Consider the following 144,179-nt stretch of genomic DNA (forward strand, 5'->3'; position numbering starts at 1 on the left):
TTACAAACTGTAAGTATACTCGATGGATAATGTTCAGGAAATTAACGGCTAAGATTAAGACAATTCGACGGATGAGGATAAACTGTTATCCGTCGAGACATAAAATATTCCAGAAAAATAATTGATTTTTATTAGCAAATAGTATTCCGACGGATGATCAAACTCGATGGATAAAGATCATCCGTCGAGATGTAAATTTTGACTTAGCCAAAATATCATCCCAGACTGAAAAATCAATTAAATTTCTAGCTGCATTTCAACTTGCAAATTAACTCATATAGATTTAAGAATAATTAAGCATACCTAACTCACTTACCAACCTTGAAAAGGTGGATTCATCCAGTGGCTTGGTAAAGATATCTGCAAGCTGCTTCTCACTTGGAACAAAATATAGTTCCACAGTACCATTCATTACATGTTCCCTTATGAAGTGGTACTGGATATCTATGTGTTTTGTCCTTGAATGTTGTACTGGATTTTCAGTGATGGCAATTGCACTTGTGTTATCACAGAAAATAGGAATCCTCTCAACTTGCAAACCATAGTCTAGAAATTGATTTTTCATCCATAATATCTATGCACAGCAACTACCAGCAATAATATATTCAGCTTCAGCTGTAGAAGTAGAAACTGAATTTTGTTTTTTACTGAACCAGGACACAAGCTTGTTTCCTAGAAATTGACAGGTTCCTGTTGTACTTTTTCTATCAATTCTACAACCTGTATAATCTGTATCTGAATAACCAGTTAGATCAAAACCAGAATCTCTAGGGTTCCAAATGCCAAGTTTTGGTGTTCCCTTGAGATATCTGAAAATTCTCTTAATAGCTATCAAGTGAGATTCTCTAGGATCAGCCTGAAATCTAGCACATAAATATGTAGCAAACATTATATCTGGCCTACTAGCTTTAAGTACAGAAGTGAGCCAACCATGCCCCTATAACTTGAAATGTCCACAGACTTTTCAGCAGTGTTTAATTCAAGCTTAGTTGCAGTGGCCATGGGAGTTTTTGCAGATGTGCAATCCACTAGATCAAACTTCTTTACAAGATCAAAAATGTATTTAGTTTGACTAATGAATATTCCATCACTAACTTGCTTAACTTGTAAACCAAGAAAGTAAGTCAGTTCTCCCATCATACTCATTTCTTACTTACTTTGCATCAATTTGGCAAAAATTTTGCAAAGTTTCTCATCTGTAGAGCCAAAAATAATATCATCTACATAAATTTGAACAAGTATACTAGAGCTATTAACATTTCTGAAAAATAAAGTTTTATCTACAGTACATCTTGTGAAGTGATTTTCCAAAAGGAACTTTGATAAAGTGTCATACTAGGCTCTAGGTGCTTGCTTTAGTCCATAAAGTGCTTTCAAAAGATAATAGACATGTCCAGGAAAATTTGGATCTTCAAAACCAGGAGGTTGACTGACATAGACTTCTTTCTCCAAATCTCGGTTCAGAAAGGCACTTTTGACATCCATTTGATAGACCTTGAAATTGGCATGAGCTGCATAGGCTAAGAAGATTCTTATGGCTTCAAGTCTTGCAACAGGAGAAAATGTTTCATCAAAATCTATTCCTTCTTGTTGACAATAGCCCTTAGCAACCAATCTAGCTTTGTTCCTGACTTCTATGCCATTTTCATCCATCTTGTTTCTGAATACCCACTTGGTGTCTATTGGATTCTTTCCTTTAGGCTTGGGCACCAGCTTCCATACATTATTCCTTTCAAATTGGTTTAGCTCCTCCTGCATAACTAAAATCCAATCAGGATCCAACAAAGCTTTTTCTACCTGCTTTGGTTCTTCTTTGGAAAGAAAGCTATTGTATAGACATTCTTCTTGAGTTTCTCTCCTAGTTTGAACTCTAGAAGAAACATCACCAATAATAAGCTCAAAGGGGTGATCTTTTATCCATTTCCTTTGTTGAGGTAGATTAGCTCTAGATGAGGAGGCCTCACTGTTGTCTTGATGTGTGATTGAGTTTTGACTGTTAGAAACTCCCCCTGAGTTTGTGGATCTTTAATTTGAGAAAGGGGAACTTTCTATAGGTGATCTATCTTGATTTTCGGCTTCTCTTGATAACCTGACGGATGGTGAATTTAGAGTACCGACGGATGAAGCTGGTTGTCTCCCGACGGATGACGCAGATTGCCTCCCGATGGATGAAGCATTATGCAACTCGACAGATGTTGAGTTTTGTGCTTCATTGGTAATAAATTTTTCTGCATTATCCTTTGATACTGTTTCTTGATCACTTTCATCATCACTGTCATCACTAACCATCTCCATATTGTCGAATTTGAGGCTCTTATGGTAATCTCCATCTTTCAATCCTTCAATCTTTTTATCATCAAACACAACATGTATTGATTCTACAACAATGTTGGTTCTTAGATTGTAGACTCTATATGCTTTACCAACAGCATATCCAACAAAAATTCCTTCATCTGCTTTAGCATCAAACTTCCCATTTTGATCAGTTTGATTTCTCAGAATATAGCATTTGCAGCCAAAGGCATGAAGGAAATTTAGAGTTGGCTTCTTATTCTTGAACAATTGATAGGGAGTCATGCATTTTGCTTGATTAACCAGAGAAATATTCTGAGTGTAGCATGCAGTATTAACAGCTTCAGCCCAAAAATATGTTGGCAGTTTAGATTCTTCAAGCATTGTCCTTGCAGCTTCAATAAGTGATTTGTTCTTCCTTTCCTTTATTCCATTCTGTTATGGAGTTCTTGCTGCTGAAAACTAATGCAGAATCCCATTTTCCTCACAAAATGCTCTCATGGCAGAATTCTTGAACTCAGTTCCATTGTCACTCCTGATTCTTCTAACCTTGAAATCAGGATGATTATTGACTTGCCTTATGTGATTGATGATGATTTCACTAGCCTCATCTTTAGACTTTAGGAAATATGTCCAAGAGAACTTTGAGAAATCATCTACAATTACTAGGCAAAATCTTTTCCTTGAGATGGACAACACATTGACTGGTCCAAATAAATCCATGTGTAGCAGCTGCAAAGGTTCTTCAATAGTTGAATCAAGTTTATTCCTGAATGATGCTTTAATCTGCTTTCCTTTTAGGCAGGCATCACATAATCCATCCTTAGAAAACTCCACTAGAAGAATGCCTCTAACCAGTTCTTTCTTTACTAGCTCATTTATGGTCTTGAAGTTTAAATGGGATAGCTTCTTGTGCCATAGCCAACTTTCATCCTGACTTACTTTACTGAGAAGACAAGTAACAGATTCTGCATTAGATGAGTTGAAATCAGTTAGGTACACATTTCCTTTTCTTACACCAGTGAGAACCACTTTGTTGCTTATTTTATTAGTCACAACACAGGCTTCTGAATTGAAGGTTACTGAGTTGCCTTTATCACAAAGCTGGCTGATACTCAACAGATTGTGTTTGAGACCATCCATTAAGGCAACCTCCTCAATGATGACATTGTCCTTTGAAATCAAGCCATATCCCACAGTATAACCCTTGCTGTCATCTCCAAAAGTAATACTTGGCTAGCTCTCTCCTTGAACTCTGTGAGCAGGGTAGAATCACCAGGCATGTGTCTTGAACAACCACTATCCAAGTACCAGAGATTCTTTCTATTTCCCTGCACACATCAAAATCAAATCAAGTTGATTTTGGTACCCAAGTTTCCTTGGGTCCTGCCTTGTTAGCTTTCTTATTCTGTTTCTTAGGCTTTATCTCATTTGACTTGGTGATATCAGATTCATCCTTGGTCATTTGAGGTGGGCCTTTAAAACCATTCATTGCAACAGAATTATCACGCATATTATAATCAACAGGGAATGGCATGCTATTAGTAAACATGTTATTCCAGTATGGCATGCTAAATGGCATTTGTGGCATACTAAATGCAGCATAATAAGGATTAGGTGCAAATGGCATATTAGAAAACTGTGCATTCATATTCTGTGTAGACATAGCATTCATATGCATGGGAGGCATGGCATTCATGTTAGGAAAGTGAGGTGGCACAAACATGGAAGTAGGCATGATAGATTTGCAATTAACAGACAGGTTATTTACACTACCACGCTTGACACAGATTTTTCTAGGAGCATATTTATCAGCTGTGTAGTTATTGTGTTTGTTAATCCCTACTTTACCATTTCTATTGTTTTTTGTTTTTAGCCTCTATTTTTACCTCAATCTTTTCAAGTCTGTCACTTAACTGTTTGACAGTCATGTGACCAACATTAGCCTTTTTCCCTTTCTTAACTTGACTCGATTCTCCTGAAACAAAGTTCTTGGAAATAGATCCATACTTCTCATTCAGCTTAATAAGTTTGGCTTTACTGATAGGCTTGCTCACAACTGACGGATGAGGATTTTCATCATTCAACGGATAACCCTTTTTGTTATCCGACGGATGATCCTCATCATCCATCGAGTCTACATCTGTTAGCACTCCATCCACCAAATTTGGTTCTAGTTTCTCTTTGTTCTTTTTCCAGGCTGCATCACAGAAAGACTCAAGTCCTTGAACTTTGGTGATTTGAGCATGGACATCCCTAGATGTTTTTCATGCCTTAATTACCTCTTGTTCACACTCGAGCTGCTTCTTTAAAATTTCTTCTTTCTTCAAGGACTCAGTTAATTCCTCCTTGGTAATCTTACACTCAATTCTTAACTTTTCAAAATCAATAAACTGAGACTCAAGCACATTATTCCTCTCACTCAAAAACAAATTGTTTTCTTTGATTTTAGCATTTTCTTTAGTAAGAGACCTAAGTGTAACACGTAAATGATACAACTCTGTAGACATGTCATTTATAGCATCATTACACTCAGCTTTAGATAAATGTGCAAGGTTTGTAGTAATTACCTGATTACTTGAAGAGCTTGTTTCTGTTTCATTAGACTTGGCCATTAGGGCTAGATTGACATAGCTTCCATCTTCATCTTCATCCAGACCATCTGTTTCCCAGTCATTTTCTTGTGTAATGAAAGCCCTTTCCTTTTGTTTGAGCAGCTCAAAGTATTTTTGCTTATAATCCACAGGCTCAAACTTTTTCTTACTGGAATCTGACTTCCTACACTCATTGGAAAAGTGCCCTGCCAAGCCACATTTGAAACATTTGAATTTTGATTTATCCACCATGTTTCTATTTGGCTTGGCTGCTCCAAAGTTCTTTTTGAACTTGAGCTTGGCAAATCTTCTGCAAAGAAATGCTAAATATTCATCAATGTCTTCCATGTCATCTTGGCTCAAAGAATCTTCACTTTCTACTGCAAGCCCCTTGCCCTTGCTTTCACAGACCCTTGAAGTTGACTCAACAGCTTCCATCTTCACTTCCTTCTCTTTTTCCAACTCAGCAACTAGTGCAATGGAATCTCAACTCCAATGATGGTAATTATCTTTATCCAGAAACGAAATCTCGACTCCAACATCCTTCTTGTTCATCTTGCTGTATTGTTTTGATCTTTAAACTCTTTATAAGTTAAGAGCTTGCTCTGATACCAATTGTTAGTCCCTTAACAATATGACAAGAATTGCAGAAGGGGGGTTGAATGGAATTCTTGAAACTTTTTCTTGAAATAAAATTGTTCTAACTCGAATATATATATATATAAGTATGACTTGATTAGCACAATGCGGAATAGTTACTTAAATGAATCAAAACACAAGTAATTAAAAACAAGAGTCTTTAAAAACTTTATGGTGGATTTGAATGATTCCACCAGAGATATATAATATATATCGAGAGAACCCTGTGTGCAAAATGCTCACAGCTGCTTACAAGTATTGAACAACTAAGAATGCAGAGAAAGGCTAAGAATTCTGCTTACAAATGTTTATCTGCTTGTTTCTCTGATTGTTCCTTAGTTGCTACTTCTTGGTTTATATATCACCAAGATTACAAAGTAATGAGATAGGATAATAAAAAAAACATCTAGTCTATTACAATGCTACTTCATTACTCTATTCCAGCATCTTTGAATATCTTCATATTAGCATGGAAATGGCAATGCTTCTTTGTTCTCGAAAACCCAGTTGAATAGGCTACCACATTCCATTTGCATACACTCGGCGCATGTGACTGTGTTGTCACTGCCAACATATATTTGAATTCTTTATCCGTCGAGTTCATGATCATCCGTCGAGTTATTGATCATCCGTCGGGTTGTTGATCATCCGTCGAATTCATTGTTGTTTATCCGTCGGGTAGCAATCAGGCACTTGACTTCATTTCACTTATGCAGAATTACAAGACATCATCTATGTACAATTAATCAACCTATTCTGCATATCTAATTAAAGTCAATCATGACTCAAATACTACTACAGATTCTAAACAATGTGTATGCAGAAATGTGCTACAGACTTATTGTTACATAAGCTACTCACTCGATGGATAATAAGTCATCATCCGTCGGGACTATATTGAGTCATCCGTCGGAACTATAAATCTTATCCATCGAGTGCTACATATTTTCACTAAGTAAAATCTACCAAGGTGTTTTGTTCATGAAATCATCAAGTACACAACATATACACAACATATTTAATTGTATAATTGATAATAATTTGTAATAAATAGTAATTAATTGTAATAATTTGTAATTAATTCTAAAAATTAGGGATTAATTATTTTAAATTAAAATAAATATTAAATAATTATTTAAAAATATAATTAAGGGTTATTTAATTATAATCAATTATTTATAATTGATTATTAATTAATTAAATCTTGTTTATTGCATAGTAATTAAACCGTTAGTCCGATTTGAGTGAAACGAAGACCCCTAGACTCAGAAAAATGAAACGAATCCATTAAAAACAATTATAAATCATAATTTCTTCTGAAAGCGAGCCGTCTTGTGATAGTTAATTGCTTGTAGACCCTATTAGGATCAAATCGAGCTTAACAAATTCTGAGAAATTATAAATCAAACCAAATAGTGTTTATTAGTGCGAGTATAAGTCTAGTATCAATTCTACTGTAATAACCCCAAATTTTGGAATTTTTTTAAACCCTTATGAATAGTGATTTTGCTGATTATGCTGAATAAGAAAACTTTTCATACCACACTATGTAGGGGTTCTTTTATTGATCTTTTGAGATATTATTAGTACTCTATGTGGTATATAAGTGTATGTAAAGATTGTCAGAATCCAAATCCGAACACTTTGATTTTTCCCGAAAATCCACCAGATACCGAAATAATTGAGTATAAGGTAACATGATTAAAAGGATTTAAATTCAAGGATTATAAGAGAGGATCATAAAAGAAATATAAAATATTGAGAAAGGTTTAGGGGAACCCAAGTAATAAGATCCCGGGTATGATCTCTCAAACGATAAACGAGAACGAAAGCTAAGCGAACCGTAAAACAGATAATGACCATTAGCCAAGTAATTAAGCACTAATCAGATGGTATTAGTGGGTTGTGACATCATCCAACCATAAGGTTTGGACAAGTGTCCTTGTGATGATGTAATGGAGGTGATGTCATCACTTTATTAAAGTTAAAGGAAGATATTTACCAAGGATTAATCCTAGCCAAGCAAATCATTTCACAAACTTTAGAATTCAAGAATCAAGCAAGCTTTCTTCTTCTCCCCACCTAAACTCTCGGTTGGTTTTCTTCAAAAACCAAATCTTAGCTTCTCTTGCTCTAAAATCACAAGGTAATTACCATAGCTTCCTTACCTACTAGTGAATGCATGGTAGAAGTTTGGAAGCCAAATTCCATTCTTAACCTAGGCAAAAAAATCATCAAAAGTGATGATGAATAGTAACTTTCAAGAACTAATGTTAGTTTTCTTCATTTTTATGAAATGTTAAGGTTATACAAGTAAGGATCAAGGTTCTTTTAGGCATTCAAAGCTCTTGGGTTGTATTAGGAAGCTTCAAGGAGGTATAAACAACTTTCACCTTTAACTTATAGTTTGAACTTTGAGTTTTGATGAGTTTATGGATGGATTAATGTATATATAGAAATATCCATGTATGTATAGCAAGATCCATGTATGTTAGATAGTTTGGTTGGATTTGTGGTGATTTTGGATATGAATTTTGGTTAATGGTTAATGAATCTTAAGTTATGGTTAGTAGATCATGTTTGTGGTTGAATGAGTTGGAAAACCTTGAGATTATGGACTGACTTTGCCTTGATCTAAATTGTGTTTGATGTATTGTTGATGGTTGGGTGGTTTGTAGTGAATTGGTAAGGAATTGGAGTGGTATAAATATTGGTAATCGCGTAAACATAGCCGTCGTAATGCCCGATTTACCTTAGACTGCTTTTGTTCTTAACATCAGGACCCGTGAACTCACTGCTAGGTTTTGACCATTGCCATGATTAGATAGTTCATGTTACGAGCTTCGTTTTGATATGTGGTACGCTTGAATCCGATGTACGGTTTAGGAGAAACGACCGTTTTAAGTAACGGCATTTCGCGAACGAACCATTACCCCTCGCCTTACTTTGAAACCTTGGTTAAGGACCTTAAATGACTAATTGGGGTAAGAAACAATTATGCAAAGTGTATTAGGCAGTTAGTAAGGTACTCGCGAAAGAATTGCCTTAAAACCCTTAATGGTTAATTTATTAAAAATAGTGGATCCGAGGGTACTCGAGCGACTTAAGTAAATCGTTAAGCGCGAAAGCGAACGTTAGGACTCTAAATGGTTAAAGTCTAGTTTCTTAAGCGACCGGGGTTTAATTCCGACTTATGTTGTTGTTCATAGGTTATTGGACCCACTCTAAGCTTAAGTCTATCCGGGAGCACTCAGACAAGTTTTCTACCCGTTATACTGTTGTTGTGATGTAAATATATGTATATGCATTATCTTGTGATAGATGCATGTTGGTTAAATTAGCAAATTCTTGCGATATATTGTAGCATGTGATATGGTACATATGCATGCCTGTTTCGTATTCTTTCCATATATATCTGTTGGTTCAGTTGATAATACATATGCTAGAGAATAGTGGTAATTTGCATATACCCTTAGTATAGGGACCCAAAGGTGAAAACATTTTCTAAAACCGGGAGTCGAGGATCCCGAGTAGATTTTATATATATATATATATATATATATATATTTATATATATATGGTTATAGTTTTCCAAACTATTAATCGAATAAGGTTTATTCGATAACTTTATTTTATTTAATGAATATTATTTGAATATTCATTCGAGGACTTATGACTCTGTTTATTATATTTAATGATTATTAATTGGATATTCATTGGAGGATGTATGACTCCGTTTATTTTATTTAATGAATATTATTTATAATATTCATTCGAGGTATTATGACTCCGCTTATTATTTAATAATATTCTTTATTTTATTAAAAAATAATGTTTCGATAATCAAACTTATTTTCGATTATTCAAATAAAGATAGTACTTTCATATAAGTATATATTTGGTTATTTAATATCCATTTCAAGTATAAGTTTTAAAACTTCTACTTCGATTATTTTTATAAGGATTATCTTTATGAGAATATTATATAAATAATAATATTCAGATATTTTCTAATATATCGGGACTGATTTATTTTAATAAATCAGCAGTACTCCAAACATTCTTAAAAATGTTTTCGAGTCTTCAAAATGATTTTTAAAGTTAGAGTGGACCCCAAAACTCATTTTTTTATATTTAAGATCTTCCTTTCAAAGGTGATTTAAATACTCGCTCAAAACCTGGGGGATCCAGCTCTGTGGTGCATTTTACATTCGCAACGTGGTTGCTGTTTTGAGAAAACAAATGAATTGATTACTTACCCAACGTTCGGGAAGTAAGCCCATCTAATTGAGTCGGCATAAGCGACAGGCCGGGGTACGGTCTATCAAAGTGTAAGTGGCTGGGTGGCAGTCCATCAACGCGTAAGAGGCCGGGTGGCGGTCCAGCACAAGGTCCTTATGTGGCCAGGGTGATGACCGGTGGGGGATTCATCCATCTACTAGTAGAAAAGATTACTTATTGGTATCTTTGCCTGATCAGCAAGATATCATGTTTATGCCAAAATTCTTTCCTTTCCAAATTTATTGGATATTGCAATTCTGTTCATACTTTACATGACAGAGGTTTTCAGGAAATGTATGTATATATATAGATGTATATATATATCGGGACTTAATGAAGTATATCATAACTTCATTTCCTTCAAAATATTTCAAAGATTGAATCTATTCAAGTCTTATCTTGTAGTCTCATCAGTGTGATGAACTTTTGAAACTAATTATAACTTGAACGGTGGTAGTTCAAGTAGTATTTAAAAAGATATAAGTATATTGGAGTATCTTGTAACTTCATCTTTTAAACTTATATCTAGTAAATGATTATCTTATGCATGACAAAGATTTTCAGAAAAACGTTGAGACAAGGTTAGATATATAAGATCACCTTGCAACGATATTTTTATACAGTTATACACTGGAACTCTGTGTGTATTATGCATGGAAGAGGACTTCCAATATTTTGAAAAGTATATATGTATATATACTGAATATTTTGCGACTTCATCGCATTAAGATATCAACTTGGTTCATTTCTTCTGACCAAGACTTTCATGAGTACTATGAGAAGGCTCATATATTGTTAATCATTATACATATTATTTTGGTGGGCTTGCTGCTCACCCTTGCTTTCTTCTTCCATCACACAACATCAGATAGACAAGATGAACAGGACCAAGCTCCCAATTCGCGAGCGGATAGGAAACGTTCCGCAGTTTCCTATAGGCGTTGATGTCGCTGTAGCTGAGGTAGGAACTACCAATAGGCTAGGCTTTCAACTTTTGATGTATCAGATTATGTATATTTATGAATTGTAATAATGGCAAAGAAATATAAATTTATTCAGAAACCTATTTAAGGTGTATTGGCATATAATTGTGGAATAAAACGACTTGTGATTATTTTTGGATATTCATCTCTGAGACTATAACTTGTGGTGTGTGTGTTTATTGTGGGGTCACAGTACAGAGTAGATGATTATTTATTAAGATTGGGTGTTATTAAGGGAAATGGAACTTGTGACAACCCGGATCCCCGACCCCGGATTTGGGGGTGTTACAGAAGTGGTATCAGAGCTAAGCGTTATAAACCTCAGAGATGATGCGACGTTAAGATAATAAGTTCACTAAGATAATAAGAACTCTTGCCAAGTTCATAGTCGGGCTACCTAACGTAGTACTGACAGTTAAAACCCTTATGGGAACCCTTATAAATATCGTGATAGAAGCGTAGTTCGTTATCGTATATGGTAGCGGGACACCGAACCCTGAGGTTGAGGAGTAACAGCGCGATGATGTTTTATTACTAATTGGAGATCGGATTGTGGATCCGATAGAGCGTCCTAACGCAGGACCGGATGATGTTGATATTGAGGATGTAACGGTTGAGGATGTTGTCCTAGAAGGGACAGTTGCTGAGGAGGATCCCATGGAGGATCCTGACAAGAATGAATAAAGGACCATTGAGGAATTGATAACCATGGTTAGGGAAACTACCAGAGGGAGGATTGGCCGGTCACTACCAGAGGTTCGTTCAAGTTTGTAAAGATAGTAGCCCCTTTAACGCGGCTTACTCGTAAGACTGAGAAGTTCGAATGGACAGAGAAATGCGAGAACAACTTTTAAGAACCGGAGCAAAGGTTGGTGACGTTCCCTATGTTGGCGTTGCCGGATGGAAAATGAGATTTTGTGAAGTGTAGTGACGCTTCGCATAAGGAATTAGGGTGCTTCTTATACAGCACAACAAGGTAATCGCGTACGTGTCAAGACAATTAAGGGAATATAAAATTCGATATCCCCACCCATGAGCTTGGGCTGGTGGTAATAGTTTTGCCCTAAAGATTGGAGGCACTACTTGTATGGAGAGAACTGCGAGATTTACACAAGCCATAAGTGCTCTAGTGCATTTTCATGCAGAAAGAGCTCAACATGCGCCAGAGGAGGTGGTTAGAGCTAATCAAGAATTATGATTGGGAGATTCTTTATCATTCGGGGAAAGCCAATGTGGTGGCTGATGCCCTTAGTAAAAAGGAGAGACTCAAGATGATAATATCTTTGGGAGAGTTTATAAGAGATTTTGAGAAAATGGAAATAGATGTGAAGGTAACCGGAGCCGGTACCGAAAAGCTGTTTGAGATTGCAATACAACCCGAATTATTGGAAAAGAACATATTGTGGCAGAAAAGGTGATGAATGAAGGCATAGAGCCAACAAATAAATAAGAGATTAATACCGAGAAAGATGATAAGGGAATAATGAGGTATTCCTACAGAATTTGGGTTCCAAATGTTCAAGAGCTTAAAGATGAGATCTTAGATGAAAGCTAGTTTGAGGAATAAGATTTAGAGCAAAACCCTGAACGTGATAGTCAGGGAGGTCGCCATCAAGATAGAAGGAACCCATAACATAATGAAGTGGAAAATGAGGATTAAAAACATGTAGGATGACCCCGATTATGGGGAGGAGGAGGGAACGTTCAGACTAAGGAAACATAAGTCGAGTAAGGAAAGGAGACCCGAGACGGTACTCCTATACGACAATTTATGGACCTTTCTAGACAGAACTTAGACTATTATCCCCAACCACCACCCTGAGAAAATAATGCGGTGAGAAATTCTTTCAGGACCTTTAAGTCGCTAAGCTCTCAGAGTTCCAAGGAACAAGCTGACCCGGTCGAGGCAAGAGCCTGGCTAAAGGAAATATAGGAATCATTTGAGATTCTAAATGATTGACGAATCACAAAAGAATGTTTTTGTCACTTACCCTCCTAAGAGAGAGGCCACCCGCTGGTGAAAGGCAAAGGAAGGCACGGAGCAAGATATTATAATAAACTGATTTAAGTTCAGTCAATTGTTTTCAGGAAGGTATTTCCCAAGGTTATGGAGATAGTGTAAAAGCTTTAGAGCCAGAACAAAGGCAGAAGAGTATGATGAATTATGAATCTAAGTTGTAAAAGTTGTCAAGATTTGTTCTGAGGACACGAATCCAGAATGACGGGATGTTTGAAATCAATGCTTATGTTGTGTTGGTTTATGAAATAATGATAAGAGAAAGGAAAATAAAAAAAGAAACTGAAGTGGAAAGGAATATAAAGGCAGTAGAGTGTGAGGAATGATAAAGGAGTTGGGTATGAGGAAACCCTAAAGACTCGTAGCAATAGAAATAGAAAAGTATGTAATTGTCAGGATGAGGGTGATTCACCATGAGTTAAATTGATGGTTGAAGGAATAAGAGATACATATATTTTATCCCCTTTAAGTTGGGAGGATATGAGGAAACCTTAAGATAGTTCGAAGGATAAATATTGAGACACGGATAGACTGAGGAGACAAGAAAATAAGAAATTAGGAAAAATTGGATGAAGGAAGTGACCTTCAAGAATGTGAAGTGTAAGACCGATGGCTTGATACCCAGAAAGGGAGACGCCATGTATGAAAGATATCCCAACATTGAGGTGACTGTTGAGATAAACAACAAAAGTAAATAAGGAATTATTAAGAAGAGGTTCACGTTGAACACGACCAATATCTTCCAGAACATCCTTATTATCATTACCAAATTAGGCAATAAAAGCGGATAACCGTTGTTATCTTTTGGAGGCCATATTGATTGACCTCATTTTGAATACAGATGTTATTGTGAAACTAGGCATATACTATCGAGGTGGGAATGATTGAATAAGGCACCCTTATCAGGGATATATGACTTGATTTATCCATGAAAGGATGCATGTACCTTTTAAAGGTGGAATTAAGGATAAAACATCGGTAACTTAAAATGAATCTTGGGGGAATGCATAAAGGTTGGCATTTCACCCTTAATAGGAAGTAGGGGACATAGTGTTTTTAAAGGTATCCCCTTGGAAACCCTTGGAAAGGATTGATGAGGTTCAGAAAGAAAGGAAAGCTAAGTCCATAATTTGTCGGACCCTTGGATATACTAAAACATATTGGGAAGTTAGCATACGAGCTAGCCCTACCCCCGAACCTGTAGCAAGTTCATAACGTGTTCCACGTATCAATGTTAAGGAAGTGTAATTCGGATGTCAGATAAATAAGGGCATATGAGCGCATAGACATGCAACCCGACGTAACCTATATGGAGCAACCAGGAAGGGTTATAGAGTGAAAAGGAATAAGTGCTTAGGAGAAGGGTTATCAAACTATTCAGAGTTTGATGGAAGAACCACAATGTGGGAAAATTTACTCGAGAGTTAGAAAGTGCAATGTTAAGAGACTATCCCTATTCATTTTCTATCTGATTCCGGGACGGAATCCTTTTAAGGAGGGGAGACTGTAATAACCCCAAATATTGGAATTTTTTTAAACCCTTATGAATAGTGATTTTGCTGATTATGCTGAATAAGAAAACTTTTCATACCACACTATGTAGGGGTTCTTTTATTGATCTTCTGAGATATTCTTAGTACTCTATGTGGTATATAAGTGTATGTAAAGATTGTCAGAATCCAAATCCGAACACTTTGATTTTTCCCGAAAATCCACCAGATACCGAAATAATTGAGTATAAGGTAACATGATTAAAAAGATTTAAATTCAAGGATTATAAGAGAGGATCATAAAAGGAATATAAAATATTGAGAAAGGTTTAGGGGAACCCAAGTAATAAGATCCCGGGTATGATCTCTCAAACGATAAACGAGAACGAAAGCTAAGCGAACCGTAAAACAGATAACGACCATTAGCCAAGTAATTAAGCACTAATCAGATGGGATTAGTGGGTTGTGACATCATCCAACCATAAGGTTTGGACAAGTGTCCTTGTGATGATGTAATGGAGGTGATGTCATCACTTTATTAAAGTTAAAGGAAGATATTTACCAAGGATTAATCCTAGCCAAGCAAATCATTTCACAAACTTTAGAATTCAAGAATCAAGCAAGCTTTATTCTTCTCCCCACCTAAACTCTCGGTTGGTTTTCTTCAAAAACCAAATCTTAGCTTCTCTTGCTCTAAAATCACAAGGTAATTACCATAGCTTCCTTACCTACTAGTGAATGCATGGTAGAAGTTTGGAAGCCAAATTCCATTCTTAACCTAGGCAAAAAAAATCATCAAAAGTGATGATGAATAGTAACTTTCAAGAACTAATGTTAGTTTTCTTCATTTTTATGAAATGTTAAGGTTATACAAGCAAGGATCAAGGTTCTTTTAGGCATTCAAAGCTCTTGGGTTGTGTTAGGAAGCTTCAAGGAGGTATAAACAACTTTCACCTTTAACTTATAGTTTGAACTTTGAGTTTTGATGAGTTTATGGATGGATTAATGTATATATAGAAATATCCATGTATGTATAGCAAGATCCATGTATGTTAGATAGTTTGGTTGGATTTGTGGTCATTTTGGATATGAATCTTGGTTAATGGTTAATGAATCTTAAGTTATGGTTAGTAGATCATGTTTGTGGTTGAATGAGTTGGAAAACCTTGAGATTATGGACTGACTTTGCCTTGATCTAAATTGTGTTTGATGTATTGTTGATGGTTGGGTGGTTTGTAGTGGATTGGTAAGGAATTGGAGTGGTATAAATATTGGTAATCGCGTAAACATAGCCGTCGTAATGCCCGATTTACCTTAGACTACTTTTGTTCTTAACATCAGGACCCGTGAACTCACTGCTAGGTTTTGACCATTGCCATGATTAGATATTTCATGTTACGAGCTTCGTTTTGATATGTGGTACGCTTGAATCCGATATACGGTTTAGGAGAAACGACCGTTTTAAGTAACGGCGTTTCGCGAACGAACCATTACCCCTCGCCTTACTTTGAAACCTTGGTTAAGGACCTTAAATGACTAATTGGGGTAAGAAACAATTATTTAAAGTGTATTAGGCAGTTGGTAAGGTACTCGCGAAAGAATCGCCTTAAAACCCTTAATGGTTAATTTATTAAAAATGGTGGAGCCGAGGGTACTCGAGCGACTTAAGTAAATCGTTAAGCGCGAAAGCGAACGTTAGGACTCTAAATGGTTAAAGTCTAGTTTCTTAAGCGACCGGGGTTTAATTCCGACTTATGTTATTGTTCATAGGTTATTGGACCCACTCTAAGCTTAAGTCTATCCGGGAGCACTCAGGCAAGTTTTCTACCCGTTATACTGTTGTTGTGATGTAAATATATGTATATGCATTATCTTGTGATAGATGCATGTTGGTTAAATTAGCAAATTCTTGCGATATATTGTAGCATGTGATATGGTACATATGCATGCATGTTTCGTATTCTTGCCATATATATCTGTTGGTTCAGTTGATAATACCTATGCTAGAGAATAGTGGTAATTTGCATATACCCTTAGTATAGGGACCCAAAGGTGAAAATATTTTCTAAAACCGGGAGTCGAGGATCCCGAGTAGATTTTATATATATTTATATATATTTATATATATATGGTTATAGTTTTCAAACTATTAATCGAATAAGGTTTATTCGATAACTTTATTTTATTTAATGAATATTATTTGAATATTCATTCGAGGACTTATGACTCTGTTTATTATATTTAATGATTATTAATTGGATATTCATTGGAGGATGTATGACTCCGTTTATTTTATTTAATGAATATTATTTATAATATTCATTCGAGGTATTATGACTCCGCTTATTATTTAATAATATTCTTTATTTTATTAAAGAATAATGTTTCGATAATCAAACTTAATTTCGATTATTCAAATAAATATAGTACTTTCATATAAGTATATCTTTGGTTATTTAATATCCATTTCAAGTATAAGTTTTAAAACTTCTACTTCGATTATTTTTATAAGGATTATCTTTATGAGAATATTATTTAAATAATAATATTCAGATATTTTCTAATATATCGGGACTGATTTATTTTAATGAATCAGTAGTACTCCAAACATTCTTAAAAATGTTTTCGAGTCTTCAAAATGATTTTTAAAGTTAGAGTGGACCCCAAAACTCATTTTTTTATATTTAAGATCTTTCTTTCAAAGGTGATTTAAATACTCGCTCAAAACCTGGGGGATCCAGCTCTGTGGTGCATTTTACATTCGCAACGTGGTTGCTGTTTTGAGAAAACAAATGAATTGATTACTTACCCAACATTCGGGAAGTAAGCCCATCTAATTGAGTCGGCATAAGCGACAGGCCGGGGTACGGTCTATCAAAGTGTAAGTGGCTGGGTGGCAGTCCATCAACGCGTAAAAGGCCGGGTGGCGGTCCAGCACAAGGTCCTTATGTGGCCAGGGTGATGACCGGTGGGGATTCATCCATCTACTAGTAGAAAAGGTTACTTATTGGTATCTTTGCCTGATCAGCAAGATATCAGGTTTATGCCAAAATTCTTTCCTTTCCAAATTTATTGGATATTGCAATTCTGTTCATACTTTATATGACAAAGGTTTTCAGGAAACGTATGTATATATATAGGTGTATATATATATCGGGACTTAATGAAGTATATCATAACTTCATTTCCTTCAAAATATTTCAAAGATTGAATCTATTTAAGTCTTATCTTGTAGTCTCATCAGTGTGATGAACTTTTGAAACTAATTATAACTTGAACGGTGGTAGTTCAAGTAGTATTTGGAAAAGATATAAGTATATTGGAGTATCTTGTAACTTCATCTTTTAAACTTATATCTAGTAAATGATTATCTTATGCATGACAAAGATTTTCAGAAAAACGTTGAGACAAGGTTAGATATATGAGATCACCTTGCAACGATATTTTTATACAGTTATACACTGGAACTCTGTATGTATTACGCATGGAAGAGGATTTCCAATATTTTGAAAAGTATATATGTATATATATACTGAATATTTTGCGACTTCATCGCATTAAGATATCAACTTGGTTCATTTCTTCTGACCAAGACTTTCATGAGTACTATGAGAAGGCTCATATATTGTTAATCATAATACATATTATTTTGGTGGGCTTGCTGCTCACCCTTGCTTTCTTCTTCCATCACACAACATCAGATAGACAAGATGAACAGGACCAAGCTCCCAATTCGTGAGCGGATAGGAAACGTTCCGCAGTTTCCTATAGGTGTTGATGTCGCTGTAGCTGAGGTAGGAACTACCAATAGGCTAGGCTTTCAACTTTTGATGTATCAGATTATGTATATTTATGAATTGTAATAATGGCAAAGAAATGTAAATTTATTCAGAAACCTGTTTAAGGTGTATTGGCATATAATTGTGGAATAAAATGACTTGTGATTATTTTTGGATATTCATCTCTGAGACTATAACTTGTGGTGTGTGTGTTTATTGTGGGGTCACAGTACAGAGTAGATGATTATTTATTAAGATTGGGTGTTATTAAGGGAAATGGAACTCGTGACAACCCGGATCCCCGACCCCGGATTTGGGGGTGTTACATCTACAGATAATTATGAGTCCAAAATTAATTATGTGCCTTATGTGCTATGTGCTTTACGTGGTTATGTGAACCTTATGTGCTATATAATTATATGTTTATATATGCGAGTCTGATAAGATCGTATGGGTAGACGATTAGGGCTACGTGGTATCAATTCGCGATACGGGTATGAAGTAAGTTATCTAAATGAATATATTTCTATGATAGATTCTGTATCAACAAGAAAAATCAAGCAAGGAACAGAAGGCGGTGAGTCATACGAGCTTAAGTACGCGCCATACAAGTTTTTCCCCTATTCTAAGTTCAGAATAGTGAAATATATCCCACTTTCTATAGCAATTACACACTGATAATTCTTGATTACAAACACTGATACACGATTATTGATTCTTGTTTTAATTTAATTTCGATTCTTGATTTCTCTTAATTTATTGAATCCTCTATTCATATTCCAATATTGATACCCTTACTTATATATACTCTGATATATCCTAATGTTGGGATACATCAAAAGCATACCAATTGTTCCGGATGCTAAGCTATGGACTGGATGGTTACGATGTGGGCCGAGTATTAACCGGACCCTTGATTTATAAGGCCATAGTTGCCTGGGTACCCCATATGTTGGTTGGGTCTATGCAGTTGGTATAGATCTGCACTGTATCCTAACTGATCAGCAGGTTATAGTGCATATGTTGGTTTTTGTTTCCAGTCTTGTTCATTTGGCACTCGCCAGTAATGGCAAATTATTATTCTTTACGGAAATAGATGGTTGTTCAAACCAGCAGATTATCGGTTCATTTATTCTTCTCTCTTTACACTATATATACATTGTTGCAGGCTGGTTGAGCAATTTTGGCTCACCCCCTTTTATTGTTATTCACATTGTTTTTCAGTTAAGGTAGAGAATGAAACCCAGCAGAACCCCAGTAGTCAAGAAGCGAGTCAAGCAGCGGGACCCTCTTATACCAAGGGTGTTTGTCCCTATCCCAGAAGAGAGTTTTGAGTTGCCAGATCAGATGTAGCAGGATAAGTAATAGTGGTAGTTTGAGTAAAAGATGTTTAGTTTAAAATGTGAATATAATAATGTTTTGTAATAAAGAGAGTTCTTGAGACAGATTGTTTAAACTGGTTTTTGTAATAAAGTTGGTTTATCGTTCTTGTTTTCAATCCTTAACCTTGAAAAGATCCTGAGTAGTAGTAGTTTCGGGGTAATTATTTTATTTATATTGCGCTTGTGCAGGATTAGTGAGTAGTTAATATTAGTAATGCCCCAAATCTATACCCTGGGTTTGGAGGGTGTTACACAAAAAAATAACTGTCAAAAATAATAAAGTAGAATAAAATAACCAATAAGAATTGCCCAAAATAGCCGTTTAAAAATTCCATCAATTATCCGTTGTGTTATGCTTACAAACTGTAAGTATACTCGATGGATAATGTTCAGAGAATCAACGGCTAAGAATAAGACAATTCGACGGATGAGGATAAATCAATTATCCGTCGAGACATAAAATATTTCAGAAAAATAATTGATTTTATTAACAAAATATATACCGACGGATGATCAAATTTGATGGATAATGATCATCCGTCGAGATGTAAATTTTGACTTAGCCAAAATTTCATCCAAGACTGAAAAATCAATTAAATTTCTGGCTATATTATAACTTGCAAATTATCTGTAAAGATTCAAGAGTAATTTAGCATACCTAACTCACTTACCAACCTTGAAAAGGTGGATTCATCCAGTGGCTTGGTAAATATATCTACAAGCTGTTTTTCACTTGGAACAAAATATAGTTCCACAGTACCATTCATTACATGCTCCCTTATGAAGTGGTACTTGATGTCTATGTGCTTTGTTCTTGAATGTTGTACTGGGTTTTCAGTGATGGCAATTGCACTTGTGTTATCACAGAAAATGGGAATCCTTTTCACTAGCAGACCATAGTCTAGCAATTGGTTTTTCATCCACGTTATCTCAGCAACTGCCAACATCAATATATTTAGCTTTAGTTGTAGAAGTAGAAACTGATTTTTGCTTTTTACTGAACCAGGACACAAGCTTGTTTCCTAGAAATTGACAGGTTCATGTTGTACTTTTTCTATCAATTTTGCAACCTACATAATCTGCATCTGAATAACCAGTTATATCAAAACCAGAATCTTTAGGGTACCAAATGCCAAGTTTTGGTGTTCCCTTGAGATATCTGAAAATTCTCTTAATAGCTACTAAGTGAGATTCTCTAGGATTAGCCTGAAATCTAGCACAAAGATATGTAGTAAACATTATATCTAGCCTACTAGCTGTTAAGTATAGAAGTGAGCTAACCATGCCCCTATAACTTGAAATATCCACATACTTTTCAGTAGTGTTTAATTCAAGCTTAGTTACAGCGGCCATGGGAGTTTTTGAAGATGTGCAATCCATTAGATCAAACTTCTTAAAAGATCATAAATGTACTTAGTTTGCTAATGAATATTCCATCACTAACTTGCTTAACTTGCAAACCAAGAAAGTAAGTTAGTTCTCCCATCATGCTCATTTCATACTTACTTTGCATCAATTTGGCAAACTTTTTGCAAAGTTTCTCATATGTAGAGCCAGAAATAATATCATCTACATAAATTTGAACAAGTATGCTAGAGCCATTAACATTTCTAAAGAATAAAGTTTTGTCTACAGTACCTCTAGTGAAGTATTCTCTGAAAAAAACTTTGACAAAGTGTCATACCGGGCTCTAGGTGCTTGCTTCAGTCCATAAAGTGCTTTCAAAAGATAGTAGACATATTCTGGAAAATTTGGATCTTCAAAACCAGGAGGCTGACTAACATAGACTTCCTCCTCCAAATCTCCATTCAGGAAGGCACTTTTGACATCCATTTGATAGACCTTGAAATTGGCATGGGTTGTATAGGCTAAGAAAATTCTGATGGCTTCAAGTCTTGCAACAGGAGCAAAAGTTTGATCAAAATCTATTCCTTATTGTTGACAATAGCCCTTAGCAACCAATCTAGCTTTGTTCCTGACTACTATGCCATTTTCATCCATCTTGTTTCTGAATACCCATTTGGTGTCTATTGGATTCTTTCCTTTAGGACTGGGTACCAGCTTCCATACCTTATTCCTTTCAAATTGGTTTAGCTCCTCCTGCATAGCTAAAATCCAATCAGGATCCAACAAGGCTTCTTCTACCTTCTTTGGTTCTTCCTTAGATAGGAAACTGCTATATAGACATTCTTCCTGAGTTGCTCTCCTTTTTTGAACTCTAGAGGATATATCACCAATGATGAGCTCAAAGGGGTGATCCTTTGTCCATTTCCTTTGTTGAAGTAGATTAGCTCTAGATGAAGAGGCCTCATTGTTGTCTTGATGTGTAATTGAGTTTTGATTATTAGAAACTCCCCCTGAATTTATGGATCTTTGATTTGAGAAAGGGGAACTTTCTGTAAGTGATCTATTCTGATTTTCAGCTTCTTTTGATGACCCGACAGATGGTAAATTTTGAGTACCGACGGATGAAGCTGGTTGTCTCGCGACGGATAAAGCAGATTATCTCCCAACGGATGAAGCATTTTGCAACTCGACGGATGTTAAATTTTGTGCTTCATTGGTAGTGGATTTTTTGGCATTATCCTTTGATACTATTTCTTGATCACTTTCATCATCACTGTCATCACTAACCATCTCCACATTATCAAATTTGAGGCTTTCATGGTAATCTCCATCTTGTAGTCCTTCAATCTTTTTATCATCAAACACAACATGTATTGATTCCACAACAATGTTGGTTCTCAGATTGTAGTTTCTGTATGCTTTACCAACAGCATATCCAACAAAAATTCCTTCATCTGCTTTAGCATCAAACTTCCCATTCTGATCAGTTTGATTTCTCAAGATATAACATTTGCAGCCAAAGACATGAAGAAAATTTAGAGTTGGCTTCTTATTCTTGAACAAGTGATAGGGAGTCATGCATTTTGCTTGATTAACCAGAGAAATATTCTGAGTGTAGCATGCAGTATTTACAGCTTCAGCCCAGAAATATGTTGGTAACTTAGATTCTTCAAGCATTGTCCTTGTAGCTTCAATAAATGATTTATTCTTTCTTTCTACTACTCCATTCTGTTGTGGAGTTCTTGATGCTGAAAACTCATGCAAAATCCCATTTTCTTCACAAAATGCTCTCATGACAGAATTCTTGAACTCAGTTCCATTGTCACTCCTGATTCTTCTAACTTTGAAATCAGGATGATTATTGACTTGCCTTATGTGATTGATGATGATTTTACTAGCCTCATCTTTGGACTTAAGGAAATATGTCCAAGAGAACTTTGAGAAATCATCTACAATTACTAGGCAAAATCTTTTCCTTGAGATGGACAACACATTGACTGGTCCAAACAAATCCATGTGTAGCAGTTGCAAAGGTTCTTCAATTGTTGAATCAAGCTTCTTTCTGAATGATGCTTTAATTTGCTTTCCCTTTTGGCAAGCATCACACAGTCCATCCTTAGAAAACTCCACTTGAGGAATGCCTCTAACCAGTTCTTTCTTTACAAGTTCATATATGGTCTTGAATTTTAGATGGGATAGCTTCTTGTGACATAGCCAACTTTCATCTTGACTTGCTTTACTGAGAAGACAAGTAACATATTCTGCATTTGATGAGTTGAAGTCAGCTAGGTACATATTCCCTTTTCTCACTCCAGTGAGAACCACTTTGTTGATTCTCTTGTTTATCACAACACAGGCTTCTGAGTTGAAGGTTACTGAATTGTCTTTGTCACACTGCTGGCTGATACTCAACAAATTGTGCTTGAGACCATCCACTAAGGCAACCTCCTCAATGATGACATTTTCTTTTGAAATCAAGCCATATCCCACAGTATAACCCTTGATGTCATCTCCAAAAGTAATACTTGGGCCAGCTCTCTCCTTGAACTCTGTGAGCAGGGTAGAATCACCAGTCATGTGTCTTGAACAACCACTATCCAAGTACCATAGATTCTTTCTATTTCCCTGCACATATTAAAATCAAATTAAGTTGATTTGGTACCCAAGTTTCCTTGGGTCCTGCCTTGTTAGCTTTCTTCTTCTGTTTCTTAGGTTTGATCTCATTTAACTTGGGGATATCAGATTCATCCTTAGTCATTTGAGTTGGACCTTTGAAACCATTCATTACAACAGAATTATCATTCACATTTTGATTAACAGGAAATGGCATGCTATTAGTAAACATGTTATTCCAGTAGGGCATGCTAAATGGCATTTGAGGCATACTAAATGCAGCATAATAAGGATTAGGTGCAAATGGCATATTAGAAAATTGTGCATTCATATTATATGTAGACATAGCATTCATAGGCATAGAAGACACGGCATTCATGTTGGGAAAACGAGGTGGCACATATATGGAAGTAGGCATGACAGTTTTGCAATTAACAGACAGATGATTTACACTACTACACTTAATACAGAACTTTCTTGGAGCATATTTATCAGGTGCGTAATTGTTATGCTTGTTAATCCCTACTTTACCATTTCTATTGTTTTTCTTTTTAGTCTCTGTTTTACCCTCAATCTTTTCTAGTCTGTCATTCAATTGCTTGACAGACAGATGACCAACATTCACTTTCTTCTCCATCCTCACTTGACTAGATTCTCCTGAAATGAAGTTTTTGGAAACTGATCCATATTTATCATTTAACTTGGCAAGTTTGGCTTTACTCACAGGTTTGCTCAGAGGCGACGGATGAGGATTTATGTCACTCGACGGATAATCCTTTTGATTATCCGACGGATGACTCTCATCATCCGTCGAGTCCACATCTGTTAGCAATCTTTCAACCAAATTGGATTACAGCTTCTCCTTATTCTTCTTCTAGGTTGCATCACAAAAGGACTCAATACCTTGAACTTTGGTGATTTAAGCATGAACATCTCTAGATGTTTTCCATGCCTTAATCACCTCATGTTCTCGTTCAAGCTGCTTCTGTAAAATCTCTTCTTTCTTCAAGGACTCAGTTAATTCATCTTTAGCAATCTTACACTCAATTCTCAGTAGTTTCAAATTTAATAAACTGAGACTCTAGCACATTATTTCTCTCACTTAAAAACAAGTTATTTTCTTTAATTTTAGCATTTTCCTTAGTGAGGGACTTAAGTGTAACACGCAAATGATATAACTCTGTAGACATGTTACTTATTGCATCATTACACTCAGCTTTAGATAAATGTACAAGGTTAGTGGTGATTACCTGATTACTTGAAGAACTTGTCTCTGTTTCATCAGACTTGGCCATTAGGGCTATATTGACATAGCTGACATCCTCATCCTCATCCAGACCATCTGCTGCCCAGTCATTTTCTTGTGTAATGAAAGCCCTTTCCTTTTGTTTGAGCAACTCAAAATATTTTTGTTTATAATCCATAGGCTCAAACTTCTTCTTGTTGGAATCTGACTTTCTACACTCACTGGCAGAGTGCCCTGCCAAGCCACATTTAAAACATTTGAATTTTGATTTATCCACCATATTTCTATTTGGCTTAATTGCTCCAAAGTTCTTCTTGAACTTGAGCTTGGCAAATCTTCTGGAAAGAAATGCTAGATGTTCATCAATGTCATCCATATCATCTTGGCTCAAAGAATCTTCATTTTCTGCTACCAGCCCCTTGCCCTTGTTTTCACAGACCGTTGAAGTAGACTCAACAGTTTCTATCTTCATCTCCTTCTCTTTCTCTAACTCAGCAACCAGTGCAATGGACCCTCCTTTCTTTCTCCCTTTTTCCATTCTTTCATCTTGCTCTATTTCAAGCTCATAAGTCTTTAGAATGCCATACAGTCTCTCTATTCTTGTGAATTTTTCAAGGAGACTATCATTGGTTTCCATTCTTTTGGTAGGGATCTCAGAAATTTGAGGTTAGAATCTTTGGTTTGGTAGACTCTTCCATGCAGCTTTAGAGCATTTAGTAGCTTTTGAAATCTACTAAAAATATCAGTGAGAGTTTCACCTTCTTCAAAATGGAAATGCTCATATTGCTGAATTAGTAACTGCATCTTATTTTCTCAAACTTGTTCAGTGCCATCACAGATAATCTGAATTGTATCCCAAACTTCTTTGGCAGTTTTGCAATTGATGATGTTGTCAAACATGTCACCATCAACTCCATTGAACAGAATATTCATGGCCTTTTTGTCTTTCCTGACTTATTCAATATCAGGATCTGACCATTCATGCCTTGGCTTGGGAACTGATGGCTCATTTCCAGTTGCAGCTCTCATTGGTACATGAGGGTCTCTCTCTATGCAATCCACATAGGCCTCATCTTGAGAAAGTAAATGGGGATGCATCTTTACCTTCCAGTGATGGTAATTATCTTTGTCCAAAAAAGGAATTTTGACTCCAACATCCTTCTTGTTCATCTTGCTGTTTGTTGTGATCTTTAAACTCTTTGTTCTTCAAGAGTTTGCTCTGATACCAATTGTTAGCCCCTAACAATGCAACAAGAATTACAGAAGGGGGGGGTTGAATGGAATTCTTGAAACTTTTTCTCAATTATAAAATGTTCTAACTTAAAATATATATGTCAGTGTTTTGATTTGCAAAGTGCGGAATGACAAGTTAAATATGAATCAAAACACAAAGTAATAAAAACACAAGTCTTTAAGACTTTCTGGTGGATTTGAATGTATCCACAAGATATATATATATATATATATCAAGAGAACTTTGTGAAGCTTGAATAGCTCACAACTGCTTACAAATAAGAACAACTAAACTTACAGAGAAATGCTAAGGATACAGCTTACAATTATTTCTCTGAGAAAATTACTTGCTTAGTCATCTTATTGTTCTATTTGCTACTCTTGGTTTATATATCACCAAGATTACACAGTAATAAGACAAGATAATAAAACGAAACCTATCAAGTCTAATACTATAATACTTCATTACTCCATTCCAGCATCTTTGAATATCTTCATAATAACATGGAAATGGCAATGCTTCTTTGTTCTCGGAAACCTAGTTGAATAGGCTTCCACATCCTTTTGCATACACTCGACGCATGTGACTGTGTTGTCACTGTCAACAGATGTTTGAATTGATTATCCGTCGAGTACATGATCATCCGTCGGGTTGCCTTGTTGATCATCCGTCGAGTTGCTTTGTTGATCATCCGTCGGGTAGCTATTTGGCACTAGACTTCATTTCATTTATACAGAATTACAAGACATCATCTATGTACAATTAATCTACCTATTCTGCATATCTAATTAAAGTCATGCTAATTACAGAATTTAAACAAAGGTATTTACAGAGATGTGCTATATGACTTATTTTTACACAAGTTACTCACTCGATGGATGTCAAATCATCATCCGTCAGGACTATATTGAATCATCTGTCGGGACTATATTTGCTTATCCGTCGAGTGCTACATATTCACTAAGTTAAATCTACTAAGGTGTTTTGTTAATGAAATCATCAAGTTCACAACATATACACAACAGAACTGCATCAATTACGATCTTTTCTGACACAGCGGGATCAACAGCTACTAGGGTACTGATGATATCTGCAATGTGGGAAGAGTCTATATTTATATGATCTTGTGAGATTGATTGATTAAAACATGTATGTGGACCCCTAATCTCCATAATCTCAAAGCAATCATGTACCTTTCTCTTTCTAGTCCTCAATTTCATTGACAACCACTAGTATCTTGTATGCACGTCACTTCCCAATTCACTGAATCTAACTTAAGAACCTTTATTTCTTGATGGCTTGTAATATGAACCTTCTTTACTATATTCATCAACTTTTATTTTGATTCAAATAGCGTCTCTTTTGCTAACTCTGTTGGATTATGAAGTTCACTTACTTTCTGCTTACAATGCTTTAAACTTGAAACAATCATTGAAGAACCATCAAAAGTCTTGTAATATGGAATATCATCATCGGTGAACTCACCACTTGCTTTTGAATTTGTTTCACTGCCACCACTACCCATGAACCTTGAACTCCCACTTGAACAGTAACTTCCACCCCATGTACACTCTTTGAACTTCTCGTGCCTGAAGTATTCTCAGAACCTGAACCAACCTTTAAAGATCTAACAATTTAAGTCGAACTTTCCACTAAATCAGTAGGAACTTTTTCAATGTAAAGTTCTACACGAACCTTACACTCGGAACAATCCAATGATTCAAACATGTACTCCACATCATCATCATCGACAATCAATAAAACCCCGTATTTTTTTATTTCGTGATTTAGGAACCTACGTAATACACTTAGGGTATTAAAATTTGGATCTATTGAGAGCTTCTTACACAAAACATGTATGAGTTCTTCGTATCTCAAACTAAAGTGCAATTTTACAAAAATAATAACATCTTTATCATATGAGCTACCAATGATATTATCATATTTGATATTTCCATCAGAATACAACCATCCCCAAACAAAAATTAAATTTGAAATCATGTCATAAAATTAGAAAAAATAGAGATCAAATAAAGAGGGGTTTTGAATTAACTTACCATAAATGTTGTTGGAAAGGACCAATGTGACATTATCTGCATATTTTACCATATGGGATCAATTTGAATTGGATATAAATGAAAGCAGCTAGGTTTTTTTTCTGTTATCCTAAATTGAAAAGACAACAACAACTTTTAAGTCAAATCTCTCGACGATGCATGCATAATTCACTTGCGTATCGACGGACACACTCCCTCACTTTGCGTAACCTGTCTCAACTATCAACCCATGTAACCAATCTTACAAAGTATACGACTCACAAAGATGCGTATCGACTGTCACAGATTTTGCTTATGCGTGTCCGAAAACGGGCTTCTGGAATGCGTATTAATGATACAAAATGGTGAGATGCGTGTTCTCTTTTCTCTAAAATGGTATGAGGGAGGACACCAATACGCTTAGTAGTAATGTGTATTATCAATACGCTTGTCTGTCATGCGTCTCTTGGAACTGATAAACCTGAAAGTCATAGATACACATGACACACTTATGTGTAATTCGTCTTCGTGATACGCTTTCTTCACATGCGTATCACATCGGTAAATGGGCCATTTTCGCCGCCCATCAACATATTGGGGCTTCTGTATTAAAATTTAAGCAGATAGGGCCTTCACCCTAAAATTATTATAAAATTAACGTGTAGACAAGACATTTTGTTTTTATAACATGTAAAATTTTAAATTATTCTTTTTATATCTCATTATAAGTGATTTATTTCACAATTATAAAGATTTGTCAATAATTTTTTGATTGATACAAATAGATCATCATACAATAACTCTTTATTTGCTAGTTCATTTCAATACAAATACCCACAGTTTTGCCAAGACTAAATAAAAAAGATTCAAAAAATAATACCATCTTGCTCAAATAATTTGAATTTAACTAAATATACCTTCTAAATTTGAATTAGAAACATTTCTCAATAAATTTAACAATTTAACAATAAAATTTAATTTCCAAAACTTAGCATGATTAGTAGTACAAAATTGAGTAAAAAAAGGGTGAATGACAAATTTAGCCTATTTTTACACAAAATTGACAAAAATAACCAGTTTCTGAAAAGTTGGCCAACTTTAGCCGATGGGATACCCAACTGTCAGTGGAGTATCCACTATATACAAGATACCCAACTGGCAGTGGAGTATCCCATATATGAAATACCCAACTATGGAGTATCCTATACAAATTGGGATACCCAACTGACAGTGGAGTATTCAATCGGCCAAAATTGGCTACTTTTTCCAGAACAGCTATTTTTGTTAAAAAATTTCAAAAATCGGTTATTTTTGTCATTTTTTCGCAAAAAAATGAGATAATAAAATCCATATAAAACCCAACCAAACAACTTTACGTACACATTTGGCAATAGTTACAGTAACCACTGTATCTATCACACCACCCCCCACTCATCCTCCTTCAGAAACTAGGGTTTCCAAAACACACACTCTCCGCCCCTCAATCAACTCGATCTCAGCCGTCAATTCAACCTACCAATCTTCAATCGCGATCCGATCTGTGTGTAATGAACTCGCGAGGTAGGTATCCGCCGGGAATCGGCGGCGCCGGCGGCGGAAACACCAATCCCAACCCTAATTACCAACAACGTAACCCTAACCCTAACCAGCAGTATGTTCAGAGGAATTTTATGCAGAATCCTCAGCAATTTAATCAACAGCCGCAGCAGCAGTGGCTGAGAAGGAACCAAATTGGAGGCGATTCAGGAGCCGAGGAGGTCGAGAAGACTGTGCAGTCTGAAGGCTCTGATGCGAGGTAGTGGTTTTCGACTTTTCCTATATTTTTGTTGTGTTATCTGTCCTTTTCTATTTTACGAGATTTTGGTGTGAAATGTGTGAGTTTTGGTTGACTTGAATCATTGTATATGTGTTACATTGCGCGGAATTTGGACTTCATTTAAATTTCGTTTTGATTATATTGTTTGAAGGCATTAGTTTTGTACTGACCGTGGGTTTTGAATTTCTTTTACGAAGAATAACGTAGATTGATGTGTTTATGTATTTGTGTGGTTTAGCAAGAGGATTGGGTATCAGGGCGGGAATTTTAATTTTGAAATTCACAGGGCTTAGGGTGACGCTTGTCTTGTATCGTTACAACGTTTATCTTGTTTTTTTATTTATTTTAGGAATAAGTAAAATTATGTTTTTAAAAGGTGTTCCTTTATCAGTTCGAGTTTACAATATCTGTCAATGCTATTTGTTAAACTAGATACATTTATGGAAGGTATAAAAGGGAAACTGTCATCAAAGTCTAAGTGGTAGGAACATAAATTGAAGACCTTTGATGTTATTCTTTTTTTTCGAGCTGCGGTTTTTGTTTATTTAGTGATGTATGCAGTCTTAATGGTTGTGTTATTTGGTTTTTGAACATAGCTTATTTTATTTAGTGATTTATACAGTCTTAATTGTTGTGTTTGGTGTCGAAAATAGCTCAAACGATTGGAAGGCACAATTAAAGCTTCCACCACAAGATACTCGATACAGGACTGAGGTAAGATGTAAGATGACTAGTGTTTTGCAATGTATTAATCGTGCCTTTTCGGTGATAAGATATTTTCTGTCATGTCTCTTATCTCATTACATACTTGACAAAATTATGACGAATATCATGTTGTAGTAGAATAAATACTGTTTTTCGTAATTACCATTTATTCTAAATTACTTATGTAGATCCCGTATCCAAGATGACCGACTATAATAGTGTATTTAATAGGTTTTCCTTCTTTTATGTTTTGTTTCCTTGGATTCTAATGCTATAGATGCCAATAGAATGGGATACTACAAAGTTGCACCTTGGTGATCCACATTCTAGTATGAGGGCACAGCCTTAATGTCTCACCTTTTTAGAACCGGCATCTTCTTCAGTGTTATACCTTTAATAAATATAGAGGCACCCTGCTGTTTTATTTTAAGAAGAAGATATAATTAGACTTTTGTCATTTAGCTGTTATGTTTTTAGTTGTAGTTAGTTCGAGGATTAACCTAGACATGCCTTTTGAAATTACTTTCCATATTGTCTATGTTTAATTGTTAAGATCTGCGGGTCATTTTTTCTGCACTCTCTCTTGTATGCATAATATATTAAGATTGTGGTCACCTTTTATTTTTATCTTACCTTACAAATTTCTTGTGTTCTTTCTTCTTTTCTTGTTTAAATTTTCTAGGGAAAGTTCTTTATCTTGTGACCAGAGAAGCTACATGATTTTTCTATAAAATTTGATATAAATATAGTACTAGCGAGTGTAAATGCTCTACCCAGTCATATTTTTGATGATATATCTTTGTAAGGAAGAACTTTTACCTTCTCCTCATGTAGCGGTAACAATGATGTCTAGTCCGACCAAGTTACTTATCTTTAGAACATGTTCTAAAGATCTAGACAAGGCAAGAACTTGTAGAGTTTCCATTTCTCCACTGCGCTAGTTGTTACTCAACCGTACTAATGTAACATAAGAATCAAAACCTTATGTTACATTATGATGCACCTTAGTATCTAGCAATAATAACAGATTTCAAATCTTTAGTATATCTGTTAAATGTAAGTAGTGTCACTTTTTTTTTTAACTTGAGAGGTTACAAATTAATGCATGACGACAAATCACTGCAGTACAGAAAATAATATGATCTTTTAAGGCCCATGCCATGTGGGATGTTTTCAAAAACATTACTCCTCACTTAAAAGTACTTTTATTAGTATTGTATAAAAATTAACAAAATAACATTAAAGTACTAGAAGTCACCTTCAAAAAGGTAAAAAAATTTATAGTTAAATTGAAAAAATCAAGACGAGTAACTGAAGTAAGTACATATTTTGTATTTTTTTTGAGATTAACTAAAAGGCACCTTTACTATTACAAAATTGTACTCAAACCTATAAGTAATTTTGAACTTATAATTAATTTGCTCGAAAGAATAAACAGGCCCCGAGTATGATGACACGTATATATGAGGCCCTAGCTATTGAGGTATAGTTTTTTTAATTTACCGATGGAAATGATTACTTGTCCAATCCATAGTTATTTCTTCTTTAGAGTTCTTCTCTTGTATCTTCAAGGGATGATCTTGTAGAGTGATTATTTGTGATTCTACCGTACTAATTTAACATAAGGAGAAAAACCTTCCTCACCAATTACCGACTAAGTCAAGATGACAAATTAATGCCAGTAGAAAAGATTATCTCCACGATCTTGTGTATCTTTGCTTTTGAAAATCTTGTCGTATACCATATTTATTAAATTCATATTGAAGAACTAGCTATATATCCTTAATCTTATTTGTCATAAATGGAATACAATAATGCTAAAATGATAAATTTTTAAATTTGTAACATTAAATATTTGTTTGATATTATATAATATGACACGAAATCACAAGACATGACTAAGTTGTTTGGTGACGGAAACACTACACGAAAGTGTACACAAAAACACATTTGTCTGGTCTGCACAATTATTTTAGTTTAGAAACTAAATTAGATGAACCAAAGGGTCACAAAGCAGTATAATGATCTTCAAACTGATAATAACTTTATGTTATTTGGTATTGGGGTGGCAATTTTGGGTATTGGGTTGGGTTCGGATTTGGTTTACGGGTCAGAACTTTAACCCAACCCCAACCGGGACATGAATTGAAATTTTAATAGTTCAAATTACTCAACCGACCCGATACATATTATAAATAAGAAATAAATGTATCGGTATTATACATAGAAATTGGTTTAGATACAATTTAAATTGTATCTGTATATTAATTTAAACTATATATATTATATAAAAATAAATAAATAAATAAATAATATTTTGATTATATAAATTAGTTTACATAATTGTTAAATTATGAAATATTATTTTGATCATGTAAATTAGTTTACAGAATTGTTAAATTATGTAATTTTAATTTAAATAATAAATATCATATGTAAATATGAAATAATGGAAAAAATATGTATTTTCTTATAGTATATTTCATTTTATATTAAATATACAATTTCAGGTTATTTTTTGTCAGTTCCGGGTAAACCTGAAATAAACCCTGATTTTTCGGGTCAATTTTGGATCAACTCGAAATAGACCTGAACCTGAAAATTGGTGACCCAATTTCGTAAATTTTGGGTCGAATTTGTGTCAGTTATTGGGCTGAGTCTGATTTTGGCACCCCTAATTTGGTATATGGCCACAAATTTCAATATCTAACACTTTTGTGCATAAGCGAGTTATGACAATCTCGAAAAAGATATGTAAGATTGTGGATATACACAGATGACATTGATATACACAGATAACATTTAAGAGCATAGATAAGTTATTACAATCTCTTTGAATATATATGAGATTTTGGAAATACAAATATACAACTATATCATTAATATAAACTTAATAGATTTGGTAGACGACAAAAGTTTTTTAAGGGGAAAATACACAACTTTGTATAGACTAGAGATAAACTTCTCTGCTTTCATTAATCTGTCATCTTGCAATTACTTGTAATCCAAAAACTAAAAAGAAAAACGATTCTCACTAATTTTTTTAGATAAATCTTAAAGATCAGGTAACCTTCTATACCGTATTAGTTTGGAGTAGTGCTAGGTATCCCAAAACTTTACCAAATGCTGTGGCTATCACGTGGCGCATTCTGATTTGCGGGCACATGTATGCACGTGGGGTCTCGTATTATTATTAGGAAACTGATTAACTACCTATATGACACATCAAGATTTGGGGAAAATTTTGGGGTCTGTAGCAATTTCAATTAGTTTGTCTTTTTGCATTAATTTGTTATCTATAAAGTAAAAAAGCATATCTCAATAATGTATTTCACAGGACTTGAGATCGAAATCCGTCAACATAGTTGCTAGATAGCTATAAGTATCCGCCTTTAATGCCATTTGTGGAAGACTATTATTAAGCAGGACTAGATCTTCAATCACCAAAGGAAAATTGAGCAGGGTGAAGTGTGAGTCGCAGCATTGGAGTCAACACAAATGGATGACAGTAATTATATACGATTTTATACCTTGTTTAGATCCCTGCACTTCTTCCATCTAGAGATCCGGACAAGTGTAATGAATTATGTTAAGAAATTAGTTTTATTTCCAGCAATTTTTTAGTTGATCTAGCAAGGATTCCTTATTTGATTGTTCAAACGAGTTTGATGATTTTATTGTTAATTAGAAGAATACTGCTGATAAATCAATTAGCTTACATTTTGCATTATGGTTTTGCTTGTGTTGCAGTGGAAGGCATTTTCGTATGTTAGATCTCTTAACAATCCTAATACTGTTGCTTCCATCTTTCTTACCAGGATGTAACAGCAACTAAAGGAAATGAATTTGAAGACTATTTTCTTAAACGTGAGCTTCTTATGGGGATCTATGAGAAGGGTTTTGAGAAACCATCTCCAATTCAGGAGGAAAGCATACCCATTGCTTTGACCGGCAGTGATATTCTTGCTAGAGCTAAAAATGGCACTGGAAAAACAGCTGCTTTTTGCATTCCTGCATTGGAAAAGATTGATCAAGAAAATAATGTGATTCAAGGTACCTATATTAATCACTGAATCTTATAGTTGTATCCCAACCATTTTATTTTGCTACTTCGTATGTGAAATATCTATGGTTTTTCACTGTTTTATGTCAGAAAATTTTATTCTTGTATAAGCTCAATCTTTTTGAGTCACGATAATAGGTCCTGCAATGTAAAATATTACAAGCTTATATATCTAGGAACTTATATGGACAATAGAGTATGTCATGAATAGAATTTGCTGCACTTCTCTAATGTATAAATTCTTTTGGCTCTGTGTGAGTACCCGTTTGAACTTGTGGACTGTAAATGAACCCGACGTAAAATAGTGTGTATACATTGCACAAACATTAATATAGCAACAGTTAACCCATAAGGACATAGACCTCTAAGTGGCTTCTTTAAAAAATTGAAAGAGAAGAACAAACAAGCTTGAGCGGTCGTGTTTTTCTGCAACTTCTAATTCTGACGAAGGCTACCTAAAACATTACCAAGTTTCCACAGATGAGTTATTTCAACGGAGTTTTGTTCTGTAAAGAGCATCTCATATTGGGTATATTACCTGTGTTTTGTTTATCTTCCTCTACATGGGCGGAGGGTCTGTAGTTGATCAAAGTTCTTCAATTTTTGTGTCTAGAGTTTGTGATCAGTGACCTTTCCTTTGAAATTAATTAAAGTAGCTATACATTATATTAATATGTATATGTTTAATACTTAGATATAAAACATAGTGTACATGAATGTATTCTCCACAAAAAATGATTTGTTGGGTAACTGTTGAGATGTGGAGTAGTTGCTGAGATGTGGATGGGTGCTTAAGCATTAGGCCAGTGAATTGACCCATTTTTATGAAATGACAACTCTGATGAGCTTAAGTCTAGCTTGCGACTTGAGTGCCTTGTTATATATCAAACAAAGAGCAATTATCTTGTCTACCATAATTTATAATGAATATTAAAGAGTTGACATTGGCCATCCAGTTTAGGTAGCATTTTATTATTCGAGTATCTAACTTAACCTTGTTGCAACTTTTACATATTTTCTCTTTTCTTTTCTGCAGTCGTTATACTTGTTCCTACACGAGAATTGGCTCTTCAGACTTCACAAGTCTGTAAAGAGCTTGGCAAACACTTGAATATTGAAGTCATGGTTACAACTGGTGGCACTAGCTTGAAAGATGATATCATGCGTTTATATCAGCCAGTTCATTTACTAGTTGGTACTCCTGGGAGAATACTAGATCTTGCAAAGAAGGGTATTTGCAACTTGCAGAATTGTGCAATGCTTGTTATGGATGAGGTATTTGATAATTATGCAGTCTGTTTGATTTATTATGCTGTATTTTGTCACTCTACTTGGTGTTATAAAATGTTATTTAAATATTGTATGGTTCATTCAACAATATATCAGGCTGATAAGCTCTTATCCCCGGAGTTCCAACCTTCCATAGAACACCTCATTAGCTTTTTGCCTACAAATCGTCAAATTTTGATGTTTTCAGCCACATTTCCGGTGACAGTCAAGGATTTCAAGGATAGATATCTACAGAAGCCCTATGTTATTAACCTTATGGATGAGCTTACTCTTAAGGGAATAACCCAATTTTATGCTTTTGTTGAAGAAAGGCAGAAAATACACTGCCTCAACACTCTCTTTTCAAAGGTTTGACCTTAACTTGAACATTCTCTATTGTTGTCTAGGTTTATTGATGATGTTATGTGTAATTTTTGTTAATCTGTCAATGTGTCATCTTCAGCTTCAAATCAACCAGTCGATCATATTCTGCAATTCTGTGAACCGTGTGGAGCTTCTGGCCAAGAAAATTACTGAACTTGGTTATTCATGCTTCTATATTCATGCGAAGATGCTTCAGGACCACCGAAACAGAGTATTTCATGATTTTCGCAATGGTGCATGCAGGAATCTTGTTTGCACTGGTAATTTATAACTATTGCATTAAACTATAGCACTACTTACTTTGGCATATCATGTTTTTCTTGGTGGTGGATGCAGTGCATCACTTAAACAGATTATTTCAATGCCTACTTTTCCAGTTATATTTCTTTCATTTCTACTTTCGTCTTTTATGTGCATGGAGTATGGATGAATATGGATGCTGAGACTAGATAATTCTATATTCTTTCATACACCACTGTTTTATATATTTTGAACCATCTTTTTACGTGCAGTTCCATCGTAAGCATGGTCTGTATATTGTAAGTCATGATGACCTTAAGATTTTGTCACTGCTACGAGTCAATCTTATCTTCAACTCATATATCGAACATCGTCTTACCTTGTAAATGGTAGACCATACAGTCTACAAACTCTGTAGTATGATTGTTTCCTAGAAATAGTAATATTGCTAAGATTGTGTTTAAAATTAAAAGAATAGATCTCTAATTTTCAGAATATTTAGAGTAGTTATCTTGTACCTACATTCTTCTAGAGTCAGTAGTCCTGCTACACAGCTTCTCACTGGCACAAGATCTATACATTGATCAAGTATTCTCCTTCCAATGTGATTAATTAAACTTGATGAATTAAACGTGATGAACTCATCTTTGACTCTTTTTGAGATTTAAATTTTTAATTCCTTAAATATACAATTAATCTTTTCATTGTAAGTTGTAACCATGTGAAGTTGCTTTAACTAAAAAGTGTGTTCCCTATACAAGTTCAAGAAACATTAGAAGAGAGAAAATTTCGTCTGGATTAGGTTGGTTTCATTGCATATATGTAGGATGGTTTCTACTTGTCATGTCACCGCAGCTTGTCACATTGGATCAGTGTTGAACAATTTTATAGTGGATGGTGGAAAGTCAAATGCTTTTATATTGATTTGTTAGCTGCAAGTACTTTCATGTTAGTTATGCAAAATTGTGAATCAACGTGTAATTTAGCAACTAAAAATGATTATGACTCATTTTTCAGTAGATTTGACTCAATATTTGTAGTTTATACTATATATATAAATAGATCTGTGCATGTTTTAGGACAAATGTGTCAACAATACTGTCAAAGTGTGTATGATATTGTAAGATGATATTGTTGGTCATTATAGGGTTATATCTATTTGTCTGGCTAAGTATCTCTTTGTGGTGCTTGTTTATTCATACATTGATGTAAAATTTGTTTCTCAGATCTTTTTACAAGAGGGATAGATATTCAAGCTGTCAACGTTGTCATAAATTTTGATTTTCCGAAAAGCGCAGAAACTTATCTCCACAGGGTATGTCTAAAACCAGCTTTTCCATGGACGAATTTATCGTTTGATATAATTTAATCTGAATATGTAATCCAGGTCGGGCGATCTGGGAGATTTGGACACCTTGGTTTGGCAGTGAATCTGATCACTTATGAAGACCGCTTCAACTTGTATGTATATAATTTAGATGTTTTAATATGTTACTAGTGAAGTATTTGATCTGCATGTGAGACCTTTGCATTTGTTAAATTGCCCGGCCTTGTTTTTTTACAGGTATAGAATTGAGCAAGAACTTGGGACTGAGATAAAGCAAATTCCCCCACATATAGATCAGGCTATATACTGCCAGTGATATGTGGTAGCATTATGCTTCTTTGTCAAGATTGGGAACTCGGTGTATGATGGCACAGTTCAGAAGATGTATTATACTCCTTTCATGTTTTAATTGCGAGCTTAACCTTTTTATTTTGTGCACAATGGTCCAAGTAGAAGATCAAAATTGCAACCATGTTTGTCATGGTTTGATCTTGTAGCCTTTCTCTTTTGATTCTGTTTTTTTACAAATTTAGGGTTGTGTTGTCACCAACTGGCCTTTATTTGCCTAGTTCTGATGCCAGTGTCTTGCAACCAATAGATAACTTCAGATTTGTAGGATGCTGGAGAAATTCTAGGCATTTGTATTTTAGGCTTTTCATAGCACAACTGCCAACTTCTATCTACCAAATAAATTGTGTTTTTAGACTTTAAGGATCTCTGGACAAATGGAGATTGGAAAAATGAAGGAAGACATTAATGATCTTGTTTGTTTATGATTATGAACTATAATCATGCATTAACTCTCTTCAAAATGCAAATTTAACAGGAAGAACTAGCACATTCACTGAAGCTACGAATACGGAAGTAAATATAGTATGGCCAGATTGTGCATATTTGGCTAATCTGAAGCTTGTTTAGCTGCAGCTATTATTGTTATAATAATTCAGATGACATTTGGCCATGTAGGTTGGCATCTTTATAATGTATTCAGTATGAAAGGTGTAGGCGTGCAATGTGTCAGAGTTTAAACTCCATAGAGTAAATGTTTGATTCCTTTATTACATATTAGGATCCATTTGAAACACATTGAAGCTTCCAACATATTTACGTTGTTAATACTATCCGAAGTGAACAGATCTTCACTGGAAGTTATGCTAACCAAATTATAAAAAAAATCTCGAAACCTATTAATGGTCGTCCATGGCTGGTGCTGTGTTGAAACTTGAGCCCACAGTCCTTGGTTGCTATGTTCTTGAATCCTTTATATTCTGTATCACTCCGGAGAGTGAGTAGTTCACGAGTATGCTAGATATTGGCCATATATTATGCTCTCAAAGACATTTGGATAACTGCAATTTTTCGGTTCGGATGTCTGCAACTTCTCCATTTTAACCCTAGCCATCTAAAACCTTTGTTGCCTACGTATACATGACTTTAGTTTTAAATTTATGTATTAATGTCTTATAATTTTGCCTTATTATTAAAATTAAAATTATAGGGAAGAGACATTACTAAAAACAAAATTATAAAATTTATGTTTACTTCTGTGGGAGTGGCCAAGTATCCGTTTTACTCGGATTAAATCCTCAATCCCCCTACTCCCCTAGTAGTATATATATAGTCCTCTGTTGATTAATATTTAATATGTTTTAGAATATTTAAAAGTAACATTCATTTTTTCCCCTTTGTATAAACATAATGTCTACCAATCAATAGTCAATACCATGTTTGTTACATGAGAAATTAAGAATGTATTATATCTACCACAATAACAAAAGAAATTTTATATCTACCATTGATTTCTACAAGACATTATAGAAGTGCTTGAACTAAAAATTTATACCTCTTGTATAGACTACTCCTGAACAGAACAAAAGCTACAAAAGGCGGTTGTATTACACAAATCTCTGGAAATTTTAGAATTAAATGGTAAGGTTCTCTTGAATGCCTATAAATGATCCAACTATACGCCCCCCTACATCTAAGAATGTTTCACACCCGGGGAGGGGTTTTACCTTTCCCTTCCTTTCAACTTCAACAGGATACTTAAAGAGATGTCCCCTCATATCTTTAGCCTCATCAGCTGCAAACATCTTCCAGTTCAGCTCCCCCATTACTTTTACTCGTCTGACACATTCTAGAGATTCCGGTCTTGTAAAGCAGTCCTCCACAACTCCAAGATGCTCTGCCCATAGTGACATTCTATATCCATATATCTACATATCAAACATTTCCAACGTTAGTAAAATTTAATCAGCGCTGCTTCACAAAGTTAAGAAAACCAACTGAATAATCAGAAAACTTTGGTCTTAGTAGTAATACATCAGTTTCTTGCATAATTTGTTAAAAGGGGACATCCTTCAATTTCTTGCAGTGACTAGATTCTTCTTCTTCTTTATTAGATTAGTTCAATATATTTTAAGCACAGGGGAACCTTTCCCACTGCTTGTGGCTCCTTGAATCTCCACTTGACTCTTTCTATAATAATATTATATTATACAACTCTGATCTGTATATTGGCTCCACTTGCTTAGGAAAAGGAGGATCTCACTTCATTATTTCCAAATACATGACTTATCAGGGCCAATGGACCCAGATATAAACAGTTCATTCACTCACCTTGATTTTGTTTGAATAAAAAATGCTTTCGTCATACAAAAATATGTACACAGATCATGTCTGTTTACTGGAATTGACATGTCAGCATCTTAAATTATTTTCTTAATTGTACACTTGGGTAATTCTTATAACACAAAAAAAAACTTCTCTCTCCTTTTATTCTTTGAATGGGGATTAAGAATGCATACAGAGATGGTGGGATTCTAAAGAGAAGTAGAAAGCGATGAAAAGTAATCTACTGGATTATGTTAAATAGAAATGGTAAACTGATAGGCGATAGCAAATAGAATCTCAGGACTATAATTGTGGTTAACACATTGTCATAATGCCTTCAACCATATAGTATGTTAGTGGTATGATGCCATTCCATCTATGTCAATGCTAGTAAAAGACAGAAGTTAACTAAAATTTGACAGGTTTGGGGCCCTGATCAACATTTTGTTTCAGAAAGAAGATAGCGCTCAAAATAGCTATTTAAGTATTCATCCTTCTACAGAGTAAAGTTGATAAAACTGCATGTACTTACTGCCATCCTTAATATAAAATCCACAAAAATAACTTCCTTTTCTTCATCCTATTATGCTCTCTTAGTTTCAGTAGCGACCTTATTTTTCTTTTTGTATCTTTATGCGCATATAAAATAATGTTCCCCAAACTGATAAGGAAAAATACTTGATTACAAGACATCAACGTGACAGATCACATCAGCTCAGGGGTTTACCTGTCCGTTTGGGCTTGAAAGTCTTTTTGCCCATGTATGATAAGGTTGGTATGCTCCCATAGCTATCTCTGTGTCTCTGGTGCCCTCCAAGGAACGTTGATTAATGTTTGCAGACCCCAATATGACGTATTCGTCATCTACTATCATGCCTTTGGAATGAACATATATCATGAATCTTCGGTTTTTCCGACAGAGTGCCTAATCAGGACACATAAATAATTGTGCATTTAGCTGACACACTCTAAAGCATATGAATATTTGAGATCAGAAAACGATGTAAGATTTCTATATACAATTGAGTTAAGCAACTGGCATAGTAATTAAAACAAATGAATCTTTAGAAAAGAAAAGAAGCATCGGAACTTAATTTAATAAATGAAACTGAATTTCCCTAGGCGATAAAAGACAAATTGAAGTTCAATATCAATACTTCATACCTTTTTTTTGTCATAAATAATTCATACCTACTATCCATAAGATCCTTAAATTTCTCAACATTATTAATTATTTTTTAAAAATCACCAATTAAAAGGCACTCGTGCTAGTTGAGCTTTTGAGCATAGTACGAGTGCTAATAGAAAAAAAATATCTTGCACCAGCAAGCCAATCACCACGAAAATAAATAAAGTTAAAGTTGTATATAATACTATCACTAGTGATTTTCGGTAAGATTGAAATTTCTAATGCTAAAAACAGAAAAATAATTAGAAAATATAATTGGAACTAAATGACGGTCTGCGCAATTAACATTTTACTCAAAATATGACATTATTACTGTTGATAAAGTTAAATCATCTTTCAGATAACATTGGATCAACCTCGACTTCAGTAAGGTAGCAGCATGACGAAAGAGATAATCACATAAGAAATAAGTTATAGGGGATAAATAAAGTAGAAAAAGAACAATAAGGAACAAAAAGAATGGTTTCTTAGAAGGAAAAACTTCTTAAGAGGTAAAACAAAAAGACCTGAGGCGTTCCTGCACCAGGACTTCCAGCAGTTGAAGAGTCATCTTCACTAAATTCCTCCCGATTCCCTAAACAATAGAAGTTCAAATAATCTTGTGGTGAAAATGCATCTTCAAGCCCAACTTCGACTAAAGCCTTGTATATTGTTTCATACATCATTTGCATTGTTTTGTTCTGTAGTGTATTCAAAAAATTTAATGAGTAGTCTGCTGATTACAAATTAAACAAGTCAAGCATACAAGGTTATCGGCCACCATAAATTGTAATTTTCCCCTATTTCTAAGTGAAGATGATTCAAATCAATAAAAGTACCTGCCAGTACAATATTGCTTGAGTTGGAGCACTTGTTGGATTACCCTCTGGCCACATAGGGATAACGATATATACTGCAAACCTTTCATGCGCTCTGATTTTATTGGCAATTTTAAGGGCAATTTCCATAGGAATCAAATTGTTAGCACCTGAAGAAACACGGTACACACAGTTTCATTAAAGCAATGTTATTAACCATAATGAAGTAAAAAATGGTGAGTATTATTAACATTCTTTACCTAGAAAAGTCAAAATAAATATATACATTGTACAAGAAAAGATTGGCAAGTGTCAGATGAAACCACACCTTATGAGTTATATCGTCTGCTTTCTACTTTTTAACTGGTGCACAAGCTTTAATGACTTTGTACAAAGTGATTTTTAGACTTCAAACTTCAGACAGGTCTGATTAGGATATAAATTCTGATGTGTAGTTTAGTACACTATTCTATGGAATTTTGGGTCCATAAGTTGTTCAAAAGTAAAAATTAAAAAAATGCAGATGCTCTATAACAGCTGTAGGAATCAGAGTATGAACACAGCAAAACAAGGAAGAAGAAGACTAACTAATCAACATTTCATAACTGAAATCCGTTAACCATCTCACTACAATGAGAGAGATAGAATCTCTTAGAGCAACTTCAACACTAACTTAAATCATGCTCCCAAGTCAAATTTTGAAGAAATGAACTTCAAAATCATCTCCAACAAGCTCCTAATCACTCCTCAAAATTTAATGATCTTCAAATGCTTACTCAACAATGAGGAGTGATACTCCCTCCTAAATTAGTTTAATAATAATTTCTCTCTTCTCCATTTATTCAATATGATTGATTTTGTTTGTGTATGTCTACTTAACTACTAAAAAATGAATAGGGAGTGAGTTAAAGGAGGATTGTTGGAAAAAATGTGTAATATCGGCTCTTAAATAGTTAAGAGCTAATTTATTTATATTAATTATAGAGAGAATGGGAGAAGATTGTTGGAGTTGCTCTTATATATCTATCAGTCATACACACCCACATTTACAGTCTAGTTCTCTAACAAACTTGTAAAAGAATTTACAGGTCATAATGACATCATCTCTGCATCACTACTGCTTGAGCTGAGCTCTCTAACTTGTGGTACTGTTCACTGTCATCACTTATAGTGGATATACCAACACTCTATATCAATTCCTTATATTAACAATGCTAATTTTTGTTCTCATCTCCACACCAAAATTTCCCCTTAAAACAGTACAATCTTATTTTAAACTTTTCCGTCCATTAAATAATCAACAAAAAATATCTTTAACCAAAAAAAGAAAGATATGGAGAGTTCATTATTTAATTATCACTATATATCTTTGCAGAATACACCCCTTAAAACACATTGTATAAAAGTGTGCAACACTTATAAATCACTTAAACTGGTGTAATATTTTGTACAAGTAATTAATTACTTGCAAACTTAGAACTATGATTATAATATACGATTTACAGTAAGATCTAGAGAAAATGTAGGAAGGCTCAGTATGACAGAAGTAGCTTCTATTTAATTCAGATAAATTTAACAAAGAGTTGGAAAATTTGTTTATCTGTCACTCATCCTGTAAAAAAAGATTAGACGCTTACCTAACTCCCTGTTTGATGTCCAATTAAAAGAGGACCCTATAAAATATTGGTTCTCGATATAGATGAAATGTTGGGCAGCACGGATGGCCTTAACATATGCTGAATGTATGCTCATATCAATGAGAACATTCTTTCCACAGTCCAAGTTCTGTTATGACAAATTATGAACAACATTTAAAAGAATAATAAAAATTGGAAGTTTTTTTATCCTAAAAAAGTAATTTATTTCTAGCTTACCTTGTATATGGCTTCTTTTGGGTCTTTCGGAAACCCTTTAACAGAATTTGAATCAATTGAACGGAAAATCTGCAAAAGAGTTTATGATATCACACACTTGTATGCAAATCAATGTTGACTAAATGATTTAAACTCTTGCAGCAAATTAGTTACAGAATACCTGGACATGCCAACCATTAGGATCATTATCGCTAAGGTATGGAGCATCAGACATCCCCAATATATCAGACATCCTTTCTATTCGGAGTAAAGAATCATCATATGATATCTTTAGTTTTTTAGAGACATGGGGCTTTGCAGCCTTTAACCAACGCTCTTCAAAGTTGGTCAGAACATCATAAGCTGCTGGACCATCAATTTTGCAGTGTAGGTCATGCCATGGTTCTCTTGGACTGCCAGCAACATATGCCTGTTAACGAAAAATGTCTTACTGATTAAAGATTTTAAAAGGATATACATATCAAATGTCAAACTGTATGCCTCTTGATACAGAGTTTACAAGTAAGTCAGTACACTAAACATGGTGCGGAAAGTATGCCAAGGACAAATAATGGTAAAGATCTTACTGCAAATGTAGGATTATGATAGTCATCCTTATGCACTGTCTGCAATGAGCTAAAAATAGGGTGCTGTGGAGTATCATATCTCCCATCACATAGATCGAGCCCTCCAAGAAAAGCTAAAATTTTTCTTTTACTTCGTCCAGCATCTGTATCTACTATTACAGTTTTCTGATGGTGTGTATAAATTGTCCCGACTTCCTGATCTCAAAATCACCAAATATCTTTAGTTAACTGTAGAGAATTTTCTTCAATAACATAAACAACAATCATTCAGAAGAAAATCGCATTTGCAAAAGAAAATTTCTGAACACTTAAAAAGATAAAATCTTTAGCAGGGACAATTTATTATAAGAATACTAAAATTAACGGATTGAACTCAAACACAGATATAACTAAAGCTGATATGGTTGAAGTCATTTTTAACACATGAGACTGAAGCAGCATCAGAAACTGGAAAATTGCAACGGCGACTAAAGGCGCGTGTTTATTTGCGCTTCAAGGACGAGTAAAAAAATTGAAATTCAAGTACAATTTCATAATTGGCAAAAAGCAATTTTAAAGCTTTTTATATGATATTGCTGCTATGTTAACACCATTATTAAAGTTAAAAAAACTCAATTATTTCCGTTTTCAAACACAAATGCAACTTATGAAGCTTCTTCTTCAAATCCAAATAGAGAAAGACGCAGGAAGAGCGAGGACTTCAGTGGCCAGTGACCGAGCTAAATGATTCACAGGCTTTTGAATATTTGAAACTTGAAAGTCATTGATCGATGCTTAATTACCAACATTTATTCATATTACAGCAATGTTAACAATACTTTATTACGTATGAAATCAAAGTAAGACCAAGTCAAGTAAGTCAAGTACTTTCTTCTAGTAGAATTTGTTACAAACTTTCTTTTTGGCAAAAAACCGCATGCTTGACTGCGCTTCAAAATTGGATGTTACTCTTGTTAAGAATGTGTGCGTTATACAACACTGATTACGAGACAACATACTTGCATACAATTCAAATATTATTAGTGACTTCAATTTCTTTTCTATCTGCAGTAACTAATATATTCTTGAATAAAATCGCACGAGTCTCAATTTGTTTGTTTATTTATTTTGGCTGATATTGCTTATTAATTATAATTCACGAATCTGAATACTATCATTAAATTTATTTCTAACACATTTACATTTCAAGTTTTAAGTTCTTACAACCATGAAATTATTCTATTTCTCTAAAGTGGACGAATCATGGTGAATAAGTTTTCAGGTTGTGCAGATTTTATGTAATGTACCTGCTTTCTAACCCAGCTATGGCGTTTTCCAGCAGCACGCGGACAAAGTAGGACTTGCACAGAAGAGTTTTTAAAGAAACGCCGAGTTTCTTCATCATGGGTTGCCATTATTCCCTCCTGGAATTATTTTATTTTTATGTTTTCAGTAAGTAGGCAGATTAAGAAAAACCCAGAAATAATATTAGTTCAACAGCATATACTTGTGAAACAAATATACAGATACTTATATAATATTATTTCAATATTACCCGATGAAAGATGTGCATAATATAGATGCAAGTGCAAAAGTACATTTTAGTTGAGACTACATCTAATAAGAGTGTAACTAAAAAACTGAACTGTGGTAACAACTAACAACTAATAAGATAACTTATAACATAGAGAAAAAGAATATATCAGTTACTCATCCAAAGTTTATTTTGCTAATGACATTGAGAACTTTATGTAGGCAATCATATCTAGCTCAACATCCATCTGCATATCAAAGATTCAATGATAAACCCTGCAATCCTTTGCTAGTAGTAGTGGGTAGAAGGAGACATGTTTTTATTAATATTATTAAAACATTGGCTCTCTAAGTTTGATCAAATGGTCAGACAAATCCCGAAGAAGATTTTCGTACATCTGTGCCCCTTAAGCTTGTCCTTTGTACATCATGACCCTTTTTATAAAGTTCATTCCAATTTTACCCTCACCAGATTCAAAATTTTTGCTTCAAATTTGGTTAACAATAAATATAAATTCAGTCGGGATTCCTAATAACTATTAAAAGAACCTAATACATACGAGTAATAAGCAATATAGAAAACATAATAACTAATGAAGTACCTAATGGACTAGAGTCCGCACGATTGGGCTTATTGCAGGTAAGCAATATACTTGATAACTTCTAACCACATATAAAAACATGTAAAATATTGCACTAACTTCTTCACTAGATATAATTTAACTATTACTAATTAAAATAAAGGATTCCTTTTATTTTCATTCATGTTCCTTGTTACTTGGGCTCTTCGATTGAAAATTTTCTTCTTTTCCTTGATAAAAATTACTCTATATCAGAAGAAAACTGTACTAAATAGTCGATCAATGAAGTTTTTCAAAAGTATCAAGGAGGATGGGAATAAAAGGCCTGTTGATCCGATGTGGCTTATTCATAAATTATTTGAGCTCTATTGATAGAGAAAGATTTCATTGTTGAACTGGCCTAAAATCGAAACAAAAACAAGCATTGTATCTTGACATCTTGTACACGAAGAATACTTCCAGGATTAGCAATAAAGTTTAGGCCTTTCATCAGATATACGGTGGAAACTTAGTCGATACTTTTTCGCCTGGCACCAAATATGTGATATGAATGGAAAAAACTACATTACCATGGCCTAGGGAATTCATGGCGAGTCCAATGGAAAAATATTTAGGAAAAGAAAATGTCTCAGTTAAATTGGTGAATCCTATTCTAGCCCCGTTCGCTATTGCACAGTCCAATAACTAGAGTTGCTACAATTTCAAGCTTTGAAGACATCTATTAATCAAATGACAAATTCATAAGCCGGTAATCTGGAAATAACAAGTTGTATACTTCTATAAGAGCTTCAAAAGGAATTAGAGAGAACATGATAAACTCCTGTTCTCCTCTATAAGGCTATTCTTCTTGGGGTGGAAGTGGAACAGAAGTTTTTGGTAAGCTGAATCCTAGGAATCTTGCTATATTGGGTTACTGAAATCAATTTCATGCGCTGCAACACCTTCAAAAAGAAAAAAAAGGACTTCTAACTCAATATATCTAAACCACTTGTCTGTTACCCCTGATCTAGAGAACAAATCATCACTCGGGAACCAAACAGCTTATGCAACATAACACCCTCAGGACCACCTCTCTTGTATTTAGTTTTTTTGGTAACTATATTCAAAAGGGTAAGAAATAGATTAGATTAGAAATTAATGCTCCAAAAAGATCACTCTCCCTCGAAAAATGATCTGTTGTTCCATTTCGCAGTAAAGTCATCCAATAAGTATAGTAAACAGTTAAACATTACCACAACATTTTGCAAAATTAACATGTATACATATCAAGTCTTACGATATAGAACAACAATACAATATGGAGAATCAATTATTGAGGCTGCATTTTAAGATCAAAATGTACTTTTTAAGGCGATGCATTTTTATTATCTCAATCCTTAATCATAACAAATAGGTGTGAAAGCTTACTGTTTTGTAACCCATGATGTTCCTTGAAGTGGGATCATCCCATATAAGTAGCAACACCCGAACCCCTTCTTGTGATTTGGCCTTGAGAAGTTCCCCTAGTGTGCTATCCCCTGTATCAAAAGGATCACGAACCAATTGAACTTTGTGCCACACTGACCACCCAGTTATGTATATCAAACGTTGAGCCTGACGAATTGCATCAAATATATCATGCCAACACTTTCCATGGACATATGGCATGCCATGCTCAAGTTTCAACTTTGGAAGGCTGCCATCATCAACATGAGCATCTTGATATAGAGTTACCATCCCACCTCTCCTAAGTGGAAAGTATGTGCCGGGGACACCGTGGTAATCAGGGCCAGCTCCTACCCCGTAATGATATATGCTTAACCTATCCATTGGGGTATACTGAATAGATAGGCTTAATTGAGCTCCAGGCTTGCAAGGCTTACCATTTGTATTAATGACTGGAAAGTGACCTTGAACTTTTCCTCCAGAGTAAATCTTTTCCACTGGAATAGATACAATCCCTATAAGCTGGGACCCCAGTACATCATTATCCTTTACAACAAAGTGCACTTCTGCAGCATGATGTGCCACAGGAACATAAAAGTGTTGTGTCCATACTGGATTTTCACTATTAGACATCACATAAGTTCTTCCAATCACAGCAGTTGTTATAGATATTGAGACATATGGATCACTCGTGATTGCACTAACTTTCCCTGGTAATTTGCCAAACAAATCTCCTACTGTTTTATGAAACATGTCCATATTTGGAAGATTTTTTGCCTCGTAAATCCAAATATCAAGATTTCCATGAAGAAGCAACACTTTCAAAGAACCTTTAGTAGGAGAAAAAGGTACCACTTGCATATTTTGACCATGTGATGGATATGAAATTGAATGATCCAAGTAGGCATGTGGTGGTTGAGACACAAGATGCCCTGAGTAATGTTGACTCACACTTACCGGTGATCCATTATAATCCGTAGGGGCAGAGGGCACAAGCGCAGAAGCAGGAGGAGCAGAAGGTTGATTACTAGACAAATGCATGTAACTTAAACTATCCTCCACAGGCGGATACATCGAATTATAACTCGGAGAATTATTACTATGATCAGGACGCGGAGTTGTCGATCCACTACCAACCGATTCATTATCTTGTGGCGCCACATAAGAATGACTCGAATGTTGTTGATAATATTCATGACCCGAACCATACTGCAGCGAACTCTGATGCTGAAGACTCGCCTCAGAAGCCGACGAATGCTGATGTTGATACTGATACGAACCCGAGCTAGAATGTGACAACGGCCTCAAATGTGGTGGCTGATGGTAACTATACTCCGAACTGGGAGAATTCACAGAAGGAGCTGGCTGCGACGGGTACAAGTGTGAGTATTGGTAATTCTGATCATACGAAGCTCCCGGATAGTGATGGTACTGCGTCGGAGGTGGAGGGTAAGGCTGATAGGGTGGTGGTGGGTAATGGTGATTTTGAGGAGGTGGGTAGGGTTGATTTTGAGGTGGGGGTGGAGGGTAAGATTGATTCGGGGCAACAGGGTATCCATAACCATATGGGTGTGGTGGTGGATTATAATTATAGTTATTATCCATTTGAATTCAAGAAAATCAAGAACACAAGTTTCTTACAACAGATAATATTACAATCTACACATACATACAATGATATCAATAGACGGGGTTACACAAAAAGATACACAAACACAAAATAGGAACAGCTAGGAGTTGAAAGGATAGATCGTGTTGAAAAATGTTGATTTGTTTAACAAGTGTTTGACGGATTCACAGAAGACTATTAAACAAACATGTTTGTGTGTGTATTAATATGTTGAATTGAAAGATTCAAAGATATTGACTTTATGGTTATAAGCTGACAGGGAGTTGAGATCAAAGTGGTACCTTGTCGTTGTTGTCGTTATCGGAGATGGAGAGTGTGGTGTCCGGTGAAGTGGGTCATCGGTGCCGGAAATCATATTTATTTGCACTGTTATTTTATTTCATTTATTTTTTTGAAAAATACGATGACAATTGTAGAAATTATGTCGTAGATAAGAAACTAAAGTCACCTTGCTCGACCAACAAACTAAACTAAATAATTTAGCATTTGATTAAGTACGAGGGTAAAATTATAAATTTAAAATACTAAGCTGGCTATATTGAATTATTATGATTGATTTTACATTTTAAAGTTTAATGTTATTTTGAAATCTTATTATTGGTTGATTCTCAATTTCAAAATTTTAACCATTTTTTTTAAAAAAATAATTATTTAAGAAAGTTAATCATCAAAATATCACATTTAGAAAATAAATGACCCTTGACTACCCACGTGAGCGCTGAATTTTGTGTAGTTTATAATTTTTAAATTTTTTTAAGTTATTGCACCAATTCGTGTAGCGTATTAAGATACACATGTGCCTCATGGGATTATATATTAATACGTAATTTATATATGCATTTCAAGGCTGATACAGGTATGTTAGGCAAAGTTTAGTGAGTCCAACGCATGTGTGGGCCAAAATTTTGAATTTTTTTTGAAAAGTTTAGTAAGTACATTTTGTAATTATTTTAAATATACATACAACTAATTTTGAAAAATAAACTTTAAACAATATTGTTGAGTTATTTTTTAAAATTCGTATATGATCTTATATTTAAATATATAATCGAAAACATATTTATGTTATTTAAGAAAAGCTTAAATTCATAACTGTATTTGAAATGAAAAAATTGTAGCTAATTAGAATTTAAAGCATTGAAATTGAAAATCTCAATATTATAAATTTATTATATTAAATAATAATATTTGGACCCTTATAAATTATAAGTACTAAAACTAATAATTAATCATATATTTCTTTTTCATTTGAAGTCGCTTTTGTATACAAGATACTTAAAACCGCGACGGCATAACCTATATAAAAATCGGGAATTAGTTGATTTATCGATTTGTGATTACTTCAAGTAAAAATAAGTTATATTTTAATATTAAAATATTATTTAATATATCATTATAATTAAATTAGTTATTTATTAACAAAAAGGATTAGTTTGGGATTAATGTGTTAAATCAGAAATGTTATCTTGGAACATATATTATCTTGGAATATATGCTCAAAAATTAAATGTTATCTTAAGAAATATTTTTTTGGACGTAACAACACGTGGATCTTCTACCATTTTTCTATACTTATACTCAAGGTTAAGGTTAACTTTTGGATAAGTATAATTAGGAAATTTCAAAGCGTGTAAACACTAAACACACTTAACTCTGCTTTTGCTTTATCACACAGCTGAAAGGTTAATTAAGGGTGGAGATGTAAATGAATCGAACTCGGACGAATTTTTAACGAACTCGAACAAAATCTTAACGAACCGAACACTGTTCGATAAGTTTTTCGGACAAAATTTTTTGTTTGAACTCGAGTTCGGTAATATTCGAACCGAACACGAACCGTTCGCGAATATATTGAACCAAACCGAACACGAACGAACATGAATTGTTCGCGAACATCATTTGTATTTTATTTAAAATAATTTTAAATATTATTTTAAGTAAAAATTATATCAAACTATTAATTATATATTTTTTTATAGATAAAATATTTAATTGAAATATTTATAAAATATATTTAATATATATTATTAATAATACATAAATTATTTATACATATAATATTATAAATATACTATTTTTTTCGAACCGAACTCGAGCTTAACGAACGTACCGAACTTGAACGAACACGAACCAAACTCGAGTCTAATACCTTAAAAGTTTGGTTCGGTTCGTTAAGATTATCGGACAAGAAATGTTGTTCGAATTCGAGTTCGATAAGCTTATCGGATGAGTTTATCGAGCTCGAACTCGAATGAATCAGATGAGTTTAACGAACAGTTCGGTTCGTTTACAACTCTAATTAATGGTTACAACATACTTTGTAAATGTCTTGTGGCTAACTCGCTTCTTTGAGAAATACTTGCTTGCTAGAAAGAGCAAAAACCAACTCAACCTTAGGTAGGTCTTGTGTACTAATTTCTAAGCGTGACTTATACGAGCTCTTAATTAAAATTTTAAGGATTTTAAATAAAAATAGTGTTCTAACAGGTTCTTAGTAATCCCTTAAAAAATTAAGAACAACATCTCGAGAATCCCTTAAAAACATTTCTAATAAACTTTTTAAATATGCTTTTAAGTCTAAAAACAAAGAGTATGGCTAAAAATGAAGCTTCAAGAGACTTTGCACTCATCTCTTTTAACAACTAGTATCTCTTAAAAGCATTTCCAACGGTCTCTTAAGTCACTCTTCAAATATATTATAAAATATTCACTCTTAACAACTTGACGTGCATTCACCTCCAACAATACTCTATATATCCACTATTTAAATAATATTTTAATATTAAAATATCTTTCTTTAGTAGAAGCACGATATAAAGTGAAAAAAGAAAGTGGGTGGTTGAATTACTTTATAATAAAATATAAGTTAAGAGCAGGTGGTTGGTTGAGGAGAGAGATGAGTCTCTTAAGGTTTTAAAGAGTCTTTTCGAGCTCCAATTTTTACTATATTCTTTATTTTTACATTTAAGAGTTTATTCAAAGAGGTTGGAGATGCTGTAACTTATATTTTATTAATAAAATTTGAATAACTACCAATTGTGACAACCTTTAGTCATAGCGGAATTGATTTATTAATAAATTATGAATAAAAAGCTAATATAAAGAGTATTGTTGGAGTTTGATACATTAACCTATGTAATGCACATCAAGTTGTTAAGAGTTAATATTTTATAATATATTTAAAGAGTGGTTTAAGAGAATGTTGGAGATTCTCTTAAGAGCTACTAGTTGCTCTTAAAATAGAGGAGTGAGAAGAGCCTCTTAGAGTTTTAAAGAGACTCTCAGATTTTTGGAGCTTTAGTTTGAGTCATACTTTATTTTTAGACTTAAGAGCATGTTTAAAGAATCTATTGGAGATACTGTAACCATCCTTTATTTTGTTTTTATAAATAAGAAATTCAGTTCTACATCTTTTTTGACTCATTTTCTCTTTCTTCCTTCCTTTTTTTATAAATATATTATTATAATAATGATAAGAAATGTATATAAGGATCATTGTTATAGTTGAAATATAAAATAATGTCTTCAATCAGCAAGGGTTATTATTTTATAATATATATAAGAAACACACTAAGATAGGGTTAGGACTTAACTAACATCGTGCCATTAAACTTGATATTCAAATACTATACTATATTATAATAGACAAAATATTAAAATTTTGGTAGTCGGTCGGTCGGTACTTGCTGAAATTACTTAATTACCCTTACTTAATTACTCTAATTCTAATTATTGGTCGATCAATTCTAATTATAATTGATATTGAAGTCAAGTTCTTCTATTACTTTACCAGTTTCAATACTATTTTGTATCGAACTCTATATCATTATAATTTATATTAAATTCAACTTCTTCTACCAATTTATATTTTAACTATCGAGTTATATATTATTCTAATTTGTCACTTTGGGCTAAATTAAATTTAAGCAAATTAAATGTAATTATTAAGATTTAGTTGATATATCATGCAAATCGAGATAAGATAAAATAATAATACTATCAATTCTCCTAAAAAAATCATACTAATGAACTTGGATAAATAAAATAATATATTTTATTTTTCCAAGATAAAAAAATACATTATACAATTGATTCAGATTAACACAAAACTAAAATAAAAATACAATAATGCCAACAAAATAAAATTATATATATTAATTATTTAGTCTAAAACAAAATTATCTTATTGATCCACACTTTATATAAAGTCAAAATTAAACTAAAAATTATTAGTCTGATTTTGTCGGTGTATTGAACATCGAGCTTAAATAAAATAATGTAAATCACTGATCCGAAATAAATCAAATTAATATTAAACTAATTATAATTCGTATCCTATTGATGTGAACGAAAAAATCAAATTTTAATTAGAACATGAATATTTTTTAAAAATATATACATAGAATTATCAATTAAACTATATCTTTCAATCAATAATATTGTCTTTTTCAAATATCTTTTATAAAATTATAGTTAATCTATTAAGTGATCATCATACTAAAATAATATTTTTTAAAGTCCCAACATAATGTAGACATTATATTTTTACCCTCAATAAAATAATAATTTCGTTATAATAACATTTCCCCCTTACAAATGCTATCACTTTAAACAAGTTTAAATGTTCTAAAAAGTTATGACGTCTACTAATATAATTATTATGTAGTCATATCGTTTAAAGTTTTAAATGAACAAAATTAAGAATTGAATTCAAATTTTTAAAAAAGTTATATAGTATTAAAAAAAATCTGTGCGGTCCGTGCATCGCACGGATTTTAAACTAATACATTTAATAATGGAAAATGATATGAGACGTGTATTTATATGCAACCAATAATCAAAATCAGCTATGTATCAGCCATGTTATTTAGTGATTTTTTTGAGAAAAATATTTGAGAATTCTAGAAAGAGTGCTAACTGCATATAAGCCAATCAATTCTCACAGGACGCCACTGACTTAGATTCGTTCATTGAGTTCAATTAGCGGTTCAAAAGCAGATATTATACTCACCGTTCAATAGTCAATATTCTGTTACTAGACAGTTTTTTTATTTTTTTCATTTAATTTCCATACAGTTAGCTGTCTCATTGCATTGCCTGTAAAAATGGAACCTGCTGTCCCGGTACGCAACGTTCTTACTTTCTGCCTCTCTGGAGTACATTCTTTCCATCCGTATCTCTCAATGTTTGGTCCAATTTTACACAAACAGACGCACAGATTGAACAAATAAAACACACTCTCTACGTTTATAATATAAGTTGTGATGCAACTACAATTTGTGGATTGCAATAAGAGGAGAATTTCTTTCATGCACACATGATGACACTTGTCAATCTTTTTTATCATTGTGGAAAACTGATCCAACTGCTACTTGTGAAGTCGAGAAGCTTGCTTGGTCAGCATAGTAAGTGTGCTTACCAAACCCCCTTGTCTGCGTTCACGCCCAATAGATGCCAAACTCTGCTCATTAGGCTGCTGACGTACTCGCGATTTCCACCTCCACGTCCATGCTCAGTTTAGTGTCTGTTACCCTAGCTGCTCATAATTCCACCTACTTAGTGTTTGCAGGTGCTGCACTTAAAGCAATTGTCCATGGGGTGGATTTGACTTTGTTTTGCCTCATGGAAATGAGCCAGGCCAAAGGATGCTGAATGCTGATAACATTACAGGTTTCTTAGCTTGACGCAGCCTGCTAATTAAACAACTTGACGGCCCTGGGTAGTGAGTAGTTACCCTGTTTTAGCAAAGTAGCATTCAGATCTCGACTCATGGTTATGGTCCTGCATACATGGGAGGAACTAGGGGCTACTGGAATGAGCCATAGTCCTCACCAACTTTCAAAATTTATCAAAATTTTAATTTATAATTGTTAAAAATATGAAATTATTTGATTTGATCTCCCTAAACTATATTTATGGTTCCGTCCGTGTCTACATAGTTCAGTTTGTTGTTGTTTAATATATTTGCGTAAATAGTCAAAGAAAAAAAACTAGTCCTTAACTAGAATTAAGACAGCTTTGAAATTAGAGTAATTTGCATATTGTGTATCGGAATTTTTGCATTTATGCATTTTGTATACCGATAGTTTAATATCTAGCAAAACGGATGCAAAACTTTACATAAGCAAAATGGATGCTTTGTTAATATCATTTTGCTTTGTTAATATCATTTAACACCTTGAGGATAAATGCCTAATTTGAATAACATGCATGTGTACCAACGCTCTAAGAGTTCATTAGCTACGTCCTTTTTTTACCTTTCTTTTCTTTATTATACGAGCAGGCAACATAGCAAGATAATTATTAATAGATTAAATAATGAAATTAAGGTTCATTGTCATTTATTTTAGATAATAGCTAGTTAATTAAGCCGTATTTCGCGACGGTCATATAGATCATTTTAGAAAAATAATTCGAGAAAAATTATTTACAAATTATATGGGTTAATTAGACGCAATCAATAGGAAAAAAGTCATATATATATATATTATTATATCCATTTCTTTGTCACATTTTTTTGAGCCGAGAGTTGTTGTATTAAGCAATAATACATGTATACACTACAAGAAAACATGACAAAACCGATCGTCAAAAACGGTCGGTTAAGAGGCAAAACGGTCGGTTAAAAGGGTCATAACCGACCACAAGGTGGTCGGTTTTAGGCTGGTCGGTTATGACTTTTGGTCGGGTTTAAGGCTCATAACCGACCAACACAGTGGTCGGTTAAGTGCCTGGGCATTTTACTAAAATGTGGGGTCACTGTGTCGTCACGTAATATATAGATAAATATATTAAAATTAATAGAAAGTTAAGTGTAAAAATAGAATATGTAATATTTTCAATTACTATTAAAAGAAGGGGTTAAATATCAAAGTGGTCACTCAACTGAAAGCCATATACCAGTTTCATCATCAAACTTAGCGGGGTATCATTTGAATCACTAAATTGATAATAAATATCAAACGAATACCTCAAAATATGTGCTTGATAATTAAAAATTATTTTTATGAAGTTCTATACATTTTTCTTGAAACCTATTACAACCAAATTAAAATGTATGAATTCTAGTATTTTCGATAATATAGTAAGATATATAAAAATTGATCTACTATTTATTTTTAATTTTTTAGTTATATTTTTTTATTTAAATAAAAATAATTAGTAGATAAATTTTTAAAAATCTCACTATGTCATCTAAAATACTAGAAATTCATAATTTTTCATTTGGTTATAATAAAATTCAAGAAAAATATATATAACTTCATAAAAATAATTTTAAATTCTCGAACACCTATTTTGAGGTATCCGTTTGATATTTATTATGACTTAAGTGATTCAAATGATATCCCGTTAAGTTTGATGATGAAATTGATATATGACCTTCAGTTAAGTGACCACTTTGATATTTAACCATTAAAAGAAGATAAGGTAATTAAGTTTCTTTTAAGCAATTAAGTTTCTTTTAAACTCAATAGTTAAAAAATTCTCTTAAATTCTAAAAAGTATCTTAGAACAAAGGTTCCCTTAAATTGTTTTTAAAAATGTTTGATAATAAAGGTTCTCTTAAAATAGCTAAGATTTTCTTCAAATGGCTAAATTTTTTTAAATTTTGCCAATACAAAACAAATTCTTAATATTTATTTCTTAAATTTTTTTCATGAAAAGTTAATTATAATTCATTTATTTCAGATAAATAGATTTTTTTACAAGGATTATAATATGATTTCATTATGTCTTTTTATGAACGGTTTTCATTTTTAGTTTTCTAGAAAAGCGTTAGAAAATGAATAAGATTCTCTTATTTTTTTTTGTGCCAAATTAAAAAAAATGGTATTTTTCTTAGTAAGTTTTTGTTATCCAATTAAAAAATGAAGATTCTCTTAAGTATCACACTCAATAAAATATTTTTAAATGGTCAAAAAATAATATTTTTTTATGACCGTCTTCCATCATGGTATTGTATAAAGAAAATTTCTCAATTGTGAGATTACGTTCAAATTAAAATAATTTACAAACTCAAAACTTAAAGATTCTTTTAAAATTTTTTAAAAGTATTTATAACAAAGGTTTTCTCCTAAATATTTTTGAAATGGCTAAAGTTCTAATAAATTAACTAGGATTCTCTTAAAAATTTTGCCTATGTACAAAGCAAATTTCTAACATCTTAATAATTATTTTTTAAAAAAAATAGGAATAATTATAATTTAAAAAATTTTATTTAGATAAATATAATTTTTTACGAGTATCATAATATGATTTCATTATATCTTTTTATGTATGATTTTGATTTTTTTGCAAACAAATAAACATTTTAATTAAATAGAACTTAACACAACCGGTATAACACTGGTTGAAAAATAAATAACATACTAAAAATAATTAGTTGATTTGTTTCTTGATTATTTAACACATAAAATTTAAAAGTTCTTTAATTTTAAAAATAAATCAATGACATCCCAAACAAGTACACCAACATTCTTGATACATGATTTTGATTTTTAGTTTTTAAGAAAAGCGTTAGAAAATTAATAAGAATCTCTTATTTAATTGACGTTAAATTAAAAAACTTGTTTTGTTTCTTAGTCATATTTCGTTATCCAATTAACATTTTAAGATTCTTTTTTAAAATATGTATTTGTTATTTATTACAATAAAAATTGTCTTAAGTATCCCACTCAATCAAATATTATAAATAATTATAAAAAATATTTTAAATGACACTCTTGGTTTTGTATAAAGAAATATTTTTAAATACTAAGATTACATTCAATTTAAAATATTTTACAAACTCAAAACTCGAAGATTCTCTTAAAAATTCTTGAAAGTATTTTATAAAAGCGGTTCTCTTAAAAACAAAGCAAATGTTATCAAAAATTTCTTTTAAAAGAATTTTATAGCAAAGATTCTCTTAAAATGGCTAAGGTTCTATTAAAATGGCTCACAGCCTTTTTAGTAAATACTTGGTCGAATTACTAGACACGCACTCAAACACATCCATGTTCTTAATAAAGTAGATAAAAGATTATCAGAGAACTTACATTATGCATGGTTCCCAGACAAGGTAAATGTCATAACCAGTGCATAAGTAGGGTCTTTCTGGACTGGAACAGCATGCATTAGTTTCACCATTTTGCATTCCAGAATCCTCTACCTGAAAAGTCACCTTCAGCAGGGTGAGCCTTTGCTTATTGGATTGCACATTAAACTAGTAAACATGAAAAATAACTTCATGCGCTCCAGTGACTGCACTCATTTTTTTATTAGAAAGTGCATAAACTTAGATGCAACACCACTACTACTTCCTCCTTGCTCCTATCTAATTGTCCCATGAGACAAAATAATCGGAAAAATATACTTAATTTTAATCTTAAATTGTTTTTAACTTTTTCTGACTATTAGATTATAGAATTATATAAAAATGAACTATATTCCTCAACTCAAAAAAGACAACTAACATTCTCTAACCATAATATAATTCCTTATTTCTCAAAACTGATGTGAGAAAAATATTTTATTTCATAATAAAAACCAGATATATAATTATCAGGGTTAGATATATGAGTTTTACTTTTCTTATTTGGCCTCTTATGGCAGCACAGGAAATTTTCTAATATCCATTATATTTTTAAAAAAAATTGACAATATGAAAAGCCAGATTGATGCATAATAGTTTACTCCCTGTGTTCTAAAAGGATCCAATTTTGATACTGCCTAAAGCACATCAATAGTTACTATGATAGAGGACACAATAGAGCTTACATGCTTACATTTGTATTGGTCTTTTGCCTTTTCGAGGGAGAAACTGTTAAAGGGGAATCCACAAAATCAGCTTGACAGCATTTATCAGCTACATGTTCACTAGTAGGGAAGATATATCTATCTCTGGCAGCAGAATTCTCAATAGCAACCATAGCAGCATGATGAAAAGGGTGGCAAAAACAACTTGCTTGGGACTGTTGCTCAGCCCACTGCCAAGGATGTAAACAGGAAACATCACTATAGGTCCTCTTTTAATATAGTCTGCAAGGATAAGGGAACTGCTATGATATTGATAAAGTAGACTTGTGTGTAAATTGCAACTCTGTAATAACAGAAATTACTTGTTTTTGTCTGGTCATATCTGACCCTAATATACAAACTACAAGGGAACTCTTCCTATTATCCATTTGTTCATTATCAAGTATACAAAATCCTATTTATACCTTCATTATTAAGAGTACAAAAATGACAAGGAAACCTCTTTTGATAAAGAACAGAATCCAGCTAAATGCAATGCACCTAAGAATCTGTTATACAGGTAACATTCGAAATAAATGTAGATATTTACCAGACCATCAAAAGATTTTGCCAAATCAACAGCAAATTTCATGAACTCCAAAATTGATTGTGAATTTTCTTCACTAAATCCAGTAATGCCGTCTATATTGCTGAGTAAATAAACAAAAGTAGACATAGCAATCAACCAGGCTAAGATTTAGACAACAAATGACCCATTTAAGAGTGTAAAGTCAATTCAACTGATTTTCAAGTTCAAATTAATACACTTCTCAGTGCAAGCCAGTATTTTGCAAATCTAACTGTACTAGTCAAAGATATGTGTAAAACATGATTACAAACAAGAAATTGGGTATAAAAAACAAAAGTGAAACTAATACCCACAACACAACAAATGATATCTTTGTGCAAACCAGCCATCCTTTTAATCAACTCAAAACAGTACAAAGAGTAAGTACCAAGTAAGTCAGATTAGAACTAAATCTATTTAAATCCAAACCAATGCCCTGTTTCTTGAATAACAAAAAAGCTTTCATAATTAAAGGTTTGAGATTTAAAGTTGCAGAACCTAATTGGCACTACTGTCCACTTGAACAGATAAAATTTTATATAATACTCATGCAGGGAAAGGAAGCAAAAAACTAATTAATGGTTATTGAATGTTTTTATTTAAGTATATACTTAATTGTTATCTTTACAATAGTTAATTATTATATAAGTATTTTTAGGAATTTTATATGTCATAATCGTACAATAATAGAAGAAATTTAATTTCTTTAATCTAACATGGTACAAGATTAATGATGGAAATTACAAATAGACAAGGATTAGATTTCTTCTCATTAGGAATTTACTTGGCTTCCAAGTAATAAGAATTTTATAGAAACAGTTATAAATTGAAAGAGAATAAGATCATTATGAACTGATATTTTAATTGGATAAATTAGAGAATTTATTTGTGATTCTACCAATTCCCTGCGAAAATAGGCTTTAATCCCCTGTTTCAACCGATTTCTAGACCGTGTCCTATATCAAATATCCTGTTAAACAAATCTATTTAATTATGTGCCACCCACCTGTATTTTTTTATATCTTGAACAGGAAAAAAAATAAGATTACCAATGTGATTAAAGTACTGTAATAAAATCCTCTTGATAGAAACTAAAACATCATGTATATCTTCAAAGAGAATTGCAGTCTAGTTCTTTAGAAATTAAAAAATGATTGATGATTCCTACAAATATTCTAGCTTATATCAACAAGGTTCCAGAAACTTAACGGCCCAGAGAGAAATTTTGATGATTAAGCTAAAGTGATACTTGTGATTTATAAGGAAAATTAGCAAGTTCAATAAACTTTATACATAATTAGTTAGCTAGTATGACAGACCACGTACTAGGTTGGTGGATGATATGAATTCGGCCATAGCTTGCACTGTTCTTCCCATTCTTCTTTTCATGTAGCTGGGTATTTGGATACCTAATAAGTTATGGCAGAAACAAATAAATTACCACTAGTTAAAAGAATAAACTGCTGATACAATATAAATATGGAATAATTACTAGAAAACTTATCAAGCTATGCCTGGCGGAAAAAAACACCACTAAATACCAGAATAAACTACTGATACAACATAATATGGAATAAATATTAGAGAAGTGGATAGATAAGAAAACTTAATTCTCATGGTCATGGAGATGCAATATTTTACAATCAGACAACAGGAGGAAAAGTCTGCAACAAGTACATCAATAACTCCTGAAAAACAAATGTATAACTACACCTATTCTCAAGCCCTCGACCAAATCGATTCCCACATGTGGTGTAGGATGATTACATGAATAAAAAACAAGTAAAACTGTAAGAGACTAGAAGAAGTCCTGAGAACTCACAGAAGTAAAGAAGACAGTAGGAAACACAATTTACAGTAATAAAACTAGTCAATAGTTAAAATGTACCGGAACCAAAGAATACATTCTATTGAAAAACAAAAACTAAAGAAGGAATTAAATTGATATTTATAGGAACAAACCGTTTTAGTAATCTAAAGGATCACAACACTTTGGAAAAAGAATTGGACAGGTAATTACAATAACAGTTTCATCTGTAGAAAATAACAATAAAATTTTATAGAATTTAAGGTGACCTACTTTTGTGATAAATGTACTCAATTGGTATGATTCTATAAGCTCGGCTATATCACTGGGTATGTCTTCCAACTGGCCACTATCATGAGAAGCCAGACATAGTATCATCAATAACTGGGTATGGGGCGGTCATTACTCTCAACTAGAGTGGTGCAATCGAGTCCCCGATAACTAGAATGGTTTTTTTGATATATGACCATGAATTTAGTGACTACTTTGAGATTTAAGCCTTTTATTTATTGTGTTTAAGGCCTGAAATTCTAACGTTGCCTTTGTTAACTTGAATCAGGGCAAGAGCAGGCTTATACATAATATGAACATAGTAAAATAGCAAAATTCAACACTTAGACCAACTAAGAATAAGAAAACTGAAATTTCATTAATCCAACAAAATATTAAGTACAGATAAAAGAATTATCCGAAGTAAAATAATGTCTTGACTATTATCATGGTATGATTGTTATAAACGTTTAATCAGTTTTGTCTTCTGAGTGTTTTTTTTTGTTTACTTTGCTCAGTTGTTATGGCGGATCAGAATCAAGTTTTACGTGAAATGGAGGACAGCTTTTCAAACTTCAGAATAGAGGATGAGGATGAGGGGGGAATAACGTATGAGGGCAATACATAAGAGTGTATTTCTGAGATCGATGTTCGATGGTGTCTAGTGGGGAAGTTCTTGACTGATTCCCCAATTGATTTCCAGGCAATGCAACACAAAATGGCGTCGTTATGGAAACCAGGAAGGGGTGTTTATGTGAAGGCGCTGAAGAGCAACAGATTCATTTTTCAGTTCTATCATGAGATGGACATTAAAAGGGTTATAGAGGGTAGCCCTTGGACTTTTGGTCGGTTCCAGTTAGTATTTACTCGTATGAAGGATGGGGATGATCCTAGGTCGCTGGCCATCAATAATCTGGATTTATGGGTTCAGCTTCATGGAATGAGTCCGGGTTTTATGTCACAAAGAGTAGTTCAGGACATTGGGAATTATATTGGAAAGTCTGTGGAGTCTGATAATAATAATTTTGTTGGGGTTTGGAGGGAATATTTGCGAGTTCGAGTGTCTATACCACTGGATAAGCCATTAAAGAGAAGGACGAAACTAAGAAGTAAGAAAGAATGATGATACCTGGTGCTGGGTGAATTTTAGATATGAGGGTGTGCCAACTATCTGTTTCATATGTGGAATGATGGGGCATAATGAGAAGTTTTGTGAACGAATATTTGATACACCATTGGAAAATATAGAGAGACCGTATGGTATATGGATGAAGGCGGAACCAAGGAGAAGAAATTATGTCATCAGATCAAAATGGTTATGTCAAGGAGGCCAAATTTCGTCTGACTGGTGGGATGCCGGAAATGGAGATGCAAACAGGGAAGGAGGTTACCGAGATGAGTGCAACTAGTAAGCGTGATCCCGTAATTTTAGGAGCTGAGATAGATACGGGTAAGATTGGTGGAGTAAAAAGTGGGGGAGATAATAAAGGAGCAATTTTAGTTGAGAAAGTGGCGCCTAAAATTCAAATAGGTGGACATATTTTAAATGAAAACAAAGACGGAGAGATAGTTATGGATCATGGGCTTTTTGTACTGGACCCAAAGCGTAGACGGGTGGAGGAAACAGACAATGATGAGACAGCCCAAACACATGGCCCAACAGATGTGACAATGACGGAGATATACATATCATCAACACATAACCAAATAAACGAGACAGAGGCGGGTGCTGCAATGCAGGCCCGCCTAGGATTGTGAATGTTATTAGTTGGAACTGTCAAGGAATAGGTCACCCCTCAAATTTTTGGTTCCTTAAAGACATGGTTTGTCAAGAGAGACCATGTATTGTTTTTCTTTGTGAAACTATTGACAGTAAAGGTAGAATGGAGATAGTGCGAAGAAACTTGAAGTTTGATGGGTTAATCTCGGTGGATGCATTGGGTAGGAGTGGTGGATTGGCACTGTTATGGAAGCATAAGGATCATGTTACGTTGAAGAGTTTATCTCGTAGCCATATCGATGTGGAAGTTAGTGTTGATGGCAAGAGTACATGGAGACTTACAGAAATTTATGGATAACCTGATCGTCAACAAAGAAGAAATACATGGGATCTTCTTAGGAATTTGGCTCGAGATTCTAACCTGCCATGGTGTGCTATAGGCGATTTAAATAATGTTGTATCTCAACAAGATAAGAATGGTGGAGCTATATATCCTAATGCGTTGGTCGAGGGTTTCAATGATGCATTAGCAGATATGGGGTTGATTGATATGGATTTAGTTGGCCATCAGTTTACATGACAGAGGAGCAGGGGAACAACAGCTTGGACTGAGATAAGATTATATAGGACCTTAACCACAGTGGCATGGTTGAATATGTATCCAACTGGAAAATTGTATAACCTAGAGGGCTCTTCTTTGGACCATAGTCCGATTTTATTAATCCCTGAAGCGAGTAAAAAGTTTACAGGTCAACGAAAGTTTCGATTTGAAAATGCATGGTTGACTGAACCAATGTGTGCTCAGCTTGTTCTTGAAAGTCGGATAATGTGTGCTAATAGTAAAATTCAAGACAAAGTAAAGTTTTGTGCAGAAAATTTAGATCAGTGGGGAAAGAAAATAATGAATAAATTCAATGATCGTATCAAGAACTTCAAAAAGGAGATGAAAAAGTGGTGAAAATTCAGAGATGGTGAATCCATAAAGAGGTACAAGGAGGCGAAGGATGTCTTATTATTGGTTTTAGAACAAAACAAAATTTTTGGAGGCAACGAAGCAAGTACTTGTGGCTGCATTCTGGCGATAAAAATAGCAAGTACTTTCATGCAACAGCTACTGCTCGGAAACGGTCGAATCAGGTTTCTCGGTTGAAGAATGCCGAGGGAACTTGGGTTGATTGGGATGATGGCTTGGTAGACCACATACCGCAGCATTATCAGCACTTATTTACTGCAACTCATGTTAACTGGAGTGAGGTTGTTAAAATGCATTGATACAAAAATAACAGAGGAGCAAAACTCAGAGTTATTAATGCAGGTGATGGAAGACGATGTTAGATCAGCTTTATTTCAAATGGATCCTGACAAAGCGCCTGGCCCAGATGGGATGACGCCAGCGTTTTACCAGAAACATTGGGCGATTGTTGGTCACGATGTAGTTGAGCTGGTCAGAATGTTTATGCAAAAATGGATGATGCCAGAGGGACTTAATGATACTAATGTGGTTCTCATTCCAAAAAAGAAATGCCCGACTACGGTGGGAGATTTAAGGGCAATATCTCTTTGTAATGTATTGGTTAAAATCATTACGAAAGTGATGGCGAATAGAATGAAAAATATGTTGGATGGAGTGGTATGGAAAATCAAAGTGCTTTCATTTTGGGAAGGTTGATCACTGACAACATAATGGTGGGTTATGAAATGATTCACTATTTAAAATGGAAGAGAAGGGGAAAGAAGGGATGTATGGCAGTAAAGATTGACATGAGTAAAGCCTAAGACCGGATAAAGTGGGAATATCTTCGAGAGTTAATGAACAAGATGGGCTTTCATGATTGGTGGGTTCAATTAGTTCTGAAGTGTGTTAGTTCAGTCAATTATACTATCACTCATGGGGCGAGAGAGATGGGGCCCGTGGTTCCTAGCAAGGGACTCCGTCAAGGAGACCCATTATCCCTGTATTTGTTCATCCTTTGTGTGGAGGGTCTCTCTGCGTTGATTAGAAAATATGAGTCCTATCAGCTGATTAAAGGTATCAAGATCTGTCGAGCTGCTCCAAGCATTAGTCAATTATTTTTTGCAGATGATAAAAAATTTGTTTTCTAATGCTGACGATAGTGATGCGTTAAATCTCATGGAGTTGCTTCAAGTTTTTGAAGAAGCATCAGGACAGAAAGTGAATCTCATGAAGTCATCGGTGGTGTGTAGTTCGAATGTCACGAGAAGTTGTAGAGATCGAGTCTGTCAGGTGAGAGAAGCTGATGATAATGTCACTTATTTGGGGCTTCCAAACATGGTGGGACGCAACAAATCTCGAGTGATTGGTTTTTTACAGGACAAAATGCGAAATCGAGTTCAATCGTGGAAGGAAGGTTGGGTCTCTCAAGCAGGGAAGGAGATTCTCATTAGAAATATGGTCCAGGGTATGCCTATTTATGCGATGTGCATGTTCCTATTACCTCAGGAGATAATTAAAGATTTTGAACGTAATTTATCGAGATACTGGTGAGGAATAAAAGAAAATACGAACTCTGGGATTTCTTGGATGAGCTGGGAACGTTCAAGTAAACACAAGGTAGCTGGGGGTGTTGGCTTTAGAGATTTTCGTGATTTCAAACTGGCTTTACTTGGAAAATAAAGATGGAGGTTGATGAATCATCCGGAAAAACTATCGAGTAAATTGTACAAAGCTTGATATTTTCCTGAATGTGACTTTCTTGCCTCAGAGCTAGGGAATAGCCCTAATTTTATTTAGAGAAGTATTTGGGAAGCTAGGTTGGTTATAAAGGCAGGAGCTAGATGGAAAATTGGTAATGGTGCTAAAATAGGAATTATGGGACAACCGTGGCTTCGGGATAGTGTTAATCCATGTATTACGACTGAACTTATTGGTTTGAACGCTGCTAAAGTATCTTCTCTAATGATAGATGATGGTGGATGATGGGATCGTGAAGTTATTAAGGACTTGTTTAATACCAGGGACCAACGATGTATTTTGGCAACAAAGATTGGAGGTTGTGGGAGGGCTGATGAGTTATATTGAAACGAAAGCATTAGTGGTGATTATACGGTAAAGAGTGCATACTAGTTACTTCAAAAACAGAAAGAAGATTGGCACACAAATGCTAGTAGTCAGATATGGAATTTATTGTGGAAAGTTTGTGTGCCAGCTAAGGTTCTAAATATGGTTTGGAGAGATTTATCATATATTCTTCCCACGAGATCAGTGCTACAGTCAAAAAGAGTTCCTGTTCCTACCACTTGTCCAATTTGTAATGGTGATGAAGAGACGGTGATGCATATCCTCGTTACTTGCCCCTTTGCTCAGCAGTGTTGGCATCATAGAGGGTGGTCTTTACTTAATGCAGGTGATGCCAATTTTGCAAGCTGGTTGCAGACAATGTTTGATCAAACAGAAAAGGGACGTCGTGGTGAGATTGTGACGATGTGTTGGAGTATATGGAAAGCTTGGAATAATATGGTGTGTAACCAGCAAAGAAGCATAGTGCAGGCTGTTGTTTTCAATAAAGACTCTATACCAGGATGTTATCCAGGGAGATGGAGTAGACTCTTGGGTTAAACCGAAAAAAGATGAAGTTAAGGTGATGGTTGATGTAGCAATATTTAAGGAGCAAAACAGGTATGGAGTGGGAATGTTGGCTCGTGATGATGAAAGAGCAGTTGTGCAGGGTCGTTCGGATAGCTATGAGGGAGTTGTTCGCCCTGAGTTTGCAGAAGCTATGTCTGTGAAAGAAGCCCTTAGCTGGGTTAAGTGTATGGCATGGCAGGGAGTGACAATTGAGTCGGATTGTTTGGGTGTCGTACAGGCCATCCGTAGTAAGGTTACTATGACCTCTCCGTTTAGTAGTATTATTATGGAGTGTCGTAGGTTGATTGCTGAGTTAAACATTGAGTTGTTTTTTATAAAACGATCTGCTAATATGGCCGCTCACTTGTTAGCGAGAGAGTCATGTTTATATCCAGGTCGAGTCTTCGATAGGAGGAATGTTCCTATTGGGTTAATGAATATTGTAAGTGCTGATTTATTTGAGTAATATATTCCCTCGCGTTTCGTCAAAAAAAAATAACTGCACGTTTCCTGTAGAAAATTCTTATTGTTATCATTGTGTTCCTAAAGATAAGAAAGATATGCATGATAAAAGATATTTATTATATTAATTTTTTTAAAAAATGTAGCTTCTGAATCCTCCTTATTTAATCTGTTTTATCATTTTTTTAGGTGACAATAATTTATCATTTGACAATCATAAGAAAGCAAGCTCCATTAGTGCTTAGATAAAAAGTGAAAAATTCCTAAATCAGTCGGCGCATTGATCTCCTAAAGCATAACAGATCCCAACTTGGATATTTCTCTACAATAAACCCACAAGAAACCAGGCATATAATACTATATATGTTCGTATCTGTGTTTAAGTATAGTCCTTCAACACACCTCTTGCGTATACGCTTCACTTAGACGAAGATCTTGTAGCAGAGAAATCTTATTCAACTTCGTAAGAAGTAAGAACATTCAATTTGTTTCACATGTTAAGTTATAACAATCCAAATTTAAAAAGAATAAGCACGCTTTCCAAGTAAATGTAACTATGGCAGCAGTAATTTTCAAATATGGGCATAGACAACAGTTTCTATTCAAAATAAACTAATAATAAGCGATTTCATTTGTCATCCTTTAAACGCACAAGAAATTCTCATTTTAAATAATATACATTAAAATTGGAGTTAGTAAGAATATTCTGTTATTTTTTAGTGCACGTGAAGTATTATCTCATTGAAAACAGACTTTAGGAAGAAGTGATGGCATGAGAAAAATCATCCTATTAATCTAAAAAGTGGTAAAATTGAGGTTTGAAATGTAAGTATATTTGTGGATATGATTAGAGCAAGTAAACAAAACCAACAAGGACCAAAATTATGTTCATGTGTTAGCATGTTTGGGATTAATTATTGAAGCATAGACATATAGGACAGTTCACTTAATACACACAAGACAAAAAAGAAAAGTACTACAAGTCATGCCCAACTTTACCGGGGGGTTGCAAATGTGGTGGCTTATCCGGAATGTGAAGGATTTTCATTCCAATACTCGCTCATTCTCAATATCACAACCCAGTACTTGGCATTTACTAATAAGCACCGGACCCAAGCAACCTAATTTAAAGAAAGAGGGCTTACATGATATTATAAGTGGATGCAGAACTAAAAAATCAGCAGTTACAACTATTTGGTGTGAATCTAACTAGTGAAAAGCTTCCAAGGGTTACTTGTAAATCTTCAGTTGTGTGTGATTTTTGAGGCGCCGCATAATAATTAAACCCACCAAAAATCTAATAATCTAATTTCTGCAGGCTTCCTCCTTGTTAATGTATTTCAGTTTCCAGTTGAAGTATTTACTTTCTTTTTTTTTGCAAGGATGGATGGGTATTAAATTTCTTTGGTTGTATATACTACACAACTAAGTTCCAGTTCCAACCTAAACTCATGATTAGGAAATTGGCCCATCTTGGCCTATTGATTACTGGTAACTCTTTGATTTTTCAAAATCACCTAATAAATCATAAATTGAATTAATTTTGATTTTTAAATTTTTTTAACTATGTATTAAATTTTATTTTAAATTGTAATACTATTCCTACTACTATATGTAAAAAAATAAAAAATATATATACACATTAGTTTTTAGGTTAGTATCTAACAAGTATATTTAGTGCAGGATATACTAAATAAATATTTTCAAATCCTATTTTGTATGTTATATTATTATTCATTTCAAATATATCATTTATATTGTTTTTTCAATTTTTGCTATTTAAAATGTGTGATTACAATGTTTCAAAACTATTTCAAATTTCAATTCTGATCCGGCTTGATCATCAAAAAATGGTTAGAAACTTGCACTTGGTCCATGTCCATATAGTGGGTAGTTATCTAGTTGATCCTTAATTTTTCCACACATTTACTTGTTCCACAAACTTCAATCCACTGAAAAGTCCAAGTGTCAATTCAATTCACAAGCTATGTATCTTCTGTTTTTTGGTAATAGTGAGTAACACTTCATTAATTCTTAGTAGCTATGTCTCTTCGGAAAGCTAGAGTAAAGTATTATGCATCTATTCCTCTTCTGGGCTGTGTTCTACATACTTTCTTTCTTCTGCTATGTGCTCCTGATGATAATTTGGATTTCGATGACGAAACTTCCACCTCACAAGATGTTCACACTGGGACTTCTAAAAATGATGCCACTAATTTGGTTGCAGCGCAAAGGCATTTCCAGCAGCTTCAACACATTAAAATACCATGATCAATGGTTGCACTACCCTTGTATTTGTATGCATTTTGAACATATGTAGTTAGATATGCGCTTTAATTTTTGATGCAATGCGGAGTATGGAAACTGATCCCTATACAGATGGTTAAACTTTTGCTATAAATAAAATATTATATTCTAACTGAGCAGTCATACTTTGTTTCTGACTACCAGCATCGGCTCATTTGAATGTAACACATAAAATGACCTGATATTATATTTTAAGCTATTGGAATTATTAATTGAATTACAAATTTAAAATCTTCATATTGACTATTTTACTCTTTGCTAAGACCCTTTTCATCTGGTAAATTAACAATTTCACTTTCAAATGCAACTTGTAAGACGTCCATAAAAAAACTGTTCAGATGATTGCTTAACTCGACTAATATATTAACAACACAAAGATCAAGAAAAGAATCATATAAAGAAAGCAAAATCCTTCCGCGCACAAAAAAAACCATCACATTATCCACACCAACCAACAGGGGGCTTGAGTAGTCTTCGATTATTTTAACCAATATTACTTTCATAGTAGTGACATTTCTATATTCATACTAGCATATATTAAATGGAAACAATTTCCTAATGAAGGCTAAGTTCGTTCAAACACAGTAACATGTCTATAAACACTTAAAGCAACCATGTGTGGGGAGTAGTACGAAAGGTTATTATACACAGAGCTTCTGCTTTACAGCTTTCGTGAATGGATCTAGTTAAATTGTTTGTTCAAGATAACCTGACAAATATAAAAAAGTTAAGTTGTTGAAATAAGTCGACTTTGGGGCACTAAACTCATTCCATTTTATAGCACAATGGTACACAAGCATGCAAGGGAATGAATGGGTCTCATTCTGCATTCATTTGGCCCACAAGTCTCAGCAAAATCAAAGCTCCAACCACCAAAAAGTACTTATAGCATACGTCGACTCTACCATACGTCGACTCTACCATTACCATACATCGACACGATGGTCGACTCTATAGCAGGCCATGAACTGCTTACTTTTCTCGATGCATCAAGTGGCTTTAATCAAATACGTATGGAACCATCAGATGCAGAGAAAACAGCCTTCGTGACAGACAGGGGCATATATTGCTACTGAGTAATGCCTTTTAATTTAAGAAATACAGGAGCAACTTTTCAACGACTTGTGAACAAGATGTTCAAGGAACAAATATACAATATAATAGAGGTGTACATTGACGACATGGTGGTAAAGTCAAAAAAATGCTAATGATCATGTCCAGGATTTGAAGCAAGTATTCGAAGTGCTAAGGGCATATAATATGAAACTCAACCCATCCAAGTGCAACTTTGCAATGTCGTCGGGAAAGTTTTTGGGGTACATGGTGACTAGGAGAGGAATAGAGGCAAGTCCGGAACAAATAAAAGTTATTTCTGAAATTACAAGTCCAAAGTCTGTTAAAGAAGTACAAAAATTAACAGGACGAGTTGCGGCACTCAACACGTTTATATCACGATCATCAGACAGATGCAAATCATTCTATGATGTACTCAGAAAAAACAAAGGGTTTGAGTAGGAATCAAGACATGAGATGGCTCTGGAAGCGTTGCAAAACTACTTGTCTACAACTTTACTATTATCTAAGCCCACTCCAGGTGAAACATTATATGTGTACTTGTCGATGACAGATCATGCCGTCAGCATGGTCCTTGTACGAGAAGAAGACGGGTCACAGCTTCCTGTCTACTATGTGAGCCGAAGTCTACTAGATGCATAAACTAGATACACGTCTTTGGAAAAACTGGTGTTAGCTCTCTCCACAACTTCAACAAAGTTGAGGCACTATTTTGAAACATACAAAATATGTGCCAAGACAAATTACCCATTGAAGAACGTGTTAAGCAAGCCAGAGCTGACGGGTCGGATGGCAAAATGGTCAATACATCTGAGCATGTACGAAATTACTTACGAATCGCGAACAGCCATCAAGTCCCAAGCATTAGCTGATTTTGTGGCCGACTTCAGTCCTAACCTATTATGTCAGGCAGATCAGGAACTTCAACACTTAATTTCTATTGTGAAGGTGCAGCCCTGGTCTCTATACACAGATGGTGCGTCCAACATCAATGGGACAGGCCTAGGATTAGTACTGAAATTGCCACACGGGGATACCTTGGTGTATTCTATATGCTGTGAGTTTAAAGCAACGAATAACGAATATGAATATGAGGCATTGATAATCGGTATGACGACAACTCTGGACTTGAACATAGTACACTTGGAAGTCAAATGTGACTCTTTACTCATTGTGAATCATGTGAAGGGAACTTATGAAGCTAAGGATAACAAGATGATGAAGTACCTGGAAATCGTCAAGAGGCTACAAAGTAAATTCGATTCTTTTACGAAACAACAAGTTCCAAGGGAAGAAAACATTCAAGCAGACGCCTTGGAAGGAAATGGAGCAGTATCTCGACAAATGAACATCTCGAACATCCCTATTATACATATTCTGAAACCAACTATGGAGATGAATGAGGAAAAATATTCTGTCATGGATATAGAGGAAGGAGAATGTTATGGTTGGATGATAAAGTACAATGAGTTCTTCTCAAAAGACATCTCATTTAACAATAAAAATGAAGCTACGACATTCAAGATGAAGGCGTCCAGGTTTTGTTTGATTGACGGCATACTATTCAAAAAATCTGTTAGTGGCTTGTTACAGATATGTCTAGAAAAAGAAGAATATGAACAAGTTTTACGAGATATACACGAAAGAGACTGTGGAAACCATACGGGAGGAAGGAACTTGTTGTGTAAGATCCTCAGGATGGGATACTATTGGCATATGGTAAAACAGGATGTTATCGACTACGTTTAAAAATGTGACGCCTGTCAAAGACATGCACCAATCATACATCAGCCCTCAGAGTTATTACATCCTTTAATTCCGTCATGGCCATTTATGAAACGGGGAATGGACATAGTATGGAAGATGCCCCCAGCCCCAAGACAAAAAATGTTTATGTTGACGATGACGGATTATTTCTCAAAATGGATTGAAGCCGAAGCCTTCAGGCAAGTTAAATCTAGAGAGGTAATCTCGTTCATTGAAAATAATATATTAGGAAGATTTGGTGTTCCTTCTGAGATAATTTGTGACAATGGCTCACAATTTATTTGCAACAAGACCGAAGATTTTTGCAGAAAGTGGAACATTAATCTAGTAAAATCCACTCTGAGGTACCCGCAAGTTAACGGGCAAGCTGAGTCCAGCAACAAGATTATTATCAACAACTTGAAGAAGAGACTGACATCACACAAAGGAAAATGGGCTGAACAACTCCCTTTGGTGTTATGGTCGGATAAGATGACACCTAAGACATCTACGGGACATACTCCCTTTAGCCTAGTTTATGGGACAAAAGCCGTCATACCAACTGAAATTATTTCACCAACAGTCAGGTACGGTTTGGAAACCACAGAGACAAATTATAATAAATGAGTACACGATCTAGATGTGATTGATGAACTACATGACATGGTCAAAATCAGGATGGCATCTTATCGGCAAGTAGTGGCTAAGAGTTATAACAAGAATGTACGCCTCAGGACGTTTGCAGTAGGCGACTTAGTGCTAAGAAAAGTGTTTCAAAATACTACGGACATGACGGCTGGGAAATTCGCTAACACCCGGGAAGGACCATATTTAATTGATGACATTGTTGGTCGAGGAGCATACAAACTCTTGACTCTTGAAGGCGTCCAAGTCCCAAGAAGTTGGAACATGCTACATCTCAAGAAATACCACATGTAATCACTTGACATTCATTCAAAGTCTAGTCTCTTACTTGGTAGTAAATAAGTCGATAGGACAAGTACTCAGTGCTATAGTTAATTGGATTCTTTAGGGTAATTTTTCTGTGTGATTGCTAGATGTTTTCTTTTCCTCCTTATGAATGAATACATGTGGTTCTTGGCTTAATTTTTATACGCTCATTTACTTGCTTTTATGTATATTTAAATATTAAGTATTTAAAGCCTTGTTACCTTTTATTTGCTTTACGAGTTTGCTATATTTGAACAACATACATGACGAATCTTACAATAGAGAAGAGGCTAGATTCTCAACTCTATTACTATAAGAGGGCTGATCACCCCACGACGTATCAAGGTCCAACCTTGATGTTACAAAAACTTATATAAACAAGGTAAACAAGAGCCCTAGTCTCTCAAAATTTGCCAACAAAACTTAACTTACAAATTGTCTTATTTCAAGAAGGTTAAAAAAACCTCTTAATAAGGCATAACGATGCATGCATTAACAAGTACACAGACAACAGAGTAATTTTGACAAAGTAAAAACATCCAAGTAATGACAACGGAGAAATACAATACAATATGAAGATAAAACGAAAGACATCAAAATAACGATAATAGTTCACGATAAATAATTTAACTCTCCACCATAACAGGTGAAACATGAGTTAACAGCACAATCGATGTCTTAAAAAGAAAATTGAACACAATAAGATTCATGACAAAAGAAAATTAAATTACTACTTGTCATCGACATCAAGGTCCTTAGCGGACTTGTCACCACCTTCCACATCATCCACATCATCCGGGGATAAGCTGGGAAATGCGTCTTCGGGGTAGGTGTTATTATAAATATTCATGGTCTCGTCAATATCCTAGTTCTACCACTCACCTTTGCTATATTCGAGCATCATCTCCACTCTAGTACGCATGACATGTTGTGTCACCACTTTAGCAGCCTCTTCCTTCATTTCATTCTCTAAAGACTGGACTTTAGCAGCAAAGTCATCAAATTCTTGTTGAATCTCATTGACTTTCTTCAAATTGTCTAACGCACGGTCAAGAACAGTCTGTAATTTTTTAGGGAAATCTTTATGCTCGTCTTCAAAAGCTTTAAACTTCTTCACTTCATTCGCATAAACCTCGTAAGCAACCATGGCATTTTGAAAAGCCTGCACATAAAAGGAGGAGATGAGAACGTCACAGGCACATGATATGCTTGTCAATAAATCTTTAAGAAATTAAAGTTTTCTTACATAAAAATATGGCCTTTTGCATCATCCAGTTAACTTTCAACAGGCTTAAAACTCTGACTCTCCATAGTGTGGGGCAATAACATGTCCCCCAACAGGTGGGCAAAAGATGAAGGTTTGGCTCCCGTACTATAATGGTGTGCTACGAGGGGCATGAAGTAGTTCATATCACCAAATGTGGACATACTAGAGGGATCAGTTCTAACCTTCTTAACTGGAGGACTAACAACAAGGCTAAGCATAACTGGGGCTTTCGAATTCTCGGTCTCAACAGACTTGTCCTCACGTTCTCTCTTAAAAAGGTCTTTACTAGAAACAATTAATGGCTTGATCACAAGAGGTTTAAATTCTATAATAATGAAGAATGGGTCAATAGTTGATAAAAAAAACTATGAGAACACAGAGGAGAATAAAAAGGCATAGCAGACGGGAAAGAACACGACAAATATATCTTGCATACTTACGTCCGGAGCTCATCTCAATATCATTCAAAGGTTTGGGACTCTTTCTAGATTCGGATGAAATACTCTGTATGGACAAAAAGGGCTTAGGAGCAAGAGATATGAACTTACTTCTAGTTCGAGAGGAAGCACCTTTAGCTGCTGTGATGCCAGATGGAAGACTAACATCTCCCTTTACTGCAACCTTCTTCATAGAAGCAACACACTCGTCCACATCAATCACCGAAGCATTCCTGATCGGCCTGTTAAGGCAATTCGGCCAAATTCTCTCCGCAACTGGTAGACCCATGGTTTTCTCCGTAATCTCCTTAGCAACAACATCATTATCTTTTGTTTCAAACTATACACCTTGTAAAAAAACAAACACAAACAAGGTAAGAATGGGAAATGAAATACAAGGACATCAAGACGTAATTGCTACGAATCAAACAAGGTAAGAACGGGAAGTGAAAGACGCGAACATCAAGAGGTAATTGCTATAAATTTCGAGCATGCAAGAACAATTGGGTTACAAAACCTAAATTTGAGCAAATATCTAAGGAGAAATAACGTAAAATGAGAACTAAAAGAATGAAAAATACCATCTACGTTCCACTTTTCCAGCAAATAATCAACATCTTCGCCAAGGGTCGATTTTTCAGCATAAAAATACTCTCCTTTCCACCCACGATCATTCACCGTATCATTATTCAAAATCAAAGGGTTATGTTTATCCCTATTCACAAAACTAAACCGACAATTACTAAAATTCTTGATGAAATAGGAGAATTTAACTACATCCGCATTAACCTTCAAGTTATGCTTTTCTTCAATCGCGTCAAGACAAGCCAAAGTCCTCCAAGTGAAGGGCATCAATTGAGCAGGAAATACATGCAAATTGTTTAGTACATTCTTAACAAGATCAGAGTAAGGTAAAGACAAACTGATGCTAAACGGGTAGAAGTAGAAGCAAATCCAACCCTCTCGATACCAGTCGGCTAGTTCTTCAGTGGAGGGGAGCACCATGTTGAATTTGTCTTTAAATAAAACCATAGCTTCAGCAATCCTATCATCTTTCCAATTTTGCTTGCCATTGTCTCTGGGATCGAGGATGTTAGTGGGAACCCATTCGCTTTTTTCAATCGCCTCGGCCATAGATGTGGAGTTTTTTGAAGGTGTTTATTTAAGGGATTTCTTAGGCATAAGTGTATTGTGGGAGAATACAAAAGGAGATATATATGAGATTGGGAAGATAAATTAGCTCTCCCGGTTAACGAGGAACGTGAATCTAGAGAAGAAGAATGAGAAGGGACTATGACTTATCAATTCAAGGTAGCTTTATATTCTTACACGCCACTGGAAGATTAAATTAATAAAATAGATTTTATTAATTTAATGGGGAAATTGTTGTGACCATAAATTATGTTTACGACATGACATGACATGACATAAAGTGATGGACATGATGTATGGCCGAGACATGGCGAGAAAGTATGGACATGACGGCAGAGGAAGGTGACTTGACGACATAGAAACTAACAAAGAAAATTTTGGATAAGATGAGACTCAGTCAAAGTGATAATTATGGAAGTAATTTCTATTCATGGAGATAGTGCATTTGAAAGTTTCGCTAGTACGTTGGGGAGTTTGGTAGGAGATTTTGTAGGATGTTAGTTGAATATTATGTATATAAATAGAAGAATCATGTACAAAAAAAAGACACAACACACAAACTACTAGCATGGCCACTTCATTTTGTAACAACAAAAAAGATAGTGAAACATTATTGGCTGGGACATACCCATCCACGGGTTTTCTTCTTTTTAGAAGTTTTTCGCGTCACCAACTTTCTTAGTGTTTGTATTTACTTTATTTTCCATGTTTATTAACCAATCGTTTTATATCTAGAATTAAACCCAACAAAAACGCCCAAAACACTAAAGAATTAAGAGCACACGATATATAATGTGCTTTATTTATTTATTTTTTTGTAGAATATTGTGTGGATTCTTGATCCCTAAATCAACAAATTCAATTATATATCCATCCATATTATAGTAAAAAACAGAGGGAGAGGAAATAAATTACAGATGTAAAGTTTACCATGTTGTTCACTTACCTTATCTGCTTTAGTTTTCACCATGACGGATCGAAAGTTTGAAGCTATTGAATCCTTGAGAGCTTTCACATCATTTAAGTCATTTATGATCATCTCAGTTAATTCTGGGAAGGTGGAGGGCTTAAGCCGCTCAAAGAGCTGCCTTGAATTTACGTTTTCCCATCCATACAATTCCAGTGAAGACAATTTAGGATATGAAATGGATGAAGAAGAAGAAGAAGAATTTAGCCATGGGAATTCATCCGACTTCTCCAAAAAGGGACCTAATCTCTATCGTTCAAGTGTCGAACTCTGGGAAGACCGTTTCTAAAAGAGAGGAGGAACATTCCCTAAGCGTAAGAGATATGAGACCGGCCGACGCTTCATCTAAATTAATTCTCTCTAAATCAGGGCAATCCCATACCCATAATTGTTTAAGAGACACACCACATATCAGACTTTTCACACCCTTACCAACAACCAGGTCTAATGTACTCAAAGATTGAGAATTGTTTTTCAATAGCGCGTTAAGTACAGATTCCATGTCTGAACGACAAGACCAAGGACATGAACTACCTCCTCCCACTGGTAGAGAGGTGAGTGAGCTAACATTTGTACTCATGGTTTGTAGTAGCATTCTGCTCTCCAAATTTCCAATTTCCAGTTTCTCCAGGGATGGAAAACAACTATTCGGGATCTTTCTTAACTTTGGACAGTTCTTGATTTTCAAACTCCCAAGTTTTGTAAATACACTTTGGCCACCACTCCTACTGGTTATAACTTGTTCCCATTCTTCTAGGTTTGGCAAATTTAACAAAATGAGGTTTGTGAGAGATGGATACAGTGTTGTTCTAGTTCCTGTAACTACTTCTACCCAACTTATAACTGGTTGTGCCCATTCCTTTAGCTTTAGTAAAATGTGGTTCGTCTGTGATGTCTGCTTCCCAATAACCTTGACATTTTCCATCCCATCAATCTCTAGTTTCTGCAGTTGAGGAAGGTGACCAAGTAGTGGAAGTTGTTCACATCTATTGCAATCTTTTAATTTGATTTTGAACAAGCTGGTCATCATTTGGATCCATAATGCAAGCTTCAACAATCAATTCTTTTAAATTTGGGTGAGATTTCAATCTTTTCATCACATTCTCATCTTGGTATCCCCCGTCTTGCCTATCTCCTTTCACATCTTTTTTTCCACCAGTTTAACTTTAATTGTTGAATACCATATTTTTTATGAATGTTTGCTTCAATTGCTTTTTTAATATTTCTCTCATCACTGAGGCCATATAATTCAAACATACCATTATGATTGTTGTTGACCCCTGCTGACACATCATTATCTCTTGCAACTATTACTGGCACGCCATCAATGGAAGGGCTGCTTCGATTTTCTCTAGTTCCCTCTTGAGGAGAAATAAGTTGAAGACGTTCTCTTAATTGTGCCACCTCTGCTTTAATATATTTGATCTTACGAGCCACCATGAAGTTATACACAAAAGTGTACTTGAAAGGATTGAACAAGTCCAGTATCTTATCAGGATTTCGTTCTGGAGATGCAGACTCAATATTTTGATAAGATCATCAGCGTCTTTCACTTCTGCTCTAAGTTTGACTTTCTCATCGTCATCGGTCGGTTGACTGGTACCAATTTTGTCTTCAATTTCTTTCAATATGCTCTTCAGTTCATCCAAACTTTTTTGAATATCCGAAGCCTGCTCAGTTACTTTGTCGTTTATGATTAAAATGATATTGCCAACTTGAGACAGTTGCTCTACAAAAATCCAAACATTTATTACTACTGTGATTGTATTTGAAAAAAATTTGCCAACTAGTACAGACCATTTAGCCATGTTTTCTTACATTCACTTGTCTATCACTTGATGCAAATTGTTTGTAGTTTGAGTTTTAATAACAGTGATTACTTGGAAAGAAAAACAAACATTTAAGGAAATTTCCATTTTCACGCATTTCCACAAAATTATTCTTTGTTTAATGGCACTTGTCCCACTCTAATATTTATCAACAGTTTGTCTAGTGTGTGCTCTTAGACTCATGCTAAGAAAATGTTATAGATGAGTTACAAAAATTTGATTGGTGGAGATTTTTGTATATGCATGGGGTCCATCATTATTAATGAACTCTCCACCCATCAAAATTTTACAACTCATCTATCACACTTTTTTAACATATGCTCATGGACATACACCGGAAAAATCCATTTCAATTGTATTGTTTGGATCCTTAATTTTATAAAGCAATTTGTCAAGTTTTCTTGGCCACGTATGAAGGCATGATTATAAAGTACTACTTGGTAAAGAGGTGACAGTGAGAATAATTGACTGGGGATCCTCTATACCCTCCCGGTCATATAATATATTTCCTTGGACAATTTTTTAATAATTATGGAGAAAACTCAGAGATCTCGACAAGTCAAAACACTTATAGAGAACTAAGAGAACTCGATAAGGCATTATACTTATCGAGATGTTAGTTCTCTATACAACAAACTGGAGATCTCGATATGAAGCTCAAAGTACAGAATGCAGACAAGTTGAATATTTAAGATTATCAATCAACAAACGATCTAATTAGTTAGATTAAAAAGTCTACAAAAGTAGTTTGAGGAGTGTTAGATCAAGGCCAAGATTAACTGACAAAGGAAAGTCACAGATTCACAGGATTTGCAAAGATACACCAAGTCAGAAATGGAAAGTTTTAGAAATAACTTAAAGTAGGGTTTAGTACATTCTATTGCATGCTGTGTAAATCTGTGTTTATTAATCTATAAATTAAATACTGGTCCTTTGCTTTTAAATTGTATCAAACCGATCTAGATTTTCTTGTAACTCTCTCAAGGAAGGAGCTGAGTTCTTTATTTACAAAGAACCCATGATTTGTAGCAAGACACTAGCTTAATCTTAATACAAAATTAAGTGAGTTTGAAATATTGTGTACACTGTTTTATTTCAGTTAACATAGTATAACTGCATTTCTAATCTGCTTTGTTAACCAAGCAATTAACCTTGAAAAGCCTTAAAAATAACCAAAACACATTCACCCATCTGTATTGTATTCATTACCTAACAGCTAAAATTAAAAACAAACTAGATGTAATTAGCTGAATTTGGTAGATATAAAGGCACGTGGCTAAAAAATAATGTATATTATTGATCTACGCTAAAACCAAAATTAAATTCAAACTAAAAATAATTATTATATTATTAATTCAAGCTAAAAAAATAAATAAAATGTATCTAATTAGTTGGTAGGTGATCCGACCCTAATAACCAACATACTAAAGTTTTATAGTTGATTTATATGTACAATGTTCAGATTTGTATAAATTACTGGTTTTCTTTAAATCTTATAACATACATACTATTTTAATAAAATAAAAATAAAGTTGATTCCTTTGTCGCAATATAATAGCGTCGGGTTAAAATAATCAATATAGCTCATCTGGGCTAAAAAGTATACAATTGATTCATAATAAATCAAAATTAAAATAAAAGAATAATTAAATATGCTAAAATAAAATAATATGTACTTTTACCATTGATCAGGAATTATACAAATTAAACTAACGTAATCTAAAATATAATTAGTTGGTTTTGGTCGATTAAAAGATTAAAGATAATTCATATACTATTTTATGAGCTAAAATTTAATTTTTAATTTAAATATAATTATCTTTTATAAAAATACTTTTTAAATATCAATAAAATTATAAATTTCAATCCTTACATTACTCTTTTAAACTAAAATATCACTAATTTATACACCCATGCATATATTTTTAATTATTATCAAATAATATTATTAAAATTTCAAAGAAATAAATTTTAGAGCTTAAAATTTTGACTTGAAATTAAATTTTAAAAATTATTGGCTAATTTTTTTAAAAATAAAAAGGGGAAAAAGCTGACGCCTGTAGCGCTTTTATAATTGGCAAAACTTTAGAAGTGACGTTTGGAGCCTATTTTTCCTTCTTTTAACATTTTGGGCGAATTGATGACATTCCATACCTTTTCTCCGCAAAATCACACACAGTAATTTCGTCAATCTCTCCCGAGTTTCACTCCCCTAATCTGCATCGGAATTATTATCCGATTCCGTCCGTTCACTTGTCTCGCCGGAATTTCATTACAATGTTCATTTGGATTTTTTCGCCGACGTACTTCAATTAGACATCGCAGCGATATTGTCCATCTCTTCTCTTTTGTAATTACAATCTCTCTCTCTCCCCCCCTTCATATAATATTAATATTTATATGTTTGTGCGTGCGTGTATTTGATTGTGATAGATTTTGCAAGGTTTTCGTGACGTTGATGGCGAATAAGAGAGTAATACAGAGGAAAAGAGCCTCTGGATCTGTATTTGCTGTTGCGATTCTTGTATCGTTTTCGATATTAGCTCCGTTGCTGTTCTTCGTAGGACGGGGACTCTACATTACTACTTCTACTACTTCATTTGGTTAGTCTATGTGCAATTATGTATATGTTGTATTTGTGTATAAACTCGATGAAAGAAGAAGAAATTTGAGAGTTTGTTGTGATCGAGAAGATTTAGAGGTTTTAAAACTGAGGTTTGTGATTATTTGGGTGTATGTCGAATTACTTGATTTGGTGACTTATTCTTGTTTATTTTTTGAATATGAAGGCTAGTCAATTGCTAGATACTTTACGAAGGATTTAACTGATTTTAAATTGAATGTAGTGTAGTGCATTATATGATTACTACTAAAATGTAGACTAGTGTTAGTAGTTTTTTAAAGGATTTACTTGCTTTCAGATGAATTAAGTTGGAAGGAAGTTAGCTTTTGTGAATCAGATTAATGGTGTAATGTAAATATAGAATGCATAAACAATTTTGATGCATATTAGGTAAATATAAGACCACTGGTATGTTTGTAAGTTTTGAGAGTGTACTAGTTGGTTTGCTAAGATAATTTTTTTTATTTGAACGTATGTATGACAATAGTAGCATCCTCTGTCAAATTTCAAGTTAACTTGTAGTTGTTGTCTCGTTGCTTTCTGTTTTTCTTTTTGTTTTGTTAAGTTCTGATTTTCAGTTAAGGAAATATAGTCATTTGGTATTGAGATTTGAAAGGCTTCAAACTTTTTATGTGTATCTGTAAACCAAAAATTGCTCATGTACTCTGACCTCTTTTGCATATAGCAAGTACGTGTGCCCAAAGGTCTTATCTAGTGCCAAAATTTTGTTTTATTTTTGTTATGTCAGTGCCTCGTTGGCTGAGTAAAAGTTTTCAAAAAAATGATTCCTGTCTTGACAAAACAATGATGTTGCAAAAAAAATTTAATGGCTTCAGCTTTTACTGTATCAGAACTCTCCCAATAGTTGAAGGAACACAAAGTTTTTGAAATTACCTTTATGGGAAATATGGATTTTTACTATCGCCCTTTGCTCCACCCCTAATTACAGTGTAGCTTTCTCCCATGTTCCTTTTGCAGGATTAAGGCTCAAGTGACATTGTTTAAGAACATTAAGTTCTCAGTTCTACTAGTAGACTATGACTAACTAGTTGCCTCTTTCTATGCAATCTACTACATTCTTTATTAATAAGGAAAACCCTATTTCGGTGGAAAGCTTTTGTACCAACGCACCAAATTTTGGTCATCACTGTATAATTAATGATTTCACTCCAACTAGGATTCAATTCCCTATATACATAATTATATAATAATTGATTTGTGTCAGGAACTCTAAACTGTTTACGCAGAAATGTAAATGTTTTTGTGTTTTTTTGTGTTTATAAGGTAGGAATCAGTAGATATAGGCTAGAAATGAAGTAATACAGCAGATAATAGCAGAGATTAGCAGAGATCAGCTAGGTTTAGAAGAAGAAATGAATACAGAAGTAGCTTAGAGAAAAGTAATTCAATTATAGAGAGAGAAACTAGAGAGAAAGAGACTTGGTGGAAAAGATATTCCATTTTCTGATAATTGTTCAAAACATATTGCGAATACATACTCTCGTTCTATTTTTACCTGTACTGCTACAAATGACATATAGTAAAAGACCACCCTACCCTTAATAATATAGTAAACTGATACATGACAATGCTTCTTATACTAATGCAGCTATCCTATATCCTATCAATTTCACTCCTAATCAGGTTCGATTCCCTATATTTACATAGTTAAATAATATTCATATATTTACTTTCACTAATTGGATATCACCCTAACTTCGAGTTATATTCCCCATAACTACATAATGATTAAATAAGATTAATTACTAATAAGTAAATGTTTGGAGTTAGGACCGAATAATATAATTAACAATTTAATTAATTTAATATTTAATCTCGGCCCTTGCGAAGTGCTTCGCATGGATGATTGGCATGTTTTATATAATAAGAAAGTAATTTGTACTTTGAATTTTTAATTATTTTTGTAGTACAAGTCTAATGTCAAAAAACTATCTAGCAGTTCCTCTTTGTTAACGGGCTCTTTCCAATAATCAATACCATGTAAGTAGTGATATTTCTATACCAGTATAGTAGTGTATTATATTAGTGCTTTTAGCATTTTTATCACCTTCTGTTGATTTCGTCTGTCATTCAAGTGAAAGCATTTGTTCTATTCTGTTTTTGCAGATGAACAGGATATTTCAAGCAGTTCTATTAAGCAGGTAACCTCCTTTTTCCTGACATTCTGTAGACAACTATTATAGTACAAGTAATCTTGCTAAGTAGATCAGCAATGATGCAGGACTTGGATTGGAGAGAAAAGTTAGCACTGCGAAATGTTAAATCGCTCTTCTCAAGAGAGGTAAGTTTGGTTATTGGCACCTCCATACAAACCTATTTAGCTATTTGTGAGTTCTAGCTTCTGTTGTAGTTTCTTTTCTGTGGCATGTTTTTGGTTAGCAGACTCACAAATGTAATATCTGCTACAGGTTATTGATGTGATCAAAGCCAGCACAAATGATTTAGGCCCATTGAGTCTTGATTCTTTCAGAAAAAACAATCTGTCAGCTTCTTGGAAGTTTGTTGGGCACGACACTGAAGTTGACAGGATTTCTTCCTCGGCCAAGGTCAGGGTTACTCTTAACCTCATCTGTATACTGTATGTCTTTTTTTAATGTAATACGAGGTCTGTATGTATTTAATCTTTTCATGTTATGTCTTCCTTCAATCTTGCACCTCAAGGCCAATGAAATAGCTGCAGAGATTGTACAGAAAACTTCTAAAGGCAAGGAAAGGGATTCTTCGGATGGTAAAACAAAGTTTCTTCTTATATTAAGTTTTCAAAAGGAATGTTGAATTAACCTTCTTTCTCTGTCTTTCAGATGGTCATTATCAGTTTATTGATACACCTGCTAAACTAGCTAGAAGGGTATATATTTCTTTAATTTGTGTTGTTACCTATACATGCCTTTTATCTTAAGAAATGTTTAGTATATAGTAGTTGTCATCTGAAAGAAACAAGTTAATAGTAGCTTTGCTGTCACTGTTCAGCTTAACTGTTTGTTTACCAGTTTGAATAATCAATTTGCCTACTTAATTTTTTTGCAGCAATTGAGAGAAAAAAAACGAGAAAAGCGGGCTGCTGATTTGGTAAAACAAGATGATGCGGTAAATGTAAAGCTTGAAAATGCTGCTATTGAACGTTCCAAATCAGTTGATTCTGCAGTCCTGGGTAAGTACAATATCTGGAGGAGAGAGAACGAGAATGAGAATTCTGATTCAACTGTTCGTTTGGTTCGTGATCAAATAATTATGGCTAGGGTGTATTTAAGCATCGCGACAATGAAGAATCAAACTAATTTAGCTCGCGAACTTCAAAACCGACTTAAAGAAAGTCAGCATACTCTAGGGGACGCAACTTCTGATTCTGATCTGAGTCGCAGGTAGTATATATGTTCACTTTTAGGCCGTTTATAACTATTATACATTTAGTATTTTTACTGTTCTATATATGACAGTTCTGACACTTATCTGGCTCGAAATATGATATGTGAATATGACGATCTATAAAATAGTATTATCAATATGTATGCAGTGCCCCTGAGAAAATTAAAGCGATGGGCCAAGTGCTATCAAAAGCTAAAGAGAAATTGTATGACTGCAAACTCGTTACTGGGAAACTAAGAGCAATGCTTCAAACCGCTGATGAACAAGTTCGGAGCCTAAAAAAACAGAGCACATTCTTGAGTCAATTAGCAGCAAAGACTATCCCGAATGGTATCCATTGCTTATCTATGCGTCTAACCATAGATTACTACCTCCTTTCACCCGAGGAAAGGAAATTTCCTAAAAGTGAGAATCTAGAGAATCCAAAACTTTATCACTATGCCCTATTTTCTGACAATGTCCTGGCAGCGTCTGTTGTTGTCAACTCAGCTATCATGAACGCTAAGGTGGATCTCTCTTTCCCTCCTCTCCTCTCCTCCCCCTCCACCTCCCCCCCTCCCCGCTCCCCCCCTCCCTCCATCTCTCTCATATGTGTATATATAGAAAATCATGAATCCAAAACCTTATAATTATTTCCTCTTCTCCAACAATCTCTCACACACCCAAACGCTGTGTGCACACAGTTTTCTTCAAAACGAATAAGGCAATGGGTCAGTATCTTGAAATACTGATAGGTCTTATATAGATAAGGCTGTGTTTTTAACTCTTTTAGCTCTATTGACATTTCTGTAGAAGAAATTTGTTAGATAAGACTGTCTTTGTATTTGAAATCACTTAGTGTAAAACTCATGTATACCACATTCCCCCTAAGCTATCAGCATAACTGATCTGTCTTGTGTTAGAGAAGCAAGTAGTGCGTCTTATTATCCCTTGAAATAAACATGCTATATGGTTTGATTGCAGGAACCAGAAAAACATGTTTTTCATCTTGTTTCTGATAAGTTGAACTTTGGAGCTATGAATATGTGGTTTCTCTTAAATCCTCCAGGGAAAGCTACCATCCATATTGAAAATGTAGATGAATTCAGGTGGCTTAACTCATCATACTGTCCAGTTCTGCGGCAGTTAGAGTCTGCTGCCATGAAAGAGTATTATTTTAAGTCAGATCATGCCACTACAGCTGGCTCATCCAACCTCAAGTACAGGAACCCAAAATATCTGTCCATGCTTAATCACCTTAGGTTTTATCTCCCACAGGTTTATCCTAAGTTGGATAAGATACTTTTTCTTGATGATGACATAGTTGTTCAGAAGGACTTGACGGGACTGTGGTCAGTGGATCTGCATGGGAAAGTTAATGGTGCAGTTGAAACCTGTGGCGAGAGCTTTCACCGTTTTGACAAGTATCTTAATTTTTCAAATCCGCATATTGCAAGAAATTTTGATCCTAATGCATGCGGTTGGGCATATGGTATGAACGTCTTTGATCTTAAGGAGTGGAAAAAGAAGGATATAACTGGCATATACCACAAGTGGCAAAACATGGTAAGTTATTTTTAACCCTTCATTTATATCTTTTATATATATGTTTATAACCGGCAATCCTTAGTTAAGTATCTGAACTGATGTAGCCAGCAAATAAGTTATAATAGAACTTCTAGCATAAGTTTCTAAGGTGCTGCAGCCTGCATATGTTAGATTACTTTCAACTGCCACCTATATATTGTGGACTCTTTTTCTTTTATAAAACTTTTGTCTAGTTTAACAATTTAAAAAAGAACTAAGCATATAAATGACATGATATAGTATCTAACTAATTGATCTTATTTTGTTCAATATATTTATTTTCTGAACCAACACCAAGTCACTAATTTAGTTTGTTATAATTTTCTGCCTTGCATTTTATGTAGAATGAAGATAGAGTTCTTTGGAAGCTTGGGACACTACCTCCTGGACTTATGACATTCTATAAGCTTACATATCCACTTGATAAGTCATGGCATGTGCTAGGTTTGGGTTATAATCCTAGCGTAGACAACAGAGATATTGAGAACGCAGCTGTTATTCACTACAATGGCAATATGAAGCCCTGGTTGGAGTTGGCCATGAGAAAGTATAGATCATACTGGTCTAAATATATTAAGTTTGACCACCCTTATATCCGTGATTGCAAATTAAGCGAATAAACATTTAATGAATAATGTCCAGCTATCTCGCTCCCTCGTTGCGTGCAAGTTTAATGTAGATTATGAGGAGACATTCGCTGCTCTCCCTTCATAACCCTAGTTTCTCACATTGTTTATTCTTCAGCGTAGTTCAAATTTATTCAATGTCATGGCCCCTTCTGTATGGTTTTTGCGATCGTCAACAAAGTGGTTCATTGATTTGTAAAACTCACGAGCTCACGTATAGATATATTTGTGTATCAATTGTCAATATGATGTATTCTTTAAATGTCAGCTCACTCATCATTGTAGAGTTAAACTTATTAAAATTTTCAATATTTTTATCATATGGCCTATACTAGGTTTCGAATGTCATTGTTGCTATTATATGTATGCGTTATAGTTCTAAGTAAGCACCTTTTCCTTGGATGTCGTGTATTTATGTTTGGACGGTATTCTGCATCATAGTCTCTGACATGTGCTTCAGCTGCTCTACATCTATCTGTGCGGAGGTTTTAACATATTTCTGAGTATTATTTTCAGCCAAAATAACAGATTCTGCAGGCCTTTTAGCAAGAGTCATGTCCTGGAGGTGCATTATAACATCTGTCCCATTCTTTCTTATTCAGTGATATCAAGCAGTAAATTTTTTGTTCACTGGTATACAGTTTCCACATCATGGTCTTATAGAAAGAACTGCAGTATTCTTCAGAAGTCCCAACCACCAAAAACGAAAAAACACACTGTTGAAGTGTTGACGTAAATCCTTTAGTTGTTTTTCGAGTTTAGCACACAGATGAATTTACAATATACATTCGAAATAACAACCAAACAAAGAAATGGTCAAATTAATTTTTTAATAGGAGCATAGTTCAACTTTATTAACTCTATTAAATAAGGATAAGAGAAAATTGGGCCCGAGGTTTGTGGTTAGGCCTTTTTTTTTAATTTAAAATTTTAATGACAAATCTGTAAATATAAACCCCACCTCCTGCATTCACAAAAATACCCTCTACCTCATACCTAATTTCTTTAACCTCGTGCTGCTCTCCGAAGGTCATCGTCGGGCACAACCACCCCATTAGGATAATTATGAGCTAATTTTGTGAACGACTAATTGCTTGCAACGAATTACCTCTTGCAGTCTAACAAAACTGCAAAAAAAACAACAAAGGAACAACTTCCTCGCTAGTTGTGAATATCAATTCCAAACAAGCGCGAAATCTAAGTGATACCTGGAAAGTTCCTATGACTAATCTCCAGGTCTGATTAATTCATTTATTGAGGACCGGAGTTAATAAGGGCTTATTACAGAAAAACGCTTCCAAGTTCCCTGAAATAAGTTCGTAGGAATCCCACAAAGAGTCCTCTGTAAAGACACCCCGATGTGGAGACAGAACAACATTGTTCAGTTCAAGCAAATCATCGGGAACATTGGGCTCATCAGCAAACACCTCAAGGCCAGCACCAGCAATCTCTCCTTGCACCAAACATCGCACCAGTTCTTTCTCATCAACAATGGCCCCACGTGCTACATTAACAATGAACCCTTGCTTCCCTAAAGCTGACAGGACCTCCTTATCAATCATATGGTAGGTTTGGTCTGTTAATGCACAACAAATGACAAGTACATCAGAGTTCAAAGCTAGTTCACAGGGATCAGCATAATGAGGAAATGAAGTAGCTGGCTTCTTCTTCCTTGAGTTATATGAGACAGTGCAACCAAATGCTTCAAGCCTTTTTGCAACCTGGAAACCTATACTTCCTAGTCCAACAATCCCAACCCGTTTGCCTCCCAACTGGAATAAGAGAATTGTATTTTTAGATAGACTCACACAAGTAGATTAAGTATTACTATGCATGACCAAATTGATGCAGTCTATTACTTATTGGAAAATTTCTAGCACAAGGTGAAGCACCCAACTTTTCCTTTTGCATTATGTTAATGGTTTCTAAACCTAGAAATAGCTGTTCCACATCATTTTCCCATTATTTTTGAAATAATAAATAAATAAATAGGAACTAAAATAAAGAGTTAATTGCATTTTGCAACCCCTACCTTTCATTGAATAACAAAACTATATACTTACTTTCAAAATACAGTTTGCAACCTCTAACTTTAGACATCAAATACAATATTCATCCCTTTAGCCATTTTGTTAAAAATATTTATATTATGGAGGGTAAAATTGTTCAGCAAAATATTTAAATAATAATTTTTTTTTTTTTAAATTAAACTAAAATTTAGAATTTTAAATTATAAAAATAATATTAATGTCAATTATTTTATTACTCAGTGTAATTTTTAAAATTTTAAAATATAGATATATTTAGAAACTTTATGATTATATATATAAACATATATTTTGCTTAATAAATATATTTTAAGTATTTAGCAATATGATTAATTTAGAATATTACTAATAGAAAATAGCTATAATTTTTTTCATATAAAAATGTATTAAAATAAATATTTTAATTAATTTGAAATTTTAGTTATTAATATTAATATCTCAATTTCAATTTTATAACCGCAAGGGATGCATGTTGTAGTTGATATTGAAAGTTAAGGGTTGCAAACTGTATTTTGCAAAATAGGTATACTGTTTTGATTTTAAATGAAAGGTGGGGGTTGCAAAGTGCAATTAACTCTAAAATAAAAGCAAATGAATTTTTACGCAGATTTTTATCTCTCTTTATTTTAAGATACTAGTATGAAGTTGCTCCCCTTTCAGAAATTTTCTAGTATCTCACTAACTAAGATAAGATTTTCATTGCAAGAACAGCTGAATCTTTGATTTAAATAGACAGATGAAAACTGAAAGTGCAAGCAGAAAACAGCAAAATACTACTTTCGTTTCACAATAATCAACCAGTTTGACTTTTTGTGTTTAAATTAACTAAAATTTGACTGGAATTTCGTATATCATATAATCTAAACAAAATTATAAACTACATTGAAACTATATTCGATTTAATTTAAAGCATATATTTTTAGTTTCTTATAATTATAACAATAAAATTTTCAATCTCCGGCCAAAATTTGGTCTATTTAACCCCAAATAAAAGGGCTTCCACAATTTTTACCCATTTTGTTAGAAACATTAACAAAACTACCTTTTTTAAAGTAGATGGTTATTTATACTCCAATGGAATACTCATTTGATAGTTAAGTATATAATATTTTATACTATACACACATTAGCCATTTGAATATTTCAAATTTTTATTTTAAGATATTCATTTATAAATTGAATATTCAATATAATATTATTTTACGATATCGATGTGCCAAATGAGTAAATAAAATACTCAGCTATTATATATATAATAGAGCAACTATTATTTTGAGTGAATATATTGAATACAAAGATTATTTTTAAGAAAAAAATAGGTTAGTGTACTAAGACTTCAGCGTGAAAATCGCAAATTATTTTTATATGAATGGTATAAGGAACTATTATAAAAAAGTATAGTTGTCATCATATATGACCAAAACTAAACGCACACAAATATTAAATCGAAAGATATACGTTGAAAATTTTAAATGTATATAAATGTAACAAGTATCGAACTTTAATGTATATATGAAAAACAGTTGAGCAAATTTATGGATCATTAATCTAACGACACATACTCCTTGGAGATTATTAATCCCACAATCTCTGGGTGACGAGTACAAATTATTTTTATGCGAATGTTATAGAAAACTATTATAAGAAGTATAGTTGTCATCATATGAAACCAATGAAACCAGATGTACACAAATAGTAAATCGAAAGATATATGTGATATAATACTAAAAGTTTTAAACGTATTTATATATAACAAATATCGAATTTTTATGTATAAAAAAATAGTTCAGCAAATTTGTAGGATTAATAATCAATATACTCATTTACCAATTGAGTATCCCAATTATTAAATACTAATTAACGAAAAGAGGCAATAAACCCCTTACATACAAATCTAATCAGAGATGAATCAAAACACTGAATCAACAATCCGACAGCAATATATCTGACCTTATAACCAAGAGGAAACTCCGAAGACCAAAGCCCAGCACGAACAAACTTATCACCAGCACTAATCTTCCTAAGCACATCAATCAACAGCCCCACTGCAATATCCGCAACATCATCAGTAAATACGCTAGCAGTATTAGCCACCTTAATCCCACGGCGCCTACACTCATTTAAATCAATATGGTCAACCCCAACGCTGCTAGTTATTACAAGACGGAGCGAAGGAAGAAGGCTGATGATATCAGTGGTAATAACAGTCATAGCGTTGCAAAACAGTGCTTGTATAGACTGAGCATGACTAGATAGGAAGTGGGTAGTGGGAAGTGGAGATTCCCATGCTCTGACAAAATGGAATCTCTGGCAGAAGAGGTTTTCGTGGAGTTTGAAAACGTGTGGGGGTTTAAGGATCAGGACTTTGTTGAGTTCTGGCAAGGTTTTCTTATCGGGTGCTGTCATTTTATGTGTGCTTTGAATGGTTTGAGTTTGAGGATATTGGTAGTTGAGTTTAATGATCAATCTTGATTTACCGTTCCCTTTTTTTTTTTAAAATCAGGACGACCTATTTTCCATATAAATATAAGAAGGTAAATTTGTAATTTCAATATAAGTTACTAATACTTACAAAAATGTCATTACCTTTATACGAGAAAAGTTTATAATCTTATGGAATTACCTGAACTCATCTTCGGGCCCATTTTTTTTTACGAGTGACGTCCTGAAATGTTAGTACGAACAAACAAATACTCACGGACGCAAATTAATTACTTTATATTATATATGAAAATATTATTACATATTAACTTTATTAATTGGTTGCTTATCTTATATTTAAATTTGTTGGTACCGGATTTTCACCCGTCTGGACATAAAGATTACTGAACATGACAACTGTAGCATAAATGGTTTCTGCTGACACAACAGGAACCAATGGGAACAGTCGACATCAACTACAGTAGACACAACGAGAGCGGGACAGTTGAACAGTTGAACGGGAACTGAACAGTAGCTAAACTAAGTCAAATAACAGCCCTTAGAAATAGGAGGGAGGTTAAACTATATCTCCTATTTTCCAGCAACATGCAGCAAGGAGGTGGCTGAATTGTAGCAACCATGAGAGCTATTTAAGGGTTGTTAAACAAGATAAAATAGGGAGATAATTATTATATATAGATACACACTCCTATTTACACAAAATTTCTACTACTCTCTCTTTCCCTAACTTTGAGTTAGTAACTCAAATGAGGTATACACAATATCACTTGATAATCATTCCTTGGCCAATCTACATTCACACATACAACACACATTAATTACACACACTTCTACTTAGACTAGAACTCTACTACTTCATCTTCTACATCCACTGTATTTTATATATTATAATGCATAACTCATACACTATCAAAAACAACAACAAATATATATCACATACACAAGTTACAACCCTATGATTACTCAATATCTACACTTATACACAAAATACTATATATTTCTACTAATTCATTATATACTCTCTACTTCTATCTAGCCTTTTACCATGAGTTTAATATACACACTATTATTTATTTCCTAATCAACATTTACACCTACACAAATTAATTCATTGAATACACAAACTATTACTCCTCTATAAATATATACACATACACATACATACAATACAAAATGTGGTACGACGACTAGACGTGGACGGCATCTACGATGACGAAAAATAACGATGTGTGGAGGAAACTCTTATCATTCTCCTTAAGAACCCGAAGATGGGAGTACGAAAAGAAAATAACATGCCAAAGCTATGATGCAAATCAGATTTGAAGAAGGCGGGCATGAAGATTTTGAAAATTATTATCATTCTAGTAGGAAGTCGACAACACACGACTCGAGAGGCTGTTATCTTTATACAACATCAATTTTATACAAAGACATACATATTTTATACAAAGACATACATATTTTGATGACATGTCCACATACCGACATGATGTACACCCAAATATGGTGTTCGACTTCATCAGCTTAACATTTTTGGAGGTGTCCAACGACTCTAACCTTAGTCGAATACAAAATTTATACAAAAGGAAATAAAAAATATAATGACAAGAGCAAAAACACCCACTAGTTCCAGATTGATGATAAGGGACGCGCAGTTCGTTATTGGACAGGACGTGACACCAAAGATAGAGTCTGACTTGATTACTTCAATGACAAAAATAATGGATGCTTTCACTTGGTAACATGACGATATGACGTGTACCAACCCTGACATGAACACATACAAGTTGAATGGTAACCCAAACTACGTTCATGTCAAAGAAAAATGAAACAAAAATTATTTAATCACGAGAAAGTGTACAAGTAACTTCACTGGAATATTATGTGAAGTCGAGTATTTAAAATGGCTAAAAATATGGGAAAATGGAGAGTTTGTTTAGATCACACAGACTTAAACAAAGCGCATCCGAAAGATCCTTATCATTTACCATACGTTGACATGATGATCGAAGTGACAACTAGACATGAACTCTTAACATGTTGATCGACATGACGGCTAGACACGAACTCTTAACATGTTGATTGACGCGATAACTGGATACAAACACTTTATATTTCTGGATGCATAAATGGTTATGACTAGATTCAAGTCCATACTCAAAACAAAGAGAACATAACTTTTATAACAGATATGGGCATCTATAGCTACTTGACCATACCATTTGGTCTAACGAGGTTAGATGCGATATTTGAGCGTCTTGTAAACAAGATGTTTAAAGCTCAAATTGGACATACAATGGGACAACTCCTAGAGATTTGGAAATTGGACACATTCAAGAAAACTATTGTGTCTCACTCATTTTGGTCGATGATGTCACTAGATGGAAAACCTACAAGTTGTCAAAATCTGATAGCAAATAGATTCTGAAGAGTTAGATTGTTCTCCATTTGAAAGCGTAGTACAAGTAATCTCTTTATATACTTCTCTGTTATTTATTTTTATTCATATTTACTGTTGAAAAAAATCATAGAAACATTATGCTAGTAGTCTTCAATTTCCTAGACTTGCTATTAATTTCTATCTTTTGTGTTAAATTAAATACATTTTATGCCTTTAATGTCATCATATTGCTTCATTGATGAAATTTTTTTAGATGTTCGGTTGACGTTGATAAGTGGCATTTTATACCACTTAGAACGTCTTATAATGGCTTGAATTGATGCCTTGAAATCAAGTATTTTGTGTATTTGATGCGTTTTTCTAGTGTTTGTGTATTTCAAGGTATTACTTGCATTTGTGGAGAGATTTCATCAGGAATAAGCCTAGGTATATGCTTGGCATTGCAAGTGGGAAGTTAGGAGCAGAACGCAGCAGAAAACGGGAGCAGAATAAAGATTTTTCCAGAAAGGTGCTGGGCGCCCGCTCAGCCTGGCTGGGCGGCTGCTCAGGAAGCTGGGCGCCCGCTCAGGATTGCTGGGCGGCCGCTGAAAGAGATATGTCCTAAATCCAATCATGTATGAGGATTTAGGAATAACTTTTATGTAATCTGTTTTGATTTCATTGATATTAATAAAAGACTTGTTTTGTTTTTATTACGGGCTCTATCTATTTTAAGTGTTTAAATAAGATATACCACATTTTAGAGTAAAGCTTTTTATGGATTGTGATGAGATCATAATAATGAGACCTAAAAGATGATAACTCTAAACTTAAATAGTTCCTGGTCATAGGATTACTAACTGGTAAATCCGCAAAGATCGGTACATACTATGCTTGCTTCATTATGAAGGATGTCTGTTCTCATAGACATTTGTGTGGTGACACTATAGCTAGTATGTAGGTGCTTATTATAGAATAAGTTCACTGAACATGACTCACACAGCTGAACAACTGATGGAGTTCACTCACGTGTCAACAGTTGTTCACATAGTGATAGTTGTACAAGTATCCTTAGACTTGAGGTCATCATAGTCATCTTGTGTACACTGAACTATGCCTTGGTTTAGTTCTTAGCCTCCATGGAAAATTATAAGGGCTCTACTGGGTATAGGAATTTATACACAAAGATAGTGTATGATCAATAAAGGATCTACCCCTTCCAGTGAAGGAAGAGAATGTTCAATGCTGATCCACTTATGCTAGTTCAGGAATTTCTGGCCAGAGTGAATGAAATTAGAAAGGAGTTTCTAATTTACATTAAATAGAACTAAGCATAGTGAATGGGAAAGCAAGTGATTAAATAAGATAGGCTTGACACAAGTTCCATGCCTTATATTTAATCGTGACATTGCAGAGTAGAAGGAATTGATTGTACGGTAACTACTCACTGAATAGGTTCTTGGTATTCTAAGCAGTGAATTCGTATTATCCGGATAGTCGCGATATGCTGAGAAGTATCCCTCACGATGTAGAATAAATATGATTAATTAATTAATCATATTTAATGAATTAGAAAATTTATATAAATAATGATAAAATAGTTTTATTATTATTTATTTCTACTACCGACTTAATATTGAACCTACAGGGTCACACCATAAAACAAAATGATTTAATGGTGGAGGAATTAATTAATAATGGCTGATAATTATTTATTTATGAAATAAATAATTAATTGGCAAATTTAATAGTTGATTAAATGAGATTTAATTGATTATAAATTAATTAAGAAAAAGTTCTTAATATTATTAATTAAAAATTTAATTTTTGAAAATTAAATCAAGTGAGAGAATTATTTCTAAAGTGTTTAGAAAAAGGATTAATAATTAAAAGGTGTTTTAATTATTAGTGAGAATAATAAAGGGTTAATAATAATAATATTTTATGGGACAATTTTCAGCTGAAAATTTTGCCTATAAATATACTATTATAAACCCTATTTTTGCCCCAACCTAAAAATTTACAAAACCCTAATTCTCTCCACCTCCTCCTCCTCCATTACATCGATTTCTTGGTGGATACCGGTGGAGTGCTTCACACTTGAGGAGCAGCTGCTAAGGATCTCCGCTCGTGGTTTTTGGATCGCTTTTAAAGGTTAGAAACGATCCCTCGATTTAATTTACGATCTGTATGCATATTATATGGATTTTATATCATAAAAATTATTTTTACCATGCTTCCGTGATAGATAAAATCCTACAATGGTATCAGAGCATAGGTTGTATGCATATAGATTTGTGATAAAAATTTCAGAATTTTATGTGCTTGTATGAATTAATTATGATTTTTACAAGTTATGTCATGGATTAATTATGACTGATTAGAAATTGTTTTCTCAGAATTATTTTGACTGTAGATCTGGGTTCTACAAGTGTTGTAGATCGTCTGGGTATTTTTTTCATAATTTTATGATGTATGGATTAATTGTTATGAATTTTTGAAGTTGTTTTAATTAAATTCGTAAATAAATATATATATATATATATATAATCTGTTAGTATATATATATGTTTATGCTGCTGTGCTTTTAAAGAAGAGCATTGTTATTTTTTTAACCTGTTATAAACATCGTTATCGTGGTGGCACGGAAAAAGGAACGGCACGTTTTTCTGTGCAAAGCAAAGGCGGCAGCGACAGTCAGGAAAGAGGGGAGGAGCGCGCGTCTGGCATGCGCGTGTGGGGCACATGCGCTCGTGTGTCACGCGCGGCGCGTGTCAGACATGCGCCGGTCAAAGATCAGCGTAGTGCTGACGTCATGCTGACGTCATCAGATGACGTCATGCTGACGTCAGCTTAGGGTTTTGGGCGCGTGAGGCGCGTGTGCGCGTGGGGGCGCGTGGACGACAATCTGACATGCGCCTGACAACGTGTGTGCGCGTGGCGGCGCGTGAGTTTTCTTCTCGGGGCGCGTGCTTGGTCAGAATGGGGCGTGCTTGGTGCCGTTGGATTCGTCTTTTCGAGACGCATCTAATGGTATATTATATTGTATTTTTTGAAATTGTTTCGAACTGTTTATAGCTAACAGAAGTGTTTTAAAGCATGTTTTTAACTGTTTTAATTACTTTTAAACGCCTCATGTGATACATAGAGATGTATAATGATTAGACCAATATGCTACATGATTTAACATGCCTACGTTTACGTTTATTCATGCTTATATATGTGATATATGCTTAGTTTATCATGCGATGATAGATTTAGGTGAACTTAATTAACATAAGGCGTTTGTTAGACAATCTAGTATAGTGAAATTGTTTCATGACCTTAATATAAATATTATGAATACGATCATGAGATTCTTGTGTTTATGAAACACATAATTGAATATGAATTTTCAATATTGAGAGATAGGATGATTCTGTCAACAATAGATTTCTATCTGTAAGAAAGGGTTATTAACTGACGCCTCTTGACAATGCTCCACCCGATCTGGGAATCATCTGATTATCGATTATTGATTTGAAATATTTAATTTAAAAGGAAGAATCTCTTTATAATATGATTGTGATTGTAACATAATATAATCCCTCTAAAATTAAATAATATCAAGTAGTAATTGGCCAATGACACAACGGGCTTGTGTCGGTCATAGCCTTCCAACATGGTAGAAAGTGGTTCTTATTTTTAAATTATTGTCTTTTCGTGCTACAGCCGAGGGCTTTGATTTCGAAATAAGAAATACCTGTCTATTACATAGAGATATGTACATTGAATTAGAATCTAAAGGTCGTTACGTGCTACAGCCGTGGGCCGTTGGAGACTGATTCAATTGTACGAAATGTTGGGTTAGACTTGACTTAGAATATTGAGTTTGTCGTGCCACAACCATGGCTCAATTATTCAAGAGGATAAAGTTATATTAGGGAATAGCATAAGATGGAATTGACAAGAGTTGTCTGCCTATTGAACATCACATGACGTTTCGTGCTACAGCCGAGGTTGTGTGATGGAATGTAGGATCCCTATTACCACTAGCATTATGAATGCTTAATTTTCACTTAGGGGTTGAACAAATTAGATAAACTAGTGGGAGACACTTATGAATAAAGACCCGATTCATATAGTATTTTGAAATGAAATTGAATATTTGCTAAGTGTTGTTATGTGTTTATCATTTACAGATTTACTATATTCGTCATGTCTTCTGCACTCTCACTCCGGAGCATACTAGATGCTCGCAAGTTGACTGGTCCTAATTTTGCTGTTTGCTTTCACTGTAACAAGTTGGGGCACTGGAAGAGGAACTGCAAGGTTTACCTTGCAGAATTGAAGAAGAAGAAGGGTAGTGAGACTACCGCTTCTGATTCAGGCATGTTCATGATCGAAGTTAATATGTCACTAGGTCAAGTTTCTACTTGGGTATTAGATACCGCCTGTTGTTCTCATATTTGCAATTCGTTGCAAGGACTAAAGGGAAGTAGGACTCTTAAAAAAGATGACGTGATTCTACGTATGGGCAATGGAGCAAGAGTTGCGGCCATATCTGTAGGATCATTTAGTTTACATATGCCTACGGGCAAGACTATTATTTTGAATAATTGTTATTACGTTCCCTCTATTGTGAGGAATATTGTTTCTATTCCTATGTTGGATTTGGATGGTTTTTCATTTATTATTAAGAATAATGAATGTTCTATTCTTAGAGATAATGTTCTTTATGGACGTGGTATTTTAAATAATGGTCTGTATGTATGTGACGTAGAGCATGATTTACTTCAGATTGAACAAACTAATAAAAGAAAACGAGATGATGAAAATCTGACCTATTTATGGCATTACAATACTAGTCGTCTTCTAATAATTCATAAAGTAGATGCCTTCTGCTTTTCATAAATTAGATGCCTTTTGCTTTTCATAAAGTAGATGCCTTCTGCTTTTCATAAAGTAGATGCCTTCTTCTTTTTATAAAGTAGATGCCTTCTCCTTTTCATCTCCTTTTCATAAAGTAGATTCCTTACCTTTTTCAAAAAGATAATCTTTTAAAAACGCTGTCCTGGTTTTGCTTTGAGCAGTATTCCTGCTTTAGGCAAAAGTTCTTTGTCTTCTGCTGAAGTGGAGGGGTCCTCCATTATTCTTTTTCCAGATTCTTTGTCTGGAGTGGTGACACCGCAGATTTGACATTCGAGATGGATGCCGAATTTGCTTATTTCCTTTTGATTTTTCTTGCAGAAGATTTCTTGATGCGATCCAACAACATCTTTATATAATAATTGCCTTCTGAAGGCGACCACTTTATTGTAGTCATCTTCACTTAATCCTTCATGGGAATAAGAGGTCATCAAGGCATGTGTTGTAGCTAAATTGACTTTTAGCTTATCTTCCTTTTGAACACTAAATAACTTATTGATTAAAATCAATAACTTATTTTCAGCCAGTGCTCTCAAATCATTCTTGTCCAGTGTAGATTCCATTGCTTGGCTTGGAGAATAGATCTTTTCCTTGGCAGGACTAACCTGAATATAATGTAAAGGTTGATTAGGTGGACAATCATATTCTTCTTCATTTTCCCAGCACATAATGGTACTAGTGGTTTTGATGAAGAGGTCGATCTCTTTTCCTTTAAGACAATTGTTTTTAAATGTCTTGACTGCTTTTCTAAATTCCTTGGGGAACTTAGAAATTTCCAAAAGGTTATTAGCAGGATAAACTTGTGCTAATAGTCCATATTGGTATGCTTCATAGACCATGTCTGGATCAACATTTGGATAAAAATTGAAGTAGCTAACATTCTTCTTGTCTGTGGTGAAGAAGTGTTCACTAACGAATTCCTTTTCAGTGGCTATTCTTCCATATTGATAAAGATAATTAAATCCTGAAAAATAAGATTCAATGGTATCTTCTTCCGTTTGTATTAACAGCTGCAGAGATTTTGGGATGTTTCCCAAAATAGTTTTGCTAGAACTTTCTTTTGGGTGAGTTATTGCCCCCGCATAAGTTGGATGTAATGCTTCTACAGAATTAATTAACTGGAGAGGTGGCTTGAATTCTTGTGTAGTATAAATATTTGCTGCAACTTTTGCTTCAGCAAAGGATTTGTACTTCTTATGTTTGATGCCTGAGAATCCTTTTACAGCTTTCTCAGCTATCTCCCATGTAGTGTATATTCCTGCATTAGGACCATTAAACACCACATAATAGGTTTTAGGGCCTTTGTATCCGTTCGGGACAATTGAAGATGACCTTCAGTCTTTGTAGGGATTTGAATTCCCCCGTTAGGCCTCAAATTTAAATTAGAGGTTTTTTCTAACGTTAAGTCTTGCTTTCTGGCAAAGCAACAACCTTTAACGGATTTGTTATTTCTTTACCTGGAGCTGTTTGCTCAGGAATAGACTCATCTTTGTTCAATTCTGAAGATGGTGATGAAGTAACCATTTGTTGTGAGGTATAAACCCCAGTCTGGAGTTTTACCAAATCCACAGGTGTCAACGGATTTGTTGAGCCTTTACCGGTAGCCGTTTGCTCCGGGCTAGTTTCAGAATTGTTCATTACTGAAGAAGGTTCTGAAATAACCTTTTGTTGTTCAGAAGGTTGAAACCTTCTTACAAATTCCATTTCAGCACGAATTATAAGAAGTTCATCTTGTAACAGCTGAATTTTCTTCATAACAATAGCTTCTTGCATTGCTAGTTTGTCCATAGCTACAGGCTTATGGTAATCTCAAAGAAAGAGATGTATGTAGGCAAAGAAGCCTTATATGTATTCAATGTTTGGAATAAATATTTGTTGGTGCTTTTTTTACCCTGAATTCCTCTATATTTATAGCCTGAAAAGTGGCTTTGGATTCCTGAAAAATAGTGTAAAACAGTATAAAACATCACATCGTTATAATAATGTGTTTACCTGATCTTTCTGAAATTCTCTTGTTAAAAGTCTGCTAAGCAGTTTTTAACTCCTTCGATGTGCTCTACATCAAAACTGTAGCGAGATAACCATTGCTGCCATCTTACTAATCTTCCTTGCTTATTATCTCCCTGTAACTTAATACGAAGAAAATAAGTGAAGTTTCTATTATCAGTCCTTACCAAGAATTTGACCGGAGTTAGATAAATAGAAAATTTGTTAATGACTCTAATGACTGCCAGATATTGTTTTTCATTTGAATGATAATTTTTCTCGGCATCTTTAAAGCTTCCTGAAGCATATCTGCATATTAATTCTTTATCAGAATTAACTGCTTTGAGAACTCCTCCCCAGTATTCGCCTGAAGCATCTTTCTCAATGATAAGCTTGTCATCCGGCTCTGGATGATAGAGTTTTGGAAAACCCTTCAGATTCTTTTTTACCTTATAAATGTAATCAGTATCTGAATCTTTCCATTCCCAAGGAATGTCTTTCTTGAGCTTAACCTGCAAAGGTGCACGAATGGCTGCAAGTTTTGGAATATAATCAAATGCATAAGTTAATATACCTAAAAACCTTTGCAACTGTTTTTTGTCTTCAAGTTTGTTCAGAAATTAATTAATATGTTCCAGAATATGAGCTTGAGGACAGTGCGTTCCTTGATCAATTTCTAACCCTAAGAAATTAATCTTTGTTTTAAAAAGTTGTGCTTTCTTCTTGGATAAAATTATGCCAAGATGTTGACATCTCTTTAGAACTGCTGCTAAATGCCATAAATGATCCTGTTCATTATCACTAAAGATTAGGATATCATCAACATAAACGTAACAAAATGATTCAAATGACCTGAGTGCATCCTGCACGTGTCTTTGAAAAATAGAAGGAGCCTGCTTAAGACCGAATGGCACCACGATCCATTGATAATATCCTTGGGGACATGTAAATGCTGTCAATAACTGTGATTCTTCGTCTAGCAATACCTGCCAAAAACCAGATTTACAGTCTAATGAACTGAACATTTTCTTACCTCGGATAAGGGTGAGAAGTTCATCCTTATTTGGTAGGTTATGGCTGTGTCCTATTGTAGCCTCATTGATTGCTTTATAGTTGACTACCATTCTTTTCTTCCATCTTCTCTTCTCAGCTTCATTTTCTACAAGAAATGATGGAGACATATGAGGTGATTTACTGGGTATGATGATCTTCATATCCAGAAGCTCTTGAATTTGTATGCCAAATTCTTTACGATCTTGTGGGCTGTACTTCATAGGTCGAACCTTGATTACAGTTTTAGGATCTCTGAGCTTGATTGCTGCTTTCATCCATTTCTTGGTCTTTGTAGGATCCAGTGGATTTTCTGAGCAGACAGAGTCTAATAATCCTTCGATTATAGTCTTCTTTTCTATATCAAGAATTAAATTTTTACAATCATTTAATTCTTTGAATCTTCTAATAACATCCTTCCCCTTCTGTAAAAGAAAATTTTTATTAGTGCTGATATTAATAGTATCAGGTTTTTTGGTTTTAGAATTCTTTTTCATTGATTCTAGGAAACCTGGAACTCCAACTTTACGAGCTGTTGTTATTTTTCTGATATATACTTCTTGACCTGAAAGGGTTAGTATAATTATTTTTGTATACTGAGTGAATGGTTCATATAATTGGCAAAAATTATTACCAATTAAAAAATCTATTCCAGCTTCCTATTGGTTAACAGTAGGAATATGAAATATTTCACCTGCTATCAGTATATTAAGGTCTTTACATACCTTGCTGATTGTAATGGTGCTCCCATTAGCAATTTTTGCTTGTATAGGTCTTTCTGCGTTAATCCAATATTCTGGTGGAATAACATGTTTACTTGCTATGCAAAGGCTAGAGCCTGTATCAACATAACAATGTAATTCAATCTGTTTATATCCTGTAAATTTTAACTTACCTGAGATATAAATAGAGTTTGGATTAGTGATGTTTGTCATCACTTCTTCTTCTTCAGTCGGATTCTGAGGAAGTTGATTCATTAGAATCTGATTCCATTGGTCCAGGGTCCAATTCTTCAATTGAATATACTTCTTGAGTATCTTCATAAGGGTCTTCAATAGGAATATATCCTAAAGAATAAACTTGTTCTAGCATTTGGACCTTGCCGTCATTCTTCTTTCTATTAGGGCATTTATTTGCATAATGTCCTTCTTCGTTACAGATCCAACACCTGCAATTTTTCTTTCCTTTTGGGCAAAACTTTTTCTTGTCATTAGAAAATTTCTTGGACGATTTTTTCTTGAAATACTTACCTGGTTTATAAGGCTTTTTCTTCTTGATAAACTTGTAAGTAGTCTTATGTTTATAAGACTTCTTCCTGTAGTGCTTCTTGTAAGAAGATTTCCTACATCCATACTCAAATGGTTTTTCAACAATCTTTTCACAACACTGTTTGCTAAAAGATTTCAACTGCTTTTGTTTCTTTGTTAAATCACAAATTTTTGAGATTTCCTCTTTAACAATTCTTTGAGTATAGGCTAAACTATACTCTGCTGGACCAGTAGCTTCTAGATTAAATCTTTCTAAAGCTTTTAATCCTACCAGTGGAATTTTGAGGAGATAGTATTTTACATACTTCACATATTCCGCTTGGTCATCTAATTGGTATAGATATTTTTTCATAATCACTAGAAAAATTGATCTAGGAAACATATCGCAAAGCTGCATATTAGTGATCCTTGTTCTTGCATTTTCTTTTATTCTTAATAACTCCTGCAGTTTATCAGAAGCTTGATTAATTCCTAAGAACATTGTATAGATGCCATCTAATACATTTTCAAAGGCTGTAACGGGACTCATGACTGGTTCCCAAGTGGTGTTTTTAATAAAATTATTAATGACACCTAGAGTCTTATGTTCGATCAATAATAAAACGTGTTTTGATCATCATAAGCGTCTTTGTTAGTCTGAATAATAAGACTAATTTCTTTTGCCCAAATGTCTATGAGCTCTTTTCTGTTTGGCTTTCCGCCAATATTTAAGATTTTATTACCAAAAATATTAGAATTTCCTTTAGCCTCAGAATTATTAAAAGGATAAAAATTACCTTTCCTTTTTCAGCTTTCTTCAGGTTTCTTTGTACCTGATGTTTCTCCTGATTCTCTTTTTGGTGAAGAAGATGATGAAGGAGGTGCTGAAGTTTGATGAGTGTTCATCCTGAGGTTTTCTATTTCCTCATCTTCAGAACTATCAACTTCTGTTTCTTGAAGGTCTTCCTGTTCTTCCGAACTGAAACTTTCAATTGTGTTAAGAATGTTGTAATCATTAAAACCAAATAAAGATTTTAATTCATTAATGTCTTCGATTTCTTGGTTGGCTTTAGATTCATCATCTAACTCCATTAACCTGATTGCTTGTTCGAGGACTTTATAGTTGTCATCGTTAACCTGCAATTCTTCTTCTTCTATGTTATCCCAGAAGAATTTTTCTACTATTTTTATGTAATTGATGTTGATTTCTTATCAACACCGAATGGCCACGTCAGACTGCCAGGATTTTTTCCAGTTCCTAGCTCTTCGTTCCCGACACTATAGTTGGGGTAACTACATTTCCAGATCCTTGATTTGTGCTCTGGATCTTCATATGTTGTGATGATTTCTTTTCCTTTATGCTGTCTTTCTTTGAGGGCTTCAAGGATTTCATGGTTGCAAGGACATTCTTGAATTGTTGCTTTCAATTCAGTAATGATCTTTGCTGTTACTGCTGCCTCAATGTTATCTGTAACATGGTTAGCATGCTGAATTTTAAGCAACCTAAGGATTTCTCCTATTTGTGGCTTAATATTTTTATCGAAATCCTCTAGTAATTCCTTAATGCTCATCCTAAGATTTTCCTAAGGTATTCTATGATTTCATTGAACTTGCAGTTAATAACTTCATTATCACACTTAGTGTTTCTAAGCTGTGACAACTGAACTTCTAATTTTTCAATATTAGCGTTCTGTTTTACTAAGAGCTTTTTTATGTCTCTCAGAATTTCTATTTCCACATTACTCCCCCCTCTCAAAGAAGTAGAATATCTGTTGAAGATACTAGGTGATTTTGAAAATTTTTCACTGGGATCTTTACTTAGTCCGAAGTAGGACAATAAGTTGTAGATTCCTAGTAAACATCTTCCTGTAATCTGGTTAAGATTATTCGTTGAAGACACAATAGTGTTAAGGCTATTACTTCCTACAACACCACTGAAGACGTACTTCCTTGGTTCAAGGTCTATTCCTTCATTTAATTTCTTAAACTCTAGAATTTTTCCTTTTTTATAAATATGCGGGTGCATATTAGTATTTAGAACGACTATAGATGATCCAGTTTCTGACATAAGTCATCAACTCTTCGGGACATGCTATGAAGTAATTCTTTATTAGAGGTATTAGAGGATTCACCAACCTCTAAGGTTCTTCCTCTAAAACTCGTTCTAGGTTTTTGTCCTAGAATTGGCTTATTCTTTTCAATATCAATTGCCCAAGAATTATCTAAAGGACTGATATCTGAAAATTGCTTTTCTTCTACAGATCCTATTTCTAAGAATACATCGTCCAATTCGATATATTCATTTTTCTTATAGTCAATGCTATGATGACTATTGGTTAAAGCATAAGCAACAACATAAGTTAAGCTAAATACTTTATCACCTGCATTCATCAGATTATGTCTCTCAAAGTCATGCACAAAAGATAATATCTGATCAAGATTTTTAGTTTCTAAACTAAAACCAAATTTAGGATAAACAGTAAACATGAATTTTTGGTATGCTAAATTACCTCTAGCAGCACCTAAAATACAATCTCTTCGATCATTGATTCTATTATCTATTAAAGCCATTTTAATAGGAGAATCTATTCCTTCTTGAAATTCTGCTTTAAGCAAAATTTTTATAGCACCTAAGTGAACTACACTGATAGTAGATCTTGTTAGATATATTTGATAATGTCATGGCTAATATGTTTTATGTTTAGCTTTCAGATTTTACTGAACAGGATAAATCAGTACTTAACTATTGATCAGTACTTATAGTGGAAGTCAGGACTTAAGGATATCAGTACGTATGTTATCAGGAGATAATCATCAGAAGATAGATATCAGAACTTAAGTGCTGAAGGATAATCAGATAAGGACAGTAGCTGATTAAAGGAAAGAAGATTGAGATAAACATAAGAAGAGATATGCATGAAGAAGGAATTCCGTGAAGAATGGAATACTTGGAAGAAAAGATATCTGATTGATATATTTTAGAAAGCAGAATTATATTCCATATCAATTAGCGATTATCTTGTAACTGTGTAGTATATAAACACAGACATAGGGTTTACACTATAAGTGTTATCATTATTAGAGAAGATTATTCATTGTAACCCTAGCAGCTCTCGTGATATTTGTTCATCACTAAGAGGTAACAGTTCTATACTGTAACAGAGTTTATTGTTTCAATAAAGTTTGTTTTCTGTTACTTAAGTTCTTAAAGTTCGATTTGAGTGTACTATACACTGTATTCACCTCCTCTACAGTGTGTGTGTGACCTAACAATTGGTATCAGAGCTACTCTGTTAACACACATACAGTTAAAGATCCAAACACAATCATGTCGGACACAGAAACTCCAACTAAGCCTACCACAACTGAGGAACCACCAAAGACACAAATTCAGAGTCGGTATGAGACCATCAGAGTCCCCATACTGAGACCATCTGAATATCCCATATGGAAGGTAAGGATGACCATGTTCCTGGAAGCAACAGATCCAGAATACCTTGATAGAATCAAGGAAGGTCCTCACAAACCAACCAAACTCGCAGTTGCAGTTGCAGGTGAAGCAGCAAAGACCGTACCAAAGGAGAAGAGTGATTATACTGCTGAGGACATAGCATCAATTGCTAAGGATGCTAAGGTACGACACTTACTGCATAGTGCCATTGATAATGTAATGTCAAACAGGGTAATCAACTGCAAGACTGCTAAGGAGATATGGGATGCTCTGGAAACAAGGTGTCAGGGAACTGACACAATTAAGAAGAACAGGAAGACAATACTCACTCAAGAGTATGAACACTTTGACTCAAAGACTAATGAGTCATTGAATGATTTATATGATAGATTTGTCAAACTTTTGAATGATTTGTCATTGGTTGATAAATAGTATGATATTGAAGATTCAAACCTTAAGTTCCTGTTAGCTCTTCCTGAATGCTGGGATTTGAAGGCAACGACAATAAGAGACAACTACAATCTTGATGAAACAACTCTTGACGAAATCTATGGAATGCTCAAGACTCATGAGCTGGAGATGGAACAAAGAAGCAAGAGGAAAGGAGGAAAGTCAAGGATAGTTGCTCTTAAGGCTGAAGAAGAATTCCCCAAAGCAGCTTCCTCAAAGAAAGACAAGGGTAAAGCTCTTTTCATAAAGTCTGATACTGAGTCATCAAGTTCTGAGAGTAATGATGACTCAGATTCTGAAAGCTTGTGAAAGGCATATGTCATAGCCTACTCGTTTATTCGAGTATTTAACTCAACTCAAATAAGAATGTAATAAGTAAATAGTGGATCAAGCATCAGAGAGATCTCACAAAGTAACATCTGTCAAAGAATAAAGAAACATTGTTCATCTGCAGACTTGAAGATTCACTGGAAGAAGTTCAAGAATTTGATCATGCCTCAGTGATATAAATCAAAATCGTGGATTTAATCAAGTGACAGAGATCTCGTCAAGGTATCATTTATTACAAGGATTCAATCAGAACAACAAAGTCAAGACATGAAGAAACGTCACGAAAGTTAGTCACTCATGAACCAGACAGTACATCGAGTGTCAGCATTGAAGTGACGGAATTGATTCATAAGTCTCAGAGACTTTCAGAAGATTGTCAGAAGAAGGGATGCTGCTCAGGGATAGTATTAATTCTCTATTAATTAATTAAGTCATATAATCTAATTAAGAGAATAAATTATATCTGCAAGGATTAATTTATTGATTAATTGAATTAAATTGATTAATTAATTTAGAATTGATATTAAGGATTTTCAGAATGTTAATTGATTAAAATCTGTGATAATTCTAAAAAAAAGACAACTGATTGTACTAGTATGACAATCGGTATGACAATTGATAGTCATACCGAATGTCTTGCTAATTCAGTTGATTGTATTGATAGAATTTTCAATTAGATTAAAATCAATTATGTATTCAGAAAAACAATTTCAATTGTACTACTATGACAATCGGTATGACAATCAATAGTCATACCGAAAGTCTTGCTAGTTCATTTTAATTGTCTTCCTAGCTCTAATAGATTGTCTCACCGAAAGTCCTTCAAGCTCAAATAGATTGTCACACCAGTTCAACAACTTCGGCTGTGATTGTTTAAAAGAAAGCAGAAGACAATATCAACACATAACTCAGCAAAAACAGAGCAGCACATACATAACAAGAAAACACAGCAGAAAACAAAAGAAAATATTTCATCATTCATCTGCTTATTCAAGATCAAATATTCTAGTTTGTTAATGTTAAATCCAAACCACTAGAATTACTTATCTTGTTCTTGTATATCAATCTAGCGGATTAAAATCCCTAGAACTTAATCTCAAATCGCTTTTAGCATTTGATCTTTTAATTACAAAAATAGAAAAAGTTCATGTCGAATTTATTCTAAATTTGTAATAATTGATTTGAGATTAATCCCTTGTAATCGATACCGTAGTTGTAACACCTTTCAAGTTTAATAAAAGTTTTATTTAACTTGAATTTTGTTTCACAATTTTATTCCGCATTTTATTCGACGAAACGGTATTATTTGCATTCAACCCCCCCCCCCTTCTACAAACAAATTGGGACCTAACAATTGGTATCAGAGCCTTCTGATTAACGTACAAATCAAGATCCTAGACTTTTGTGTTTCCTTCACTTCTTGAATTTTTTATTCACTCAAAAATTCATAATGACTACACAAAAAGTTGGAACCGTTAAAATTCCACTTTTCGATAAAGAAAATTATGTGATGTGGAAGAAGAAGATGCTACTGTTTTTACAGGTTGCTAATCCCAAATATTTGCAAGTGTTGAAGAAGGGTCCAAAAATTCCTATGGTTATTGAACCAGAGGTAATAGAGAATGATGTGGTGATCACCAAAGCGAGAACTTATGTGAAGGATCCTGAGGACTTCTCTCCTGCTGAAATAGAAGAAGCTTCCCTGGATGCTAGCCTTCAATTAATCTTAGTAGATTCCCTTAATCCCCTAATGAACAGACATGTGATGAATTGTAAAGATTCTAAACATATCTGGGAAACTATTGAGATTATTAATGAAGGCACAGAGGAAGTTAGGGAGAACAAACTAGAAATCCTAACCTCTGAGTATGAATACTTCAAATCTAATCCAGGAGAAGGAATCACTGAAGTGTTTGAGAGGTACAATGCATTGATCAACAACCTGAACATTAATGGTAAATACTATTCCATCAGGGAGGTCAATAAAAAGTTCCTTTTAACACTGCCAACTCATCTCGAACATAGAATCACTGCCATAAGAGAAGCAAGAGATCTGAGTGAGATTTCTTTGGAAAGGCTCTATGGTGTGTTAAAGACTTATGAGTTGGAGCAGATTCAGCAGAAGGAAGTTTACGGGAAAGGAAGAGTGGTCAGCACGTCTACTGCTCTGGTAGCTGATGAACAACAACAACAACAACCACTATATCAACAACAATCTCAACAGTTAGATAGAATGGTACAGTCTTCCAAGGTTGAAGATAATGTGATAGTAGCAGAATTTGATTCACCTACTACAAATCAATCAGGAGATGATTATTATTCCTTGGAAGAACTGGAGCAATTGGAGGATGAGTCAATGGCCCTGATTGTCAAGAGATTCTCAAATATCAGATTCAAAAGGAATCCCAAGTTTAAGTACAAGTCCAACTACAACAGATTCCAGAAAGGTGGATCTTCATCCTCTAACACCAGCAGTGGTGGGTATAAAACAGGGATGGTTGATCGAAGCACCATTCGATGCTTCAACTGTAATGAGTTGGGACACTTTGCCACAGAATGCAGGAAGCCAAAACAAGCAAGGAAGAACTCTTACGATTCTAATCAGAAGAGTAAATCTGAAAGGGCGTACCTGGCAAAGGGAAGAAGCTGGGATGATACTGACAGTGAAGATGAAGAAGTTGGGAATCTTGCTCTCATGGCTAGTGATGCAAGCACCTCATCGTCAAGAAAAGAGGTAAAACTTTCTGATGCTGAAATGGTTTATCATCTAAGAGGTAACTTAGATTGTGCTCGTCGTGATAATGAATTGTTAAATCAACAAATCAAAGACCTTGAGAAAGAGGTCAATGAATTAAGACTTGTGCACATTAATCAAGATAAACTTAAAGACCAAGTATCTTTTCTAGAGAATAGAGTTGACTGTTATAGACAACTCGAAACTATTCTCAAAGACAAGATCACCGGTCTTGAGGCTAAGGTTAAAGCTTACTTTAATTCTTGTTCGAAGTCCAAAGAGTTTTACAATAAGCAAGCTGTTAATCAAACACATGGAATAGGTTATGATTACAATGCTGCTATTGGAAAATTAGGCATAAACTCCCCTCCTCATGTATGTGCTAAAGGCAGGGAAGTACCACATGTGCTTAAGGGTGTTGATGAACCCCTCTATAAGGAATCAATTGCTGAACCATTTGATGAGACCTCTTTTATTATTCAAGAAGAAATCCGTGCTGAAGATAATGCTAATGGGAAAGCTGTCTCCAAGTCAAGTGTGTCAAAAGTTCCAGTCAAGGTTGTGAAAGCAACTGAGACTAACTCAGACACACATGAGTTGGATAGCACAAATGCCATGTCTACCATGCATAAGTTGCCTATTGTTAATCCTTCTCATAAAGCATGTGGTGTTCCTGATTGTATGTCTTGTGCTTTTAATCTGTTGTTTGCTTATTTTAATGGTAAGCATGCTTCTAATGATAAGACTACTCCTCGTCAACATGTGAATAATAGAAAGCATGATAGGTCTAAGACTGCTAGTCCTCCTAAAGCTAGAAAGGAGACATTTGTGCCTAAGCCTAAACATAAATCTGATAAGGCTGTTTTAAAGGTCAAATGTTCAGTCATTGAGAATATTGAGAATAGTGAAATTAAGAATGTTGTTTTGCCTGATAAAGGCCAATTTTACAAGTATGCCGGACCCAGCCAAGCTTGGGTTCCGAAGAAGTTCTAATCCATTTGTATTGCAGGGCATTAAACAGGTACAACCGGTAGTGTGGATTCTTGACAGTGGATCGTCAAGACATATGACCGGAGATAGAGCCCTGCTTTCAAATGTGGTTGAGAAAGCTGGCCCAGTGGTTACCTTTGGAGATAACAGCAAAGGTTTAACGGAGGGATATGGCTGTTTGCAAGCTGGAAATGTTATCATTGAAAATGTATATCTTGTGCAAGGACTTGAACACAATCTGCTTAGCATTAGTCAGTTCTGTGACAACGGCTACAATGTTTTATTCGACAAGCTGAAGTGTCAGATTCTGCACAAGAAAAGTGAAAAACCCTCCTTAATGGGAATACGGAAAGGAAATCTGTTCGTAGCTGACATGAACTCTGGAAGCAATCTTGAAGTCAATTGTTTCTATGCAAAAGCATCGTCAAATGAGAGTTGGCTATGGCACAAGAGACTTTCCCATCTCAATTTCAAGACAATGAATTCTCTTGTCAAAAGAGAATTGGTAAGAGGTCTGCCTCAGCTGGAATTCTCTCCAGAAGGACTATGTGAGGCTTGCCAGAAAGGAAAGTCAAAGAAAGCAAGTCACAAAGGCACTGACACATCTTCCATAACTGGTGTTCTGCAATTATTGCACATGGATTTATTTGGTCCAGTTAATATCCTTTCTATGTCAAAGAAGTGTTACTGTCTTGTGATAGTTGATGACTATTCCAAGTATACGTGGGTTTTATTTCTTCACTCTAAGGATGAAACACCACAAGTTGTGATTGATCATATCAAGATGATTGAGTTAGATTCTAACGTCCCTGTTAGAGCAATAAGGTCAGATAATGGAACAGAATTCAAGAATGCACTTCTAAATGGATTCTGTACAGACAAAGGGATTACCAGACAATTTTCAGCTCCTAGAACCCCTCAGCAAAATGGAGTGGTAGAAAGGAAGAATCGTACATTGATTGAAGCTGCAAGAACGATGTTAAATGAATCAGGTCTTCCAATGTACTTTTGGGCTGAAGCTGTCAATACTGCATGTTATACTCAGAATCGAACTCTAATCAACAAAGACTTCATGAAAACTCCTTATGAGATTTTGAATGAACAGAAACCTTCTATCAAATACTTTCATGTATTTGGTGCCAGATGCTTCGTGCTCAAGGATGGAGATGATCGTCGTGGTAAGTTCGAGGCAAAGGCATATGAGGGTATTTTTGTTGGATATGGAAGAAGATCATATAGAGTGTATATCATTGATCAACACAAAGTAACTGAAAGTGTCAATGTTACATTTGATGACACTAAACTCCCTAGTATCCAAACTGAAGATCCTTCTGAGAAACTGAAGTTTGATGATACGTCAGATTCAGAGTCAGAACATGGCCAAGAACCTGAGGTTGTTGCTGTTGAAGAACCTGTTAATCCTGATAATACTCAAGGTAATAGTGATGGAAACTCTGGAAACAATGGAGATACCACTGCTACTGACGGAGAATCTTCAAGTCAACATGGCAACAACTCAGGGGGAGATGCTGAAGGATCATCTAGTAGGACACAACATCACAATGAATTTCAAGGCGAATCATCAAGATCAAATCTTCCAAGACAGACTGTCTGGAATAAAGCTCACCCTTTTGAGTTGATTATTGGTGATCCAGATGTTGGAGTCAGAACTAGACGTGCTACTCAAAATGAGTGTCTGTTCTCAGGATTTCTTTCTGAGATGGAACCTAAGAAAATTGAAGAAGCACTAACTGATCCAGATTGGGTGATTGCTATGCAAGATGAACTCAATCAGTTTGAAAGTCAACAAGTCTGGAAACTGGTACCTAGGCCTGTACACAAGAAAGCTGTTGGTACAAGGTGGGTATTCAGGAATAAACTAGATGAAGATGGTGTGGTTACAAGAAACAAGGCAAGACTGGTAGCTAAAGGGTATTCTCAAGATGAAGGTATTGATTATGATGAAACCTATGCTCCAGTGGCTAGACTTGAGGCCATCAGGATATTTCTGGCATTCGCAGCATTTTCAAACTTTAAAGTTTATCAAATGGATGTCAAGAGCGCCTTTCTGAATGGAAAGCTGGATGAAGAGGTATATGTAGAGCAACCTCCTGGTTTTGAAGATCCAGATCATATGGATTTTGTCTTCTTTCTTTTCAAGGCTATCTATGGGCTAAAACAGTCACCAAGAAAATGGTATGACACTCTCTCTGAATTTCTTATTGAAAATAGCTTTATTAGAGGTGTCATAGACAAAACTCTCTTTTCTAAAAAACATAAGAATGATACTATATTAGTCCAAGTCTATGTGGATGATATAATATTTGGGTCTACTAATGATAATCTCTGTAAGAGATTTGCTAAGTTAATGCACAGCAAGTTTGAAATGAGCATGATGGGAGAGCTGAAGTTCTTTCTTGGATTACAAGTAAATCAAAGGTTAGATGGAACATTTATTTGTCAATCCAAGTATCTCAAGGAACTCCTCAAAAAATACAATCTAGAGGATTCTGCATCAGCAAGGACTCCATCAACTACAGCTGTCAAGCTTGGACCATGTGAAAACTCCATTAAGGTAGATGTCACAAGCTACAGAGGTATGATTGGCTCGTTACTCTATCTTACTGCGAGTAGACCAGATATTATGTATGCTACATGCCTATGTGCAAGGTTCCAAGCGGATCCTAGAGATATTCATCTCGTTGCTGTTAAACGAATCTTAAGATATCTTAAGGGAACACCAAATCTAGGTATTTGGTACCCTAAAGAATCTGGTTTTAACCTTGTCGGATATACAGATTCAGATTATGCAGGAAGTGTTGTTGATAGGAAAAGCACCTCAGGAAGTTGTCAATTCTTAGGAAGCAGGCTAGTCTCATGGTACAGCAAGAAACAGCAAACAGTTTCCAACTCAACGGCCGAGGCTGAATATATTGCTGCTGGAAGCTGCTGTGCTCAGATCTTGTGGATTAGGAACCAACTACGAGACTATGGCTCTGTATTGAACAAGATTCCTATTTTATGTGACAACACAAGTGCAATAGCCATCACCAACAACCCTGTGCAGCACTCGAGGACAAAGCACATTGACATCAGGTATCATTTTATTAGAGAGCACGTCATGAATGGTACTGTTGAACTATTTTTTGTTCCAACAGAAGAACAAATAGCAGATATTTTCACTAAACCACTTGACGAATCCACATTTACCAGATTAGTTGGTAAATTGGGCATGTTAAATAGTTTTTGTGATTAATTTAATTAATATCTGGAATCTGTTCTTGAATGAATTTACAAATGAATTTTTCATAAATGAAAAATTCATTTGCAAATTTATTTTATCATTTTATCATATTTCTTGCTTATTTCTATGTAATATATATTATCTTATCTATGTTATTTACTCTACTTGTTAATTTAAAATATCTCAGAATATTTTATTTCCTCTAAAAATATTTTTCTATGAATTTTATTTGCTAAAATTCAACAGAAATCTATTTTTGGAATAAAAATAATTAATTCTGAAATATTGTCTTTATTTTCTGTAAAAATTTTAAGTATTTATTTCAGTTTTACTATTTTGTAATAAAGTTTCAGTACATTAATAGTTGTCTATACATATTCATTTTGTTTTTCTACTGCAAAGACAATCGGCAAGACAATTAAAATTGTCTTGCTGAAAATCATTTCAGTAAACATGAGAATATAAATCTGTTAATGCTTATTTTAATATCAGATTAATTTTATAACTGGCAAGACAATCGGTAGGACTATTGATTGTCATGCCAGTAATAAAATTAATATCAGAATTATATTGTTTTATTTTGTACTGGTATGACAATCGGTATGACTATCAGATTGTCATACCAGTTGTTTATTTTTATTTGTTTCTTTTCCTTCTTTTGCCTGGTATGACAATCGGTATGACAATCCCGGATTGTCATACCAGCTGTTATATAAAGGCTGTTGCTGTTTTGTTTTGAATCATTTTCAACATAGCAGTTCATTTCAAAGAATTTCTAACAGTTTTCTCTCCATTTTCTCTCTTCTCTCTCTTCGAACCAAACCAAACCTGTTATTTCCTTGCTCGAGTTTTTACTCAGCAAACTTAATCATCACTTTAGTGATATATACATATAAGTATATACATAAAGAAGTGCTGTTGAATTTTCTGAAAAATAAAAGTTATTATAAAAAACGCAAAAATCAAATTAAAATCAGTTTGCCCCTTCAATTCCATTTTAATTTTAATTTCTTATTTGTGTCTTTTGGTGTGTCAAAACTGTGTTAGTGATTTAAGAATTTTAACGAGATACATTTCTGTCTAAATTTTTCGATTATAATTAATTTAATTCGAATTATTAAATTAATTTAATTAATTCGAATTTTCTTAATATTATTCTTAAAATTCTGAAAAGCTTGTGTCTTATTATTATTTTATAAAAAATGGCTCTCAATTTCCAAATTGTCGCGCATAATCTAGTTGGTTATTTCAATCCGGAAAAATGTGATGTTGAAAAATTTAAGCCTTGGATTAGATTTTTAAATGATCATTCGATTGTTAGCTCTGCTATTAAATCAAATGTGATTTTAAACGTCGATCTACTTAGACTGATTTGCACAACTTCTACTGTGGCCGATGATTCAAAATCTTTTTCATTCACCATCGCAAACACACAGTATGTAGTTGATGAAACAGTCGTCAATCATGCGTTAAATTTTTCACTAGACAATTTCTGTAATTTACCCTCTGAAAATGATATCACAAATTTTTTCAATGCTATTCACTATCAGGGGGTGATCAATTTAACCAAACTTTCTAAATCAAATTTGGTGTCTGAATGGGATATATTCTTCGATACACTTTCCAAAGTGTTTGCCAACTGCACAAAATCTAATTTTCATAACATTACTTCCACCCTGCAGTATATTGGCCTTGCGGTTGTTTTCAATCAAAGGATCAATTTTGGCAAACTACTTTTTCCCATTCTCTTGAGACGTCTAACTTCTGCTTTACGTGATCATTCTACAAATCGTAGGGTATCATGTTACTATGCTCGTTTTCTTATGCTCATAGCAGATCATCTACTCACCCCTGAACACAAAGCACTTTTTGCTAACTCTGCTGTAACCGAACCCCCACCAGTTAGCAAAAAGATTTACACTCGCCAAGACACAACCTTCAAATTTATGCAAGTACCAGTACTTGTATCTGCTTTCATGGCCAATTATATTCCCTTGCCTATTTTTAATCTTCCCGGCCATGAACAGCAACCTCAACCTCCAGTGGTTCAAGCCACCCAGGCTCTTCCATTACAGGTAGTAACTCCTCACTCTCTCTCTCACTCTCTTCCTACTTCTGTTAACAGACCCTCAGTGGTTGATAGGGCTGACCATGAAGTTGTAGAACCACAGCTTCAATCCCAGGTCATAGAGCCAAACACAGAGTCTCATTCTATCTCACCCTCTCCCCCACTGTCTAAAATGTTACCCAGAAGATTATTAGGAAGTAGTACAATGTCAAATATGAGTGAACCCTCAGCTCTGCCTCCTCCTAAGAAAAGAAAAACCTATTCTGAGGCATCTGAAAGCTCATCCTTGTCCTCCCAACAGGACATGGACTTTGAAATGGCCAATGAACAGTTACTAGAGGCATTCTCTCAACAGGATGCATCTATTGAAATTCGCCATCGGGCCATGGCATCTTGTACTGAGTCAAGCACAATTCCATTACTCACAATGGAACCATACACTTCCCCAGATAATACTCAGGACACCCAGCGAGGAGTGCACGTAGAGTCGGTTACAGTGCCTGCCATAGTTACGGCAGAAGAGCAGTCACATGCTTCAGAGGGAAAATCTGACTCTCCGCCATCTTTAATAGAGTCATTTTCTCCCCTCCCAGATCCAACAACTCTGGCTCCCTTATGGGATTCTCCACTCGCAGATTTATCTGGAGAAAGTGGAGGGCAACTCGGTCAATCTATCCCTGAAGCAATTCAGACATCTATTCCAAAAGATTTGATAGCATTGACTGAGGATCGGGACTCGCGAATTCCCATTGCACCACCACTGACCTCTCTTGAAGAGGCTAGGGTGATTTTTAATGCAGGTACACAAGAACAGCAATTGGAAGACTCCTCACGAGCAATCATATTGAGAGAAACACATGCACGTGAGATGAGTGAACCAAATACGAGTGAACTTCATGTGAGAGCACACACAGACACTGATACTGTCAACCTGTTAGCTCAGATTGCTGCCCTGAAAGAAGAACTTGCTAAAAGTCAAGCTGAAGCTCAAGCATTCAAAGCACAAGTGGTTGAACGGTCTTCTTCTTCCACCTCTGTCGACAATCAGCTTGCAATCATAAGGAATGACATCTCAGATTTAAAGACTACTGTAATACCAAAGCTCAATTCTATTCAGGACACTCCAAATTTATCAGCTGATGACATATCCAACTTCTGCTCCCTACATACAAGAATGACTTCTCTTGAAGACCTCGTTGAGATGAATCATTCACTGGACAACTCAAGATTTCTAAAGATAGAGACGGGCATGGAACATCTAAATGAAGGCATGAAGCACTTATATTACATGATCAAGAATTCTCATTGCCCTAATGAAGAACAAAGAGCTTATTTTGAAGGACCGTCTGGTGGAGGATCAGGCTCTGGAAGTGGTGGAGGTTTCAAAGGAAAGTCAGTAGAGGATCCCTCAACTAAGGGGGAGAAGAAAGGGAGTAGTTCCAAAGGGAAAGAAAAAGATACTTCTGCTGGAGATAAAGGAAAGGCTGATGATGCCTACTACAGTGGAGAACAGGATGACTTCGATATTTTTGACATTCCCACTGAACCAGTTCAGGAAGATAAAGATGGGTTATTTGAAGCTGAAGAAGAAAGTGATTTTGAAGATTGGGAAGAAGAAGATACAGTGGATCCTAGGTTTGAGAAAGAATTTCAGAAAGAGCAGTCAGAGATGCAAAGAAAAGAAGCTGAACTCAAGAAGGTCTCACAGATCATTGATAGGAGAAAAGACATACAAAGAATAGAAACTCTTCAAAAGCAACGTCTTCATGACATTAAAGCTCAAGAAAGGAGAAGAGATGTCAGACTGAAGATTGGTGGAAAGTGGGATGAAGCTAGGAGAGTACTCGATATGCCTCAGCTATGCACTAACAATGATAGGCAGTTCTTACATCTTCTTGACAAGCTGGAAATCTCAAATCCTAACAATGACATGTACATGAATGCTATCAAGACTGAAGTCTCAAGGATCACAGCTGCTTTTGATAGATCCCTAAATGAGATGAGCATTTTTGTATATTGTCAGAGTGAAGGATCATTCAAAGTGTCACTTCATCTATTTGAGAATCGTTCGTTGTCAGAGATTTGGGTTCTTTTAAACAAAGTGAAAAGAAGCTCAGAGTTGAATGAAGTTCTTCGGGAAAGGCTTAAAGAGTTTGCCAGCAGGGCTAGTCCTCAAGTGGTCAACAATCCTCATCAGGTGAGATTCTTTAAGTCTGATTGTCTTCAAATCTGTCAGCTAGATGTACAATCTCTTAAAGACTACTCAGCTAAGCATCTGGTCTGGATGGAACATCATTTGAGAACTGCTGGATATTCATCCATGTTGAAGACTCAAGCTGCTGACTTGATTCAAGCTTATTGTGAGAAGAATGTTAAAAGGTACAATCAACTCAAGAATAAGTTGAAGACAGTTGGAGTTCAACCAGTCAGACCTGCAAGCTTCACTTCAGAAAAGGATCGTGTTTTTGACAAGGAATTGCTTCAAGATTTAGAAGAAGGTGAAGTCAGAAGAGAAGACAACTAAAGTTAATTAGCTCAAAACTCAATGTAATATGATTAGAGCGTTATGAATCAAGATAGTCTAATGTAGTTATATGTTCAGGCTAGAGGAACATCTATCTTGTATTCACTTGTAAATTTCATTTGGAATCTGGAAAATGTTAAATATAATCCAGAACTTTTCTGCTATTTACTTTACATTACTGTTTATATCTTTTTCTTATTTGTTAGTTGAGTTATCCTCTAGGTATTTGTTGTTATTGTCTAACAAGCAAATAGGGGGAGATTGAAAGGCATATGTCATAGCCTACTCGTTTATTCGAGTATTTAACTCAACTCAAATAAGAATGTAATAAGTAAATAGTGGATCAAGCATCAGAGAGATCTCACAAAGTAACATCTGTCAAAGAATAAAGAAACATTGTTCATCTGCAGACTTGAAGATTCACTGGAAGAAGTTCAAGAATTTGATCATGCCTCAGTGATATAAATCAAAATCGTGGATTTAATCAAGTGACAGAGATCTCGTCAAGGTATCATTTATTACAAGGATTCAATCAGAACAACAAAGTCAAGACATGAAGAAACGTCACGAAAGTTAGTCACTCATGAACCAGACAGTACATCGAGTGTCAGCATTGAAGTGACGGAATTGATTCATAAGTCTCAGAGACTTTCAGAAGATTGTCAGAAGAAGGGATGCTGCTCAGGGATAGTATTAATTCTCTATTAATTAATTAAGTCATATAATCTAATTAAGAGAATAAATTATATCTGCAAGGATTAATTTATTGATTAATTGAATTAAATTGATTAATTAATTTAGAATTAATATTAAGGATTTTCAGAATGTTAATTGATTAAAATCTGTGATAATTCTAAAAAAAAGACAACTGATTGTACTAGTATGACAATCGGTATGACAATTGATAGTCATACCGAATGTCTTGCTAATTCAGTTGATTGTATTGATAGAATTTTCAATTAGATTAAAATCAATTATGTATTCAGAAAAACAATTTCAATTGTACTACTATGACAATCGGTATGACAATCAATAGTCATACCGAAAGTCTTGCTAGTTCATTTTAATTGTCTTCCTAGCTCTAATAGATTGTCTCACCGAAAGTCCTTCAAGCTCAAATAGATTGTCACACCAGTTCAACAACTTCGGCTGTGATTGTTTAAAAGAAAGCAGAAGACAATATCAACACATAACTCAGCAAAAACAGAGCAGCACATACAGAACAAGAAAACACAGCAGAAAACAAAAGAAAATATTTCATCATTCATCTGCTTATTCAAGATCAAATATTCTAGTTTGTTAATGTTAAATCCAAACCACTAGAATTACTTATCTTGTTCTTGTATATCAATATAGCGGATTAAAATCCCTAGAACTTAATCTCAAATCGCTTTTAGCATTTGATCTTTTAATTACAAAAATAGAAAAAGTTCATGTCGAATTTATTCTAAATTTGTAATAATTGATTTGAGATTAATCCCTTGTAATCGATACCGTAGTTGTAACACCTTTCAAGTTTAATAAAAGTTTTATTTAACTTGAATTTTCTTTCACAATTTTATTCCGCATTTTATTCGACGAAACGGTATTGTTTGCATTCAACCCCCCCCTTCTACAAACAAATTGGGACCTAACAGCTTGCCTGAGACTGATGCTGATGAGGAGATGATGAAGCTGTGTGCTCTTATGGTGAAAGGAATCACAAAGATTGCATACAGGAAGTTCAGGAAGGGAAAGAAGTTTTCCAGGAAAGGCATAAGTTCTGATAAGAAGAATTTCAGAAGATCTGAAGGCGGAGGAGGAACATCTGACAGAGGAGATTATACCAATGTTAAATGTTATAACTGTGGTGAGAAAGGCCACATATCTCCTGACTGCAAGAAGGTAAAGGGTGACAAAGGCAAGGCTCTTGTCACAAAGCAGAAAAGCTGGACAGACACCTCAGACTCTGAAAGTGAGGAGAACTATGCATTGATGGCAAATGCTGATAAAGAAAGTGCTGAGAGCAGTTCTGAAGCTGCTGAAACAAAGGTACCTCAGACTACTTATGCTTTTCATACTGATGATATTAATGAGTTGAGAAGATATCTTAAAACCATGTTTGTTAGCTATAGAGATCAAACTTTAACATGTGAAAGATTAACTTCTGAAAATCTTGCATTTAAGAAAAGGAATGATTTCTTAGAAAAAGAGTTAGTCATGTTCCATCAAACTCAGAAGGATAGAGATGATGCTTTTTATGTTAGGAATGAAGTGCTAAAATTAAATGAATCTCTAAAAACTGAGTTAGAAAAGGAAAGAGAGATTATCAGGACTTGGACTAACTCTGGCAAAACAACTCAAAATTTGCTAAGTAGTGGAAACTGGAAAGAGGGCTTAGGTTATGGAGAAGATAAGAAAGATAAAGGAACTGAAGAAATTAAGTCTGTTGATAAGCAAAAGCCAAAGTTAAAACCTGTTAAGTTTGTAACTGTAAAGTCTGAAAATGAAAAATCAGAAGTTACAAAGGAATCAACTTCTGACAAACTAAAACAGGAAAAGACAACTGAAGTGAACATAGGCTTAATGACTAAGAAGCAGCTTAAACATAAGCTGGAAGATGTTAAGAATGCAAACAAGGTAAAATCACCTAGGAAAAATAGGAATGGAAAGGAAGGTGTGAATAAAAGCAATGATTATAAACCTGTACCTGATGCTCCTAGGAAAACATGTCATAACTGTGGAAGTTCTAACCATCTGGCCTCTTTTTGCAGGAAGAATAAGAATATTAACTTCTTACCTTCAAAATCAGGAGTTAAGAGTCAGTCTGTTAGATACAAACCACAAAATCCTTGTTTTCATTGCGGTAATTTATGGCATTCCATTTATACTTGTAAGGAATATCATAGTTTGTACTATGATTATTATCAAATAAAAGCTTCTTTGAAGAAAGTTTCCATTGTTCCTTCTAGTGTAAATTCTGATTCAAAGTCTGATAGTGTAAGTTTTGATAAGAAAAATGTTAACATAAACTCTGATGCTAAATCCGCTGCAAATGTTAACAAACTTAATAAGGCCAAAGGATCCAAGCAAGTCTGGGTCCTTAAAACTAATAATTAGTGGTCTTTGTGATTACAGGGCAACAGGAAAAATATTCTAGTTCTGAACAGTGGATGTTCAGGACATATGACTGGAAATAAGGCCCTGCTATCAGACTTTATGGAGAAAGCTGGCCCAAGTGTTTCTTATGGAGATGGCAACATTGGAAAAACATTGGGATATGGCAATATCAATCTTGGAAATGTCATAATTAAACAAGTAGCTTTGGTCTCAGGACTTAAACACAACCTACTGAGTTTAAGTCAAATCTGTGACAGAGGTTATCATGTTGATTTCTTTGAAGAACACTGTGAAATTGTGAGTAAATCTAAAGGCAGAGTTGTTCTGAAAGGATATAGACGTGGTAACATTTATGAAGCTAAGCTTTCAACAAGTACTGATGGTTCTGCAATCTGTCTGATGAGTAGAGCATCAATTGAAGAAAGTTGGAATTGGCATAAGAACCTCTCTCATTTAAATTTCAACAATATAAATGAACTGGTGAAGAAAGATCTTGTGAGAGGATTGCCAAACACAGTATTTGCTCCTGATGGTCTTTGTGATTCATGTCAGAAAGCCAAACAAAGAAAATCTTCATTCAAGAGCAAGACTGAATCATCAATTCTTGAGCCTTATCATCTAATACATGTTGATCTATTTGGTCCAGTAAATGTCATGTCTATTGCAAAGAAGAAGTATGCGTTGGTCATAGTGGATGAGTTCACCAGATACACTTGGGTGTATTTCTTGCACACAAAAAGTGAAACTGCATCTATCTTGATTGATCATGTCAAACAGCTGGATAAAATGGTCAAAGATTCTGTGAAAATCTTAAGGAGTGATAATGGCACTGAGTTCAAGAATTTGATAATGGAAGAGTTCTGCAAAAGCCATGGAATAAAGCAAGAATTTTCTGCTCCTGGAACTCCACAGCAAAATGGAGTTGTTGAAAGGAAGAATAGAACTCTCATTGAAGCTGCACGTACAATGCTTGAAGAAGCAAAGCTTCCAACCTATTTCTGGGCTGAAGCTGTGCAGACTGCTTGTTTTACTCAAAATGCAACACTCATTAACAAGCATGGAAAAACACCATATGAGATGGTGAAGAAAAAGAAGCCAAATCTGAAATATTTTCATGTATTTTGATGCAAGTGTTTTGTTCTCAAGACTCATCCTGAACAGCTATCAAAGTTTGATCTAAAAGCTGATGAAGGAATCTTTGTTGGATATCCACTTTCCACAAAAGCCTTCAGAGTCTATAATTTGAGAACAAAAGTGGTTATGGAATCTATCAATGTCTCTTTTGATGACAAGAAGATTACTGGTCTTGAAGATTTCATTGACCATGATCAGCTGAGATTTGAAAATGAAGACTCAAATTCTGATACTGAAAATCCTGACAGTCTAAGTCCTGATACTGTAAACTCTGATGGATTAAACTCTGATGTTATTGAAACTGTGGTGACTACGTCAAAGGAAGATGCACCTATGCAGGGGGAGCATACTCAAGATCCTACCACATCTCAAGAAACATCAGAACATGCATCTGGCTCTTCAAGTTCTGATTCATCAAGTTCTGATAAGCCAAGCTCTGATAGAGCTGAAAATCTAAATACTGAAGAAAACAACTCAGAGAGCATAGTTTCAGGGGGAGCATCAGAAAATGAAAATGAAGATAGCATGGATCATGGGGGAGCATCCAGTTCCAGAGAAAACCTTCCATCTGTAAGGAAGTGGACAAAATCACACACCTGATTTGATAATTGGAAATCCTGATGCAGGTGTCAGAACTAGAACATGTACTTCAAATAAATGTCTTTACAATTCTTTTCTCTCTCAGACTGAGCCAAAGAAAGTGGAAGAAGCTCTTCAAGATGTTGATTGGGTGCAAGCAATACAGGAAGAGTTGAATGAATTTGAAAGAAACAAAGTCTGGACCCTAGTGCCACGACCAAAGAATAGATCTGTTTTTGGTACAAAGTGGGTATTCAGAAACAAAACTGACAGTGATGGCATAATTATAAGGAATAAGGCAAGGCTGGTTGCAAAAGGATATTCCCAACAGGAGGGAATTGATTATGATGAAACATTTGCACCAGTTGCTAGGTTAGAAGCCATAAGGATATTTTTGGCTTATGCTGCTCACAAAAAGTTTACTGTCTTTCAAATGGATGTGAAAAGTGCTTTTCTCAATGGAGAATTGGAAGAAGAGGTATATGTTGAACAACCTCCAGGTTTTGTAGATACCAAACATCCAGATTATGTCTACAGGCTTGATAAAGCACTTTATGGACTTAAGCAAGCTCCTAGAGCATGGTATGAGACTTTAGCTCAGTTTCTTCTGGAAAGTGGATTCAACAGAGAGACAATAGACAAAACACTGTTCTACATCAACCATGAAAATGACTTACTTCTGGTCCAGATTTATGTTGATGATATCATTTTTGGATCTACAAATGACAAACTTTGCAAGAAGTTTGCCAAACTAATGCAGTCAAGATATCAGATGAGTATGATGGGGGAACTTAGCTATTTTCTGGGCCTTCAAGTCAAGCAGAATGAGGAAGGCACTTTTATTTATCAAACCAAGTACACCAGAAACTAGCTGCAGAAATTTGGAATGCAAGATTGTTCAAGTGCATCCACTCCAATGGCCACTGCTACAAAACTGGATAAGGATACCGGTAAATCAGTAGATATTACTGACTACAGAGGTATGATTGGCTCTCTACTCTATCTAACTGCTAGTAGACCTGATATCATGTATGCTACCTGTCTTTGTGCAAGATTTCAAGCAGATCCAAGAGAACCTCACTTAACAGCTGTAAAAAGAATCTTTAAGTATCTTAAAGGAACAACTGCTCTGGGATTATGGTATCCTAGAGAATCAGATTTTAAACTAATAGGTTACTCAGATGCAGATTTTGCAGGGTGCAAAATTGACAGGAAAAGCACAAGTGGAAGCTGCCAATTTCTTGGAGGCAGATTGGTTTCTTGGTACAGCAAGAAACAAAAGTCAATTTCCACATCAACTGCAGAAGCATAGTATATTACTGCAGGAAGCTGTTGTGCACAGATTCTTTGGATGAAGAATCAGTTACTGGATTATGGGTTAACATATTTCAAAATCCCTATTTACTGTGATAATCAAAGTGCTATTGCTATGACAGGTAATCCAGTTCAACACTCTATGACAAAGCACATCAGCATCAGGTACCACTTCATCAGGGAACATGTGGATGAAGGTACAGTGGAATTGCATTTTGTTCCCACAGTTCAACAACTGGCAGATATCTTCACAAAACCACTATGTGAAGCTACTTTTACAAGATTGGTAAATGAACTTGGAATGGTTTCAGAATTTCAATGATGCAGTGAAAAATAATTCAATCAGTGCTAACGGTTTAAATTTTGAATTAAAACTGTTTCTCTTGATAAATGGAACAGTTTTTCCTTGAAACTAGGCAACTGGGATTTAATCATTGATGGAGCTAAGTTTGTTCCAAACAACTATGCTGCAATTCTTGATCATGCTGAAGCTCCATCTGAATTGCACTTTATGCAAGATCTTCTTGCACATAGTGAGGTTGGGTATGCATTAACACAGCCTGAATTCTTTTCAAGCCAACAAGTTCTGAGGTTTTGGAGGACTGGACTTTTTGATGATGGTGGTCAACGTGGAACTCCCAGTATTATCTTCCAAGTGGGTGATTCATCCTTTGTAGTCACTCCTGGTACAGTACACAGGGCTTTACATCTTCCAGAAGATTGTAGTTTCTCAATTCCAGAGGACTCAGCCCTTCAGGAGTTAATGGCTGAATTGGGATATGAAAAGAGTCTGACAAAACTTGGACAGTTGAAACGGGCTAATATCAGAAGAGAATGGAGTTTCTTCTTTGACTGCATCACCAAAGCTTTTGGGAACAAATGTTCGAATTTTGATGCTATCCCAATTCTGAGTCAGCACATAGGGTATGCTATTATCAATCAAACTCATTTTGATTTTGCAACTGCTTTAATTGGTTTTATTGGGGATAGGATGACAGAGGATCGAGATGTTGTTTATTTTGCTAGATTCTGTCAACTTATTTACACTTATTGTACTGATGAACCTCAGTTAGTCAGCACCCAAACCCCACCTTTTAAGGTTGCAAAACGATACTTTAATGACCTGGTAAATGCTGATACTAAGAAAAAAGTGCTTAGACCATTACAGATTCCTAAGTATGTAAAACAGATCCTGGTAAGTGCTGATCCTGATACTTATAGATCTGTTTACTCTGATGTCCAACCAACTCCAAACACCCAAAATCCATCAACCTCAGTACCTACCTCTCATTCTACTCAACCTACCCTCAGAACATATCTCAAATCCTATCTCTCCACTTCACAGACTGCTCAACCTTCATCTTCAGCACCTACTGTGAAGCCTTCATCTTCCAAGCCAAAGAGGACAAATAATGTTCCTCAAATACCTCAAAAGAGAAGGAGGATTGCCTTGAGAGATGACTCTGATTCTGAGGAACCGGTTCCTGCTAGAGAACCTGTTGTAACTGAAGCTGAGAAAGAGGTTTCTCAGAAGGATTCTGAAATTGGGGGTTCTAGGCTTCTCAAGAGGCTTAGACGAATGATAGTTCCTGAAACTCCCAAGGAATCCAAATCAACAAGGAAGTACAAGAAACAGAGGGCACAAAGGCCAGTTTCAGATGATGAAGAGGAAGCAGCTAAGGAAGGGGATCAGGAATCTTTGATCTCACAAGACAAGGAATTTGCTCCAGTCACTTCTTCTCCATCAACTCCATCTCTGGAAGCTGTATCTGACAAGGCTAACTCACCATCTGTGTCTCTTGTTGATCCAGGCACAAGTGCTGAAATTGATATTCAGAACCTGGTTGTGCCTGAAATACTTTTCTTAGAAGCTCCAACAGCAAATAATCCTTTCACAACACCTGTTACTGATGCTGTTCAAACTCCAGAGTTATCAACAACACCTTCTTTGCATCAAGATGCTGATGATCAGACTTTAGGTGAGCATCAGGATTTGGCTGTTGATCAGAACTTAGTATCAGATCAGCAATTAGAGGATGCTGAAGCCTCCATTGCTACTCACACTGTTGTCTTATCCGAAGATACTGATTCTTTAAGTTCTGATGCTGCAAATGCTGGAGATACTGGTGATGCTGCTCCAACTGTAGATGCTGATGAAGCAGGTCCTTCAGGACATACTCCTCAACAGACTCTTCCTAAGTCTGAACTGGTAGAGAAGTTTGTTACTAGGGCTGCACCAGCACCAGTACCTTGGAGTGAAACTCCTGCAGGTCAGGAGTGGACTAAGGAATGGAACTCAGTTTCATGTGTTCCAAATGCATTACATCTTGCTGAGCACTTGACTAAAGCTGATGAAATGTTAAATTCTAATGATTTTAAAACCCAGCTTAGAGTCACTGCATTGAGTACTAAACATCTACAAGGTCTTCATTCAACTACTCATGCAGAGCTACACAAGATTCAGAAGAACTTTATCAAACAAGAACAAGTTTGGAAAATTGATAAGAAAAAGTTCTTTCAACCTACCATTGACAGGATTGCTTATTTTGAGAAAACTCAAGAGAAACAACAAGCTCAGATTGATGACATTATGACAAATCAAGCTTCTCAGTAATCTCAACTTACTGAAATCCAATCCTCAGTAGAATTACTTATCTCTCTTTTACTACCTGCTGATGCCAAAAAGGGGGAGAAGGTAATTAAGTCCAAATGCAAAACTAACAAGACACTGCAAGGAAAGGATGATGGAAATGATGATCAAGGATACTCTGGAATGGGTAGCGGTCATAGTCAAGGTAGAAGGTTTACATCAAGACAAGCTAGTCACAGGACAAGTTCTGATACTGGGAAAAGAATAAGTTCTGCTGCTGGTAAAAGGATAAGTTCTGATGAACTTCTATATCTTGATGAAGAAATGTCAAGACAGTTATTTCTTCAAGAAAATCCAGGAATGGACTTGGAAAGTTTAAAGGAAGAAGAAGCCAGACTTAAATCAGAGAGATTCACATCTAAATCTGAAGCTTCTGGTAAAAAATCACTTCCAAAACTTAAAGGCATTGTGATCAAAGAAAGGACACATACTGAAGCAACATTGGCTAGATCACAACCACAGATAGATCCAAGATCCAAAGGGTAAAGAAATGGTTGGTGAACCTATCAAGGTTTATGTACCTCCTGAGGAAGAAGAAATTGCTGATGAAAAAGATGATCTTGCTCTGACTTCAAGAAAAGTTCTTAAAACAACCTCTGACATGGCTCAAGTCGTTCAGAGTCAAGAAATTGTAAGTTCTGATATTCAGAAGAAGCAAGTAACCTCTGACAGAGCTCAAGTTAACTTGATATCAGAAAATAGATCAAAGACACTCCTACCAGGATTCACTAAAGCAAAACAGACTCAATCTTTGAAGACTACTGCAAGTGGTTTTGAAGCAAGAGTAGTTACTGGAAAGGAAGCTAGAGATAAAACTGGATTGGGAAGTGCTGATGAAAGAAGAGTACACAACACTACCAATGATCCAACTTCCTTGAGTGAACCAGGTATTGGAGCAACTCCCCAGAGATTGAATCAACTGGAATCTGTACAGATAATTTACCATACCTACTTGAAAGAATATATCATGTTGTATTTCATGACAGATGGTAGGGTTTATCATATAAGACAAAATGCCATTCCATTGAAGTATTTTGAAGAATTGGAGCATGTACTTTTCTTACTTCAAGTGGATGACAGAATAACAGGGACTGTTGCAAACTACTTAAAAGAACAGATTCAGAGACAGAAAAGGCTTTATTCTGTTAAGTCTGACAACATATATGTTCCAAAGTATAGAGATCATAATGGTGATATTGGTGATATGAAGCCTAATACTGCACAGATCAGAACGTATCTTGGTATTAAGGGACTTGAATTCAATCTAGAGTCTGACAAAGCTTATGTTATAAGACTAGATCAGGAGTTGAGAAAAGCAAAGATCAATGATCTCAGAGCTGCAATCTTTCAAACTGGTGAAGATACTGCAGAGCTTAAAGATGTTAAAAGGAGAATGATTGATGAACTAAGATATGCTGAGAAATGTTTGTTGAAGAACTATCTCAGAACAACTCCTGACATCAGAGAGATCAGAAAATGAAGAAGCCAAGTCGAAGATCTACAACTGCTTAAATTCTGATATTTATACAGACTGAAGTTGTTATCAGAAGTTGAAATTGGTAAAAACTTTAAGGACTGTAAGTTGTAGTTATCTGGTCTAATTCTCATGCATTTGTACTTAATGTTTTTGACATCATCAAATATCTGTTAAACTTGTATATTATGTTAATTTACAAGTTGGGGAAATTGTTAGATATATTTGATAATGTCATGGCTAATATGTTTTATGTTTAGCTTCCAGATTTTACTGAACAGGATAAATCAGTACTTAACTGTTGATCAGTACTTATACTGGAAGTCAGGACTTAAGGATATCAGTACGTATTTTATCAGGAGATAATCATCAGAAGATAGATATCAGAACTTAAGTGCTGAAGGATAATCAGATAAGGACAGTAGCTGATTAAAGGAAAGAAGATTGAGATAAACATAAGAAGAGATATGCACGAAGAAGGAATTCCGTGAAGAATGGAATACTTGGAAGAAAAGATATCTGATTGATATATTTTAGGAAGCAGAATTATATTCCATATCAATTAGCGATTATCTTGTAACTGTGTAGTATATAAACACAGACATAGGGTTTACACTATAAGTGTTATCATTATTAGAGAAGATTATTCATTGTAACCCTAGCAGCTCTCGTGATATTTGTTCATCAATGAGAGGTAACAGTTTCATACTGTAACATAGTTTACTGTTTCAATAAAGTTTGTTTTCTGTTACTTAAGTTCTTAAAGTTCGATTTGAGTGTACTATACACTGTATTCACCTCCTCTACAGTATGTGTGTGACCTAACATATCTTATCTTAGAGTCTATTTTCAACAAATTTTTGCTTATCTCTTCCTTAGTGATTAAAGGCAGATAAACTAAACCTGTAGTATCTTTTATATCTACATGCATTTCTTTGGTAGAGATATAATAAAATATATTTTTTTTCTTTTAAAACAATTTAACATAGGAATGTTAAATATTTTTTCTTTTCTTAAATCGAGTTTGCTTCTTTTGATTTTAGAAAGAATTACTTGCTTTATCAAAAAGCTTGCTTGAAAACCTTTTTCATTTTCTGAAGACTCGATTTCCAAATTGTCTTCATCTTGAGTTTCCTCAGGATGTTTTTCTGTTAACAAACTCATTTACGGCTTCTTAATAAGATCATAACTGAGAATTCTTTTAAGAGAAGATATCTCTGTTTCTATTTGCATAGAATATCTATTATAGAATTGAACTTGTTCAGTTTTAAATTCTTCTAGATCCCAGATAAGAGATCTAATATTTCTATTGTCTTTTTCACTGACAATCTTTCTAAAAACCTGTAAAAGGTGTTTTAAGTATTGATAGTTATTCATGGAAATCACGGCACTACCAGATATGTTTACTAACCACGGATGATTATTGCTACTCATAGAATGAGAAGATTTAAAAAGATTTAACACTTATTAAAAATACAGAGTTCTAAGCATTTGTATTTGCAGTAAGGTTCAATAATATAATACCTAATTTTGACATACCTGAGTCTTTGTAAGATATGATCCGAGAATTTATTCAATTCTGTAATTATCATGATATTGATTACTCCAAGGATGCACCTGCTTCCCTCAACGACCACCTGCCCAAACGATACTTCGCTATGACTTACTCCCTCCAGGATATAATCAAACCTTGATACTAAAGAATTAAATAAACAACAAGGCTTTGATACCAAAACGCGGAACACTCCATAAGTATTGTCAAAATAGGCAAATATTATTTATTTTCTCAAACCCTTACATAATACATAGCTTAAAACCCCGTTGGGGTTACTACTCGCAATACATTACTAGTATTCTCTGGAATTAAGAAAGAGTTTTCATTGTAGATTACAAGATGATCTTTCCTAAGACTTAGCTCCCCTTTTATAGAGTCAGGAAGCGTTCTATTACAATAGAGTTTTCATTGTAGATTACAAGATGATCTTTCCTAAGACTTAGCTCCCCTTTTATAGAGTCAGGAAGCGTTCTATTACAATACTAGTCGTCTTCTAATAATTCATAAAGTAGATGCCTTCTGCTTTTCATAAAGTAGATGCCTTCTGCTTTTCATAAAGTAGATGCCTTCTGCTTTTCATAAAGTAGATGCCTTCTTCTTTTCATAAAGTAGATGCATTCTGCTTTTCATAAAGTAGATGCCTTCTCCTTTTCATCTGATTTTCATAAAGTAGATTCCTTACCTTTTTCAAAAAGATAATCTTTTAAAAATGCTGTCCTGGTTTTGCTTTGAGCAGTATTCCTGCTTTAGGCAAAAGTTCTGTGTCTTCTGCTAAAGTGGAGGGGTCCTCCATTATTCTTTTTCCAGATTCTTTGTCTGGAGTGGTGACACCGCAGATTTGACATTCGAGATGGATGCCGAATTTGCTTATTTCCTTTTGCTTTTTCTTGCAAAAGATTTCTTGATGCGATCCAACAACATATTTATGTAATAATTGCCTTCTGAAGGCGACCACTTTATTGTAGTCATCTTCACTTAATCCTTTATGGGAATAAGAGGTCATTAAGGCATGTGTTGTAGCTAAATTGACTTTTAGCTTATCTTCCTTTTGAACACTAAATAACTTATTGATTAAAATCAATAACTTATTTTCAGCCAGTGCTCTTAAATCATTCTTCTCTAGTGTAGATTCCATTGCTTGGCTTGGAGAATAGATTTTTTCCTTGGCAGGACCAACCTGAATATAATGTAAAGGTTGATTCGGTGGACAATCGTATTCTTCTTCATTTTCCCAGCAAATAATGGTACTAGTGGTTTTGATGAAGAGGTCGATCTCTTTTCCTTTAAGACAATTGTTTTTAAATGTCTTGACTGCTTTTCTAAATTCCTTGGGGAACTTAGAAATTTCCAAAAGGTTATTAAAAGGATAAACTTGTGCCAATAGTCCATATTGGTATGCTTCATAGACCATGTCTGGATCAACATTTGGATAGAAATTGAAGTAGCTAACATTCTTCTTGTCTGTGGCAAAGAAGTGTTCACTGAAGAATTCCTTTTCAGTGGCTATTCTTTCATATTGATAAAGATAATTAAATCCTGAAAAATAAGATTCAATGGTATCTTCTTCCGTTTGTATTAATAGCTGCAGAGATTTTGGGATGTTTCCCAAAATAGTTTTGCTAGAACTTTCTTTTGGGTGAGTTATTGCCCCCGCATAAGTTGGATGTAATGCTTCAACAGAATTAATCAACTGGAGAGGTGGCTTGAATTCTTGTGTAGTATAAATAGTTGCTGCAACTTTTGCTTCAACAAAGGATTTGTACTTCTTATGTTTGATGCCTGAGAATCCTTTTATAGCTTTCTCAGCTATCTCCTATGTAGTGTATATTCCTGCATTAGGACCATTAAACACCACATAATAGGTTTTAGGGCCTTTGTATCCGTTCGGGACAGCTGAAGTATGACCTTCAGTCTTTGTAAGGATTTGAATTCCCCCGTTAGGCCTCAAATTTAAATTAGAGGTTTTTTCTAACGTTATGGAGGTTTGAACCTCAGTCTTGCTTTCTGGCAAAGCAACAGCCTTTAACGGATTTATTATTTCTTTACCTGGAGCCGTTTGCTCAGGAATAGACTCATCTTTGTTCATTTCTGAAGATGGTGATGAAGTAACCATTTGTTGTGAGGTATAAATCTCAGTCTGGATTTTTACCAAATCCACAGGTGTCAACGGATTTGTTGAGCCTTTAACAGTAGCCGTTTGCTCCGGGCTAGTTTCAGAATTGTTCATTACTGAAGAAGGTTCTGAAATAACCTTTTGTTGTTCAGAAGGTTGAAACCTTTTTATAAATTCCATTTCAGCATGAATTATAAGAAGTTCATCTTGTAACAGCTGAATTTTCTTCATAACAATAGCTTCTTGCATTGCTAGTTTGTCCATAGCTACAGGCTTATGGTAATCTCAAAGAAAGAGATGTATGTAGGCAAAGAAGCCTTATATGTATTCAAGGTTTGGAATAAAGATTCGTTGGTGCTTTCTTTACCCTGAATTCCTCTATATTTATAGCCTGAAAAGTGGCTTTGGATTCCTGAAAAATAGTGTAAACCAGTATAAAACATCACATCGTTATAATAATGTGTTTACCTGATCTTTCTGAAATTCTCTTGTTAAAAAGTCTGCTAAGCAGTTTTTAACTCCTTCGATGTGCTCTACATCAAAACTGTAGCGAGATAACCATTGTTGCCATCTTACTAATCTTCCTTGCTTATTATCTCCTTGTAACTTAATACGAAGAAAATAAGTGAAGTTTCTATTATCAGTCCTTACCAAGAATTTGACCGGAGTTAGATAAATAGAAAATTTGTTAATGACTCTAATGACTGCCAGATATTCTTTTTCATTTGAATGATAATTTTTCTCGGCATCTTTAAAGCTTCCTGAAGCATATCTGCATATTAATTCTTTATCAGAATTAACTGCTTTGAGAACTCCTCCCCAGTCGTCGTCTGAAGCGTCTGTCTCAATGATAAGCTTGTCATCCGGCTCTGGATGATAGAGTTTTAGAAAACCCTTCAGATTCTTTTTTACCTTATAAATGTAATCAGTATCTGAATCTTTCCATTCCCAATGAATGTCTTTCTTGAGCTTAACCTGCAAAGGTGCACGAATGGCTGCAAGTTTTGGAATATAATCAGATGCATAAGTTAATATACCTAAAAACCTTTGCAACTGTTTTTTGTCTTCAAGTTTGTTCGAAAATTTATTAATATGTTCCAGAATATGAGGTTGAGGACAGTGCGTTCCTTGATCAATTTCTAACCCTGAGAAATTAATCTTTGTTTTAAAAAGTTGTGCTTTCTTCTTGGATAAAATTATGCCAAGATGTTGACATCTCTTTAGAACTGCTGCTAAATGCCTTAAATGATCCTGTTCATTATCACTAAAGATTAGGATATCATCAACATAAATGCAGCAAAATGATTCAAATGACCTGAATGCATCCTGCACGTGTCTTTGAAAAATAGAAGGAGCCTGCTTAAGACCGAATGGCACCACGATCCATTGATAATGTCCTTGGGGACATGTAAATGCTGTCAATAACTGTGATTCTTTGTCTAGCAATACCTTCCAAAAACCAAATTTACAGTCTAATGAACTGAACATTTTCTTACCTCGGATAAGGGTGAGAAGTTCATCCTTATTTGGTAGGTTATGAATGTCTACTATTGTAGCCTCATTGATTGCTTTATAGTTGACTACCATTCTTTTCTTCCCTCTTCTCTTCTCATCTTCATTTTCTACAAGAAATGCTGGAGACATATGAGGTGATTTACTGGGTATGATGATCTTCATATCCAGAAGCTCTTGAATTTGTATGCCAAATTCTTTACGATCTTGTGGGCTGTACTTCATAGGTCGAACCTTGATTACAGTTTTAGGATCTCTGTGCTTGATTGCTGCTTTCATCCATTTCTTGGTCTTTGTAGGAGCCAGTGGATTTTCTGAGCAGACAGAGTCTAATAATCCTTCGATTATAGTCTTCTTTTCTATATCAAGAATTAAATTTTAACAATCATTTAATTCTTTGAATCTTCTAATAACATCCTTCCCCTTCTGTAAAAGAAAAATTTTATTAGTGCTGATATTAATAGCATCAGGTTTTTTGGTTTTAGAATTCTTTTTCATTGATTCTAGGAAACCTGGAACTCCAACTTTACGAGCTGTTGTTATTTTTCTGATATATACTTCTTGACCTGAAAGGGTTAGTATAATTATTTTTGTATACTGAGTGAATGGTTCATATAATTGGCAAAAATTATTACCAATTAAAAAATCTATTCCAGCTTCCTGTTGGTAAACAGTAGGAATATGAAATATTTCACCTGCTATCAGTATATTAAGGTCTTTACATACCTTGCTAATTGTAATGGTGCTCCCATTAGCAATTTTTGCTTGTATAGTTCTTTCTGCGTTAATCCAATATTCTGGTGGAATAACATGTTTACTTGCTATGCAAAGGCTGAAGCCTGTATCAACATAACAATATAATTCAATCTGTTTATATCCTGTAAATTTTATTTTACCTGAGATATAAATAGAGTTTGGATTAGTGATGTTGGTCATCACTTCTTCTTCTTCAGTCGGATTCTGAGGAAGTTGATTCATTAGAATCTGATTCCATTGGTCCAGGGTCCAATTCTTCAATTGAATATACTTCTTGAGTATCTTCATAAGGGTCTTCAATAGGAATATATCCTAAAGAATAAACTTGTTCTAGCATTTGGACCTTGCCGTCATTCTTCTTTCTATTAGGGCATTCATTTGCATAATGTCCTTCTTCATTACAGATCCAACACCTGCAATTTTTCTTGCCTTTTGGGCAAAACTTTTTCTTGTCATTAGAAAATTTCTTGGACGATTTTTTCTTGAAATACTTACCTGGCTTATAAGGCTTTTTCTTCTTGATAAACTTGTAAGTAGTCTTATGTTTATAAGACTTCTTCTTGTAGTGCTTCTTGTAAGAAGATTTCCTACATCCATACTCAAATGGTTTTTCAACAATCTTTTCACAACACTATTTGCTAAAAGATTTCAACTGCTTTTGTTTCTTTGTTAAATCACAAATTTTTGAGATTTCCTCTTTAACAATTCTTTGAGCATAGGCTAAACTATACTCTGCTGGACCAGTAGCTTCTAGATTAAATCTTTCTAAAGCTTTTAATCCTACCAGTGGAATTTTGAGGTGATAGTATTTTACATACTTCACATATTCTGCTTGGTCATCTAATTGGTATAGATATTTTTCATAATCACAGAAAAATTGATCTAGGAAACATATATCACAAAGCTGCATATTAGTGATCCTAGTTCTTGCCTTTTCTTTTATTCTTAATAACTCCTGCAGTTTATCAGAAGCTTGATTAATTCCTAAGAACATTGTATAGATGCCATCTAATACATTTTCAAAGGCTGTAACGAGACTCATGACTGGTTCCCAAGTGGTGTTTTTAATAAAATTATTAATGACACCTAGAGTCTTATGTTCGATCAATAATAAAACTGTGTTTTGATCATCATAAGCGTCTTTGTTAGTCTGAATAATAAGACTAATTTCTTTTGCCCAAGTGTCTATGAGCTCTTTTCTGTTTGGCTTTCCGTCAATATTTAAGATATTATTACCAAAAATATTCGAATTTCCTTTAGCCTCAGAATTATTAAAAGGATAGAGATTACCTTTCCTTTTTCTGCTTTCTTCAGGTTTCTTTGTACCTGATGTTTCTCCTGATTCTCTTTTTGGTGAAGAAGATGCTGAAGGAGGTGCTGAAGTTTGATGAGTGTTCATCCTGAGGTATTCTATTTCCTCATCTTCAGAACTATCAACTTCTGTTTTTTGAAGGTATTCCTGTTCTTCAGAACTGAAACTTTCAATTGTGTTAAGAATGTTGTAATCATTAAAACCAAATAAAGATTTTAATTCATTACTGTCTTCTATTTCTTGGTTGGCTTTAGATTCATCATCTAACTCCATTAACCTGATTGCTTGTTCAAGGACTTTATAGTTGTCATCGTTAACCTGCAATTCTTCTTCTTCTATGTTATCCCAGAAGAATTTTTCTACTATTTTTATGTAATTCATGTTGATTTCTTATCAACACCGAATGGCCACGTCAGACTGCCAGGATTTTTTCCAGTTCCTAGCTCTTCGTTCCCGACACTATAGTTGGGGTAACTATATTTCCAGATCCTTGATTTGTGCTCTGGATCTTCATCTGTTGTGATGATTTCTTTTCCTTTATGCTGTCTTTCTTTGAGGGCTTCAAGGATTTCATGGTTGCAAGGACATTCTTGAATTGTTGCTTTCAATTCAGTAATGATCTTTGCTGCTGCTGCTGCCTCAATGTTATCTGTAACATGGTTAGCATGCTGAATTTTAAGCAACCTAAGGATTTCTCCTATTTGTGGCTTAATATTTTTATCGAAATCCTCTAGTAATTCCTTAATGCTCATCCTAAGATTTTCTTAAGGTACTCTATGATTTCATTGAACTTGCAGTCAATAACTTCATTATCACACTTAGTGTTTCTAAGCTATGACAACTGAACTTCTAATTTTTCAATATTAGCGTTCTGTTTTACTAAGAGCTTTTTTATGTCTCTCAGAATTTCTATTTCCACATTACTCCCCCCTCTCAAAGAAGTAGAATATATGTTGAAGATACTAGGTGATTTTGAAATTTTTTCACTGGGATCTTTACTTAGTCCGAAGTAGGACAGTAAGTTGTAGATTCCTAGTAAACATCTTCCTGTAATCTGGTTAAGATTATTCGTTGAAGACACAATAGTGTTAAGGCTTTTACTTCCTACAACACCACTGAAGACATACTTCCTTGGTTCAAGGTCTATTCCTTTATTTAATTTCTTAAACTCTAGAATTTTTCCTTTTTTATAAATATGCGGGTGCATATTAGTATTTGGAACGACTATAGATGATCCAGTTTCTGACATAAGTCATCAACTCTTCGGGACATGCTATGAAGTAATTCTTTATTAGAGGTATTAGAGGATTCACCAACCTCTAAGGTTCTTCCTCTAAAACTCATTCTAGGATTTTGTCCTAGAATTGGCTTATTCTTTGCAATATCAATTGCCCAAGAATTATCTAAAGGACTGATATCTGAAAATTGCTTTTGTTCTACAGATCCTATTTCTGAGAATACATCGTCCAATTCGATATATTCATTTTTCTTATAGTCAATGCTATGATAACTATTGGTTAAAACATAAGCAACAACATAAGTTAAGCTAAATACTTTATCACCTGCATTCATCAGATTATGTCTCTCAAAGTCATGCACGAAAGATAATAATTGATCAAGATTTTTAGTTTCTAAACTAAAACCAAATTTAGGATAGACAGTAAACATGAATTTTTGGTGTGCTAAATTACCTCTAGCAGCACCTAAAATACAATATCTTCGATCATTGATTCTATTATCTATTAAAGCCATTTTAATAGGAGAATCTATTCCTTCTTGAAATTCTGCTTTTAGCAAAATTTTTTATAGCACCTAAGTGAACTACCTTGATAGTAGATCTTATCTTAGAGTCTATTTTCAACAAATTTTTGCTTATCTCTTCCTTAGTGATTAAAGGCAGATAAACTAAACCTGTAGTATCTTTTATATCTACATGCATTTCTTTGGTAGAGATATAATAAAAGATATTGTTTTTTCTTTTAAAACAATTTAACATAGGAATGTTAAATATTTTTTCTTTTCTTAAATCGAGTCTGCTTCTTTTGATTTTAGAAAGAATTTCTTGCTTTATCAAAAAGCTTGCTTGAAAACCTTTTTCATTTTCTGAAAACTCGATTTCCAAATTGTCTTCATCTTGAGTTTCCTCAGGATGTTTTTCTGTTAACAAACTCATTTACGGCTTCTTAATAAGATCATAACTGAGAATTCTTTTAAGAGAAGATATCTCTGTTTCTATTTGCATAGAATATCTATTATAGAATTGAACTTGTTCAGTTTTAAATTCTTCTAGATCCCAGATAAGAGATCTAATGTTTCTATTGTCTTTTTCACTGACAATCTTTCTAGAAACCTGTAAATGGTGTTCTAAGTATTGATAGTTATTCATGGAAATCATGACACTACCAGATATGCTTACTAACCACGGATGATTATTGCTGCTCATAGAATGAGAAGATTTAAAAAGATTTAACACTTATTAAAAATAGAGAGTTCTAAGCATTTGTATTTGAAGTAAGGTTCAATAATATAATACCTAATTTTGACACACCTGAGTCTTTGTAAGATATGATCCGAGAATTTATTCAGTTCTGTAATTATCCTGATATTGATTACTCCAAGGATGCACCTGCTTCCCTCAACGGCCACCTGCCTAAACGGTACTTCGCTATGACTTACTCCCTCCAGGATATAATCAAACCTTGATACTAAAGAATTAAATAAACAACAAGGCTCTGATACCAAAACGCGGAACACTCCATAAGTATTGTTAAAATAGGCAAATATTATTTATTTTCTCAAACCCGTACATAATACATAGCTTAAAACCCCGTTGGGGTTACTACTCGCAATACATTACTAGTACTCTCTGGAATTAAGAAAGAGTTTTCATTGTAGATTACAAGATGATCTTTCCTAAGACTTAGCTCCCCTTTTATAGAGTCAGGAAGCGTTCTATTACAATACTAGTCATCTTCTAATAATTCATAAAGTAGATGCCTTCTAATTTTTCACTGGGATCTTTACTTAGTCCGAAGTAGGACAATAAGTTGTAGATTCCTAGTAAACATCTTCCTGTAATCTGGTTAAGATTATTCGTTGAAGACACAATAGTGTTAAGGCTTTTACTTCCTACAACACCACTGAAGACGTACTTCCTTGGTTCAAGGTCTATTCCTTTATTTAATTTCTTAAACTCTAGAATTTTTCCTTTTTTATAAATATGCGGGTGCATATTAGTATTTGGAACGACTATAGATGATCCAGTTTCTGACATAAGTCATCAACTCTTCGGGACATGCTATGAAGTAATTCTTTATTAGAGGTATTAGAGGATTCACCAACCTCTAAGGTTCTTCCTCTAAAACTCATTCTAGGATTTTGTCCTAGAATTGGCTTATTCTTTGCAATATCAATTGCCCAAGAATTATCTAAAGGACTGATATCTGAAAATTGCTTTTGTTCTACAGATCCTATTTCTGAGAATACATCATCCAATTCGATATATTCATTTTTCTTATAGTCAATGCTATGATGACTATTGGTTAAAACATAAGCAACAACATAAGTTAAGCTAAATACTTTATCACCTGCATTCATCAGATTATGTCTCTCAAAGTCATGCACGAAAGATAATATTTGATCAAGATTTTTAGTTTCTAAACTAAAACCAAATTTAGGATAGACAGTAAACATGAATTTTTGGTATGCTAAATTACCTCTAGCAGCACCTAAAATATAATCTCTTCGATCATTGATTCTATTATCTATTAAAGCCATTTTAATAGGAGAATCTATTCCTTCTTGAAATTCTGCTTTTAGCAAAATTTTTATAGCACCTAAGTGAACTACACTGATAGTAGATCTTATCTTAGAGTCTATTTTTAACAAATTTTTGCTTATCTCTTCCTTAGTGATTAAAGGCAGATAAACTAAACCTGTAGCATCTTTTATATCTACATGCATTTCTTTGGTAGAGATATAATAAAATATATTGTTTTTTCTTTTAAAATAATTTAACATAGGAATGTTAAATATTTTTTCTTTTCTTAAATCGAGTCTGCTTCTTTTGATTTTAGAAAGAATTTCTTGCTTTATCAAAAAGCTTGCTTGAAAACCTTTTTCATTTTCTGAAAACTCGATTTCCAAATTGTCTTCATCTTGAGTTTCCTCATGATGTTTTTCTGTTAACAAACTCATTTACGGCTTCTTAATAAGATCATAACTGAGAATTCTTTTAAGAGAAGATATCTCTGTTTCTATTTGCATAGAATATCTATTATAGAATTGAACTTGATCAGTTTTAAATTCTTCTAGATCCCAGATAAGAGATCTAATGTTTCTATTATCTTTTTCACAGACAATATTTCTAAAAACCTGTAAAAGGTGTTCTAAGTATTGATAGTTATTCATGGAAATCATGGCACTACCAGATATGTTTACTAACCACGGATGATTATTGCTACTCATAGAATGAGAAGATTTAAAAAGATTTAACACTTATTAAAAATACAGAGTTCTAAGCATTTGTATTTGCAGTAAGGTTCAATAATATAATACCTAATTTTGACATACCTGAGTCTTTGTAAGATATGATCCGAGAATTTATTCAATTCTGTAATTATCCTGATATTGATTACTCCAAGGATGCACCTGCTTCCCTCAACGACCACCTGCCTAAATGGTACTTCTCTATGACTTACTCCCTCCAGGATATAATCAAACCTTGATACTAAAGAATTAAATAAACAACAAGGCTCTGATACCAAAATGCGGAACACTCCATAAGTATTGTCAAAATAGGCAAATACTATTTATTTTCTCAAACCCTAACATAATACATAGCTTAAAACCTCGTTGGGGTTACTACTCGCAATACATTACTAGTACTCTCTGGAATTAAGAAAGAGTTTTCATTGTAGATTACAAGATGATCTTTCCTAAGACTTAGCTCCCCTTTTATAAAGTCAGGAAGCGTTCTATTACAATACTAGTCATATTCTAATAATTCATAAAGTAGATGCCTTCTGCTTTTCATAAAGTAGATGCCTTCTGCTTTTCATAAAGTAGATGCCTTCTTTTTTTCATAAAGTAGATGCCTTCTGCTTTTCATAAAGTAGATGCCTTCTCCTTTTCATCTGCTTTTCATAAAGTAGATTCCTTACCTTTTTCAAAAAGATAATCTTTTAAAAACGCTGTCCGGGTTTTGCTTTGAGCAGTATTCCTGCTTTAGGCAAAAGTTCTTTATCTTCTGCTGAATTGGAGGGGTCCTCCATTATTCTTTTTCCAGATTCTTTGTCTGGAGTGGTGACACCGCAGATTTGACATTCGAAATGGATGCCGAATTTGCTTATTTCCTTTTGCTTTTTCTTGCAGAAGATTTCTTGATGCGATCCAACAGCATCTTGATGTAATAATTGCCTTCTGAAGGCGACCACTTTATTGTAGTCATCTTCACTTAATCCTTTATGGGAATAAGAGGTCATTAAGGCATGTGTTGTAGCTAAATTGACTTTTAGCTTATCTTCCTTTTGAACACTAAATAACTTATAGATTAAAATCAATAACTTATTTTCAGCCAGTGCCCTTAAATCATTCTTCTCAGTGTAGATTCCATTGCTTGGCTTGGAGAATAGATCTTTTCCTTGGCAGGACCAACCTGAATATAATGTAAAGGTTAATTAGGTGGACAATTGTATTCTTCTTCATTTTCCCAACATATAATGGTACTAGTGGTTTTGATGAAGAGGTCGATCTCTTTTCCTTTAAGACAATTGTTTTTAAATGTCTTGAATGCTTTTCTAAATTCCTTGGGGAACTTAGAAATTTCCAAAAGGTTATTAGCAGGATAAACTTGTGCTAATAGTCCATATTGGTATGCTTCATAGACCATGTCTGGATCAGCATTTGGATAGAAATTGAAGTAGCTAACATTCTTCTTGTCTGTGGTGAAGAAGTGTTCACTAACGAATTCCTTTTCAGTGGCTATTCTTCCATATTGATAAAGATAATTAAATCCTGAAAAATAAGATTCAATGGTATCTTCTTCCGTTTGTATTAACAGCTGTAGAGATTTTGGAATGTTTCCCAAAATAGGTTTGCTAGAACTTTCTTTTGGGTGAGTTATTGCCCCCGCATAAGTTGGATGTAATGCTTCTACAGAATTAATCAACTGGAGAGGTGGCTTGAATTCTTGTGTAGTATAAATATTTGCTGCAACTTTTGCTTCTGCAAAGGATTTGTACTTCTTTTGTTTGATGCCTGAGAATCCTTTTACAGCTTTCTCAGCTATCTCCCATGTAGTGTATATTCCTGCATTAGGACCATTAAACACCACATAATAGGTTTTAGGGCCTTTGTATCCGTTCGGGACAGCTGAAGTATGACCTTCAGTCTTTGTAGGGATTTGAATTCCCCCGTTAGGCCTCAAATTTAAATTAGAGGTTTTTTCTAACGTTATGGAGGTTTGAACCTCAGTCTTGCTTTCTGGCAAAGCAACAGCCTCTAACGGATTTATTATTTCTTTACCTGGAGCCGTTTGCTCAAGAATAGACTCATCTTTGTTCATTTATGAAGATGGTGATGAAGTAACCATTTGTTGTGAGGTATAAACCTCAGTCTGGATTTTTACCAAATCCACAGGTGTCAACGGATTTGTTGAGCCTTTACCGGTAGCCGTTTGCTCCGGGCTAGTTTCAGAATTGTTCATTACTGAAGAAGGTTCTGAAATAACCTTTTATTGTTCAGAAGGTTGAAACCTTCTTACAAATTCCATTTCAGCACGAA

At 34.4% G+C, this 144,179-nt stretch overlaps 7 protein-coding genes and 1 pseudogene across 8 annotated transcripts; 4 read left to right on the forward strand and 4 right to left on the reverse strand.

The window, feature by feature from the left end:
* The first annotated feature begins 29,319 nt into the window (after positions 1-29,319).
* Positions 29,320-38,497, forward strand: LOC141724138 (DEAD-box ATP-dependent RNA helicase 8-like). Its single transcript, XM_074526143.1, has 9 exons — positions 29,320-29,728; positions 30,403-30,463; positions 34,273-34,507; positions 35,554-35,792; positions 35,904-36,155; positions 36,250-36,430; positions 37,637-37,725; positions 37,798-37,871; positions 37,975-38,497. Exons 1-9 carry the CDS (start codon positions 29,481-29,483, stop codon positions 38,051-38,053), a joined length of 1,458 nt encoding a protein of 485 aa, XP_074382244.1. The 5' UTR covers positions 29,320-29,480; the 3' UTR covers positions 38,054-38,497.
* A 1,009-nt stretch (positions 38,498-39,506) lies between these two features.
* LOC141724139 (phospholipase D gamma 1-like) lies at positions 39,507-50,347 on the reverse strand. The gene is made up of 10 exons (XM_074526145.1): positions 48,277-50,347; positions 46,063-46,179; positions 44,777-44,971; positions 44,371-44,619; positions 44,211-44,279; positions 43,974-44,121; positions 42,358-42,506; positions 42,046-42,219; positions 41,078-41,275; positions 39,507-39,953 (listed from the first exon to the last, which is right to left on the reverse strand). Exons 1-10 carry the CDS (start codon positions 49,897-49,899, stop codon positions 39,660-39,662), a joined length of 3,216 nt encoding a protein of 1,071 aa, XP_074382246.1. The 5' UTR covers positions 49,900-50,347; the 3' UTR covers positions 39,507-39,659.
* A 4,679-nt stretch (positions 50,348-55,026) lies between these two features.
* LOC141660152 (tRNA-specific adenosine deaminase TAD3-like) lies at positions 55,027-62,656 on the reverse strand (annotated as a pseudogene).
* A 408-nt stretch (positions 62,657-63,064) lies between these two features.
* Positions 63,065-63,469, forward strand: LOC141660153 (uncharacterized). Its single transcript, XM_074467112.1, has one exon. The coding sequence runs from the start codon at positions 63,065-63,067 to the stop codon at positions 63,467-63,469; it is 405 nt and encodes a 134-aa protein (XP_074323213.1).
* An 8,815-nt stretch (positions 63,470-72,284) lies between these two features.
* Positions 72,285-73,244, forward strand: LOC141660154 (uncharacterized). The gene has a single exon (XM_074467113.1). The coding sequence runs from the start codon at positions 72,285-72,287 to the stop codon at positions 73,242-73,244; it is 960 nt and encodes a 319-aa protein (XP_074323214.1).
* Positions 73,245-81,935: 8,691 nt separating this feature from the next.
* LOC141724140 (polygalacturonate 4-alpha-galacturonosyltransferase-like) lies at positions 81,936-88,394 on the forward strand. 2 transcript variants are annotated; one of them, XM_074526147.1, is made up of 11 exons: positions 81,936-82,194; positions 82,278-82,447; positions 84,595-84,629; positions 84,710-84,769; positions 84,897-85,034; positions 85,150-85,216; positions 85,290-85,336; positions 85,516-85,850; positions 86,003-86,360; positions 86,818-87,399; positions 87,765-88,394. In XM_074526147.1, the coding sequence occupies exons 2-11, from the start codon at positions 82,303-82,305 to the stop codon at positions 88,038-88,040; spliced, it is 2,043 nt and encodes a 680-aa protein (XP_074382248.1). In that variant the 5' UTR covers positions 81,936-82,194; positions 82,278-82,302; the 3' UTR covers positions 88,041-88,394. The 2 variants fall into 2 exon arrangements, with proteins under 2 accessions (XP_074382248.1, XP_074382247.1); XM_074526146.1 differs by having other exon boundaries at positions 82,288-82,447.
* A 756-nt stretch (positions 88,395-89,150) lies between these two features.
* On the reverse strand, positions 89,151-92,554 carry LOC141724141 (glyoxylate/hydroxypyruvate reductase HPR3-like). Its single transcript, XM_074526148.1, has 2 exons — positions 92,045-92,554; positions 89,151-89,818 (listed from the first exon to the last, which is right to left on the reverse strand). Exons 1-2 carry the CDS (start codon positions 92,498-92,500, stop codon positions 89,294-89,296), a joined length of 981 nt encoding a protein of 326 aa, XP_074382249.1. The 5' UTR covers positions 92,501-92,554; the 3' UTR covers positions 89,151-89,293.
* A 48,091-nt stretch (positions 92,555-140,645) lies between these two features.
* On the reverse strand, positions 140,646-141,173 carry LOC141660156 (uncharacterized). Its single transcript, XM_074467114.1, has one exon. The coding sequence runs from the start codon at positions 141,171-141,173 to the stop codon at positions 140,646-140,648; it is 528 nt and encodes a 175-aa protein (XP_074323215.1).
* Between the last annotated feature and the right edge of the window lie 3,006 nt (positions 141,174-144,179).

This window comes from Apium graveolens, chromosome 5 (assembly GCF_009905375.1).
Source record: "Apium graveolens cultivar Ventura chromosome 5, ASM990537v1, whole genome shotgun sequence".
Classification (NCBI taxonomy): domain Eukaryota; kingdom Viridiplantae; phylum Streptophyta; class Magnoliopsida; order Apiales; family Apiaceae; genus Apium; species Apium graveolens.

Bases quoted from the DNA above. Each gene is read 5' to 3' on its own strand.
- LOC141724138 (XM_074526143.1), top strand. From the start codon at position 29,481: ATGAACTCGCGAGGTAGGTATCCGCCGGGAATCGGCGGCGCCGGCGGC. The intron at 34,508-35,553 runs GTACCTATATTA...TCTTTTCTGCAG, and splicing joins AGAAAATAATGTGATTCAAG to TCGTTATACTTGTTCCTACA. The intron at 36,431-37,636 runs GTAATTTATAAC...TTTGTTTCTCAG, and splicing joins CAGGAATCTTGTTTGCACTG to ATCTTTTTACAAGAGGGATA.
- LOC141724139 (XM_074526145.1), bottom strand. From the start codon at position 49,899: ATGGATAATAACTATAATTATAATCCACCACCACACCCATATGGTTAT. The intron at 44,972-46,062 runs GTACATTACATA...TTTTGAGATCAG, and splicing joins ATAGCTGGGTTAGAAAGCAG to GAAGTCGGGACAATTTATAC. The intron at 42,220-42,357 runs GTACTTTTATTG...AATACACTACAG, and splicing joins AAGCAATATTGTACTGGCAG to AACAAAACAATGCAAATGAT.
- LOC141660153 (XM_074467112.1), top strand. From the start codon at position 63,065: ATGGCGTCGTTATGGAAACCAGGAAGGGGTGTTTATGTGAAGGCGCTG.
- LOC141660154 (XM_074467113.1), top strand. From the start codon at position 72,285: ATGGCAAAATGGTCAATACATCTGAGCATGTACGAAATTACTTACGAA.
- LOC141724140 (XM_074526147.1), top strand. From the start codon at position 82,303: ATGGCGAATAAGAGAGTAATACAGAGGAAAAGAGCCTCTGGATCTGTA. The intron at 85,217-85,289 runs GTAAAACAAAGT...TCTGTCTTTCAG, and splicing joins GGAAAGGGATTCTTCGGATG to ATGGTCATTATCAGTTTATT. The intron at 87,400-87,764 runs GTAAGTTATTTT...CATTTTATGTAG, and splicing joins ACCACAAGTGGCAAAACATG to AATGAAGATAGAGTTCTTTG.
- LOC141724141 (XM_074526148.1), bottom strand. From the start codon at position 92,500: ATGACAGCACCCGATAAGAAAACCTTGCCAGAACTCAACAAAGTCCTG. The intron at 89,819-92,044 runs GTCAGATATATT...CTCTTATTCCAG, and splicing joins AGTTTCCTCTTGGTTATAAG to TTGGGAGGCAAACGGGTTGG.
- LOC141660156 (XM_074467114.1), bottom strand. From the start codon at position 141,173: ATGGCTTTAATAGATAATAGAATCAATGATCGAAGAGATTATATTTTA.